This window comes from Gobio gobio (genome assembly GCF_949357685.1).
Source record: "Gobio gobio genome assembly, chromosome: 3".
NCBI classification, from domain to species: domain Eukaryota; kingdom Metazoa; phylum Chordata; class Actinopteri; order Cypriniformes; family Gobionidae; genus Gobio; species Gobio gobio.
This window is the reverse complement of record NC_137099.1, coordinates 25465370-25609548: the sequence shown is the minus strand read 5'-3', so window position 1 is coordinate 25609548 and position 144179 is coordinate 25465370. Positions and strand designations below refer to the sequence as shown.

Sequence of the window (144179 nt, the reverse complement as noted above, 5' to 3'; positions counted from 1 at the left end):
CTTGAATGAGCTAGCTCTAAGCTGATGCTGCAAAAAGTCAGATTGCTGCAAAAGGAGATTCAAACAATCTCCATAGAAAGACAAGTATATCTGTGCTCATCGTTTCTGCAAAAGAGACAGTAATTCAATTAAGAATGGTGTAAAATAGTTTGAATTCCACTACGGAATGTACAGACCTGCAGAAACTTCAATTTGGATGAAGCATCAGCCTCTAATGCTAGAGAATGTGACGTCAAGCACCATGTGGGCTGCAGTAAATGGCCTGATATCAAGTGGTTGATAAAGAAAAGCAGCCATCGAAAACATTGGCATACTGCAGGCATACTGCAGATCAAAGGCCAAGCTTGACAGCCAAGGCCCAGTGGCCTAATGGATAAGGCATCAGCCTCCGGAGCTGGGGATTGTGGGTTCAAGTTCCACCTGGGTCGTCTTTGATGGTCTACCTTTAAGTTGGCTGTGCGAGAAATTCAAGGAAGATTTGTGCAAGCAAGCCATGATGATTGCACGATCGGAATTAGCACAGAACTGGCAAACTTCTGATAGATGTGGCAGTTTTTGTGTGCATCAGACTGTCAGTCACTAAAGGTGAGAGGGCTCGTCCGGGATTTGAACCCGGGACCTCTCGCACCCGAAGCGAGAATCATACCCCTAGACCAACGAGCCTGACATGTGATTTCCTTGGCCATGTGCGTACACTTGTACTTTCACTGAATGCTGGCCTCTAACAGAATGGACGGGCACTAGTTTTAATAGAAAGCGCTTGTCGTTAGGAAGCAGCACACCCTGGAAGAAAGCGACTCAGAGTATGGTCTGTGCAAGAAAAAATAACCCTTGACATCTGGCTAAATCTGGGCTATGTTGTTGTACAGATGAACACAAGTAGCAGTAATGATTTCAAAATCACGACAGTTTTGAGTTTGGCTCAGTGCAGCAAAGGACGGAGCCAACAGGCTACTCTTTCTGCTCATTCAGAAACTGATGGGCTCGTCCGGGATTTGAACCCGGGACCTCTCGCACCCTAAGCGAGAATCATACCCCTAGACCAACGAGCCTCGCAAATATGTGGACATTCGCGAAGGCACCACAAATTTAGTAAAGCTCACCTCAATAACGGAAAGCGACCTGGTGTTAAGATTCTAAAGTGTAGTTATTTGAGCATCAGAAACTACTTCAAGGCATACTGCAGATCAAAGGCCAAGCTTGACACACAAGGCCCAGTGGCCTAATGGATAAGGCATCAGCCTCCGGAGCTGGGGATTGTGGGTTCAAGTCCCACCTGGGTCGTCTTTGATGGTCTACCTTTAAGATGGCTGTGCGAGAAATTCACTGAAGATTTGGTCAAAGCAACACTTATAGCCATGATGATCGCACGATCGGAATTAGCAGAGAACTTGCAAACTTCTGATAGCTGTGGCAGTTTTTGTGTGCATCAGACTGTCAAACAATAATTCTGGCCTGCCTGTGCGTATGCCCTTTCAGGTTGAAATTACACAAAGCACTATGTTCAAGGGGCCCAGTGGATGATGGCCGCTTCTTATGTTTGCGCCGGACCTACGATGAAGGCTCTGCGTACCAAAGCAGAGAGACTAAATACACACAAAACAGGTGGGAAAGAGTCATGAACTATAAATGAATCTAGTCATTCAAAAACATCATCGATGTGTTTGATTTGTCCATATAACCATAACATCTCTCTTACCATGACAGACTGATTTAAAAGAGAATTCTATAAAATGTTTATTAACACAAGTTGCAACAAAAGTTGCTGTCTAGGCATCAAGACTGATTCTGCATCTCCAGCATCAATAAAGAGTATTCTTCCGCTTATGATGTGCCCATGTATTCAACAGTGCCAACGAGTGCTTTGGCCATCTAATTGCAGAAAAACGCACAGCACTTCCAATGGCGGGCTCTAAAGGTAAAAAGCCGCATAGAGGCTATGTCGTAGGCTTGACTTTGAACCATAAGGCATCAACCTCCCACCAAGGACGTGCTTGAATGAGCTAGCTCTAAGCTGATGCTGCAAAAAGTCAGATTGCTGCAAAAGGAGATTCAAACAATCTCCATAGAAAGACAAGTATATCTGTGCTCATCGTTTCTGCAAAAGAGACAGTAATTCAATTAAGAATGGTGTAAAATAGTTTGAATTCCTCTACGGAATGTACAGACCTGCAGAAACTTCAATTTGGATGAAGCATCAGCCTCTAATGCTAGAGAATGTGACGTCAAGCACCATGTGGGCTGCAGTAAATGGCCTGATATCAAGTGGTTGATAAAGAAAAGCAGCCATCGAAAACATTGGCATACTGCAGGCATACTGCAGATCAAAGGCCAAGCTTGACAGCCAAGGCCCAGTGGCCTAATGGATAAGGCATCAGCCTCCGGAGCTGGGGATTGTGGGTTCAAGTTCCACCTGGGTCGTCTTTGATGGTCTACCTTTAAGTTGGCTGTGCGAGAAATTCAAGGAAGATTTGTGCAAGCAAGCCATGATGATTGCACGATCGGAATTAGCACAGAACTGGCAAACTTCTGATAGATGTGGCAGTTTTTGTGTGCATCAGACTGTCAGTCACTAAAGGTGAGAGGGCTCGTCCGGGATTTGAACCCGGGACCTCTCGCACCCGAAGCGAGAATCATACCCCTAGACCAACGAGCCTGACCTGTGATTTCCTTGGCCATGTGCGTACACTTGTACTTTCACTGAATGCTGGCCTCTAACAGAATGGACGGGCACTAGTTTTAATAGAAAGCGCTTGTCGTTAGGAAGCAGCACACCCTGGAAGAAAGCGACTCAGAGTATGGTCTGTGCAAGAAAAAATAACCCTTGACATCTGGCTAAATCTGGGCTATGTTGTTGTACAGATGAACACAAGTAGCAGTAATGATTTCAAAATCACGACAGTTTTGAGTTTGGCTCAGTGCAGCAAAGGACGGAGCCAACAGGCTACTCTTTCTGCTCATTCAGAAACTGATGGGCTCGTCCGGGATTTGAACCCGGGACCTCTCGCACCCTAAGCGAGAATCATAACCATAGACCAACAAGCCTCGCAAATATGTGGACATTCGCGAAGGCACCACAAATTTAGTAAAGCTCACCTCAATAACGGAAAGCGACCTGGTGTTAAGATTCTAAAGTGTAGTTATTTGAGCATCAGAAACTACTTCAAGGCATACTGCAGATCAAAGGCCAAGCTTGACACACAAGGCCCAGTGGCCTAATGGATAAGGCATCAGCCTCCGGAGCTGGGGATTGTGGGTTCAAGTCCCACCTGGGTCGTCTTTGATGGTCTACCTTTAAGATGGCTGTGCGAGAAATTCACTGAAGATTTGGTCAAAGCAACACTTATAGCCAGGATGATCGCACGATCGGAATTAGCAGAGAACTTGCAAACTTCTGATAGCTGTGGCAGTTTTTGTGTGCATCAGACTGTCAAACAATAATTCTGGCCTGCCTGTGCGTATGCCCTTTCAGGTTGAAATTACACAAAGCACTATGTTCAAGGGGCCCAGTGGATGATGGCCGCTTCTTATGTTTGCGCCGGACCTACGATGAAGGCTCTGCGTACCAAAGCAGAGAGACTAAATACACACAAAACAGGTGGGAAAGAGTCATGAACTATAAATGAATCTAGTCATTCAAAAACATCATCGATGTGTTTGATTTGTCCATATAACCATAACATCTCTCTTACCATGACAGACTGATTTAAAAGAGAATTCCATAAAATGTTTATTAACACAAGTTGCAACAAAAGTTGCTGTCTAGGCATCAAGACTGATTCTGCATCTCCAGCATCAATAAAGAGTATTCTTCCGCTTATGATGTGCCCATGTATTCAACAGTGCCAACGAGTGCTTTGGCCATCTAATTGCAGAAAAACGCACAGCACTTCCAATGGCGGGCTCTAAAGGTAAAAAGCCGCATAGAGGCTATGTCGTAGGCTTGACTTTGAACCATAAGGCATCAACCTCCCACCAAGGACGTGCTTGAATGAGCTAGCTCTAAGCTGATGCTGCAAAAAGTCAGATTGCTGCAAAAGGAGATTCAAACAATCTCCATAGAAAGACAAGTATATCTGTGCTCATCGTTTCTGCAAAAGAGACAGTAATTCAATTAAGAATGGTGTAAAATAGTTTGAATTCCACTACGGAATGTACAGACCTGCAGAAACTTCAATTTGGATGAAGCATCAGCCTCTAATGCTAGAGAATGTGACGTCAAGCACCATGTGGGCTGCAGTAAATGGCCTGATATCAAGTGGTTGATAAAGAAAAGCAGCCATCGAAAACATTGGCATACTGCAGGCATACTGCAGATCAAAGGCCAAGCTTGACAGACAAGGCCCAGTGGCCTAATGGATAAGGCATCAGCCTCCGGAGCTGGGGATTGTGGGTTCAAGTTCCACCTGGGTCGTCTTTGATGGTCTACCTTTAAGTTGGCTGTGCGAGAAATTCAAGGAAGATTTGTGCAAGCAAGCCATGATGATTGCACGATCGGAATTAGCACAGAACTGGCAAACTTCTGATAGATGTGGCAGTTTTTGTGTGCATCAGACTGTCAGTCACTAAAGGTGAGAGGGCTAGTCCGGGATTTGAACCCGGGACCTCTCGCACCCGAAGCGAGAATCATACCCCTAGACCAACGAGCCTGACCTGTGATTTCCTTGGCCATGTGCGTACACTTGTACTTTCACTGAATGCTGGCCTCTAACAGAATGGACGGGCACTAGTTTTAATAGAAAGCGCTTGTCGTTAGGAAGCAGCACACCCTGGAAGAAAGCGACTCAGAGTATGGTCTGTGCAAGAAAAAATAACCCTTGACATCTGGCTAAATCTGGGCTATGTTGTTGTACAGATGAACACAAGTAGCAGTAATGATTTCAAAATCACGACAGTTTTGAGTTTGGCTCAGTGCAGCAAAGGACGGAGCCAACAGGCTACTCTTTCTGCTCATTCAGAAACTGATGGGCTCGTCCGGGATTTGAACCCGGGACCTCTCGCACCCTAAGCGAGAATCATACCCCTAGACCAACGAGCCTCGCAAATATGTGGACATTCGCGAAGGCACCACAAATTTAGTAAAGCTCACCTCAATAACGGAAAGCGACCTGGTGTTAAGATTCTAAAGTGTAGTTATTTGAGCATCAGAAACTACTTCAAGGCATACTGCAGATCAAAGGCCAAGCTTGACACACAAGGCCCAGTGGCCTAATGGATAAGGCATCAGCCTCCGGAGCTGGGGATTGTGGGTTCAAGTCCCACCTGGGTCGTCTTTGATGGTCTACCTTTAAGATGGCTGTGCGAGAAATTCACTGAAGATTTGGTCAAAGCAACACTTATAGCCATGATGATCGCACGATCGGAATTAGCAGAGAACTTGCAAACTTCTGATAGCTGTGGCAGTTTTTGTGTGCATCAGACTGTCAAACAATAATTCTGGCCTGCCTGTGCGTATGCCCTTTCAGGTTGAAATTACACAAAGCACTATGTTCAAGGGGCCCAGTGGATGAAGGCCGCTTCTTATGTTTGCGCCGGAACTACGATGAAGGCTCTGCGTACCAAAGCAGAGAGACTAAATACACACAAAACAGGTGGGAAAGAGTCATGAACTATAAATGAATCTAGTCATTCAAAAACATCATCGATGTGTTTGATTTGTCCATATAACCATAACATCTCTCTTACCATGACAGACTGATTTAAAAGAGAATTCCATAAAATGTTTATTAACACAAGTTGCAACAAAAGTTGCTGTCTAGGCATCAAGACTGATTCTGTATCTCCAGCATCAATAAAGAGTATTCTTCCGCTTATGATGTGCCCATGTATTCAACAGTGCCAACGAGTGCTTTGGCCATCTAATTGCAGAAAAACGCACAGCACTTCCAATGGCGGGCTCTAAAGGTAAAAAGCCGCATAGAGGCTATGTCGTAGGCTTGACTTTGAACCATAAGGCATCAACCTCCCACCAAGGACGTGCTTGAATGAGCTAGCTCTAAGCTGATGCTGCAAAAAGTCAGATTGCTGCAAAAGGAGATTCAAACAATCTCCATAGAAAGACAAGTATATCTGTGCTCATCGTTTCTGCAAATGAGACAGTAATTCAATTAAGAATGGTGTAAAATAGTTTGAATTCCACTACGGAATGTACAGACCTGCAGAAACTTCAATTTGGATGAAGCATCAGCCTCTAATGCTAGAGAATGTGACGTCAAGCACCATGTGGGCTGCAGTAAATGGCCTGATATCAAGTGGTTGATAAAGAAAAGCAGCCATCGAAAACATTGGCATACTGCAGGCATACTGCAGATCAAAGGCCAAGCTTGACAGCCAAGGCCCAGTGGCCTAATGGATAAGGCATCAGCCTCCGGAGCTGGGGATTGTGGGTTCAAGTTCCACCTGGGTCGTCTTTGATGGTCTACCTTTAAGTTGGCTGTGCGAGAAATTCAAGGAAGATTTGTGCAAGCAAGCCATGATGATTGCACGATCGGAATTAGCACAGAACTGGCAAACTTCTGATAGATGTGGCAGTTTTTGTGTGCATCAGACTGTCAGTCACTAAAGGTGAGAGGGCTCGTCCGGGATTTGAACCCGGGACCTCTCGCACCCGAAGCAAGAATCATACCCCTAGACCAACGAGCCTGACCTGTGATTTCCTTGGCCATGTGCGTACACTTGTACTTTCACTGAATGCTGGCCTCTAACAGAATGGACGGGCACTAGTTTTAATAGAAAGCGCTTGTCGTTAGGAAGCAGCACACCCTGGAAGAAAGCGACTCAGAGTATGGTCTGTACAAGAAAAAATAACCCTTGACATCTGGCTAAATCTGGGCTATGTTGTTGTACAGATGAACACAAGTAGCAGTAATGATTTCAAAATCACGACAGTTTTGAGTTTGGCTCAGTGCAGCAAAGGACGGAGCCAACAGGCTACTCTTTCTGCTCATTCAGAAACTGATGGGCTCGTCCAGGATTTGAACCCGGGACCTCTCGCACCCTAAGCGAGAATCATACCCCTAGACCAACGAGCCTCGCAAATATGTGGACATTCGCGAAGGCACCACAAATTTAGTAAAGCTCACCTCAATAACGGAAAGCGACCTGGTGTTAAGATTCTAAAGTGTAGTTATTTGAGCATCAGAAACTACTTCAAGGCATACTGCAGATCAAAGGCCAAGCTTGACACACAAGGCCCAGTGGCCTAATGGATAAGGCATCAGCCTCCGGAGCTGGGGATTGTGGGTTCAAGTCCCACCTGGGTCGTCTTTGATGGTCTGCCTTTAAGATGGCTGTGCGAGAAATTCACTGAAGATTTGGTCAAAGCAACACTTATAGCCATGATGATCGCACGATCGGAATTAGCAGAGAACTTGCAAACTTCTGATAGCTGTGGCAGTTTTTGTGTGCATCAGACTGTCAAACAATAATTCTGGCCTGCCTGTGCGTATGCCCTTTCAGGTTGAAATTACACAAAGCACTATGTTCAAGGGGCCCAGTGGATGAAGGCCGCTTCTTATGTTTGCGCCGGACCTACGATGAAGGCTCTGCGTACCAAAGCAGAGAGACTAAATACACACAAAACAGGTGGGAAAGAGTCATGAACTATAAATGAATCTAGTCATTCAAAAACATCATCGATGTGTTTGATTTGTCCATATAACCATAACATCTCTCTTACCATGACAGACTGATTTAAAAGAGAATTCCATAAAATGTTTATTAACACAAGTTGCAACAAAAGTAGCTGTCTAGGCATCAAGACTGATTCTGCATCTCCAGCATCAATAAAGAGTATTCTTCCGCTTATGATGTGCCCATGTATTCAACAGTGCCAACGAGTGCTTTGGCCATCTAATTGCAGAAAAACGCACAGCACTTCCAATGGCGGGCTCTAAAGGTAAAAAGCCGCATAGAGGCTATGTCGTAGGCTTGACTTTGAACCATAAGGCATCAACCTCCCACCAAGGACGTGCTTGAATGAGCTAGCTCTAAGCTGATGCTGCAAAAAGTCAGATTGCTGCAAAAGGAGATTCAAACAATCTCCATAGAAAGACAAGTATATCTGTGCTCATCGTTTCTGCAAAAGAGACAGTAATTCAATTAAGAATGACATCAAGCAAAATGTGGGCTGAAGTAAATGGCCTGATATCAAGTGGTTGATAAAGAAAAGCAGCCATCGGAAACAGTGGCATACTGCAGGCATACTGCAGATCAAAGGCCAAGCTTGACAGACAAGGCCCAGTGGCATAATGGATAAGGCCTCCGGAGCTGGGGATTGTGGGTTCGAGTCCCACCTGGGTCGTCTTTGATGGTCTACCTTTAAGTTGGCTGTGCAAGAATTTCAAGGAAGATTTGTTCGAAGCAACACTTATAGCCATGATGACCGCATGATTGGAATTAGGACAGTACTGGCAAACTTCTGATAGATGTGGCAGTTTTTGTGTGCACCCAGAAACACTTGCACAGAAAACAGAACACCAATCGGTCTGAGCCTTAGCACTACAAATAGGCCTCAGGTAAGCCATTTTGAGAACTTTGCAAGATTGGAGGCAATAAGAATTAGAGTAAGAGGAGGACAAAGAGAGAGAGAGAAGTCGGACGTGGAAGAGAATGAGGACAAAGACGAGGACCAGTGCGGAGACGTGTATCAGATGACATTAGGGCTACTCTGGTGGACTATGGGATAAACCATGGCCTGTCCATGAGGGAGGCTGGGCAAAGAGTCCACCCTAACCTCAGTCGCTACACAGTAGCATCGATAATAAGGACATTCCGACTGGAGAACAGGTATATCTTCAAGTTTCTATTCATGACTATACCTACTGTATGTGTCACATGATTCTGTATCGTATTACAGTATTAATGTACTAACTGTATGTAATGTTGTTTCGTGGCAATGTGTGTGTTTGAAGGAAGAAGACGGGGTCGGGACTGCAACTTTTAGAACTCAGAACTGGAATAACACAAAACACGGACGTGGGCGTTCAGCTCAAAACACTCAAAACTCTTGACTCAAACTTTCACTCGGATTCAGCTTTGTTTCCTCTGGCTCAGCAGGCACACTAGCGCAGTCCCAGTCCAGGTCTCTCTCTCCCGACTCTCTCCATGCAGCGGCTTATATGCGGTCTCTCCACGCCAATTACTGCAATCAGACACAGGTGTTCATGATCTGCACTTGACCTAGGGTGCGTTCCATTCGACCGTAAGTGGACTGCGAAGTGGACTCAAGAGGGTATTCCGCCATCTTAAGTGAGATTCCAATCCAAAGGGAGCGAACATGTTCAGTCCGAAGGGTACTGCGAACGGCGCAGGGAAGAAGGGAACATCGATACATCACTTCACAGGAAGTAGAGAGTGAAAATCACCCAAATGTCTTTGCGCGTCGCATGCATCACCTGTCTGAACAGTCTGAACTAATGATGGTGCAGAGCCGTTGGTTGGAAGAGTTTTTGCGAGCTCTGCGATTAAGGAGTTTACATATGCATTTGAATATTCATAGTTATTATACAAACTAGAGTATTTATGAATGGTTATGGCAATAACTGTTACATTTGTATATAATATTTTATGAATATGTAAACAAATTAAAAGTGTTGAGAAGCACCTGAGGGCTGTCATGTTTTATATTTTACTTTATTTACCTCAGGAATGTTTACTGTGCAGCTGCACTTGGGAAAGAAAGCGCACGAGATGAGACCGCTACAAAGACCATTAAGAATAGCCTACATACATAGTTAACCAAATCAAAGTAATTTCATATTGAATGACAGGTGCAGCTTCAAATCTGTTCATAGTCAATACAGGTTATAAGTAAACTAATAAAACTAATGGACAATGTTTTGATTATATGTTTTAGATAGCCTATAGGCCTACTGTGTGTTTTGTAAATGTATATGCTTATTATATGGTTTTCAATTTGAAAGTAAAGTAAATTACAATATTAATTTATGTTAGGCTATATCATAATCTGCACCCGTCGTTGCCTTTCTTTGATGACGCAGGGCGTTCCAAATGAGCGATTATTGTCAGCGAAGTCCACTTCAACTGATATACCGTGCTCAGGGAGTAGGGAGCAGTGAACAGTGCGTAGGGACCCTGTCGAATGGAATGCACCCCTACTTACTCACCGCTCGGTTCCACTCTCTCTCTCCCGCTACAGACCTCGCAAAACCACGCCCCCTCTGCCACACTGTACTATACAAAAATTGGTAGTGCTGTGAAGTATATGTAAAGGAATACCATTGTGATGTTACAGTACTGTGTACAGTGTAAAAAAAAACCTAATCAATGACATCTTGTGGTGGCATTTTCTACAGAATGGTCAGACGACCTCCTCAAGGTGGAAGGGAACGGCTCTTCACTCAACAAGAGCTTACCATCATTGAAATGTTGCGAGAAAATAATGCAATCCAACTTCGTGAGTTGCAACAACGCATAATTGCAAATAGAAATGTATTCATCAATATTAACAGGGTCAGCTTTTCTACACTAAGTCGCATCCTACAATAACATAACTTCAGAATGGCACACAAGGCGATATTTTCCCCAATCCGAACAGAAGGATGTACAATGTAGAAACACAAAATATTCATTAGGCCAAACATTACTGTTGTATACAGTAGCATACAACAAAACCATAAACATATGTAAACCAAAAGTATATTCTTTATAATACAGTAAAGAACACAATTGTGTGTGGAAATCTCAATCTCACAAATCTCCTTCCTTCTCTTCTTTGCCCTTGTCCTCTTCCTTTTTCTCTTCCTCTTCCTCCAACTCCTCCTCTTTGAATTTGTCCTTGTTGTTGTCCCCTGCCTCTCCCTCCTACTCCTCTTGCTCTCTGTCCGTTGTTAGCATCCATTGTTCAAAACAGGTAATCTCTCCTTTGACCTATTTATAGGCCTATACTACAGTAAAGCAGTGATAGGTTAGTGATCAGTTAAGCAATTAGTGTTTGCACATGTGAGGAGTGTGTGAGTGACCTGAGGCACGTTCAAGTTCAAACCGGTGCGCAACATTTTGCTATGGTTTCCGGGTTGAACGACATGTTTCCTGGAAACGGTGTGCAACAGGGTTTGAGATACGTTTTCTATTGTTTGGTGGGTGTGTCAAAAATGTCAGCCCAATCAGCAGCAACATGTATATAAACCACACGGTATTAACCCTCTAGGGTTCTTCGGGTCAAAAATGACCCAAAGCGTTTTATAATTAAAAAAAAAAAATCGTAGCTTCATCAGAATGGTCCGAAACTTGGTGACTTTATTGGTACTTGGTATGTGAACACCCAAATAAATTGGGGACAGGATTTGAAAAGTCTAAGTGGTCTAAGTGCAAAACAGACAAATAAACTCACACACACACACACAAAAACACAATTAGCTTTTGGAATGGCACGCGTTCATTTGTGTGTACGTGTGTTTTTGTGTGTATAAGTGTGTGTGTGAGTTTTTTTTCCATTTTGCACTCTTGATGTTTTAGAGATTCACCCCTTCACTGTTGAGTCCTTTTTTTCTGCATCCTGTCTGATTTGTAGATTGTATACACAAAAAAACTCTTTATTCTTATATTTTTGCCAATTTCCCATTCATTTCCTATGAGGGTCATTTTTGACCCAAAGGTCCTGAGTGTGACAAATTTTTTTTACGACCACTCAGACTTTTCAAATCCTGTGCCCAATTTTTTTGGGTGTTCATATATCAAGTACCAATAAAGTCACCAAGTTTCGGACCATTCCGGTGAAGCTACGATTTTTACATTTTTTTTATAAAACGCAAGATCCACTATAGTGGTGAAAATGTGCTGTTGCATGATAAAAATGCTCAATGTGTCCACCGGATGGCACCGATCTCATTTAAAACATAGCTTTCATGAGGCCTAGGCTTGACTCTAAAATGAAATACAGCTTTAATAAAAAATATATATATACATATATACAATATATATATATACATTTTTTATTATATTCAATGGGAAAACATTGGCCATAATTATTGCATAAATATCAATTATAAATCATAAAATTATCTCAAAACACCAAGAAAGAAAAGAAAAAAATATTATTGAACAAAAATATATTTAATTTATTTTACTCAAATCTTTTTTATCTTAATCCCGCCCTCCGGGTCATTTTTGACCCGAAGGTCCTGAGTGTGACCCATAAATGAAGAACCCCAGAGGGTTAAAGAGACAGTTCGCACAATGGGTCCAAGTAAAGTTGTTTGCAAATGTGTCTGCTGCAGCTCGGTATATGCAACAATTGAAGATATTAGAAGACATGTTTGTCGTAAGAGTTTTATAGTAAAAATATAGCATATCAACATGAATGTAGGTTTTTTTTTAGCTTCATTGCAAGGCAAGTTTATTTATATACAAAATTTCATAATGGTAATTACAGTTTTTTTTTCAATTGCTAACAAGCAATTGAATTGTTCAATACTGAAACCACATTTTCAAAACTCTTCACACATTCAGCGACACACAAGTGTGTACGGACCAAACTGAATCATTTTTCATTGCTTTCAGACAAAATGCATTCAACCACCACATTTTTTCAAAATCCACAAACACTTTTGTCATTCATACTTCCCAAACTGAAAAAATCTACATAGGCTATTTGCAGGAAATTTTACATATGCTAACACACTGCTTTCAAACCTGATAAAAGCACATTCAAATCAGAATGATGGAAAATTTCAAGAATTTCTGCAGTAATTATTTTGAAATATAGAAAATCTTAGCAGAAAATTAAATAATAATCATTGCAATCTAATTGCAATTTCAGCTCAAAGCCAACCCAGGTGCCCTGCTTTAGTCTCATTACCATGTTTTAGTAAAAGGGGATAGCTTGGAACTGATTTTGTTTGGAAATATGGAGCACAGAAGACAGGTTGGTGGGGAAACAGGAGTGGTACGAGGGAGAGTGTGTGGAGGACAAAGGAGAGGAGATGTGATGTTGATGAGAACTTGTGGCCTAATGCAAGAGAGAGGGAGGACTAGAACCTTCACAGGACTTTACAATGAGCAGAGGTGGACAGTAACTAAGGACATTTACTTGAGTACTGTACTTAAGTACACTTTTTGAGTATCTGTACTTTACTGAAGTATTATTTTTTAGGAAAACTTTTACTTTAACTTCACTACATTTGAAAGAAAAATATCATACTTTTTACTCCACTACAATTCTATCAAGGTCCTCGAAGTCGAAAGTCGTTTCTGTAGCAGCTTTGCAAGTCAGTGGATGAAATTTTTTTCTTCTTTAAAAGTTTTTTTTTTTTTTTCAAAATGTAAATGTCTGAGAGAAAGAGAAGCATTGACATATGGATGCATCTGAAAAAGCCTGATGAAAGAGCTCAGTTCAGTTTGTTTTTTGTGCCTCTGAGATGCCAGAGCACGAGTCCTGAATAGAGCTTTCTTTTGTGTTTTTTTCTCACTTAAACAGACCAAAACACACAAAATGTCAAAATTTTCATTTTGGAAAGTATTCACGTAAACAATGTTGATTATGTCTTAAGTGAACGTAAACAGTTGGGGGAATATCTGATGTGTATCAGTGTGTAGGATTTGTGCATTCTGCCTTAAGGTGACAGCAGCTTTGTAAAAAGCTTTGTAACTTTTAAGTATTTAAATTAGTTCAAGGTGGTCGTATATGTTAGCATCACTGACTGGCTTAAACCAGCATGGCATAGTGTGCATTTATACAACAATGCAACAATAATAAAATAATGCATTGACATAAAAAAGAAAATTTACTTTTGATACTTAAGTACTTTTAAAAGCAAGTACTTCTGTACTTTTACTTAAGTAAAAATAGTTTTTAACAACTTTCACTTGTAACGGAGTAATATTTGACCAGTAGTACTTTTACTTTTACTCGAGTAATGGAGTTGTGTACTTTGTCCACCTCTGACAATGAGTGATTAGACTACGTGTTGTTGATGTGTTGATTTTTTTTATTATTATTTTTTTTTTTACAGTATTTTCACAAATAACGTTCTATATTCATTCTTGTTACATACGTATGCTTTAGTACAGGGGTGTCCAACCCTGGTCCTGGAGAGCTACCACCCTGCAGATTTTAGCTCCAACCTGAATCAAACACACCTGAACCAGCTAATCATGGTGTTCAGGGTGCTAGATAATTACAGACAGGTGTGTTGGAGCAGGGTTGGAGCTGAAATCTGCAGGACCGTAGCTCTCCAGGAGCAGGGTTGGACACCCCTGCTTTAGTACATTCAATAAATAAAAAACATAATTCTATAATGCAATACTATGTGAAAATTCATTCAAACTTTTAAAATAAAAGGTCATAATTTATTTAATGCTCCCTGTTGCTAGTGTTTTTTAGGTCCGTGTGTTATGAGTTACATGCATGTTTTCTGAATGAGAATTTTATTTTATTTTTTTGCCAGTGTTTTCTGAACAAGATTTTTTTGTTGGTCTGAGTGAGTTTTGGAGGTTAGATTAACTGTTTGGCCAAAATTTATCTTGGTAATGCAGACTGCATGAAGAGTTTGGAAAATGTGTTTTCAGTATCAAACAATGCTTGTTAGCAATTGAGAAAAACTGTAAGTGCTTTACATAAAAATGAGAAACCGTAATAACTTGTATTTTCTTTCTCAATTGCTAAAACACTAAAACCCATTGGCTGAACAAAGTTCTCATTTGCCTGAACTCATTTAGCTAATTGTGCAGTCTGTTGTCAATACCTTAAGGGGTATGATTCTCGCTTCGGATGCGAGAGGTCCCGGCTTCAAATCCCAGATGAGCCCTCTCACTTTAGTATCATTCTAGTTCATGGGTTTTCTGACACTGTTTCCGATGGCTGCTTTTCTTTATCAACCACTTGATATCAGGCCATTTACTGCAGCCCACATGGTACTTCTATGGAGATGAACTGTCATTAACTTTTTGCAGCATTAGCTTAGAGCTAGCTCATTCAAGCACATCCTTGGTGGGAGGCTGATGCCTTATGGTTCAAAGTCAAGCCTATGACATATAGCCTCTATGCGGCTCTTTACATTTAGAGCCCGCCATTGGTGTGCTGTGCGTTTTTCTGCAATTAAATGGCCAAAACGCTTGTTGGCACTGACTTCACGGGCAAAGCATAAGCGGAAGAATACGCTTTATTGATGCTGGAGATGCAGAATCAGTCTTGATGCGTAGACAGCTACTTTTGTTGTGACTTGTGTTAATAAACATTTCATGGAATTCTTTTACAGTTTTTCTCAATCGATTTGGTACATTTCTCCAAACTCCGGTAACAGCTCTCAAAACAGTTAACACCGTGATCAGTGCACTTTGTAATTGTCCTAAACAGATAGTAAATTCTCCTTCATTTCATTCAAATCACAAATAAAAAGCATAATTTTCTCAAAACACCGATTGAAAGCACAAAAATCCAAAATTTTATCACAGCAGTTCATACAGCCAACCAAATATTTAATATATCAAGAAAAACATTTGTAACTTTTTCATTGTTCTTCACAAAGATCACAAGCATTTTTGTACCATTTTCAAAACACAACAAACAAAACTCTGTGAATTGTAAAATAGTCAGTTGCTCACATTGTGCCTTTACTTAACGCCAAATTGTTATCTGATGAGTTAGTAATCCACTCAACACAGAAAAAGCCAATTTCCTAATTGTTCACACAGCTGTCTTGCGTAATTACAACAACTACAAAAGGGGAAGAGAAGAAGAACAAAAGACAAATGAGGAGATACAGTAAGACCAAAAAAAAAGAAGTATGAGCAGTGGAAACAAGAGGTTTAAGAGTGAGAGGTGGTAGCCAGGGTAGAGGGAGAAGAGGACGAGGAGATGGAGAAAGAGGAGATTAGAGAAAGAGGAGATTAGAGAAAGAAGAGATAAAGATGTAGAAGGAAGATTGAGAAGAGCTGAGGATGTAGGAAGAGGAGAAGAGATGGATAGATTGGAGGGCAATAATATAGTGGAAAGAGAAAATGTAAGAAGAGGTGGACAGGGAGGAAGAGGGGGGCAAAGAGGAAGAGGAGGCCAAGGTGTAAGAGGAGGGAGGAGAGGTAGAATGAGGTACACGTGTGTTTCAAATGAAATCAGACCACACTTATTGACCTTGTCATAAATCATGGTCTCTCACTGAGAGAAGCTGGCCAGAGAGTTCAGCCCAAAATAAACAGATCCACAGTGGCTTCAATTATCCGTACATTTCAGAGGGAAAATCGGTAAGTAACTATATCATTCTACTTTTACAATGAGAGTCCATGTAGTCTTGTTTGACATAGATCTAGATCTCTACAGTAAATATTCCTGCTTGTCCAAACCTTTTTCAGAATTGAAATTAGAGAACATTCATTCGCACCAATTCCCCATACGTATTTAATAACGTCACCATTGCATCAAACATGAACAGCCAACCAAATTACTCAATTTACATATTACAAAATAATCACAAAATATCTCTCACATTTTTTCCCCCCTTAGAAAAAGAAATGTCCTCATTTCAAATATGCAAAGAACAAAATATCTCTCAAATTTTTTCCTTTTGAAATGTCACAGATTTTGTGCAAGATAGGGGAACAAAATATACAAATGTCATTATGGAACTGCTTGTTCTTACATTGTAAAACATTGGAACCTATAACAAAAAAATACAATATATACACTTTTTTTTTTTTTTTTTAACAAGAAAACTTCTTAGGCCTTTTAACCACACGTCCAGAACGAGTGACCACAGCTTCAGATGCCTGCTGCCCAACTACTGAAGAGGCATGTTCAACCAATTGAAATGGCTGCCGTACAGAATGAGGAACTCGCACCATGCGACCTGAAGGCCTACATATATGAGGAACAGAGGAGAGTACAGGAGCCCCATTTTCACTACCCAGAGGCACTCCTGATGACAAAGGGAGAGAACCAGACAAAGCTGTGTATAGTGGTCTCAACCCCTGAACCCTTCTGTCCGCCTCTCGACCATCACATGTAGAAGTAAGAGTTGGTTCCTTCCACCTGGACCTGAAAGGTTTTAAGCGTTCATAGTGAACCACCTTAGGTTCTGCATTTTCATTTCTCAAATCCAACACGGTGTAAATCATGCCAGCCATGTCCACCGTAACCACCCGATATGGTCCTGTCCATTTTGGCTCAAGTTTCTTTCTTTGTGTGGTCGGATCATTCACCCACACCAGGTCACCGACATTAAAAGGCCTGAATTTCTCATACCTATTAAAGTAGTACTCACGTTTGAGTCTCTGATCAGCACTAGTGTTAAGCACTTCTTGGAACACTGTTTCCATACGATTGACTAGAGCTGAACCGTAAGTCTGCGGAGTGTCCACAGCTTCACCTGAAGGGGAATCAAGCCGTACATGTGCTGGTAACCGAGGTTCACGACCATGAGCCAAGAAGAACGGTGAGTACCCAGTGCTAGAATGAGGTGTAGCATTAAATGACAGTACAACTGCAGACAAGTACTGGTCCCACTCGCCATCACTGCAAAGGAGAATCTTAGCTAACTGATCCTTCAAAGTTCTATTGAACCATTCTACCATTCCGTTACCACGAGGGCGGTAAGGCGTAGTTCTCTTCTTTTTTATTTTTAATCTTTTACAGATGTCCTGCAAAATCTCTGACTCATACTGCCGTCCCTGATCAGAGACCAATTCCTCCGGAACCTCGTGTTTAGGTATGTACTGTTCACACAACAACCGTGCCACTGTACTGGCTTTTAGGTCCACCATAGGATATGCGTTGACATATTTAGTGAAATGATCTTGCACTACCAACACATACCTATTACCACTGGATGTGACAGGCAGTTCTGTAATATCAGTACACACAAACTGAAAAGGTCTCACAGCACTAATCGACTGTAGCGGTGCCCTTCGCTGAGGAACAGGCTTTTTCCGAGACTCACAAGCTTCACACGACTCACAATGCTGTTCTATGACACTTCTCATTCCTGGCCAGAAACACAAACTCTGAGCTCTTTTCAGTGTGCGTTCAGCACTGTAGTGTCCAGCACAGGGATTGCCAAGCAAATAATATAACATGTCCTGAATAAGAACATCAGGAATGACCACCTGATAAGTTTGAGGTTTACCTGGAGCACTACAGGCTGTACGGCACAGCACTTCACCCTTCAACACCATACGTGGAAACTGCCACCAAAGTTGTCTCAATTTCCCTTTTACATGCCTAAGATTAGGTCTCTTCCGATTTTCAACCCAACTGTAGACCTGTGAGAGCAAAGGATCTGTTTTCTGATAGTATGCAATGTCTTTTCCCTCATCACCCAAAGAGGTACACAACCTATTTACAGTAGACTCAGAAAAATGGCCATCAATTTCACATTCGGTCAGACAAATTTGTGACACCACCTTAGGCTGACTTTCTGTACGGTTGGCACTAACAAAAATAGCCGACTGAGAAGTGACAGGCAAGTCATCTGTTTGAATGGATACTGTCTGTGTGAGGGGTTTTGGAGTCAGAGATGAATCTACAGGAATTCGAGACATGGCATCCGCATTAGTATGGCTCTTGCCATCTTTGTGAACGATCACCCATTCATACGGATCAAGCTCCATAGCCCAGCGACCTCTACGTCCTGTGGGATCAATGTCAAATTTCAATTTCCTCAGGCCAACAAGAGGTTTGTGATCGGTGACAATTGTAAAAGAGCAGTTACTCAAGTAGTGTCGAAAATGCCTGAATGACCAAACTATTGCCCACAGTTCCTTATCATAAGTGGACCATTTTCGTTCAGTCGAGGTAAGTACGTGACTAGCGTATGCAACAACTCGCTCTTTACCGTCTTGAATTTGAGACAAGACAGCACCAATCGCTGTATTAGACGCATCTGTACTCAGTATAAACGCTTGATCAAAATTAGGGAATGCCATGATGGGAGGCGATGTTAAAGCTTCTTTCAATTGCAGAAAAGCTGCTGAGCACTTATCAGTCCACTCAAATTGAACATCTTTGTGGGTTAGTCTGTGTAAGGGTTGAGCCTTAAAAGCATAGTCTTGAACAAAGCGCCGGTAATAACTACACAAGCCCAAAAATCCTCGTACCTCAGTAGCAGATTTAGGAGTCGGCCAATCTCTTACTTTCTGGCTATGAGCTGGATCCAGAGCCAACCCATCCTTTGAGACAACATGAGCCATGTACGTTACCGATGCCTTGCAAAAATGACACTTCGTAGGATTAAGCTTAAGACCTGCTTCCCTAAACCTAGTCAAAATGTCTGTGAGGTTTTTCATGTGATCCTCAAAATCTTTACCCATACAGATGATGTCATCTAAATAAATGACACACTTTGTCCAATGCAAACCTCTCAGGACTAATTCCATTAGCCTTTGAAATGTAGGCAAACTATTTTTCAGGCCCATAGGCATCACCTTAAAATGATATAGTCCATCTCCAGTGGTAAAGGCCGTCTTTTTTCTGTCATTTGGATCTAATTCTACTTGCCAATAACCCGAAGACATGTCCATGGTAGAAAAATACTGAGACCTAGATAACACATCAAGACTATCATCCACCCTGGGCAACGGGTGCGCGTCAGTAATGGTTACGGAATTCAATTTGCGATAGTCAACGCAAAATCTGTAGGTATTGTCCTTCTTCCTCACCATAACTACTGGACTTGACCAAGGACTATCACTATCCTCTAGTATATCCTGTGTTTTAAGGGTTTCTACCTGACGGTGAATTTCTGCCTTGAGAGCAGGAGAAGTCCTGTACGCTCGCTGGGAAATGGGAGTGTCATCTATGGTCCTGATTTTGTGGGTAACCAAGCTGGTTCTACCGTAGTCCTGAGCATGCTGACTGAATACATCAGAGGAAGAGGTTAGCAAATCTGTTAGACTCTTTTGCTGTGTAACAGATAACTCAGTGTTAGACAGATCAGGCAGTACAGGTGACTTGGGCATTGACGCTTGACTGGACACAACAGTATTTTGAACGCTCACATTATTCAGTTTTATCAACGATCACAAAACCATCCTTATCACCCTCAGAAACCGAGTGAAAAGTACCAATTGGAGTGCCACTGTACAAGGAAATGTCATCTGCAGAAGGATTGACAACTTTCAGATAAATTGACCCCTTATCTGCTTTTGTCACAGTCCATGCAAACCCTACCTTTGAGTCTTCACAATAGTGAGGCTCAAACACACCAGTGTAGCCATTTGGTTGTAACCCTGCTTGATGTGATGCAAGTTTTGCAGAAATTATGGCTTCCGACAGGGCAGGAACAACCGTAGTGGTCGCCACTGTAACATCCACAAGTTTCAGGTTATGGTGGTCTACACTTACAAAGGATAAGGAGTCATCACCTATGTCAAAAGACATGTTACACATGTTAATCACAATCTTGTGCATAGACAAAAAGTCCCAACCAAGTACAACTGCTTTTGAGCAAATTATGATCACTTGAAATGAATGTGACACTGTACGTTTACCCAAAGTGACATTAGCCGACAAAGTACCCACTGAATCTAAAGTGTCACCAGAAATAGATATCAGAGGTATGAACTGTTTCACCAAGGGTCTTTGACGTAAAGTTGGAGTAGACATTCTGAAATCTTCACTTATCAGAGAAACATCAGCACCAGTATCGACAAATGCCTGAACTACTGTGTCTTCGATTACAAGTGATACATTTTGTGTCACAACCTGACCAGTATCTGAAGTCACATGATGTTCAACATTACCAATGGGCCTGGTGTCAGTAGCAGTTGGCAATTGGCCCTCATTGTCAACTACTGGTAGTTTCCCTGGCCCTGATGACCACGTGAAGGAGACTCGAAACGTACATGTCCAGGACTTGGAGATCGGTGACTAAGCCGCTTTGTTGACTATCCATCCGATGACCTGTCGCCCCGACCACGGTTGAGCTGTGATGCGTTGGCCCCATTGCTGTGACATCCTAGGACTTTGATCACGATAGCCATCGTGTCTGCGCGCTTCATAATAATCCCTGTTGCCACTAGAGTCTCTGTATGAAGGTCTATGTTGTTCATCAAAAGAGTCAGAGTCATTAAATGAATGTCTGTCATACCTGCGACGTTCAGATGTGCGTCCTCTTGAATCATCAGGGGTAAGGCTGCGCCACTGACGATCCGGTGAAGTGGGGTATCTGTTGGCATACCTCTGTCTGCTGACTTCGAGCTGAAGTTGATCCACTCTCTCTGTCAAACTTTCCAAGGTCCGTTGAAGCTTCATGAAGTCCCCTGATGTAGCTGAGTGAACCGCATGAAGTCCTGTAGATACTGCAGAATAAGAAGAGGTAGGTACTGTCTGTGGAAGAATGTTTGATCCAGGAAAGGCTCCTCCTGTTGAAGAAGTCCACTGCTGTGCGTGAGATGGCAGCAGTACTTTGCTGGCCTGGTGCGCCTGCTCAATCTGCAGTGCCAGCGTAAGAGCAGCATCCAATGTGTCTACACCTTGTTCATGTATGCGAAGCTGAAGATATGGCTCAATTCCAGCAATGAAACGCCTGAATTTTTCTCCGTTCTTTGCATTAACCTCGTAAGTGGGAAAAGCTTCATCCACCAAGTGGCTAATTTCTGCTGCAAACACCTGGAGAGCCTCGCCAGGCAGACGTGTACGTGCGTTAACATAACTTTGAAATGTGGATAGATAAACTCGTTTGCCAAAAACATCTTTCATTTTTTCTTTCACTTGTTTATAGTCCTTCTTGATGTCACTAGGCAAACTGTCCCAGTAGCTAAAAGCAGTACCACCGAGACAGGTTGGCAAAAACTTAGCTAATCGGGCATCATCAAAATCGGCGCTAGCCTCCACAGTCACTTCAAATCGTCTACACCAGTGAAGAAAATCTTCTTTCCCATCCCCCAAAAAGATGGGCGGAAAATGTCCATGGAAACGCTGCACCCCATGCGAGCTACTTGTGCCAGGCAAATCACGTGCTGAATCTGCTTCACTCATTTTACAATACAGTTCAGTAACTTCTCTCTGTATTCAAAAATAATAAAATGTCCCGCAAAGTCCATCAAATTAAACAATGATTACCATTCGAGTCATCGTGTGTCTTTGAAGTTCGCGGTCAAACTGGCACTGTAATCCTCTGTGATCTGGCCGCTGTGAAAAATTCACAAATAAACTTGTCCACGGTTGAAGCACCAAGCAAAATAAATGTCGCGACTCGCGGGTAACATAAAGCAGTGTAGCGACAATGAGTCAGATAAAATAATAGCTCAACGGGGAACTGAATTAAAATGAAAGACTCGAATGACACTATATATTATAAATAATTCAGAATTAATGTTTACCCCTTAACTTATTTGTCCGCCGATATGTAAGAACTTAAAGGGGGGCTCTGTTAAAGGGAAACATGTATATTTAGCTCAAATGAATGAATTTAATGAATTCATAGGGAATTTTGAGAGTCTATTTTACAGCCGAGCAAATGACTCGTCCAGCGTTCATTTGAACGGGCCGTAAATATCAACTCTGCAGCGGATATTAATATCCGAACAATAGTGAAACACTATTTAACAGCCAGGTAACTTAGATCGGCAGTTCAAGACATTAAATTGATAAGCACATAACACAAGAACAGTTATCTTTGAATACAAACGGAACTTTATTGATTACTCTAACACATCAAACTAATATCTAACATAAACACACACACTTGCACATTCACACGTTGCAGAAAGGAAGAAGGTGAGGAAAGAATAAGTTCTAAGAGAGAGAAATTATGAAATCCTAAGCAATCTATGCATTTATGAAACATGACCTGAAGAAACCATTGATCAGTAATTTAACCTCCTATCGTTTCTTAGGCAGGGTTATTACATTTGATCTAATGCACCAGTTCAGCTCGAAATCAAGAGGCGTTACTTGCGTTTGTGTTTCGCGTGTCGTCTGACAAGGGGGATTCCCTTTTCCTGGCTGGACAGGGGTTTTCCCGGATCTTTGATTCGCTGAAGGTCTGGTCGACATCTGGGGAAGCCAACCACGTGGGGTGTTGGCGGCTGGATGGAAGTCTTGTGGGCATTGTTTGAAGTTGGAGCGCGCTGTTAGAAACTCGTTGTTGAGAGACTTTTGCGGCGAAACTTAACAGAACCCGAGACTTAACGGAAATAAAATAAACTTTAAGTAAAAGAAAGGAAAGTGAGAGAAAAGCAGATGGCCTGAATGAAATCGTTGTTAACCCATTTTCTCTGTATTGGTCTGTCACGATCGTCAGATCGTCTCCTGGGAGCTCTCCGTTCAGAACTCACTCTGGTCAAACTGCTAGGACTTAGATCATCTCTGAACTGCGAACAGGCCGCGAACCAGCTCGAACCGAACTGGAACCGAACTTGAGCTGAACTCTGCACTGCTTCTGGTCTGAACTGTACAGAACTGCAGACAGAACTGTAGACAGAACTTTTCGTTCGTGTTCTGAGATTAAACTCAAACATTTGCCCATCCCCTGGATGGGTTCTGGCCAATTAGGCTTCAGGGGTGACTGTGTCTCCACCCCTCCCACAAAATTGGGTTAACTATAGAATTTAGTTTCCTGCTCTTAAGCAGAGAGTAAATTTAGACCTAATTTCTTACTATAAGGACATGATCAATTCTATAAAGATTTCATTCAGCTCATCTGTTGGATTATACCCATACGAACACACCGGTATCAAACACAATGCTTTTTCATCCACTCATTCAACAGTTACATAATTGCATGAATTGTGAGTAATATACATGCCTAATAGTCTAACTAACGTGTATTAGTTGTAAACACACTAACAAGTTATGTCGAAGGCTATTTGAATGAAAGTCCAATAATCAGTTATTTGATGTACTCCATAAGCTAACAGTTTCTGTGAGCTTACTTGGAGTTTTAGCTGTGTCGTGGGGTTCATTTACCGGTCATTGCAAAGACAGAGGTCTGGTTGTTTCTTTGTCTTGTGACAACCACGAGCCCTTTGTCCTCTTTTAACTGAGTTTGGTGGCGAGTCCATAGGAAGTCAGAACTAGTAGCTCCGGGCAGAATCAAGCCCCCATCTCCCTCGTGATGATGATCGATTTCCTGGAGCTGAATTGTGCTTTGTTGAAAAGGATGTTAATTTGATCGAATCATTGGAAGATTAACTCATCTATATGTCTGCGTCCATAATTGCTACAGCAGAAATATTGAGCTTGTTATCGTCCACCGCCGTGATACCACATACCACTTCTGCCACCAAAATGTAAGAGGGGATATGTATCACCCGAGTAAGCTCCAGTCTCTTGTAAATGGGTCCAATGTAGTAATGCAGGCATACACGGAAAGATGCATCTTTAGGGACTTTATTTGTCAGAGCTCATATTATGAGACCTATGTGCACACCAGTCCAACTCACTTTTTTTTTTGCGCATCTCCCTTTTTTTACATATAACAATAACTGTGCATGTCAGCGCACTAATTCCCCATACGTATTTAATAACGTCACCATTGCATCAAACATGAACAGCCAACCAAATTACTCAATTTACATATTACAAAATAATCACAAAATATCTCTCACACTGTCAACTCAGATATATTTTTCCTGAATTTTAAGTGTGTCCATAAACTATTCCATGCTACTATATGTGAAAAGATTTAGGCATATCTATGTATACTGCTGCTTCAAAGTGTGAACTCAAACTTCAGCAACAATTTCACAGTAGTATTGACTGCAATCAATGCCATTACTGTAAAACGCACATTTACTATATTTTACCTTGTGTTCTTTTTACTCTAGAGAATCTTGGAGTTGGATAGCAGTGCAACTCATTATGAGTACCTGTATATTGATGAAGCAGGCTTCAATCTTCAAAAAAAAAAAAAGGAGAAGAGGGAGAAATGTGATTGGCCATCGTGATACAGTCAATGTCCCTGGACAACGAGGAGGCAACATCACTCTCTGTGCAGCAATTTCTATAACTGGTGTTGTGCCACACAATGCTGTCTTGGGACCATACAACACAGCAAGGCTCCTACATTTTTTAAACCTCCTCAGTGAAATCCTCTTTCCGCAGGGTGATTAGGAGCAAATGGTGTGGAATTTTATAGTTGTTTGGGACAATGTCCAATTCCACCATTCAGCACTAGTGCGAGTGGTTTGAGAATCACCCACAATTCAGGATGGTGTTTCTTCCACCATATTCTCCTTTCCTGAATCCAATTGAGGAATTCTTCTCCTCTTGGAGATGGAAAGTACGTGATCGCAACCCTTACAACCAAGTAAGTCTTCTTCAAGCGATGGAACACACACACACACACACACATACATCTAGTGGAGTTGAAGGGAACGCTGGCGCGTCTTGGCTGCCGCTCCTTTCTCCCGTTTTGTTTGTTTATTTTAACTGCTGATGTGTGGTAACGGTTTTGGAGCTTTTTGAAGACTTTTTCGTCGTCTACTGCGATGTGGGATTACGCTTCACTCGCTGGATTTCTATTTTTAAACGTCTGCTGCTGGAACCAACTTTCCTGCTGCCCTGCCCTGGAATTGCACTCCGGTGAGGTTGCAGTTCGTGTGGATTTCACCTGCATGGCTATACGGTACACTGCTGGCCAGCTGTTGAAACTAAAGCAGAGTTTTTATTTGGCAAATGACGTTTATACAACTTGTGGGGATGTCGGAATACTCCGGCGAAAGCGTTATATACATCGCTCTTCGAGGCGCAGTTTTACATCTGATGTTGTTTCCTGTCCTACATTTCTTCGTCGGCCTCAAAGGCTGATATATAGACCTGCTGGGATTAATTATAACAACTTGTCTGTGCCTACATATAGAGAGTTTTCACAAGAGTCTTCTGGCTCCCCGTGCCTGTTCAAATCAGCATTTTTTTAATGCTCGCTCTGTCAACAACAAAGCTGTGACTTTATCTGACGTCATTGTGGAAGAAAATCTTGACCTCTTATGTCTAGTCGAAACATGGCACAAACAGTCGGATGGTCTTCTTTTTAACGAACTCACTCCTTCTGGCTACGGTTATTTGATCTCCCGCGACCCTCTGGTAGAGGTGGGGGCATCATTGTATTATACAATCAAAAATACAGCTTAAGTCCCGTGGCTGTTCCTCTGTCCAATTCATTTGAATGTCTCGTCCTGACTGTCTCTGAGCCCCATTCTACTGCCATAGTTACAGTATACCGGCCTCCTAAGGCGAATAAAGACATTCTATCTGAATTTGCAGATCTGTTGTCTCATCTATGCCTAAAATTTGAAAGAACATTTATCTTGGGGGATTTTAACATCCATATGGACAAAAAAGATTCTGCTTTAACAAAAGACTTTTTGTCTGTATTGGAGTGCTTTGACTTAATTCAGTTTGTTGACTGTTCCACTCATAACAAGGACATATTTTAGATCTTGTGATATCAAATGGATCGCTTGTGTCTCAGTTGACCACTATTGACTTAGGGTTATCTGATCATCTGGCAATTTTCTTTGATTTGCATATGCCTGCTGCCAACATTGCCTCTTCACGTACTCTGTCATACCGGAAATGGAAATCAGTTGCACCTTCTGATTTCTCTGTTTTTATTGATTATTCATTAAGTGATTTCTCCTCATCTGATCCTCTGGAGACAAAGGTGTCCATGCTGAACTCTGTTCTCCTGTCTGGCCTGGACTTATTTGCTCCTCAGAAGTCACGCACCGTTTCATTTGTACGTCCTGCTCCTTGGTATAGTGATGATCTGCGTGCGATGAAGACCTTTTGCCGTAAAATGGAGCGCAAGTGGCGTTTTTCAGGTCTGACTGTGCACCATCAAGCATGGAAAGATTGTTTACAAGAATATAGGGCTAAAATTGTTTCTGTTAGGTCTGAGTATTTTTCTAAGATGATTAATGACCATCAAAGTAATCCGAGGCAACTATTTAAATCCATTAACAAATTGCTGCACTGTGATAATTCCTCGCATGTTGCTGTTTCAACTCATCTTTGTAATAAGTTTCTTGATTTTTTTTTGTTACCAAGATTGATAATGTTCGTGGAGGTATTTGTGCGCCTACTTCATGGTCTTCTTCAATTAATATTCCTTTTTCGTCAGGTATCATTTTTTCTAAATTTTGCACTCTTGATTTACACTCTCTGCAAGAGGAGGTTTCTTTAATGAAATCAGCCACTTCATTACTTGATCCCATACCTACTAGTCTGTTTCAGTCATGTTTTGCTTCACTGAGTCCTGTTGTCTTGAGCATTATAAATGACTCTTTGTGTACTGGAGTGGTGCCAACAGCTTTTAAAACAGCTGCGCTTACCCCGGTACCAAAAAAGACTAATGTTGACTTTGACAATCTTTCAAATTTTCGCCCCATATCCAAACTCCCTTTCCTTGCTAAAATTCTGGAGCGGGTTGTTGCTTCTCAGTTAATTTTCCATTTAACTGAAAACAATCTGTTTGAGCCATTACAATCTGGCTTCCGCGAATTCCATAGTACTGAAACAGCTCTGGTTAAGGTCACTAATGATTTACTAATTGCTTCGGATTCTGGCCGTCTTTCAATCTTGATCCTTCTAGATCTCAGTGCCGCCTTTGACACTGTAGATCATTCAGTTCTAATTACTCGTCTAGAAACTGTCTATGGGGTTTTTGATACTGCACTTAATTGGTTTAAGTCTAACCTTGATAACCGTAAGCAGTTTGTTGCCATGGGTGGATTTAGGTCTGAGGTCACTGTTGTGCAGTCTGGAGTTCCTCAGGGATCAATTTTGCGCCCTTTGCTTTTTAACATTTATATTTTTACGCTTGGTCAGCTGTTGAGATCTCTTGGTCTAAAATTTCATTTTTATGCAGACGATACTCAGATCTATATACACTTAAAACCTGATGAAAATGTGCCTGTTGATTTTCCTTCTCAATGTATTTCTAAGATAAACGAATGGATGTCTCAAAATTTCCTATGTCTTAGCCGAGAGAAGACTGAGATTATGCTCATTGGTTCACCCCACCAACTACGTAATGCTGGGTCGGTTACCCTAGCTGCTGATGGTTCAACTTTTGAGTCCCAATCAAAATTAAAGAATTTGGGGGGGATCTTTGATGCAAATCTAACATTCGAGCCACATGTAAAAAATACAGTTAAAACACCTTTTTTTCATCTTAGAAATATTGCCAGATTACGTCCTATGCTCTCTTTTTCTGTTGCTGAGAGGTTGATGAAAACTTTTGTTTTTAGCCGTATTGATTATTGTAATGCCTTGTTGGCTGGGGTGTCAAAAGCTACCCTAAACAAATTGCAGCTAGTTCAAAATTCAGCTGCTAGAATCCTTACTAGAACTAGGATGAGAGATCACATCACTCCTGTTTTGGAGTCTTTGCATTGGATCCCGGTCAAGTTTAGGGTTGATTTTAAAATCTTGATGCTTACTTACAAGGCTTTACATGGGTTGGCACCGCAATATTTGTCTGAGCTTTTAATCCCCTATACTCCGACGCGTAATCTTCGTTCATCTGAAACTGGTCTTTTAGTTATTCCAAAAACTCGTCTAAGACTAATGGGTGATAGGGCTTTTTCCTCATCAGCTCCAAAATTATGGAATTCTTTACCGATTGAGATAAGGCAAGCTCAATCCCTTTGCATTTTCAAATCTTGCCTTAAAACTCATTTTTTTAGGGTAGCTTTTTATTGAACGTTTGTATCAATTTTATATAGTTTTTAATAGTTTTTGATATAACATTCTTCTTTTTAATCAATTTTTTGTTTTTGTTTGCTTATTTCTACTTTTGTGTACTATGTTTTGTCTGTTTCTGTAAAGCGCTTTGAGATGTACATTTAAAGGCGCTATAGAAAATAAAGATTTATTATTATTATTATTAAGAGGCCTCTGGAGATATTGGGGCACAAGCATGTCCAGGATGGACACAGAATTCAAGGCATTTTTTCCCACGATGCATGACTCGTGAAAATATTTTCTGTGATGCTGATGAAATTCTCTGGCCAGATGTAATTTGAGAGGCATGATCAATAAAATAATTGATTCAATGAATGCAGTACATTTATCACTTTATTTTTTTTTATTTACTTATGTACTTATTTGCATATATTTTTGTGTGTGGGGTGACAACTTATTGTTATACACCTGAACTCCTCATTAAAGAACTTAATGAAAAACATGTATTTTCATTTCTTTGTGTATCTTCAGCTGAATTTGTTATAAAATCAACAGAGAACACACTTTTAGTTTGGATGTTAATATTGAATTATAATAAATGCATTACTAGAATAAAATGCTGTGTTTCATTGTGCAGTGAATACTTAACGGTTTCGCCAGCATAAGAGTGTGTTTAGTTTGCTGTGTTAACGGTTTTGAGAGCTGTTACCTGAGTTTGGAGAAATGTACCAAATCGATTGAGGAAAAACTGTAAATCAGTCTGTCATGGTAAGAGAGATATTATGGTTATATGGACAAATCAAACATATCGATGATGTTTTTGGATGACTACATTCATTTATAGTTCATGACTCTTTCCCACCTGGTTTATGTGTATTCAGTCTTTCTGCTTTTGGTTCGCAGAGCCTTCGTCATAGGTCCGGCGCAAACGTAAGAAGCGGCCTTCATCCACTGGGCCCCTTGCACACAGTGCTTTGTGAAAAGGCATACGCACAGGCAGGCCAGAATGATTGACTGACAGTCTGATGCACACAAAAACTGCCACAGCTATCAGAAGTTTGCCAGTTCTCTACTAATTCCGATCGTGGCTATAAGTGTTGCTTTGAACAAATCATCTTTGAATTTCTTGCACAGCTAACTGTTGTTGAGGCTTGTTGATAGGGGTATGATTCTTTGCTTTGGGTGCGAGAGGTCCTGTGTTCAAATCCTGGATGAGCCCTGCAGTTTTGGCAAGAGCAGCCAGTTGGCTCTGTCCTTTGCTGCACTGAGCCAAATTCCAAACTGTTGTGTTTGAAATCATTACTGCTACTTGTTTTCATCTGTACTACAACATTGCCCAAATTCAGCCAGATGTCAAGTGTTTTGAGCTTCACTAAATTTGTGCCGCCCTCACGAAAGGCTGCCTGTTGGCGAGGCTCGTTGGTCTAGGGTAGGATTCTCACTTAGGGTGCGAGAGGTCCTGGGGTCAAATCCCAGACGAGCCCAGCAGTTTTGGAATGAGCTGCCAGTTGGCTCCATTCTTTGCCGCAATGTGCCAAACTCAGCCAATCTCGGACCCCAGATGAACACAAGCAGCAGTAATGATTTCACAACCACAACAGTTTTGAGTTTGGCTCTGTCCTGTAAAGGATGGAACCAACTGGCTGCTCCTGTCACTCATTCTGAAACTGCTTGGCTTGTCCAGGATTTTAATACGGGACCTCTCACACCTGAAGCGAGAATTACACCCCCAGACCAAAGAGCCTGACCAATGAAGGTTCAGGCTACGTGCGTACACTTGTACAGTCACTAAATGCTGGACTTTAACCGAAGCACTACTTTAAAAAAAGCGCTTGTCGTCAGCAAGCCGCACTCCCTGGCAGGCAGTGATTTTGAATACGGTCTGTGCAAGGAAAAAAATACTTGACATCTGGCTGAAACTTGGCAATATTTTAGTACAGATGAACACAAGCAGAAGTTACGATTTCAAAACCACAATAGATTTTAGTTTGGCTCAGTGCGGCAAAGGATGGAGTCAACTGGCAGCTCCTGCCACTCAATTTTGGCTCGTCTTGGAATTTAACCCAGGACCACTTACACCCAAAGCAAGAAGCATACTCCTAGAGCAGTGGTCTTCGCTATTTTTTCATGAGAGCCACACTGATAGGACAAAATCAATAGGAGAGCCACTTTTACCGCAAAGTATCAAAAGTACATCCAGTCATAAATAGCATGTCTGCTTATCAATCTGTCATCGCTGAACATACAATATGCAATGCAATAAATACAAAAGGTAGATAGATAGTGGGTATGCATAATATATATATTTTAATGTATACTTTCTTTTAGTGCTGTCAAGCAATTAAAACAATTAACTAGATTAATCCCACATTTTTCTGTAATTAATTGTGATTAAATATGTTTTTAACATATTTTATGATGTAATAATTACACAACAAATCGGCAAATTAATGTAGAAAAAACATAATGACACATTTTTTATATTTGTTCAATGGCATCTTTTTATGAATGAAAGGCCAGTATCACTGATACTAATACAGATAGATACTGATGTCTCTATGAAATAGATTTCCCACCCAATTTTAAACATTAATTATAATCATTCAACAGTACAGTGTAATTGAAAGCTTTTTAAAAGTCTAACTTATGACGTTCCAGGAAAGCTATCGCTGTGGCTGAATAAAAAGAAGATAGTACAATTCGATGTCATATACACCCATGTCATATACACCTATAGATGACTTGAGGGTGAGTAAATCATGGGCTAATTACAGTATAGAATACTTCAAAAAATATACTGTCTGCCTCATTCTGTGATAAGAAGCTACTTCAGATCCCAAATGGAAGTTATTTCAAACCCTTGACTGATGTTATGAAGTGAGTTTGGAGTAAAAACATGTCATGTTTGGTGCATTTTGCTTTTCAAATGCGCATTATAAGTTAATCAAATTCACAGCGCTTGTAGAGATGGAGCAGCATTTACTGAACCGATCGAGCCACTCTGATCACACTGCCGCTTCCAATACAAAAAATTATTGTTTAGCACATTATAAACAGAGGTGGTCAGTAGTGAAGTATTTTTACTTTCTACTCAAGTAAATTTTTCAAGTATATATTTTATCAGTTATTTTTTTTTTTTTTTGAAAACTTTTACTTCACTACATTCCAAAGCATAATTTATAATGTCATACTTTTTACTTCATTACATTTCATAAATAAAAGTTGTTGTTTTTTTACCTTTAATACTTAATTACATTAAAAATGTAGTACTTTCTTACTTGTACTGAAGTAAAATGATAATTACTTTTACTTGAGTAAAAGTATACAAGTATACTAAATTTTTTACGTAATTAAATTTTAAATTATATTCAATATGAAACATAGTGCAGTAAAAAGTACAATATTACGTTTTGGAAGGTTGTGAAGTAAACGGTTTCCAAAGAAAAACACTACACAGGTGTTACACTTTCGTTTCTCAGACTAAGTTTATTCCATGTATGCTATTGAGGTTTAGACCAGCACCTATTAAAAATAAGTCTCTCCCGCATTTAGGCCAATTCACACTGGACAGACAGATGCAGACCAACAGGGACGATCACCAGATTACAGTATGTCACTTCTCATTCCACAACTCAACTAACATGTTCAGTCGCTGAAAACAAGCGCCAACCGACTCATAACACACTGATCCAACAAAACCCAACGAAGTGTCTGTTGCCATTGATCATGTTTCAGTACGCAATTTGAGGTTCCAGTGCTAATTTTACGTACTCTCTTTTTATTGAACTTTTGCCTTTTTTAACAGTAAGATTCTAAGATTCTAGGATTACTAAAGTTTTAATTTTTGTAGCACCATTTGTAAAGAATATTGTAAAAGAACAAAGCAAGAAGTAAGTACAGCAAATCAAAGAAATAAGTTAACACAAGTACATATAGAAGTTGCAGAATGTAGATGTTAGCACTGGTCAAGGATGCAAGTTCCCATTCAGTCGGTCACGTTCGACGTACGTCGGACGTACCAACGAATTGGGATCACTTCTGGGAGCCCCTATCAGCTTCGAGCTATCTAGAACCGGCCAATGAACAATTGGCGTGCGAGATTTGCATCTCGCGCTCCGCCCCGCGCCGCGGGTATAAACAGGAAGCGAGAGCGAATGCACGCTGTCATTCACTTCGGAGCCACACGGCAGATGAAGACGACTCAAATTGAGTTCGCTGCTATCAGCAAGACATTAAAGAGTTTGAAAGAACCGGAGAAGAGGAGAAACGCGTGTTGGAGAGACGGCACATTCCAGCGGGACCGCGGAAGACTCATCAGCTGCCTCTGTGCTACAGAGAAAACTGCTGTTTTCACAGCAACAAATTTCTGTTGGTCAGGTTTGGGCGTTTTCCTGTATTGAGTACAGGCACGGGCTGCACTACAATCCCGTGCGCTGTCGCGTTTCCCCCTGAGTGCTTCAGCACAGAGCGTTTCCTCACAAAAGAGTACACGGGTGACGCTGCGTCTTTTTCAAGATGGCATTCCACCCGTGCGTTTCTGGATGCGGTCGTTCCCTGGCGCTTACTGACGGTCACAATCGCTGTCTCACGTGTTTGGGCAAACAGCACGCTGAGGCGGCGTTTGTGGATGACTCATGTTCCCACTGCGGGAACATGACCATAGCGGAACTAAGATCGAGACTCTCCTACCTCCGGGCTGGGGGAGTCCCCTTACCCATCCCACGAACCAGGTCTACCCCTAACCCGGGTGGACCTGCTTCTTTGGATGGCCAGGGTGATCTGAGGATCACGTTTAGGGCAAACCCGCCGAGTGAAACTCCGCAGGCCCCTATTCCCTCGGTTCCGCAGCCGGTAGAGCTCCTGAGAGAGACCGCTGGACCCTCCCACGGGAGACCAGTGGTGTCTTTCGGAGCTCCGGTAGACGAGCAGATGTCGATCGCTGCATCGGAGGGGGAGTTTCAGTCCTCGGAGGATGAAGGGTCAGCTGTACTGCCTCCCTCTGGGAGAGTGGCAACGGCTGCCCCGGACCCCGAGATGACTGCTATGCTTGCCCGGGCCGCCGAAAGGGTTGGGCTCGTGTGGAACCCTCCACCATGTCCCGAACCCTCTAGGTTGTATGATTGGTTCCTCGGGGCGGCTCGCGCTGGTTCTCAGTGTCCCGCCCCGACACCTTTCTTCCCGGAGGTGCATGAGGAGCTCACGAGGTCGTGGACGGCACCTTTTCTGCCAGAAACCGACCGAGTGACTCCTCCCCCCTCACTACCCTCGACGGCGGGCCAGCCAAGGGTTACGTGGGGATCCTGCCAGTGGAGCGCGCCGTCGCGATGCAACTGTGTCCGGCGACCGCCTCTAACTGGCGCGGTGACCCACGTCTCCCGTCCCGGGCCTGTAAGTTCTCTTCCAGTCTGACCGGGAAGGCTTACAAGGCCTGCGGACAGGCTGCGTCCGCCTTGCATGGCATGGCGCTGCTTCAGGTCCACCAGGCCCAGGCGCTCCTTGACATGCACGAGGGTAGGCCTGACCCAGAGCTCCTCCGGGAGCTCCGGACGGCGACGGACCTCGCCCTCCGGGCGACGAAAGTCACTGCCCGTTCCATTGGTCAGGCGATGTCCACACTTGTGGTCCAGGAGCGGCATCTCTGGCTTAACCTGGCTGATATGAGGGAGACCGATAAATATCGGTTCCTGGACTCCCCCATCTCGTCAGCTGGGTTATTCGGCGACGCGGTCGAGAGCTTTGCCCAGCAGTTCTCGGCCGCCCAGAAGCAGACGGAGGCGATCAAGCACATCCTGCCCCGGCGGCCCGCTGCTGCCCCTACACCGCCGCCGGCGGCAGCGCCTCCGGCTACTCGTCGCCGAGGACGTCCACCGCCAAAGCCCCGCAGCAGCCTAACACCGGCCGTCGGCGTGGGGCCGGCCGTGGGAAGGACGTCCAGCCCGCTCAGGCCGCTGCCAAGCCAGGTGGTAAGCGCCATCGCAAGCGACCCTGAGACGGGCCGCCCAGAGATGGAGGAAACTGCTCTGAGGGAGATGGCTGCAGCACCACTCCCTCCCCCGGAGGAGGGCCGGGGGAGAATCTTTTGTTTTTCTGTTCCGCCGCTGGCCCCAGTGCCAGCGGCACCCAAAACTTCAATAAAAGAGCAGTTTCCAATATCTCTGGGTGCCAAGAGAGCGCGCTTGGCGGTGGTCGACGCTTCCATGCCTCGCCACCCTCAAGTACCTCTCCCTTCGCCAGCAGGGGACGCCGGCTGTCGGGACGCACACAAGCGGCCTCCCCACACTCGCACGTCCCCTCCGCGGATGCAGGTAAGTGTTGCACAGCACACTCAGATCCCGTTTCGGGGCGCTCCCATGCCGTCCGAGCCGGATCCCTGCATTCCGCCTCGCTGCCCCGCTGCGGGTACGTCTGTGGTGCCAATGGTCCCCCTTGCTCGGAGTCTGGGAGCCTCGACGTACGTCGAACGTGACCCACTGAATGGGAACGTCTCGGTTACGTATGGTAACCCTCGTTCCCTGAAGGAGGGAACGGAGACGTACGTCCCGTCGCCACAGTTGCTGTACCATCACTGCAGGTCGAGCCACTACGTGTGGCTCCTCAGTGAAAAACAGCGTGCATTCGCTCTCGCTTCCTGTTTATACCCGCGGCGCGGGGCGGAGCGCGAGATGCAAATCTCGCACGCCAATTGTTCATTGGCCGGTTCTAGATAGCTCGAAGCTGATAGGGGCTCCCAGAAGTGATCCCAATTCCTCGGTACGTCCGACGTACGTCTCCGTTCCCTCCTTCAGGGAACGAGGGTTACCATACGTAACCGAGACGTTTTGCACTGTGTGTGTGTTCGTTCAGCATTCAAGACCGGCCTATGAATTTTTAATGTGTGATAGTGTGGATGTCTGTCCATACGCATGTGCAAGGTTAATTATGCATTATTAATGTGTCTCCATGCCAGACAAAGATTGTGTTACCCTATATACACATGTGGGAACACGTCTACACCTGAAATATTAATGCCATTTCTTTAACTGTTACAATCAGAGAATCTACTTGAGCGGGTCGAATAAAGTAAACAATGAAGAAAGTGAGACATTCAAACAAACTAACACTCATGCTGTAACTGCAATACATATATTAAGTTGAATGTAGAACATGCACCCATTTTCGACAAATACAGGGTTATAGAAATTGTTGTTTAAAAAAAAAATCAGTAACTAAATGGTCTTTTGACACATATAGAGTTACCCATTTTAGAATCAATCGTTTGCGTCTTTAATGTGTAAATGGCTTTAGGTTGCCTTGGCCATGACAAGGATACTCATGAGGAATACCATAATGAAAAACACCCACATGAAGAACCTATCCATCACCTTGGCAACCTTCTTCCACTCTGCCCCTTTTGCCTGGTGTGCCCTTTGCTCTCTAAAACAGTTAGCTATGTAGTCAATGTTTTGCACCACTTTCTGATGTTGGCCACAGACGCATACATATCCTGTGCCAGTGGGGTTCTTATTGTATCTATCTGCTCCAAAGGTTTTGCTGTAGCCATTATCATGGAGATAACCAACTCCATTGAGATAGCCATTGCCATGATCGTAGGTGTATCCATTAAGTTTTTCTGGAATGGACAGTTCGCTATCTTTTAGTTTTTCCTGGCTTGTCAGTGGGAGCTTATCGCTTCCATCTCGACCAATGTAGTGTGTGTATTTTGGATGATTGGTATTCTGTCGGATAGGAGAATTTGAAGATGAGCGGGTCCTCCTTTGATGCTGGTGCCTATGTTGCCGATAGTCACTGTTGTTGTGATGGTACCCATTCCCATGCCGGTGGTCTCTGTGATTGTACCCATTAAACTGACTGTGGTTTCTGTTATCATGCTGACAGTCTCCATAAAACCCTTTGTCAAAATACCCATCTCTCTCCAGGCTAGCCAGCGGGTCTTCAGAGAACAATGGACCTCTGTCGCTTTCAGGTGTGGTGCAATTCTCCCCTACCTCATACACAAAGAAGATCTTTGACATGTAGTCTATTATCATGACTTTGGCCCAGTGGGGCACAGGTTTTGCTTCCGCTCCACAGAAGTGTATATTCATGATGAAGATAGTCAATGATGTAGAGGCTGTTATCATGGTCATTGTTGCGATGTAGTATTTTCCTATAAGAAAGACACAAACAAGGAATAAATAACAAAAACACTACATAAGCACAATTAGTGTTTGGGAATTGTATGTACTATCAGGTGCTACTTGATTGTCCTGTTCATACAACAACTTGACGTCTAAATAAGCACTTTTAAATGCTTATGACAGGGTTTCTCCACTCTGACACTACAAGCCCACCTACCTGAGTTTTTCCTCCAACCCTAATCAAACACACCTGAACTAGCTAATCAAAGTCTTCAGGAATACTAGAAAGTTATAGACGTGAGTTTGATCAAGGTTGGAGTTAAACTCTGCACGAAAGTAGACCTCAAGGGCAGAGTTGAGAACCAGTTTATGACAAAAGATAAACAATAGACCAGGGGCAGAAGCCAGTTTCCCATGAAGCCAGTTTCGCTGGCTAGCCAGGTAAGTTTCATTTAGAATGCAGGGTTTTATGTACCATGAAAGTGGCTTGGCTTTTAGCTGTTCATCGTCATAGTAACTTAAGCTTCACAGCTAACCTGCTCCGGAGCCGGTTATGTTCTGGATAAGAGATCTCAAACTGAAATTGGACCAATCAGCTGTGAGCAAAGTGACACGTCTGATGCAATAAGTCACTCCCTGAGTTTCTCTTGCTCCAAATTAAAGGTCACTATATGATAAAAAGGGGGGGGGGGGTTAATAATCGTTTTTGTTTTGTTTTTTAATTTGTAGTTAAATTATGGTTAATTTTGTTTTTTGTAATTGTTTGTCTTTGCATAAATATATTGGTATATTTCAATAAAAATTAAAATATATATTTTCATTTTTGTCTCCATTTAGTGATACATGATACTGCGATTTGGCAACAATGGTTCTTTATTTGGTTTACTATTTTTCTGAAAGAAAATATATATAGCATTAGCATATAGCTATAGCATTTTTTCTATTGGCTATGTCACAGCCATAACCAGAAATCATTAATTTCCCTTTTGAACTAGAGTGACAATGTAGATTTAACGTATTAAAATTCATAAAAAGCAGTCAGAAATAATTAACTGATTGTTAACTACAACTGCCACTAGGGGGTAAATTGAGCCACGAGAAAGGTCTGTAACCACAGTGACAGTGACAAATAACCAAATTGTATAAACAGAAGCACATTTAACACTCTAACCGGAGCGGCAACCATATTTTGTAGCCAATAAGAAATGGAAAGATAGAAAAAGAGAGCTCATTCAAATCTTTCCAAAAGCTTTATGCTCCACTCTAAACTCACCAATTAGTGGAACACTTTCTGAAGGTGGCATACTCTCTGCCACCATCAGCTGAAATACAGTCAGAGCCAGCAGCACCGTCACCCCCAGTGAGACCTTCTCCCCAGAATCAGCAGGCAGGTAGAAGCCCAGCGGAGCCAGGAATGAAATGAGGAAACACGGCAGAAGCAAGTTGAAGATGTAGAAGGAAGATCGCCGCTTGAGAAGGACTGTGTATGTTATATCAGGGTAAGGGTCTGAGCAGCAGCCATACATAATGACGTTCTTAACGGCTGGCATGCCATGACACTCCCATTCCACGTTTTCCACAAAGTCTGAAAGGTCACCACCCTCCATGCCCATAGTGATGTCCACCTGGGATTACAGTGGAGATGATTTTCAGTAGGCAATTCACAATTCTGCTTATATTCTCCTCCACAACTACCTTCTCCCAGAATAACAGGTTTTCATTTGCATTATATATGAATAAAAAACAGGATACAGTAAAGTAAGTTCTACTGTAATTTTAGGTATTTTTATTTATATTTATTTATTATTTATATTTTGGGTATTTTAAAAAAAATGTTTTCTCTCCTTCAAATGTTACATATATTTGTATGTTATGTTTTTTAAAAACAGCAGAAATAAAGTAACAGACAGTGCATATAGACGACACAGAGGTCAAGCCACCATACATTTTCAATAGCTTTTAATATTATTTAATAACATCCTTTCTATGTGTTCATATATACACTATATTGCCCAAAGTTTTGGGACGCCTGCCTTTACATGCACATGAACTTGAATGACATCTCATTCTTGATCCGTAGGGTTTAATATGGAGTTGGCCCACCCTTTGCAGCTATGACAGCTTCAACTGTTCTGGGAAGGCTTTCCACAAGGTTTAGGAGTGTGTTTGTGGGAATTTTTGAGAGTTTTAAGAGTTCATTTCACTGGAACTAATGGGCCAAGCACAACCCCTGAAAAACAAACCATAATCCCCCTCCACCAAACCTTACACTTGGAACATTGTAGTCAGGCAAGTACAGTTCTCCTGGCAACCACCAAACCCAGACTCGTCCATCGGATTGCCAGACAGAAAAGCGTGATTCGTCACTCCAGAGAACACGTCTCCACTGCTCTAGAGTCCAGTGGTGGTGTGCTTTACACCACTGCATCCCACGCTTTGCATTGCACTTGGTGATGTAAGGCTTGGATGCAGCTGCTTGGCCATGGAAACCTATTCGTTGAAGCTCTCTACGCACTGTTCTTGAGCTAATCTGAAGGCCACACAAAGTTTGGAGGTCTGTAGCTATTGACTCTGCAGAAAGTTGGCGACTTCTGCGCACTGTGCACCTCAGCATGCGCTGACCCCGCTCTGTGATTTTACGTGGCCAACCACTTCAGTTGCTAAGTTGCTGTTGTTCCACTTTTTTATAATACCACTAACAGTTGACCGTGGAATATTTAGTAGTGAGGAAATTTCACAAATGGACATATTGCACAGGTGGCAACCTATCACAGTACCATGCCTGAATTGACTAAGCTCTGGAGGGCGACCCATTCTTTCACAAATGTTTGTAGAAGCGTCTGCATGCCTAGGTGCTTGATTTTAAACACCTTTGGCCATGGAAGTGATTGCAACACCTTAATTCAATGATTTAGAGGGGTGTCCCAATACTTTTGGCAATATAGTGTATAATATCACTTCATAATTTGAGATGCTGAAGATGTACTTACTAACATTTAGCATACAGCTACAATAAATTCATAGTATGGAGCTTTTTCATTTACCATTACATTTATCTCATCCTTTTGTAGATATTAAGAATGCAGTTGACTTGTGTGTACGTCTAAGCATTTTCTGTGTAAATAAGCAAAAACTCATATGTGTTAAAAATATCCCTGCTCTTACTAACAGTTAGTGAGTAAGGGGATTACATATCTATTGTTACATAACAGTGTGTACATCTTACATATGTTCAGAGACAAAAAGCTTTTATCCAAAGTAACTCATTAGAATAGCTCAACAGAAGAATACATGCATGTTTACTATTGTATTTACTGCATGTACACCTATCAAGTGCATATTACCTGGTTGCCATTATAGGTCCAGGAGCCAAAGGTAAGGTTGCACTCTTGACTATCAAAGGGGAAATAAGAGACGTCCACCTTACAGGAACTCTTGGTAATGGCAGGGGAGTCCCAAGTGATCTCACCACTATACCTCAATACCACATTAGTGCCTGGGGGTCCAGAGGAGTCCTCCTCATCCGCACTAAGTAAAAAAGCGATATAGAGGTTAATAATTCAGTGTCTTATGTAACAGACAATCAAATTTGTGCCTGTTGTCCACATATTAGTTCAATCCTCAATTCATGTAATCTTTAAATGCACAGATTAGTATGTTTCCCTGTTTAATGAAAGATAAAGTGTGTATGTGACAACTGGTAATAAATGTACTGAAGGTGTTTTACTTGTTATACAGAACGATGTCTGGTCTCCAAACAAGATCGCTGGGTATTCGAATGACCTCAAGTCCATCATACTCATCTTTATCCCAGCGCAGATAAGCATCATGCCAGATCTGACGCACCCACAGGTATGTGGTCAGCACCTGGTTCCTTTCATCCTAGCACAAAGAGTCAAGGACAAAGCAACTTTATTGTATAAACTTGCTGTATCCAAATCTATGAATTTATGTTATTGATGTGCTGCCATTTTTTATTTAACCTCTGTATACGTAAATTGATCGATGTTTTGATTTGCGAGTGAATAACCACTTAATATTTGGTCTGTTTGTCATAAAAATACTTGAGTTGTATTGATTACTTTTATGCTAATTTTGTCTTTTTGGAGCAATACTTTAATTTTTATGAACAAAATCAGCTGAAATATTCTTCAAATATCTTCTTTTGTGTTCCATAGGAGAAAGAAAGTCATATGAGGTCCTTTGTCAACAAAAAGGATAAAAAGATTTGAGACGTTTAACAGTTTGCACACATATAAAGGGATGGTTCCAGATATTGCATTCAGATATCTGTGCTTAATGTAAACATGTTCAATAATGTGATGAGGTTAGATATACAATTTTCTTTGAGGTAAAAGTATGGGTTACGTTGTATGTTAGTCCCGAGTATTCAGTCACACAGGGTCTTGATCTGCAAGATAAAACCCTGTTGTTCTACATGGAACACTTTCTCACAACAATGAAGAATGAAAGGGAAGAAAGTCTGAACCCTTAGGTTGCACTTAATGCCTTCTACATATCACATCTCATTGGTTAAAAGTACTCCTCAGGTTCAGTAAATTAATATTTGATTGAGTTTGATCAGGGCGGAAATTCAGTGTCTCTTAAATGAGAAATTCCTTGTCTCTTTCTGTAACACAAATAAACAATGACTACCAATGCCTTATAACCTACAGACAGAGCACACAAACACTGAAGGCAAAACCATGCCATTATAATTTAATTTCATCAATTACAGTAATAGTTTCCCTAAAATTACAATTCTGTCATAATTTACCCTCATGTTGTTTGCAAAACTTTATGCTTTCCTTTAATCTGTGGAACACAGAAATAAAGAGATATCTTAGATTCTTTCTTTATCTGTACAATTAAAGTCTCTGCAGTCCAATATGTTTGAACTCCAATATTCTTAAATTATATTATTTTGGGCTCCACAGAAGGAAGAAAGAAAGGTTTGGAATGGCATTTGAGTAAGTATGTTTTGACAGATTTTTTAACAGACCAACAAGTTTTTAAAATATTTTTTTTTAAAGACTACAATGATTAAAATAATAAAAATATTATTGATTTTATATATTTTATTGTCGTGCTAAGATTTGAAAATAGTACCTTGGTAGAGTATCGCATCAACTGCAAAGAATCTAAACCACATTGAAAATCTTAATGAATGGTAAACAAGATTAGCGATTTTGCACTAATTTTAGGTTACCAACCAAATAAACAAACTTGTGACATTGATCATGTGATGTGAACTACTTTGAGCAAAAGGTAAGATGTTATTGCTTCCATTGAAGCACAAGATGCTCAGTTTGAAACTTTCTGAAATCATGCTGGATAACATGATCATTGTGTTTTGCTGAACTTTTTAGTTGAGTTCATGTCAACCTGAGTACTTCTGCCATTAAAGCATAGAAGGACATACAAGACCATACAAGACACTCTGAAGTTTATATTCATTTGTGAATTCATTTTCACTCCTTATAATTACCACGCTTATAATAGTTTTTTTCCAAATGAATGAGCATGTTCTAATGTTTCTTATTTTAAAGCTGACAGTTATAATGTGCAATTGAAAAAATAATAATAAAATGAATAGAATAAATAATAAAAATCTTATTTTCCAGGTTACTTAAACACACATATTAATGCATAAAGGATACTGATAAATGACACTGATACATAAAACACTTTAAAGTGAGGATAAAACATGATCCGCAGTGGCACGCTTGTTAGAAACTATTATACATTAGTCACGCAGCTCACACTATACATACATATAATGTTTACAGTGTTACAGGATACAGAGAGTTAATGAGAAAAGGATCCACACTGTAAACATTTGATAACTTCTGACACCTACAGTTATCCACTATAACTGCAACTTTAGTGAAGACCACAGCTGGTATCCATTGATGGCAAGTTTGCATGGTTGGTTACTATTGGCAATTCTATAACTACATAATTGTTTGGGCAAAAAGCATGTACAAGTAGTTAACTGTGGTTATTTAAGCACTGGGCCTGAATGAGTAGGCCTATATGAATTTGAGCTAGGCATGTATTTCCAGATAAGTCTGGGGCCAATGTGTGACCTGTGCGGTTTCAGAAGTAAGTCGCAAAATTATGCCCAGAAGCCATGCCACATCAAGGTCAGTTGGACAGTGTGTGGGTTCTTTGCTGGTGTGTTATATGCCTTGATCTCAGAATCAGCGGAAGTTATTTCAGACACACTGTCTCTGCAGTACATCTGATGCATAAACTCATTCTGCTCTATTATTCAGTGACTATAAATCTTGAGGTATAGGTAAAAGATTAAATGTCAATATTCTGTATTGTGTGTGTGTATAGTGCTCACCATATCTTTGATCTGAGAGAGTGTGATCTGCAGAGTAACATTAAGAGCTTTGTCTGTGTCCTCCACAGGCCGTAAAGCATTAGAATAGTTCTCCATTAGGTCATTCAGCAATTTTTGAGCAAAATGACCCTGAGCAGAGAAAACAACTGGAGAGGAGAACATATTTTATTTCGTTTTTATACAATAAAGTTGAGACTTATGGCATACAAAATAATACATATGTTGAAATTGAACAAATCATTCCAAAATTACCCCAGTAACTATGGTAATTTTGTGAAAACTATGATATTTTTTAAGGCACCAATAAAGAGTACAGAAAAATGTTCAAACATTTTGTTTTAGACATTATAACATCTCAGAACTTTAAAATATTGGCATACTGGTGATCAATGGTGTTTATCAAAGTACTATATAAATAAATATATAACAGTAATATATATTTAACTTGGTGTAAATATAAAAGTATTTCTTAATCAGTATTTTCATATTGTTTAAGAGTTGTTTTAAGAGAAACTTGAACTTTTTGTCTTATTTTACTATTATCCTTTTATTTTTATTTTTTTAAGCATAAATTCAAGAATGTTTTATTTATATTTAAAAAAAGAAAAGCCAATTTGTTAATGAGGTATGAAAATTAGGCTTGATTCAAAATATATTCTCTGAAAATCTATCATCTGACAATTTTGCTTATGAAATAAATGTATCTTGTTTTAAGTATGTTCAGATATTTTACTGAAAACCAAGACAAAAATGCTGATTAAGAATTTTTGTAACAGCTTCAGCATTAAAAGAAGCATGAACTTACCATGTAGCAACATGCTAATGTGAATCACAAGAAATATGATCTTCATTTTTCAGAAGAAAGGCAAAAATAAAATACAATCTGCCTGTTGTTATTTGCTGTTGCTCCTCATTTGCTCTTCATTGTTATATGTTATTTGCTGCAGAGGAGGAAAGAGAAATTGAGAGAAGTCCCATAGCGATCTGAACATTGAGAGTGATGGTGTGCCAGGTACAACACCGAAGGCCTGAATGTCATTCTTACTGCTTCTCTGGAACAAGAGCCGAGGTATCACATAGCATGCACACTAACGCAAATGCACACACACACACACGCACACACGCACACACACACACACACACACACACACACACACACACACACACACACACACACACACACACACACACACACACACACACACACACACACACACTTCATGTCACTGTGGAGATATAACTATATGTAAAAAGAATGTGTGTTTATAACACTGGGATCTTCTGTTCTTTCAAAAGCAGAAACACCTTAGGTGTAATGTTCTCCAGACTTGTGATGGATTGTCCGTTGTGATTGTGTGTGATTGAATGTGTTTGTCCTATCAGTCAGAGTGAGAGCTGATCTGACAAGGGTGTAGTGTAGACAGGTCAGGTGGTTTGAATGTTACACACAATGAATTTTAAAGGTCTGTCTCCACTCTTACATTTGCACACATTGAATTTGAAGACAGCAGAGGTGAACAGGTAACACATTACAAGGACTAAATGAAACACACTGACATTCTGATCTCTTTCTCAGTCGTGTACTGTACATGGAAATGAAAAATGTGTTTTATTCAGCCTTTCTTTGCATCTGTGTCCCATATCAACTTTCAATCTCATTAAAGAGTGAGAACAAGTAACATTGTTCCCTGTATTAGTTTACTCTAAGGGTATATTCTTTTCTCAATGGCTGAAGCACTAAAATGAAAAGTGTATGTTAAATTAATGCTATGGGGCCAGTTGTTCAAAGGTAAACTGATTGGATTTTGGTTATCGGATTGGTAAAATCTTGAAAATGGGTTGTTCAAAAGGGAAATAAGGGATCTGAAATCAGATTAGATCACGGAATCCAATCCTAGTTTTAATCTGGATCAAACCTATTGTTTGTGTTGTTTAAAACTTGTCAGTAGGATTTGGATAACTTTGATCCAAAAAAAAACAGGATTATCCTGATCCCAACAAGAGGCAGGATTTCAAGGTGGATTCAAGGAAGAAAATGAAGTAAAACTTTAAAACTGGTCAAAAAATACAACATTTGTATCATATAATACACAAACACATATTATTTTATTTTGCTCTTGATTAGTTAGGCTAATTGTTAAAGTAATAAATTAGAAGTAGACATTAGGCTACCTATTAAGCCTTTCGGTAGCCTACAGCCAAAGTAAAAAAAGATTTAGCCGCCATAAAATAATCCCCAAACAGCTGTAAATATCAAACAAAATATTATATTAAATTTGAAGTGGGTTTTTTTTTTTATATCACTTATAAGACTTTTTACTTCTTATCTTAAGAGAGGAACCAGTCAAAAGTTCTTCGCGAGCGAACGCAAGTTTCTCGGGTGAACGCTACGCAAAACTTTTCTGAGAGAACGCAAAAACATTTTAATTAATTTATTTTCCCAACTCATATTTTTTCCATCACCATGTCCCTTTAGGGGCTCCATAGAGCACAGATTTGGTAATCTGACAAGGTGTGTATCTGGATCAGGGTGATCCAATCCAATCCAAAACCGGCACAAAAGTAAAATGGATACCTGATTCTGGATAGCAAAACATGGGATTTCCAAATCCAGATAATTTTGATCCAGATTAAATGTTTTGAACAACTGGCCTATGGAGCTACATTCATTCAGACAGTGCAGTAATTCTCATTTTACATTAGATAGAGAATGAAAGAAGGAAAGTTTATGTATCATAGACTTATTTTGGATAAATGAAACAAATTTGTATTCTATTGTTTTCTCTATTGTTTCTCTATTGTTTTCTCAAAAAATAGTTTTTCCTTGCCTGCTACTAAATAGGCTATGTGTCAACACCATTAATAAACTTGTCGTGCACGGTTGAAAACAGTGAAATAAAAGAGCTGTATCCATCACTGGCAGTAGCTTTTAATTAACATAAACTCCAAAAACAAAACTCTCAGGATACTTAGACTTGACAAAACAGAACAGAACAGAACAGCCAGTAATATGCAATATATAACGATAACAAATGAACTGAACAAAAACGCAGGGCTTAAATACACAGAAACTAATGAAAAAAATGAACATCAGGTGTAAATCAATGAATTACCATGGAAACAACTTCAAATTTACCAGTGCTGAAAAAAAGTCATATTTTGTATATCACATATTGCACGTCTTCAAAGCAGTCATTTTGCTTTTCTGGTGTTGGAAGATATAAGAGGACTAAAAATTTGAAATTTGAAATTCTAAAAATCAGCATATTGTGATTGTAGAACAGAAAACATAAGAATAATTACATACATTTCTTGAAAAAAAACTGTTTTTGAAATAAAAAGTTGATTCTCTGTAACAGATTTATAGCGTTCTGGGCACCTTTGTGGAGCTGCTCGTAACTGAATCTTTTTAGATTGTGTCAGACAGCCCCCTCATATTTCCCAGCACCTACGCAGGAATACAAGCGCATACACACACAAGGACCGTGGGGTCTGAAATGATGAGAGATGAGAGGAACAAGACAGGAAGTGGTTCTTCTCGATGCATCTTTATATCTTTCTCTTTCTTTCTCAGGCGTAGGAGAGTTTCATATCCTGTAGTGCACTTTGACATATTATGCTGCAGAACTACATTACCCATAATGCTCCAGTAAACAATTATAGACAGTTACGACTAAATAAATGTTGCTAAAAAAGAAAGTTGTTTTAGATAATTATCCTTTTCTTCACTTTATGTTACTCTGCAGCAGAGCAGGTCAGTGTATCTTTAGAGATAAAATGACACAATGAAATGACATAAGGACTCAAAATGACTCAGGATGTGTATTTTCTTTGTGCTTTCTGAAATTAAGGTGATTCTTTCAGTATCATTTTCAGGGGTATCTTCCCTGTCCTACACACTAATTCCTCTCTGGCTCACCATTGGCCAGACAAACCAAAGTGTGGAAAATGGTTCAACTGATGGTTCTTAATATCTCTGACTATTTTGACTTGGTTTTTTAGCATCACCTCAGCAATTGGAACTAAAATGCATATGTAACTTATCTGATGATGCACAATCTCTTAAGTTTTGGCTTAACTGTCATAAATAGGTGATTGTGCAAGGCTTTGATGCTATATGGGTGGATTGTGTGTGTATGTGTATCAGAGCGTCCGTGTGGTAAGAGAACAGTGCAGGTGTTTCCTGTTGTAGAAAAGAGAACAGACTGTGTGGTAGAGTCACATAGAACGAATGTCTATGTGTGCGTGTATTTATTTTGTGTGTTGTGCAGACCACAGCACTCTGTAAATTGGCCAAAAATGGATTAAGGAATATTGATAATACATATAACATCTCCAGAAATCTCTCTTAGCTACATATTACAGTTACAAGCCTATTACTTTAAAGGGGTAGTTCACCCAAAAACAAAAACAAAATCTGTCATCATTTTCTCATTTTAAAGAAGATATTTTGTGGAATGTCTCTACAGTTTTTGTCCATACAGTTAAAGTTAGTGAGGTCCAGAATAACAGGAACCTTTCATTGTAAGGGGGACATTCAAAATATCTTCTTTTGTGTTCCGCAGAAGGAATAAATGCATACAGTTTTCTTTTTTGAAAGAAAATTCATAAATGTAACACAAAACCTTATTACGTTCATTATTACGTCCATTGTTAATATTCAATCAGGTAACATGTATTCTCACCCTTGGCATTCTTGTTAGCTTCACAAAATAAAAATGACTAAATAAAATCTTTTGAGAGTTTTCACATCCTCTTTTGTGGTATATATATTACAGTTTAAGTACACTCCTGTTGATCGTATTAACTAATCCCTCTTCATTTGTTTAAAAATAGGAATAACTCATAAGCTGCTAAACAAATCTACTAAAATGTTGAATAAACCCATTTAAAGTGTAATTGTACAAATGTAGGTAATTTTCTCTTTTTTTATCTTCTCTAGAGCAACATTTCAATAAACCACTCATGTTGATTTCTCCAGTACAAAATATTTATGATCACGTAAGAATACATTTACTTACAAAACATTTAGAAAGAGATATACATTTTGCAATACAGTTGTACATTTTTTTCTATAGAGCCACCAAGCACGTGTTTTCAGCAAGTTCAGAGAAAGACGTTCTCCTGTTGGGATGTGGTTTCGGGGTCTGAAATCTTCAGTTCTCCAAAAGCATTGGCCTACATCACCTTATCTCCATAAACCACATAACATATACTTTTTTTTATGTTGCTCTGTCTTCTTCAGCTCCTCTGCCGACTTTTCCTTTTATGTAGTGTGTGTAGTATAGCGCACCATATCCTTTGTTTTTACATCTTGCCTGTGTTAATTTGATAATTTTATAAAAAAATATTCTCCTGCCTTATTACATAAATTATGTTTTCTTAACCAGCTTCGGGAGGAGCACGGTCAGATAATTGACACAAGTGGAGAGCACTCAGCTAATCAACAATAAGAGGTTTATATATACACAGCGTGTCTTACCTCCGTTCGTTGACAGTCTATCAGCATCCCTCCACCACCCCTTCTCCACACTTTTAGTTCTAGCTACTTACATACACGGGGGTACTCTGGGTTCGGTCCAAATTCCGAGCTCAAAGCCCTCCCCTCGGACAGCAAGCCAAATATGCATTTAAATGTACTCTCCATAAATTATATGTAAGTGTGAACTCGTGAAAGGGTCAAAATGTCAGAGGCTATAAGTTGAAAATATTATAAACATCTGTATATACTGTACATTTTCCTCTGATCTCTTCTATGCATCAAGCCTTATCCTCATGACCTGTTTAACTGTTTTACATTGTGTCCAAGCCTTCAAATTGTCAGTCACAAACACAAAACTGCTGTGCGATGTGATACTATCACAGCCAATCTAAACATATCTGATGTATAATATATAATCATAGAGGTTTGTAATATCTGGAGTAAGAAAGTAAGTAATCTATTAGCATTTTAGTATTATATAGTTTCTGTTGCAACTGAAGTAGACTTTAGCTCAAACCAAATTAACTTTGTCCCTGTTTTCTTTGTAAAAGTTCTCACTAGACTCTACTTACACTGACAACCAAACCTGGAACCTCAAAATAGAGTGTTTCAGAATGGTTATAAATAATATTTTCTCTTTATATCCTGCACGGTCCCAAAACATTATGTATTACATATTTGAACGTTCTAGATTTTATCAAGCAGTGTGCCATTTTATTATGTCTATACATTTGCTAAAGATACATCTATTTTTTTGGTGCGTGTCTCAGAAACTGCTTGTATACCCATTGTTACATGGTAAAATGTAGACTAGATATCAGATGCAGATATTTGTTGCACAAGACAAAAGACATAATGCACAAATGTTATTATGATTTATATGTAGCATGCTATACTGCTATTTATTTAAACCGAATGTTTTCTGTCAAATGGTTTCTCAGATACTTTGCTATGAATGTTAATGATGTCATTAACTAATTTATAATGGAGGCCTTCATCCAAATTAGTTACCGATTTACCAATGTTTTAAAAATTGTAAAAATATTTTCTAGAAGGCAAGCAAGTCTATGTATAAGGTATCTTCAAAAATGTTTTGTTGTTTGTCAAAGGCTTTGCATTTACTGTGGAATACTTTTGTCCATTGCAACTGTTTTTACCAAGGCGTGTTCAAATTGAGGTCTGGGGGCCTCAAGTATACGCTATCCACAGAAAATTTCACCAAAATAAAGTGTAAAAAATTATAATTTTATTAAAAACTTTGAATGCTATTACTACTACTAATACTACTACTACTACTACGACTAATAATAATGATAATAATAATAATATTTTCAATAGTATTTAATTTTTTTTTTTTTATTTACCACTTTCAATAATTTATTTAGCGTAAGTACAATGAAAATAACACAAATTATTAAATTTTTAATTTAAATAATTTTTTGACATTTTTTGTTATATCACTACTTATATAGGCCTAACTTATATAGGCTATACAGTAGAAATGAATAAATAGCTGCCTGTATATTTAAGGAAGGGGGTCCTTCACAAGGGGATTGTCATATTTAGGATTTCTTGGCATTAAGTTTGAAAACCCCTTTTTTTTACCAATTCTGATTTTTGATGCCATATACGTTCATGTAGTCAGAACGTTTTTGCTCGTTCACTGTGCATGACAGACCACACAGATACATGGCAAAGTACCAGCTTAACTCTTTTTTATTAAAACAACTAATTTAAGTGACTTCATAAATACTATGAAATCAATCTTTTAAGAATAAGCACCTCAGGACTGAAATTCTCATTTTATCTTTTCCTAAGCTCCGTAAACAGCATATCATAGAAGAAAGAAAAGTGTTGTCAGCAAATTTATTGCCAGTGATTTATTTGCCATCTAAAATTACAGAATGTGATCTCAGTGTTGCATGAGCTAATGTGAATCCTTATTTCACAGGTCTAGGAGAGGGACCAGTAGTAGACAAAGAGCGAGTTTTAAGGGTCCATTTCAATTCACAAGAAACCAGGAAAATAAAGCTAAAAGAATGAAATTTAAAATATGGACTTCAACAACAATCTGCACATGTACATTTGCAGTAGAACGGCAATAAAAGATGCAATTGTCTTTTAAAGTAGGCCTATATTCAACAGTAAAATCCTAGATATAAAAAAAAACTAAAATGAACAAGGCCACAGCTGTTTCATGAATAAATATCTGTTCAATATCTGGATTGTGTCTAAACTATGGTCAGATTTCAATGCCTGACAAGCAGACTCAAATTCAAATAGTCTTTTAGGTAAACAGTATTAAGACGTCAGTGTTAAGAAGTCTTTGTTGAGGCTTCAGTTAGTTGGCTTTGTGTGTGAGAAACAATTTTATCTTAGTGATGATAATTAAAAAAACATCCCTGTTTTAAAAGCATTCAGGAGACTTTACAGGGATTAAAGTCTAGGAGTCTCCGCCTTGTCCGTCTTCGTTCTCGATTAACAGCTGTTCGAACGGCACACTCAAAAACCTGTTGCACGCCCCGATTGCTGAGAGCCGAGCATTCCAGGTATCCTTTGGCACGGATCTCTTGTGCCACCTGTTTGCCCTCCGAGGCCGTAGTGCAGTTGGCACGATACGGGCCTATCTCACGATGGTCTGTCTGTGTGGCAACAACTAGCACAGGTACCTTCGGAAGAAATTCCCTCACTTCAGCGATCCATTTTTGCCTCAAATTGCTTAACGAATTTGCATTTGCTACCGAATAGCATAGCAGAACCACATCTGCCTGCTGATAGGACATGGGGCGGATTTGGCGGAATGTATCATGTCCTGCTGTATCCCACAGACCCAAGCTGATCTGAATTCCATCCATGAATACATCCACCCCAGTGTTTTCATAGACAGTGGGTCTATAGCTCTCTGGGAATGTTTCAGAAGTGAACCGTACAAGAAGTGCAGTTTTACCCACTGCACAGTCCCCAACCAGTACGCATTTCACTGAGGTCTCTGTTAAGCCGTTCATCCTTCTGTCTCTCGTGCAATCTCCTATTGTAAGGTGCAGTCTAATAGTTCCAATAAAAAAAAAAATAAAAATAAAAAAAATCAGTGGTGTCCAACAGATGATGAGGTCATCATTGAGAATTAGAAGTTTGCAGATCTATGAGGACCAAGTGTAAAAACCCTGCAATTCCCACAGCATTCTGAAGTCTTGTGAAGTGGTGACTTATTCCTTTGCTCTGTAATCCAGTGAAGGTTTAGGAACTGAGGTCATTATGTATCATTAGAGATATTCAAGACATAGAAATCCAGAAGTGAGAAGTCTTGCAGAAAGCTGTATCCCTTGTTCTCGTTTTACTCTCTCTGTCTCTCTCTGTCTCTGAATCCTGTTGAAAGAATAAAAAAGTTAAATAACTATGCTATCACAAAACACCAAGAAATATTTTAATACAATGAGATTTTTAAATGTAATCTTAAATTTGATTTATATCTATATATTTTATTTGTCTTATATTTAAAGAAATTGTTTACTCGAAAGAAAAAAGCATTGTCATCATTTTCTCACCCTCATGTTGTTTCGAACCTATATGACTTTCTTTCGTCTGCAGAACACAAAACTAATTATTTAGAAATACGTACGTGTGTGTGTGTGTGTGTGTGTCAATGACGGTCTCTGGGGCCTGATGGTGTTTGGACCTGATCTTTACAATACCAATGAACCACTAAAACATCGTTCAATTGACAACCACTAAATTTTTCACTTTTCCCAAATTTTTCTTAGATTTGAAATTACAATACCTGCTATACCACAAGCACAGTGGACTCTCATCACAGGGCTTGGGACAATGCTTCCCGTTTTACCCCTGTGATGGCGACCCTGCTATTGGTGAAATGCAAGAATTTTAAAACAAGAATGTTCTAAAAAACACAAATTCAACAGATTATTTGTTTGTTTATTTAATAACTCTATGGGCTAATGCTGGAAAGGATATTTTTGACATGTTAAAACAACATCATAGATGATTCTCGAAATGGCAATGGCATGCACTTCCTATAGGCCTTCGTCTGCCTGTCATCGAGAGGAAAGTACGCTGATGATTCAAACAACTGCTCCAGCTAAAACCACAAAAGGCCAAATGTTTCTAATATACACTCAGAAAACACTTTTTTTTGATAAAAACACTTTTCTGGTATAAAAAAAGAAACACTGGGAACATTGTCAGCCTGATAATTCTTGAGAAGTAGGCCAGTAATCTGACCAGTATTCGCCTCCATGTTTAAGGTACATTTCTGTGCTAATACAGAAGATGCTGTATTATAAAATGACTTTAATGAATCTAACAATTATATCTTCATGAACAACAAAAGCATTTTGTTTTATGAATGAAAAACTGTGAATATTGGAAAAATTACAATACTTTCTGTGATGGAGCTCCCTATACTCATACACACACACACACACACACACACACACACACACACACACATACACTGCTCATATACTCTGAAGCATGTGGTATAATAAAATATAGATTTTTTTTTTTTTGTAAAAAACAAAAAAGGAAATCAAAAATTTTAAAGTATCAAACATTTAACCACTAAAGCCCATTCTAACAATACAAATATATATATAAATATAATAATGATTTTCCTTTTTTAAAGACATAAACATGTTTATTTAAAAAATATCAGTAAAATGATTAATTGCCGTTTTAACTTATTAAAACAAATAATGAACACTATGTGTATCAAGTTTGGACTGTTGCTCAATTTATTCAAATGAAAAGTTTGTAGATAGAAAATATATTTATAGAAAAATAGTTCAGTTTTAAACTGTCACAGCATAGTTAATACATGTTATTACAGAGTATGCTTAAAACAACTCACCTCTTTGAGCTCTTCAACCATGAGATTCACAGGCACGTATAAAAGCTAAATTTTGCTTCTGTTCTTTTGTTCAATTTAATTAAACATGAAACGTAATGAGTTCAGATCAGACCTCAGTCCAATTCTGCATATTTCTCAAAAGTTCAATTGTTAAACACAGGAAATTCAAATCCTCTTGAGCACAGAGAGATAATATATGCCTTTTCAGACAGAGCAGATGTTGTATCCTCTTGTAGCGGGAAGTGAAATGCGAGGCTGGGCTCTCTTCTTTATAAAATCGCACATCAAATCTGTTCTAAGCTTCCGCTGCGACTGTGTGACGTTCTCGGCATATCTATGCCGTTCAGTCTTGCATCTTCTGCAGTCAAGTACTCACTGTGCATGAAAAGGTTTAATGCAGCAAGAGAAAGAAACAAAGATGCAAACAAGACATAATAAAACCCTTGTTCTTTATATTTGGGGTCCCAGAGTCTGTATAAAAGTAACTAGCAATTTTAAAATAAATCTTTATTTCATGTTTAAATTATTTTATCATAGAGTAGACAAGCACATTTTATAAAGGTGACTGTAAAGGGGCATACAATTTAAGCATGATAGTATTGTTTTGGACTTTGTTTAGAATTTGACTGGGCTTTTAGTGTTGGTAAACAAACACTGTGCTGATTTTCAGTTCAATGACACTGAACATTTCAATTTAAAACAGCAAAAAATAAAATAAAATAAATAAATAAATAAAATAGACAAAATATACTGCATACTGAAAAATATAAGCTGTTTGTTAAAGACTTATGTTCAAATGAGTGCTACAGGGATGATGTATTTTTGTAGGCCCAAACCCAGATAAAAAGTTAGCATTTTAGCACTCCTGTTTTCTTCATCCCAAAGTCAATGGATTATTCTATAACAAAACACATCAATAATACCCTCTTGTGGTTTTTTATAAAGCTTTTACTTGTCTTAAAGGCGGTTGCTAACAAGGGATCATAGTTGGGTAAACTCAGAGCCATAGAGAGAGATGTCTCTCTCTATGGCTCTGGGTAAACTTAGCTGTGATTGGGAGACGACAGCCAATATAATTATTGTATTCCCATTTGCTCCAATAGCAAAATAAAATAAAAAATACATTACAGCTTTTCCATGGCGTTCCAAAAGAAGGGAATATAGACTGACAACAGCAATCAGAAGAGAGAAATATGTCACTGATTCTTGAGATAAGGGACAAAACGTGTTTTTTTACATGTTGTTTCAGATGTTAAAAAATAAAAACTAACACCATATTATTAAAAATTGGTATTTTTCGTAAACCAAGGTCTCAGATAATGAACCATGTAAGGGAACAGGCTTATTTCTAAATATTTTTTTCAACAAAAAAAAAAGCCGTCATGAACTGGCTTTTAAAAAAAAAAAAGTATACTGTTGTATGAGATCAACTTATGACGTTCGCGTGGTTTTTACATTCAAAAACATCATAATAAATAAGTAATAGGCTATTTTCTACCCTGGTTTTGAGCCTCTCTCCTGCACGCACTTTTATGGGCGTGCCGCACTGAAGACTTGGAAGTAAACATCCACGGCTAGGTTTGAATAAGATTTGCATATTTAATGAGCTTCGGCTCCCCGCGAGTACACCGTGAGGGATTGTTTTGAAGCATGGGAAACGGCAACCGGAATAATTCGTCCCACAGGACTCGCAAAACGTCTTAACCAAACAAACACAATGATTTCTCTCTCATCGACCCACGATTGATTGGAATGTTATTTTTTTATTACTTGGCCCGCCCGATTGGTGGACATAAGCGCGCGCGCCAAGTACGCGTTGCAGACTGCATGATCAAAACTTCCATGATTGTATTTTTTCTGCAAATATCAAGTCAAGAGAGTGAACAACGCACATCAAGAACCACAAATAAAGGAATGTGGTATTTTTAGAAATTCAATGTGGAATAGCTCTCTCTGTAGGCCTGTGTTATGTTAGTGGCACGAGTCGGTGGGCGGGGCTACAGAATCAGGTGTTGTTCTTCTTCTGTTGAGGCGGTGCTTCACTACACTCTCACGTCATAGCCGGACACATTCTGAGATCGATCGTTTGCTGGGCCTGGTGTCAATAAAAGTTAACAAGAAAGTTTTCAGCTCTGAAACTTACAGGATATTCTTATATTACCATGACCTTTTATATATCAAAAGCTCAAGAGAAAGTTGATTTCTCAATTCATGACCCCTTTAATATTTATTCACTCCATAACTTAATTTGTGTCAACTCTGTCAGACACACTTAAAAGCATGCTACTTTAATTTAATCTATCCAAAAACAGTGTAAAGTCTTCAGTTATGTAATACTGGTGTTCAGTAAAGGAGCTAACTCATGAAATACATTCTCTGTTTTGTTTTTTTACACTATTATGAACAACCCGGTTTCTAATTTCTTAATTCTCCTCCCTCCTTTTAATATTAAACATATATCACCAATGTTCTTAGGTAAATAAGACACAATATCATGTAGTTCCATTGATGTTTTAACATTTTTACACAATAAATTGAGAAAAGAAAAGAACAAGACATTTCTTTCAAAATTAACAAAAACCTTTACCTGATGGTGTAAAATACTGAACGGAGTTGACAAAGGTCCAGCTGGGGCCAAATATACAGTATATGTAAATAGAATAATAAAAATAGCATTAGAAGAATTCCCCATATGCAAAAAAATATAGAGTTGACAAAGTTTTCCACCTTAACCAATCCACCTTAGCAATTTAGTTTTTTAGTTGTAGCTGCTTTAATAAACATATCAAAATGGCAAGATTTATCGCACAACTATTTACAGAAACTATTACACTGCGATGACGGAGTTGACATGTTAAGGCTGTGACCGCAGAGACTTCAATATTGTTTGTTTAAAATATAAAAAAATAACTTCCAGGACTTTGTGTCCTACTGTGAGATCCACAATTAGCAGGAAATAGTAAGTGCTACTCAGAGTTAAAGCTGCCCATGACACTGCCTGAATTATTCAGAATTATAAAAAAGTTGACGCAAAGTGAGGACACAACTTATAGCATAACAATATTGCTATTTTTTTAATGGAAATATAATTCATTATTTACTTTTTGTATTGTTTGATATCTTAAAGATCTCCGCCCTTTAATGTAACTGTGTATTTTTTAATTTGTTGCATTTTTAAACACTTTTTGGCAGTTTTACATTGTGACCTCATGCTGAGGACAGGCTAAATTACATGCGTTTCCAAGTATAGTGAGTGATTTGAAAATAATACTAAAGAAATTATTTAAAGTATAAGCAATGAATGTCCTGATAATTTCTTTTAGATGTAAATTTTAAGGATTTTTAGTGTGTTGATATTCTCACTTTTAACATAAAAAGGGCTTTTGTTTTTGGGACATGTTTTGTCCCTTATCTCAAGAATCAGTGATGTCAAATTTGATGTCACTTCCTCATCCGTAGTATTAGTAACACCATCGCAGCAGTGTTGTTCAATTATTTTTTGTTTTTTATTTCCTGCCACAGTAATATAACAAAATATAGCCTAGTGTTATAAATCTATTTATTTTTTTAAATATGAAAAACTTGTGATGAAAAATGTGTGATGTTGATAACTGGAAATAAATTGTAGTCTGCGAAAAGGGTCCAGTGGCTAAATGGGACTAGAGTTTGTCGAGGACATTAAACGTCATCATAGCGAACCGGAAAACTAATCTACATGCAAGTCCACTTTCACAGCCGTATTGTGCATTTAATCTAGCAAATTGTTGTAACTCAAACTTTCAGGGAAATGTTTTTAAATAAATACTGAAAGAAGCTGAAAGGGGATGACGTTGAATATTTAGCTTTTTTTTCCTGCCGATTGTATTCAGGCTTTAAAATTCATAAAAGCTATGTTTTGTGAAGATTTTGTTGATCGCAGGGCTTATTTCTCCAGTAATCAAAAAGCCAATGGAAAAAACTCAATGGGTTTTGTCAAAAGGAACCAGGATGATGCAAACTAGGTTGGCCTACAAAAATACGTCATCACTTTAGTGCTCTAGTAGTGCTAGGTTGAGTGTTAGAGTACACAGCATCGCCCTCTTATGGAAAGGAAGCGCACTGCATTCACTTCAACAGCTGCCACTTTCATCATGGAGAAATCTGACCTTTACAAATTGAAACAAACGTCAGCTACTGAGCGTTTAACATGCTGAGTTATATTTTCCCCCACCAACGGTTTCTACAGATTAAAGGGGAAATGGAGAAAAGAGAAACGAGGATGTATGTTCAGCTGTGATTGAGCTTCAAGCGCATGCTACGCTAAGCCCTAGAGCTGATTAAACCACATTTTCATTTCACCAAAAGAATCAAAACTTGTACATGTTAAGTCTTTATTCTTCTCTTCAGTTTTTTTCCCCAACCATAATTTATAATAACAAAAATAAAACAAAAGTTTACATATAAAATCTTTTGAAGTTCAAAATATACAATATCACAAAAATATTTTTCAGAACAATTCTCACACATAAGAATTGTGATTTGCATAGCAGCATTAAGACGTCTATAAAATATGTGTGGCATCAACATTTTAAACTGGAAATATAAAAACTAAAGCTGAGCTAAAACTCACATACCAGCACTGTAATGCGACATAAAATGTATGTAATTCTGATCTAGGATCACATCATATTTGTTCAAGCTGCTCACAAACAAACTAAAATGCAAAGCTGATTGAGGATCAGCATTTATATTTCCAGAAACTCTATTAATATATTTCTATATACATCAACACTGAAGAGAATAAGCCATCCTGTGACATCCCCAATACTCTGAACACAACAAGCTAGATCTTATAAAACTGACATGGCATTTAAAGTAAACGAATGGATCAAAACAATGTGCAATAATAACATAAAATATCAAACATCTTAAGTACCTTAAGTACTTAGCCCCCACCTTATACAGGTCAATACAATATAAAACACTGTATAAATATGTAGTACCTTGATACTTTTATGTCTTAGATAAACTCTTGCACAATTACGGATTTAATTATGAAGTTAAAAGACAAAAGAACATTATAATTACTGGCACTATTAGTCCCCAGAGAAGAGGTTTTGAATTAAGGCAGTGGAAAGAGAGAAATCTAAAAGTAAATGCTTCATTGTAGAAACTCTTTCAATGAAGTGTGACCAGCACCAATCCGGTTTTAGGCTCAGTATAACTGTAAGAAAGAGAGAAAAATGTAAAATGTAAATTAAAAGATACATGAAGTGTACACATAATGACAACTGGTTCTACAAGTCAAAATATTATTGTGAATTTCTGTGAATATTCTGAATAAAAGACCAAGATATGTACACACACTTAATAGATGCAAGACCTAAAAGAAGTTTCATTCCATGCAATGGCATTACAGTAGCATCTATTAAATCAATGTACCATTCAGAAAGACACATTGCACTGGATGCAGTAGAATACCTGTAGTGTTGGTTTTTGAGGTAGTCTAGTACGGCAGGCCTAATGCGTGCCACTCCCCCTTGGCTGTGATTGCCTTTTCCCGTGATGATTGACAGCTGAGGCCGACACAGACCCTGACGGCATTCTACAAAAGACACATCAATTAAAGATAATGGCAGACTCTGGAGTCTATACAATCCATCTGCTGACTACACTTGAAAAACTGTTATTTTTAGAAATGTATGCATGTTTGTGGTTCACATACCCAAATTCTTTTCAGTGAGCACCTGACTGAGATGGTAAAGGGCCTCATCCACATGCAGTCCATGGAGATCTAGAATATTCTGAGGCAGAAGTGAAGTGTTCACTCGATGGAATATCTGCATGGCTGCTCGGTGGTTCGCTTCACGCATCTTCTCTCCATGCATGTGACCCTAGCATATACACAAATGCATATACACAAACTCAGTAAGAGTTCTGATCTAAGAACAGCACTGCATTTAAGTTTAAATAAGATGTGACGCAAAAGGCATAAATTAGTTAATCTCCCTATGCTCAATCTACTTAAATATTAAGTTAATATTTAATAATTCTTAAATATTAATTTAATAATTCTTAAATATTAATTTAATAATTCTTAAATATTAATTTAATAAAGGGAGTTAATAAAGGCCTTCTGAAGCGAAGTGATGCGTTTGTGTAAGAAAAATACCCATATTTAAAACTTTATAAAGTAAATTATCTAGCTTCCACCAGATCGCCTTCCGTATTCAACTTATGGCAAAAGTGTAGTGCCTTTCGCAGTTCAAAATGCTTACACTACGTCTGACGACATTGCACACCAGTTAAGTTTTTTTCAGACCTGGCGGAAGCTTGATATTTTACTTTATAAAGTTTTAAATATGGATATTTTTCTTACACAAACGCATCACTTCGCTTCAGAAGGCTTTTATTAACCCCCCGGAGCCGTGTGGAGCAGTTATATGATGGATAGATGCACTTTTATGGACTTCAAAAACAAAGCAACAATTCCCTGCTATTATAAAGTTTGGAAGAGCCAGGACATTTTTTATATAACTCTGATTTTATTCGTCTGAAAGAAGAATGAATGTCATATACACCTAGGATGACTCGAGGGTGAGTAAATCATGGGCTAATTTTCATTTTTAGGTGAACTATCCCTTTAAGACTTGATGAATAAAAAAATGCACACTGCTGGACCCATCCATCAGGGAAATCTTTCTCTTATATATTAAATTAATTGTGCAGAGTAGTTCAGTGTTTAATGTGGACAGACTTGCCACAAGAAATGACGCTTTGCACCTTAGGACACGGTTAAAAACAAAAGTGTTTGTCTCAAAACTAGTGTTGGTTTTACATCAGCTTTTCTGCACACATTATAATATTCATCTTTTTAACCTGTTGCGCGTAGAAACTAGCCACGTCCTTGCGTCCTTGTCGATGGGCTTCAGCTGCCTTGTTAAAACATTCTATCTGCTGACGTCTCTGCAGTGTTGCCTCGGTGCGGAAGTCCTCATATTCCGGATCCTCCGAATCCTGGAATTGAGTTGCTTCCACCTCCCCATCTCTCGGTTTCCATCTCTGAGGGAATGAGGCAAAAAGTGTCAACAATCAACTCAAGGTTTTTGATTAATTTCAGTATGCCATATGGTCACATGTAGAGTGCTCACCCGCTCTTTGCTCGAAGGTCTGTGCACACCACTGCACTGAGGGGCAGGTTCAGGAGCCACTACGTTTTTGACTGGCCCGTCATCCAATAGTGTGTGTAAAAACTGTTCGGTCTGCTCCAGAGAGTAACTACACAAACACAAACAAATGGTTGAGAGTAACTGGGGTAACACTTTATATTAACCTTCATTAATAAATAATTAACAAACATTATATAATGCTTAACAGATCATTAGTTAATATATATTCACGTAGCTAGAAATATGATATAATGTGTTTGTTAATGTTTACAAATGAATTTATTAAACATTACATAAAAATTAACAGATCATTATTTAATGTAAATTGAAATGCTTAGAAATGTCATTAAATTTTCAATTCCTATGATTATGTACTTTTTTTTAAAATTCGAAAATCAGAGGGATTACAATGATTAAAAGCTTCATTATTAAAAAAGTAACAACCATTATATATGTCATGGTTCTGTTAAGTTTAATTTAATTTAGTTTAGTTTGAACAAACGACCACAAATGGATTACGCAGCAAGGTTTAATCGCAAAATCCTTTTTTGGATTACACGCTACGTTTCTGCCAGCTAGCCCAGCGGACAGCCTTATCCAGACTACAGCCAGACCCAGAGCCCAGCCTACCACCACCCTTGACCACGGAGAATTCGCCCGAGCCCCCCGCAGATGGAGAACTTCCGCCTGCCACAAAGAGAGAGCCTGGGACAACAGCGCCAACCATCGCAGCGGAGCTGACACCTCAATGGAAGTCTGACCAAGGGTGTGAGCCAGCAACCACCATGACAGAGGGAACTCTGGTGGAGCTGGATATGGAGGACTGGCTAATAGACCTGAGTTCAAAGGTACTGCTTCCCATCCAACCCCACCCTGAATCATCAATTTCATCATTGCCTGAGTCTCCTTCACCGTTGGTTCTGTCCAGACTGAAAACTGTGTCACTGAACTATACGGATTTAACATTACTATCCATTATTATTATTATCCACATATTATATTGTACATTATTATCCAGCTTTCCTCTTTCACCTTCACCAAAAAGCTCAGGCAGTCCTCCAGCCTCAGCTGTATGCCTGCAGCCCCTCGCCTTCCCCTGTAATGCCTCGCGATGTGGTCAAGCCTCAGGTCGTGCATTCTCCAGCTGCGCCGAAGCGAGAGAATCCCTTGTCTCCCCCTCTGACCTCTGATCCTTTCGCTCCCCCTCGACCCATCACCATGTCTGCACCGCTTTGGCTCCTCCCAACCTTGGCTCCACCAGAGGCCCTCAGCCTTGCGGCTCCACCAGGCTCCCTCGTCTCTCCCGGCTCCAACTTGGTCAGCATCATCCTGCATGCACTGCAGACTTAGGAGCCATCCGCGGCGCTGCGTCTCTCCACCCCTTCGCTCTGGGTCTCATCAACCAGGACATTCATGCCATCATCTCCTTCATAGCGACGATCTTCTTCTGCCTGTCTGCCTGCCCTTTTTTCCAGCCCTTCACCCACTCCTTTTACCATCCCCGTGCCATCACCTCGTCCGCCTCCAAAACCCCCACTATCCCTCCCTTTTCTCTTCAGTTATCGCCTTCTGAGAGGGGGCGTATTGTCACAGTTCAGTTTAGTTTGTTTCATTTTCATGGACTTTTAGTCATGAAATTAATTTTCAGTCACATGCGTTTCATTGGTAACACTTTACAATCTGGTCCATTAGTTAACTATTAACATGAACTAATAATGAACTGCACTTATAAAGCATTTATTTATCTTTGTTAATGTTAATTTCAACATTTACTAATTCATTATTAAAATCTTGTGAACATTAGTAAATGCACTGTGAACTAACATGAACAAACCATGAATAGCTGGATTTTTAATAACTAATGTTAACTAATATAACCTTTTGTAAAGTGTTACCTTTTTATTTGTCTAGTTTCCCACCACTTATGAGGTGTCATGGTTACTGATATGATTAGTTCTCTTAGTTCAGCTGAGTCTCCTTATTAACCTTGTATGTACCACTACCACTACTTAAGTTTCTTTGGTTCCTGAGTTCATTGTCGGTTGATATTTGTGCACAGCACACTGTTTTGTATTGTTGGAGTTTCTTGTTAAATAAATCCAGTTATTCTTATAACCTGCCTTCATCTTCGTCATCTCTGGATCAGCATTACAATATAATTCTTAAAAGATCATTAGTTAAAATATATTCAAATAGCTATGATATATGCTTGTTAATGTTTAAATTAACTTATTACAGATTACATAATGATGAACAGATCGATATCTAATGTAAATAAAATGCTAACAAATCTCATTAAACTTCGATTCATATATTATCTTATGCACTTTTTTTTACATTTACAAATGTTGTAATAAGAATATAGTTAAAAATATCTTAATTGGTCATTTTAAGCACTTCACACACTATTTGTGTTAAAGGGATAGTCACCCAAAAATGAAAATTCTGTCATCATTTTCTCACCCTCATGTTGTTCCAAACCTGTATGACATGTATGGTAGTCAATAGTTGCTCTCTCTGCTTGGTTACAGACATTCTTCTAAATATCTTCTTTTGTGTTCAGCAGAACAAAGAAACTCATACAGGTCTGGAACAACTTGAGGGTGAGTAAATGATGACAGAATTTTCATTTTTGGGTGAACTATCCCTTTAACATATTATTCATTATCTCATAACCCCAGTCTGTAAAGGCCATACCGGTACATTTAGTCTTCGTTTGTTGTGGGTTTGTGTTTTTTTACAAATTAATTATTTATTAATTATTTGTTCATGTTTTTGCAGTACCCACTCTAAAGTTAAAGTTGAAGTTCATTATTTGTAAATGTTAATAAATGCTTACTAATCATTTAGTACCTTTATGGGTAGTCATCTCAATGGCAAAAACCTGAAATTACCTGAATTCACACCATTTAAACAAATTTATAAATAATTTATCAATTATTTGTTCATGTTTTTGCAGTACCCATTCTAAAGTTGAAACTATACTACATATGTAAATGTTTCTTATTAATTATTTAGTACCTTTATGGGCATTGGACTTTTTGGGCAAATTGACCCCTGTACACTGTTGAATCCTTAACCAAGCCTTAAACCTGCCCATACCACCAAATCTGTCCCTAACCTTACCCGTATCACACCTCAATAGCAGCAAAAGTGTTTTTTTTTGCAAGAAAAAAACATGAACACAGTAAGTACATTGCACCTAACAAGTCATTTTTATTGACTATGAACATTATAGTTTATATAAAGTGGGACCAGTCATTCTTATATTGTTGAATTTTTTTTAACATCTGGATCACTCATAGCTACCAGACATCTTTTTGCATTTGTAAATGTAAAAGAAAAGTGCATTAGATAATATATGAACTAAAGTTTAATGACATTTGTAGATTTGAAGAAGTGCATGATCATATGAATTGAAAGTTTAATGACATTTGTAAGCATTTTAATTTACATTGAATAATGATCTGTTAACCAATAAACATGTAATGTTTAATAAGTTCATTAGTAAACACTAACAAGCACATTATCTCATATTTCTAGCTTTGTGAATATATAGTTAAACTAATGATTTGTTATATTATATAATGTAAGTTTTATAAAGTAATATGTTTGTGAATGATTTAGTAATGAAAGTTATTGTAAAGTGTTACCAAAAATGGAAAATCTTGCCTGTGAAATGCCCACAAAGGTGGGGAAAATAACATTTTCATAAAAAACATCACTATCCAACAATTCTAAACATTAGAATGTCCACTTTTCACAACCCAGTAGACAAAATCAAGTCCCATTCTGCATTATTTCAGACAGAATGAATATTCAATTTCACTCTTAAATGCATTAAACTATAATCATTAAATGTATTGTTAAAGCCATATCATGTTGCAATCATTACAAAGCATAGAGGTTTTAATCTAAAGCAACTTCCAGACCTCTTATTACAGGCACAGGGTTACAGGGGTTCTCAGAAATGATTGCTCATGTCTTGCTACCAGCTAGGTTTCTTAATTGCAGATGCCAACACCGTTATCTAGAAACCACAGTGGCCGATGCCTCAGATATTGCTGATATACACCAAAGACTGTAGATATACGAAGACAGTGCACTCGTATTACTATGAATGGGAGAATGTGCAACATGCAATATGGCGAAATTAGTCCCGCCTTCTAAGTAAAAGAGCCAGTTGGCAATTGGTAAAGTCACTGCAGCTGCCATCAGAAGCTCCAGTTTCCATAGAAACAGTCAGTGTTCCCGAGACGCATTTAGGACCACGCATGCGCATTGGCTGGTCCAGCCTGAAAATGTCATCTTTTTTTATTATGATTTGAGCATTTATAAACCAAATTTATTAGACAGTTGTGGTCAGATTTCACTGGTGATTTCAAATACGAAATGTAATCATATGCTTGGGAGAATTTGACGTTTCCCATTCAAAGAGATAAGAGCTGCACTTGCACAAATAGCTGCGCTTAAAAGAAGGCCGCTGAGTGAAATGACTTGCCTGAAAGGGACTTTGTATATATTCAATACTATTAAATTACAGCAAATTTGATGTGAACTGACACAAGTGGGAGTTAAAAATATTGCTAATGTTGGCCAATATATATCAGTCTATCACTATATATCATATTCTCACTTGTGATCTCTGAAGATATCCCTGAGAAAATGTTGGTCTATGGTGGGGAACGTGGAAAACAGCTGGTTCTCCTTCAGCTTGGCTGCACCGTCTTTCTTATCCAGGTCCCTCCGACTTGACCTGGACTAAAACAAAAACAGATCTCATTTTCACTACTTTTACGGTTCTAGGCAGTGATTGAATGCGAGTGCCTATGTGTGACTGTTACCTTCTCCATGCAGTCTTGCATGACCTGCTCTTCAATCATGATGTTTCTCAGTGAGACAGGAGCAGAGGATGCAGCCCAGTGATCCATAAAAGGAATTTCTTCACGTAAACCTAATTGGTCCCTCAGCCTGGTTTTGTTTCCCTGCGATTCACCCCATTGGACAGGAACTTCATTACCAAGAAAACAGAAAGATTGATAGAATAGGAAAGAAGAGAAACAGAGAAAGATTATTTCCAGTATGGAGAAGTTTGCACAAATTGGGTACAATTTGGGGTCTCACTACATTTTTTTAGCATTACACAAATAAATCCCTTCTTTTTTGTTATGAGAACTATGTTAGATAAGCTATTATTAACATAAAATGAACATAACATTGTCTCCCATTTTGGACTTTCCCACTTTAGAGGTTTCCGACAAAATCAACAATGTAAAAATGTTTGACATAAGTTGTAGTAAAATTGTATTTTTAACTATTAACTAATTTTATTCTTCAGACTCTTTGACTCTTCTGTCACTTTCACATATAATTGTTTATATTATATAAATTTTGTCTATGAAATTTTGATGGCAATGTATTGTTTATTAGTAGAAAACAATCACATATATCATTGTCTTAAACTGTATTTAGAATAAACAACATTTAATTTGACCTCCTGAGGTTGACATTTTGTGTTTGTAGTGTGTATATGTATAGAGAGAGAGAGGGAGAGAGAGACCAAGTACTGAAGGTTAAATACTGCACCAAACAACAAAATCAGGGCCAAACACACCATTCCAATCATATGTGATGTTTGAAGCAGCTATGAGGGCAAAATTGTGGACGTTAAGATTTCACTCTGGGTGTGACTGACCAGCACAGTCACAGCTGGATTGGGAGATTAAAACGGAAGAGATGTGATTTATCTCTTAACGTTTTATTTTATTACTACTGGTTAGGACATGATGTACATTTACATTCTCTTTGTGTTTGTGTGTACTGCGAGAATAAGCGGTCTCACTCTCGTGCATTAGCTGATAGGACAGAGCTGCCTGCCTGTGCTTCTCCTGCCAAAGACAACAGACACCAGTTAAGTTTTACATTGAGATTGAGAATCAGTCACATAAAAAAAAAAAATGCTATTTGTTTTGTAGGTTAATATCCAAAAACTGAGATCAAAATTTGTGAACTCAACTCACTTGAATAGTCGCTTTCCATTTCTGGTGCAGAAGTTTGGCCAAGTTCAGGTCTATTTGCACTGCACAGTCATCTGATGAAAACGCACCTGCAGCCATATGGAGTTCAGAGATTTTAATACACTTTTATGAGTGTGAATTGAGGGCTGACATGGTTACTTGTTTAAAAGTGGTAGCTGTTCATAGAAATAAATAGATAACGTATAAAGTATAAATATAACTTTTGCTAGAGAAGCATCAATTGAAATTTACTTGGGCGATTTCGAATTGTATAAGTGTGACCTTCCGATAGGGATTTTTGCCGATTCCAATTTTCTTTCTAAGATCTATAATTGACAGCATATGCAAACAAAAATCTACTTTTCTTAAATGCAAAATTTTACTTTCATAAAAAGGCAAGTAAAAAGTCAGTAATTAAATAAAAACAAATAAACAAATTGCAAACAACAGTCTTTCAGGTGGGTCTAACAGTAGGTTAGTATTCAGGTAAGGAATACTAATGAAATTAAAGTAATCAAATGTAAAATAACACTGTCTTTGTTGTAAATATTAAATACAGATTAATGCTTACAATTAAGTTACAAAAGCTATTCAGTCAAGAGCAGAGAGTTTTCTCTCTTTTCTTTGTCTTTTGTTCTTTGATTACCATGACAGACAGCAGCAAGAATATAAGACTGCTGTCACTTTAAGAGTTTATGCACGGATCCAATATAATGTTAAACAACATGCGTTATCTTTCTCAACTATTTACATACCAGAACTGACTGTGTTTAACTGAATACTCGTGTGTGTGTGTGTGTATTTTGTGTAGTTGTTAGCCACTCATTTTGGTACTTGCGACTCACAAGCTGTTTAAGAGGTGGCCTAATGTGTGATCCCATTATAAGGATCAGTGGTGCGTGCGCTTTTGGTGTGAGTGCGAAACCTGTGGGAATTAGTAAAATTATTCGCAATACAAGCATTATTTAACCAGAGCAAATGAGACGAGTGAGAGGAGTTGGGTGTGCCACGAATCGGAAAGATGTGAGACTGACCGGCCAGTCACTGGGCCGAGCATGCAGAAAATCAACCAATTCCGGTCGCTGGCCGGTCAATCAGTGCATTTCTAGCTTTATGGAACACAATGGTTTAGTGTGAGGGTTCCCAACTGGTCATGGTGATAATTGAAAAGCAAGGAAAAACTATGCTTAATGAAAATAATAAAATAGAACTAACCATATAATAACACAGTTATGAATGCAAAATAAATGGAGGTTAACTTTTAAAAGAGAAAGCACTTGTTGCTGTTGTCGTTAAAAGCCAAGGGTCCTGCCAAATTTTGTAGTAAATTACAAAATTGTAGTCACTTGGTAGAAGCTAGCCAAATTTAACAAATTCCAACATGGGTAAGTCATGTGCCAAGCCCCAATCTTCAAAAACAATTTAAAGAAAAAAAAATTACTATGAGTTAGAGGTTTGGTATTGTGTTGGGACGCCACTTGAGGTCACTGGACACTGGATTAAGTGATACACTAATACACTAATGATAAATTTGACATACTGATTAGATGTTTGATTACCTGGACTGACACCAACAGGTCCAAAAAGCTCAGTGAGCTGCAATGCAAGTTCAGTTGGAAGTTTCAGCTCCAGGCTTTGTATGTCCATTGAACTTGGCTCTCTTCTCCCCTGTCCAGTTCTCTTTTTCTCATTTTCCAGTTCCTTCCTTTTCTCTTCCTCTTTGCGCTCCATTTCGTCAATCTGATACAGTAATGACTGTGTTATGGCATTTACCTCTGCCTTTGTCTCTTCATCCTCCTTAAATATCTCTCCTCCCACATCTTCATTCCATTCCATCAATGCTCCCTCCGGGCATTGAACAACTTGCTCACTTTGTGACACTAATATCTCTTGCTGCCCTAGACCTTGCGGGCCTGTTTTGTCTGGCCGTTGTTCGGGTGCTGGAACCTCTGGTTGTACTTTAATGTCTTCTGTCGGCTGCTTTAAAGATCCAAAGGAAGGTTCAGGCTCAAAATTTTCCTTTGTTATGCTGGCTTCATCAGATCCTTCAGCTTCACTTTGTGAACTTTGACCTGGGCTCCAATCATCATCAGCTTGGCTAACGTCACTAAGGTTAGTTTCTTGGGACTTTGGACTGATGCTACTTGCTGAACTGTTGCTGGAGTCTTCAGAGCACACAGCTCTAGCCTGGTCACTTTCTGAGCCTATCACGGTTTCCAAAGGTTCTATAGGTTCACATGACTCTTTCTCAGGAACCAAAGAGCCCAAGCTAACTTTGTCATCCTCATCATCTTTATACAGCTGTTCTCCAGAATCTAGCAACAGGTTAGTTGTCCACTCCATATCTTGATGGCACTTCTCATAAAGGTCCTCCAGAATATCCATGGAGACACGTCTGAAATGGCGGCTCAGAATCTCAAGGTTTTGTTGTTTAGAGTGGGATTCTCTAAAGTCATTCTCTTCCACCTGAGAACCTTTCTCATGGACCACCGGGTACGGCACTCTCTGCTGGCAGGCAGACTCCTCTTCATTTGCTTTTGGGGTGAAACGTGAAGAGTTCCCCTCCAAAACAAACATGCTGCTACTAGATAAGTCCAAAGGTGATTCAGAACATTTCAGTTGGTCAATTCGCCAAAGCAAAGCAAAGTCCTGAGGGTTTGTTTGGGCTGAGGCACTGTGACATGACACCATGGGCAATGAAGGTGTTTCGCCTGTAGGTGGAAGATCAGAGGGCAGATGTGAAATAACTGGAGATGGTGAGCAGGGTGATGAAGGGCTTTGATTGGTGAAGGTAAGTGCCAATTTACAAGATTTCCCTACTCTTCGGCTAAGACCTCTACGTCTCTCCAGACTGCTCTCAGAGTCTATGGCAACCTTTGAACAGAGAGTTTCTTGGACATTTGGGCTCATTCTGCATTTCTCCTCTGACGCTACGTTGTCCTCCTGCTCAACCTCTTCCAGTGTGCTATTCTTAGCAGACACTAGACTAGACTGCTCAATCGGTTCTGCTCTCTGTTTTGATGTACTTGGAGAATTCGAGTAATCCTTTTTTGGGTCAGTGCACTCAGAAAACATCCTTCCCAGCACACAGTCAGGGAGTTCAGGGCAGTTCAAGTTACCCTGTTTTCCACTGAAGGAAGGGGTATGCAGATTATTCAGTTTACTTGGAGTTGGATCTTGGTAAAAACCTGGAGAGTTTCTCCCACCTTGCAGTAGATCTACAAGTTTTTGAAATTCAACTGCATTCTGCTTGTCAGTGTCAGAATGCTTTTCTTCATCAGAAGAAGTGTTATCTTTGTGTTCAACAACACTGGATTCCAAAACAGTGTTCTTAACAATTTTATTCCTTAAATTCTGACGTCTTCCTTGACGTTGACCTTGAGATTCCAGTGGCCAGTCCCCCACAAAATCCAACAGCTCTGGCCTTACTACCTCAGTAACCGACTCACCTTCACATCCTTCCTCCTTATCCTGCCCTGAAGAGTCAACACTGGGGTCAAAGTTCTCAGGTTCACTACTTCCAAGGGCATTTCTATGATTCACTCGGTCCCTCCTCACACGCTGAGCAATGGACTCTGAAAATGCCACAGGCAGCTTCGAAATGTTCTCGTGTGCTGACACTTTTTCCAATTCTTCAGTTTTCCTGCTACTCAAGTTTTTATCGGTGTCCAGAAGATCTAGCTCCAAGTCCAACCCTTCAGCATCAATCAGATCAGACTGAGGTGTTCCAGACCCTTCCAGAATGTTCTCATGCAAAAACACGGACTCCTTGGAACTGTAGGAGACTATTTCACCTTCTTCCTCGCCTGCAGAAATAGCACTGCAAGTCTGCCTAACAGAGGACACATCGGGGAGAGATGAGGAAAGATGTGTGTTAAGTTTGCTCAACCCAGAGTCACCAACAAGATCAGGATGACTGAGGCCAGGGGGTAAAGATTGCCTGAAGGAAATGAGAGAAATACATACTGTTGTTTAAATACAAAGATATATATAAATACATAATTATTGATGGCTTCACACAGTCAGTGTTTTGATAGTTACTAACAGCTAATAAGTTACTCAAATTGTACGTATTGTTAGACAAGCAAAATCTCCTGCTGTGTGAACATAGACCATGGCTTTATTTTATATTGAAAATACTCAGTAAAAATAATATAATGCATATGCTCACTGTGTTTGCTCAGTCTCTGTTTGGGTCAAATCCACAACACTTGGCACTGGTTCTGGTCTTTGTGAATTCATGATGCTCTGGACAGAGACAAATCGGTCATATCGTTCTAATATGCGTCGGATCTTCTCCTTTGTTACTTGGTGCCTTGTGCGCCTTCACAGAGAGGGTGAATAGAGAGAGTTGGACTTGTAATTGTGTCATAAAAGCAATGGATCACATTTGTGATTGTACTTTGTTTATTTAAGGGCTCCCAACAAAACCAGTGTAAAGAGACCTGTTAATAAATGAGTTGTATGAATTTTGTTTAATGTTTCATGTTTAACATACTTCTCCAGCTCTCTAGGTTTCGTTTTCCACCAGGTATCTGGCTCACGAAACAGCACCTTATACCCATGTTTCAGTGCCTAGGAGAAGGAAAAGGAAAGGCTACAATCAGCATAATATACCTGTGTGAATCTGTTTGTGGTTCATGTTTTTGTACATTGTAAAGTGTGAAACATTCTAAAGTTAATCCAAGAAATAAAATCTACAGTAATGTATACTTGTGTGGCATGATACAATAAACTTTCAACTTGAAAAATTTAATCTGGTAAATTAACAGCAAATTGTAACACTACAAAACAATATGGTCATTGTCTGATACTTGACATTAATAGCTTATTTCATACTATGGGTTTCAAAGTAAATTGCTCACCATGGCAACGTATGGTTTCATCTCCCAACATTGCATATTGGTGTTGTCTATTATGATGGGTGACTGGCCTTTTTCAAAAGCATCTTTTGCTGAAATGTTGATCACCACAAAGACATTAGATTATATCAAGATTAAAGGTGAAGTGTGTAATTTATGTGGCAACAGTGGTACCAAGCAGAGTAGCGAAAATATGACAATAATGACTGTTTTCAAACACTTTAACTGTCTGCCATTTGTCAGCAAAACAGGTAAGGCCCCAATATACTTACTACAAAGTTATTTTTCATTCTTCTCTTAGGGGTAAAAAGAAGTTTGAAATGCCTTGGCAGCAGTATACGGTTAGCAAACACCTCAACACGACCCAGGCTAACACGGAGCAACGTTTAAATAAATATGTAAATAAGTGCTGCACTCTCTTCTCCATAACTAAATAAGTGTTCATAATAAATAAACACGCCACAAATATAACAGTGGTGCAGCTAAGAAAATAAATATATTTATATAGCACTTTATACAATAGAGTGCTTTAAATGAAGCACCTTTACAGTATTTTTACTTATATTACTTATTTTTATAAATAATTATAACATGAAAAAAATGGTGTCAGTATCGCTTTCACTTAGAAGTACAACTTCAATTTCAACTATAAAGCAGCTCTTTAGTGTGTTCATTTACTTAATCACGTCTGACCTGGACGGACTGAACAGAAGAAATTAAGATTTTGATAACAAAAAAAGGCAGAGCCGCAGAGCGCACCTACCCATTACATAATCGGCAGAGACCAATGGTATTTTGAAGGCGGTTACAAGACAGAGCAAACTTTTCCAGAAAGTTTGTTTTGACAAGCATTATTAAACTCCCCAAATGCATTCCAAACAAATTTCTTTATGGACTGATTTTGTTCAAAATGATGTCATACCACTTTTTTTTTTAATTTTGCTTAAAGTAAATTGGGGCCTCCTGTCCCATACCAAACTCACACATTGGTTGCGCCAATGTTGCCATGTCAGGCTCATTGAGTCTCTCAAACAATCAAGCAATGTTTTGACAATGCAATGGAAAGTTCATAATTTTCAAGAAGATTGGCATACAAATGGCTTACTTATAGTTGTTTTTAGCATATTAAGCTGGAATATGTAATGAATTTTGAAAAAGATCTCAACAAATCTGCACACATCACCTTTAGGGTTAGACTGTCTAGTCAATGGGTAGTAAATAACTGGAAATTAAAATAATTAAACGTACACATTTTTGTGTCATTTTGCTTTGGCTTGAACTAAACAGGCCTGTAATACTCACCTCTCTGGTGATTCCACTCATGGGCCTCTCCTAGTAAATTTGGTTCAAATTGGTACGGTCCATTTCGAGTGAAATACTCATCAGTGCTCAATACAACCCCTCCAGGATTCTGTGCCAACATAGCACTGGACAGCAAGGAGAGAATAAAATGTATACATTGTATTAATTTCAATAGAACCATATTCTAAATGTTTTATCTGCCAGTGTTGTTAATCTCCAAAAGCTAATTACAGGCAATTTATGTGCTGATATTCGGCAGTACGGTATACTTTGATAATTATCATGCATGATTCCTTTAATGGTCTGTAAAATGACAACATCTTTTGCCCTTCTGCTCCACAGGAGGTTCAAACATTGATTGTATGTTTATTTATTTTAATTTTAGTATTTATTTAAAACTTAATTTCGTTTTTTAAATGCTCTTTTTGGAGTTGAATAAGTAAAAAAAAAAAAAAATTTTACCTAAACTAGCAAAACATTAAAGTTTGTCTTGCAGCCTGTTTTATCATTCAATACAATACTGTGATAAATTCATGTGCCATGAAAAAACCTTTACCAATTATCATAAAAAGAACATTTGATACCACTACATGGAAAATTTCCTACCCATGAAGTATAACCGAAGGACAATCTATCTAATTCTGTTAGCACTTTCTAAATTAATTCTAACTCCATTCTCAAGAGACTTTATTATATCTTTCCCTAAGGAAATCTATTTTCTTATAAGGGAGTGTTGTACGTCATGAACTGCTCTCATGGAATAAGTTGTTTATCAAAAAAATTAAAATGATATTATATGCCATTATATGCCAACTTAAACGCCCCCAAAAAATCTCTTTGAAATAAAATGATAAACGGCTATGAAAATGTTTGCTTACTTGGCAAGAGTGGTTTTGCCTGATCCAGGAGCCCCTCTAAGTAACACCAACACCTGCCCTTCCAATTTGAGTCTGTTCCTAGGGGGCAGAGTCCATGACTTTGGTACGGTTGCAGAAGGCTTCAGAGGTGCTTGTCTGATAGGTCCATGAGCCAACCACTGAGCAGCAGGAAGGGGGTTAGAGCGCCATGGGTTGGGGTTAGGAATGACTGGTGTAATGAAGGACGGCCCCACAGCGCGGGGATGAAACTCAGCAGCCTGAGTGTTCCAGAACATGGCAGGTGTGCGGAGTGCTTCTTGATGCTGCATTGCCGCTGTGTGGTTAGAGAGCGGGTCTGGTCTACGGTAAACCTGAAAGGCAGAGGTCCGTGGTTTAGTAGAGCTAGCCTCCACTGTTAGGTGACTGAAGTCAAGAGATATGGTTTTCGTCTCTGGGATATGGACCCCACCGAAACTTAATTCATTCACAGGTGAATTACCGCCACGGGCCTCACTAAGCCCGGGGTCAGAGTAACAGGCCTGCTCAGTCTGCTCTGGTAAGGTTTGAGGAGCTGTAAGCTGAGTCTGGGATGTAAGAGGCAGCGAGGAGTGAGGGATTGATTGAGAAGGAGGAGGTAGAGAAGAGAGAGAAATGGAGGGCATTAGAGGATGGGAGCTAGCTTGTGTCTGCTGTGACGTCAAAGTCTGAAGTTCCTGATCTATGAGAGCATCAAACTCTTCTGTCAGGTGTGTTTCACCCGGACTGAGCTCCGGCTGAGATGCAGGCTGGTTTGAAAAGGCAAAATTCTCTGCCGTTCCACTGAAGAGGTCTGTCTGAGTGGTGTTAGTACCCAAAAGAGCAGCAGCCTGCTCAAACCCTGAGACAGGAGGAGGGGGTGGGACTATTCCCTCAGCAGCATCTGACAGCTCCAAAAGGGAATCCATCGCATTGTCCACTATTGCAGAGATTAAGAAGAAAATTAATTATATATATATATATATATATATATATATATATATATATATATATATATATATATATATATATATATATATATATATATATATATATATATATATATATAAAACATGCATCCTAAATACATATTTAACTGAAAACAGTTATTTTAGATGTTAAAATTATTGTAATAATATTTCACAATGTTACTGTTTATACTATATTTTTGATCAAATAAACGTAACCTTGTTTGGAATAAGATGTTTTTAAAAAAACATGTAAAAAAATCATAATTATTAAAAGCTTTTGACCGGTAGTGTATGTCATTATAATATTATAATATAAAATAATAATATACGGAAAATACAATGCTAATCGCATAAGTCCAAGTGAGGTTGGTAGCTTTTGGTACATGTAGCTGGTTTTTATTTGGTCTAAGATGGTCATAAGGTGGTCCAAGCTGATCTTTAGCCATCTTTGACCAACAACAAAGCAGCAAGTGAAGACCAGCCAGAAACCAGCCACCCAGTTCCAAAACAAATCTACCAGCTTAAGATAGAAAGAGCAACAAAAGATGTAACACACACACACACACACACACACACACACACACACACACACACACACACACTTTTGTCTGTTACATCTTTTGTCTGTGTGCGGTCTAGTAATGTTACCACAACTAACTTTAATCAGACTAACATTACTAAAATTGCTACAATTTCAGCCAGTAGTGACCATTTACACTTAAGTTACCTTTAAAATCTGCCTCTGAGAGTACCATGTAAATGACTTCTGGGTCCAGATGTGAAAACATCTCCTGCATGCTCTGGATGATTTCGTCTCGTCTTTGAGATTCCAACTGACCACTCCTGGACTGCGTGGACCCAAAGTTATTATATGACGAGTCCGCCCGGGTTGCAAAAGATCCATTTGCTCCGTGTGCTCGATTCTCGGAACCGCTCCCGTACTCGGCCGCCTGCATCGGGCCTCGGGACGGACTCAGTCCGTTTTTCTTTTTCTTTGGCATTCTGTTGTGCCCCGTTTACAAGACACCTACGATAAATCCAATGTTTACAAGTTTTTCTAGAGGAAGGAAAGTAAAAGAAAACCAGACGAACAACTCTCAACGGAGAAGCAAAAATACTACAGCGTCTCTAGTGGATGGAAACAGCATAAAACAACCTTTTGAGTTTGAGTGATGAGCAAGAAAACCTACATGGAAGAATGTGAGATTTACTGCCAAGTACGCTTACACAAGCATTGAGTACTGAGTCTTCAAACACAAGTCTTGGTTAGGCTTTTAGGCTTTCAAACAAGATAAGCAAATGTATATACAAAATAATAATCTATACAATAGGCCTACAATTATGCAAACTAATGTAAATTCTTCTCTTTAAATAAACAGAAGAGGCAGGGGATTAAACGTCAAATAAATATAGGGTTACCTCTAAATATTTTTCACAAACGTATCCAAAAATAATTTTATGTTCCATAAACAAATCAAGGTGCGCACATCCAATAGCCAGGTGCAAGATCAAAATAATATATCAGATAATACAAAAAAGATCTGCACACTGTTATTCTCTCCTTATTTAGAAAAGATTACAAATGTAACCTTTTTTTGTCCCATTCCTCAAGATTGTTATTATTAAAAAATACTTTCTCACATATTTCTCACACTTCAATGTACACTGTTATTTTTCACTAATCGTATTATATATAAGTAATTGCAAACAAGTAGCTACTGCTGTATTCTGTGCTGTTGTACAGTTTCTAATATTTACGGTAAACCAAGTTCAGTGTCAAGTTCTTTGGCCAAAATAAACGCGGTTGTTTTCTAATATATATGGTAACGTTTCTCCCTCCATCGGTGACCCGCTATACCGACTTTCAGCCAACGGGGTCGCTGCGTCTCCACTTTCCACGCGAGGACGTTCACACAGCCCTGAATGAAAAAGACGGAGCTTTGTGCCCGAAACTAAAAAAAACACCCAAACCCGAACCCGAGCCTGACTCATGAATTAAAACAACGACTTATCTGTGAGGTAATGACCGGGGAATTGTTTGTACGCGGTTGTGAGGCGGCTGGGGTCGCTCGGGGGAGTTTAATTTACACAGTTTGTGTGGCATGATGAAGTTGGTGGTCGCTGTTTGCCTCGCTGAGTGAACTTATACAGAGAAAACAAGTAAACAATTCAGATTTCCTACCGTGTAAAGTTAGGATAACGGCCGCGGTGGAGTAGTGTCGAGTGAGGGATATGGGATAAATGCTTTTGGGGTAACAGGGACCGGCGGGTTGTGATTTTAATAGGTAAATGTGAGTGTTGGCTGGATGTTTGTTGAATAGTTTGAGGCCTGGAGCTGACGGCTAGGCCATTAGCCGCTCAAAGAACTCTTTTACTCTCTACGGTGCTTTTAAACGATACCTTATTATCCAAGTATTGTGGTTGTGTCTGAACGTGCATAATATGTGGAGACCATTAACAGGAGAGCTCCAAATGCCCAGATAGTAATGCGTTTTAGAGTAAAAGCGCGGTAGCGGAGCGGGTCTCGTTAGCGCTCAGGCTAGTGTTGCTATTAGCTTCATTAGCTTCGTGCTTTTATTCAGAATTTTTACGCAAACTGTCGTCTGTGAGGTTTCCGTGTCATTCCACGGTTTTAGAGGGCTTAATTACACGCCCAGAGAGCAGGAGGCTGAAGTGCATAAGGTGTATTTTAGTGTTTTTGTAGTGGTGTGGTGGGTTTGTGTGCTGAACTTTAGTGTTGTTGCCTATAGAGGCCAGTAGAGGACCGTCTGTCTGTCTGGAGAAGGATGATGGAGTTCCCGCAGCAGCCTCAGCAGCAAAGACCAGCGGGGGACGGAAAGATCACCTACCCACTGGGTGTCAAAGAGATCACTGATAAGATCAGCAACGATGAAGTCGTCAAACGACTCAAGGTAAGAGCCAAATGCAATCAAATAACTGGAATTAAAATATTGAGTTCGTTTTATATGAATTCAAAGCCAATTGGATGCTTATTGGGAAACAGCATTGCTTACTTTAACTATTGACTTGAGTAGTATTTATGTTTTTAATGTCCCCTACCGAAAAAGACCTTTAGAATAATTGATAAAATTAGATTGCCATGTCTGTACTGTAGCCTACTGATGACAGTCACATGATTTGCTGTAACATACCAGCTGTGAGCCTAGTTTAGTTTTAGTTAAATCCACTTTTGATTTATAAAGGGATGCCTTGGTGAATGTAAGTGTTCTGAAATTAGTGCTCTAATATTGTTTGCAAAATGAAACCATTATATTCCTATTGCCCATGCTATGAGTTAGGGCAGTGGTTCTCAAACCTGTCCTGGAGTACCACCAGCCCTGCACATTTTGTATGTCTCCCTCATCTATCACACCAGATTCAACTCATGAGCTCACGAGACTGCAAGACCTGAAATGGGTGTGTCAGATATAGAGGGTATGCACATGACGTCACCGGCGGCCATATTGACTGCGGTTACGCCCACTGAGTGACAAAAAGACTGCGCAGCAGCATTGGTGTGAATGCTGTGGAAAACACAAACGGGAAGGAGCTTTGAAGATTGCCTACAAATAGATTTGACAATAAATCTAGGGTATATTTTTACAGACTGCCGAAAGCTACAAAAAAGAGAAGCAAATAGATCGCTGCAATTCACAGAAACAACTGGAATCCAGGAAGCGAAACGTGGATTTGCAGTAATCGTTTTGTCGATTTTGGGGTAAAATCATACTCTTTATTGTATTGAATTGACAACTCCTCAATTTAAAAATTTACCATCTTATATATTCTGAAATAAACATCGACACAAACTATGTAGGTTTTAGGGCTTGATGATATATATAAAATTGATATAAGTGATCACCTGGATTTAGAACTACCTATATTGTATTTATATAAAGCGTTCACAGGCAAGTTTGCTTCATGTATTTCCCGGCGTTGAAATCAGGCACATATAAATGTCAGGAAACACGATTCCTGGCTGCATGTCAATATGGATCACTGGATCTTTGGTAAGTTGTAAGGAATATCGAGTACAACTTTTAGTTTAAACTGATAATCGTTTGTTTTACTCGCGTTTCCCCTATTAAATTCATTCATGCTAGGGATGGGCATTTTTGTCAATTTCTCATTTCGATCATCGATAGGTCTCAAAAACGAGTACTCGGGGGCGGGGCATGTCCGTCATTGAGTTAATGAAAACTGTTATGAAAATGGTTGTGGACAAATACAAACGTGAGATGAAAACAGGTATATGAAAACATGAACATATAAAACAAAAAAATAACTGCTAGATTATGATGCATAAATGTCTTTGAAAAAGAAACCTCTTTATAAAATGACCGTCTCAAATAACCAAGTCAGTAATATCGAGCATTGCCTTTGAGCTGAAACTGTGAAATAACACCACCTTGCAGAGCTTGCTAGCTGGTTAATAAACTCAACCAAACGCACCCTATATCAATATTAATATGAAGATTATTATGAACCTATTACGACATAAATCAACACAAAAGGACGTGAATGCGCACGTGAACTTCAGCGTGCTAGATTTTACAGGCTATGGTTTGAAACGGAACATTTTGAATGCGCTCTTCCCTTAACAACGCTGATACACGGACAACGAAAGCACACAGAAACAACATTTTATTAAAATCGTGTTCTCATTATAATGCTTTGACAGATTGACTCTGCACATCATGCACTTAATTTTATTATTCATGAACCTTACAGACATCACTGCGCGTTTTCGAACTCATAACGAAAAACAACTTTAAATAAACTAGGTCTACTGTTAAAAAATACGAGAACAGTATAGCACTGCTGCATTACTAATATCAATGAGTCTGAGAAAGAAATAGCCGATCTAAAAAGAATATCTGTCTCTAAACCATCATGTCGAGCATGAAATATGCGTTTGAGCTGAAACTGAAGAGAATGAACAACAGCCGGTATAACGGCAGCGCTTTGCTAGCTTATTAAGCTCAACCAAACGCTTCTTATATTAGATTAATCAGATATAGACAACATAAAAGTATCTTACAACGTGCATCTGCAGAAAAGGACGCGAATGCGCACATGAACTTCACGCGCTAGTGTTCTCACTAGTTTCTCTGTGGATAAGCTGATAGACGGGGAACTGAGCACAGATCATTTACAGCATTCTATTTCCATCGTGTTCTCATTATAATGCTATGTAGGCTATGACAGATTGGCGCATCTTGCACTAACCATTTAATGATCACAGTGATTCCAGACATCTCTGCAGTGCACGCCTCAGTTTCACTTTATTTCGCCGCAGTCTGGAGGCGTGCTGTATAACGCTAACCAATCAGACCTCCGGTACCGTGCAAAACGACGCAATAACCAATAAAAAAGAGACAAATATTTTTTTTTCAGGGCAATCATCGTTCTCATGATCGATGGTCGCTGTCACGTTCGAGTACTCGATTACTCGACCACTGTTGCCCATCCCTAATTCATGCAGCAGCTCTTTTGCCACACAGTCCGACTGAGGGGGCGTGTTCAGGCGGGGAAGTGACGTCAATGCATACCCTCTATAGGGAGACATACAAAATGTGCATGGCTGGTGGTACTCCAGGACAGGTTTGAGAACCACTGAATTTGGGCTTTTGAGCATGGAGGCTGCTTAATTTATTTTGGTCAGACTTGCACCTTGGAGATTTTTTTGCTTGACATGATACAACTGTGAAAAGGTCCCATAGAGTTGCATTGAAAAAGGGAGTCAAACTGTATCTAGTGGATGTTATTGAGCAATGGAGGTAGGCACTTTTGATTTGGGCAAGTAAGCAACTAATTTTATGCTGCCGTGTTCAATGCATAATACTCTTGGACCAACAAGTTTAACCAAATAATAGGGGTGTAACGATTCGTTTTAACAACGATTCGATTCGTATCACGATTTGAGGTTGTCGATACGATTCAAGGACGATATTGGTTCATTTAGAACGATACGATCCGAAACGATTCAGTGACTTGAAATCGATTCAGTAACTTTTTAGCCAAAAATTGTGTGACTGAAATAAATATCTGGATACTGCTCAGTGCAGGTGAAGTTTCCTAGATTCCTGTTGTTTCTTGTAAGGGAATCAGGAATCAATTAATTATGGATATAAACAAACAAGTAAACAACAATTAATGGCAAATGCATTCAAATTTTATTTGAATAAAGTGCAACCAACAGTTTAGGTTGAATTAAAAGGAAGTTAACCTTTTCTGCTCTCATTTTCAATTTTCAATACATTTTCAATAAAAGCACAGTAAGTGCAACCAACATTTCAACAGTAGGTTAACCTGCTACTTCTGCTTTTGTTTTCCAACATAAAAATATTACAATATTAGTATAAAAAATAAAGTGCAACTAACTACTCTTCAGGTTTAATTAATAGTAAGGTTTACCTGCTACTTTTGCTGTTGTTTTTCAACATTAAAATAATATAAATACAATATTAATATCAAAAATAAAGTGCAACCAACATTTTTTCAGGTTGAATAAACTGGCTGAACCTGCTACTACTCTCAGTTTAATAAACAAACAATATTTAACAAAGATAAAATGTAACCAACTACTCTTCAATGACTCTACAGATTTCTTTTTCAAAAATATCAACATGATCTGACCGCAGAACACTTCTCTGTGCGTTCACTATGTCGCCAGCTGTACTAAAAACTCGCTCTGCTGGCACACTGGTGTCAGGAATGCACAGGTAACATTTAGCAAGGGTTGAAAGTACAGGTAAAACGTTACTAACTTAGCTCTTTCTCCTGGTGGCTTGATAATTTCTCGCACGTTGGCTTCTCTGTCATCCGCCATGCTATGCTTTGTTTTCTTAGCGCTGCTGCTGGTGCGTGCGTTGCGATGATGTCACAGATAGGCAGACTTAATCGAGTAACGTTTAACGGCTTTATCATTAAAAGTGCTAAGAAAAAATATCCATATAAAGTCTGACGTGCTTAAATCCAATGCGTTATTTCCCATGATCGATACAATCGATTGATTACCTTTTAAAACGATGTTAGATCGATATATGTCGTCCGGAAGGCCAACTTGCCGAGCACAGATCGATGTAGTTAGATCATAGGAAAATAAATCGATACATCGATGTAGTAGATGAATCGTTACACCCCTACCAAATAAGATTCCCAAGGATTTGGGCTTGAGAGCATTTTAATTACAACCCATAAAACACAGTGCAGTTTGGCCACAAAGACTAATTGATTTAACGTTGGACCAGTCACAAAGATTCATCCAGTTTTTTTAAAGAACTCATTTTTAATTTAGCTGATTTTATCTGAAACAACATATTGCTCATATGATAAAAATTTTACAGAGGCTAAAATGAATGTAATAATTTTTTGCACTCAAATTGAATGTAGTTAAAGCTGGTTCAATGTCTTAGTGCCCCTATTATGCTTTTTCAGATATTATCTTTCATGTAGTTTGTAATATAGCTGTTTGTGAATGTAAATGTCTCCCAAAAGAAAGAACTGATTCTGAACTGCCTTAAATGGGGAGTTGTCAGTAATTCCAGCCTGGAAGAGTTTGGTTTATGTTGTCGACTAGACATGTTGTGAAGATGCTGTTTTCTGCGCTGTGAAAGCAAATCCATGTTGCATATGACAAAACTAAATAAAAACATACCACTTAGAACCATCCTGCTCCAATGTAAAGTCCAATGTTAATTGTTGGTTGAAGATGTTGATTCTCGATAACTATTTTTTGACATATGGGCAGTGTTGTGAATTTCCTTTTTCTCGTTCAAAACTGTTGTGAACTCCTTTTCCTCGTTTGAAGAAGAGACCAGGAGACGTTGGGATATCTCGTTCCTCGTTTATTGAGAACTGTGCTGTTCTTCGGCTGAGGTTCCAAGTCTCTAAAGGAGTGGTACCTTGTAATTTATCTACATTTCAGGGGGAGTGATTATACAGCAGGGGAGGAGACACTCTGAACAATACAATGCAAATGTTGTATAGGTAAAAGGACACACCCTACATAACTGTGTCACTCGTCCAGATTCAATCAGCATAACAGTGTCATTCAAATGCATAAATGCTTATCCAATCACTCAAGGGCTCCAAGAGTCATTAAAGACAAATGGTGCTCATTTTACTTACAATGAAGAGAACAGGAACTGACCTGGAAGATTTGCATAGCAGACTAATTCATCTGATATCATCATTTTTACCTTAAATGCTAAATGCAATGTACTTTCTTAAATTTGTAATCCCACAGCAGTAATAAGTATGATGCAGCTGATTGGATTCTTTGGATTAGTAACTTTATCAGGGTGTCCGCGGGGTTGTAAAAGGTAGTAAATGAAATTAGCCAAAATTAAGGGCATTAAAAAGTAGTAAACGTCATCTGACGAGGTATTACATTTTCGAGCCCAATTTTTTTTAGATACATTTTCAATTTGTGTTAAGTACAGCCCTTTTTTTTCTAAAATTCGCGTGGATTTATTTATATGTTGAGAGTAGGACCTGCGCGATATCGTGAGGTGGTGTTCATTCGCGCGCGCGCTGAAACAAACTGGGTGCCCGGCTGGCTTGCTGCCAAGCATGTACGCGAGCTCGCTTTCATTCAGTAAGTAAAGCATGGGGAAATGCAAGTTTTCGGACCTCTGGCTGGAGGACTCACGATTTAAAGCCTGGCTTAGGCCAGTAGTTTGCAACAGCCGCGAGGAAGACAATTAATATAACCTGGGTGGGGGTGAATGGCGTCAAATCACATATGCAATCATATAGCAGCCACCAAGCTAGGATGCGCGGACGTAGCGAGCAGCTTCCCATATCAATGTTCTTCGCTACGGATGCATCAACGACCTCAACCTCCACTGCTTTGCCCTCAACCCCGACTGCTCTCCCGATTCAAACCACTGCCAGTAGCCTAACGTTAGTCCTAGCAGCTCCATCAACAGGTGCTTGTCAGACAGCAGACGCTATGCCCGATCACCACCACTACATTGCGAGCTGAGGTGCTGTGGTGTTTAGAACTTGCAACTAAACACCACTCTTTATATTTGAGCGATGGCATTGAAGAGCTGTTTCGATATATGCAAGTTGCTTAAAGCTGGGCATACACTGCGATTTCAGCAAGGTTATCTACTCACACAGTAGATTGCATGCGATGAAAAGCCAAAGCTCACGGTTTGTGTGCTCACACCACGGATCGTCGAGCGCGACTTGTCTGCTCACTATACGAGTGAAATATGCGCGAAAAACCTATAACAGAGAGATAGCCTATCAAATGCATCAGCTATCGATATCAAGAGGATTTAGCATTTATTTATGCTAAATCTATTATTATTTTTTTAATTATTATTATTAGGGTAGACCTACTTTTATTATTAAATTGATATTACATTTAATTTGCCCCCGTGATAATTTCATAATGCATCAATGCATAACCGACGCTGCATAATAAAAGAATAGATAGATTAGCTTACTCCTCATTATTTAAATACATTTTGCCCAACTAAACAAGGAATTAGAGGCCTATAATTAAAATGATTATCAGTCTATATTATGTCAGAACACTACAATAATATCAGTATTATCAGAAAGCAAGAGCAGCTTTATTTCAAAAACAAATTGTTTAACACGAAATGGGCCTATCCTTCTCTTCTAATTTGTTTCACAATATGGGCCACAAGAGAAATATTAAGAATATAAATTCAGACAGTTATAGGCTATACGTTATCAGCATATGTTAAAGCAGATTTATATAAATGACGAGATATCTCTTGTCTCTGTGAGAATATGCGCCGAAAGCTTGTCAGATTTTACTTTCACTTTCTGTAGTGAATAATTGACTAGGTTTGAGATTTCACCACATTGCGTTTTTGTGTGATATCCACTGACTCGCCTTCATGATTTAAAATGAAAAAGAAAAAAAATCTATATTGCGCCGTGAAAATTGCTCTCGTTTCCCTCTGTACACTGCACGAACTATGAAGAAGATGTCTCCTTCCTCTTCTGTCTTTATTTCTATTCTCATCTCTGTGGGCAGTTGATGTTAAGTTATAATGACCTCGTTACATTGTGATGCAATATGTTATTCCATTTGGAAAGATATTTCATTTACGTTACTATAGTTGCAGCTTGAAGTCGCGCTGGTATTAAAAAAATATTTTTAAGGTATTAAAAAAGGTAGTAAAAGGTATTAAATTCAACTTAAGAAGTTCTGTATATACCCTGTTTATATATTCATTTATTTTTATATCCCCTCAAAAAAACAGGATTTGGATAGAACAGCTATTGACAAAGTAGGGCTGCAACAAACGATTATTTTAATAATCGATTAAGCTAACGATTATTGGAACGATTAATCGACTAATCATCGATTATTGTCATTGCCATCAACGACTAATCAGTAAGTTTTGAATGATTATTCAGCTTTTCCAATTAGTTAAAACATTGCAGGGCTCCAGACTAACTTTTTTCACTAGGAGCACAGTGGCCCCCGACTGAAAATTTTAGGGGCACAAGCTGAAATTTTAGGGGCGCACACCGTAAATCAACATGCTAACCAAATCTACTAATGTCCACTGTATTACTAATAGGGATCAGTATCGTTAAGGTTTAAATGGTATTACTACTCTTACCGATACTGCTTATCGATCCGGTACTTTAACAGTATTCTTACCGGTTCTTTTTTATTATACTTTATTTTATTTTTATTATATTAAAAAAAAAACATAATTAAGAACATAATTAACATGGCTTTATAATCTGAAAAGTAAAATATCTATAGCAAAAGAAACCGCAAAGTTTGAACAAAAATATAAAACATCTATTTGTAAATGGACCAGTGTGCAGGCATTCGGAAGGTCTGCTAACATTAATATTACAGTAAAGAACACTGTAATATTACAAATAAATCTAATAAAGTAATGAAATGTAAAATAACACTGCATAGTTTTCACTGTATAAATTGATAGATTAATGCTTATAAAAGCTAAAGTTATTAATTCAAGAGATGTGAATATTTTCTATTTGCCTTTTTGTTCGATTTGAATGAATGGCTCAATCGTCAGCAGGTTTATTAGACGCTGCCCCTTTAAGACTGAACGAATGTAGAACTAATAATATCATATTCTCCTATTTCTCCAAACTATTTACGCCCATTTAAGATATAAACTGTTAAAATAACTACTCTCCAATCCGGTCATTTGACACCGGCTATTTGTTGTTTATTTGATGGTTTAGACGCGCACACGAAGCCCAAAATATAAAGTGCAAGCCGGTCCATTTCGCAGCACACACACATAAGCCGCCTTGAAGTTGGAAACAGCGTCTCTTGCACGGATTATTGTGCATTTAATAGCTCTTTATTATCAAACACATCCCGCAGTTTAGCAACAGTAGAGACTGCAGTTTACAACAATCACTGAATCTGACGTTTAGTTTAGGTTTAAGGAGAAATGACAGCTCAAGGCTGTGACGGGAAGGATGTCGCGCTATAGGAATAGTTTTACCCTCATACCATCTTTTTATAATCCAAAATCCAAAATAAAATTAGATTAATATCACAGCATATCCCTAAAGTTTAAGCAGACTAAACTTTTGTTTAGTTCTTGACCATCCTCACTCATTTAATCTGACTGTGGTGTTGTGTTCGCTGTAGCTCGCCCGCTTTCTCTCTCTCTTCTGGATTGCGAATGGCAAAAATGCATCACGGACAAATGGTTTAATATTATCTCATATAGAAACGGCTGGCAAAGATAGAATTTGCCAGACATAACGTCTATCAATTATAATTAGTAAGTGTATTTTCTTAATTTCTCCAGTACCGACAGCAGGCAAATTTACTGGTCGCACATGTGCGACTGGATGTAAAATTCAGTCGCACACTCTGAAATTATAGTCGCAAAATGCGACCATTTAGTCGCACTCTGGAGCCCTGCATTGAGTTATACATATTCTAACTATAATATATAAAAAAGAAAATCACTTCAGCTTTTGAAATGGTTGTTTTAATTCACTTTGAGCCAATTTCTCAGAACTCAAATCACACATAAATGCTCTCTAAGCATTGTTTAAATATTCTGTTCTCTTTCAATTGAAAAAATAAATAATAATAATAATAAACAAAAATTAGCTGCATTACAGACAAAAAAAAATAGATGTTTGAATGTAAACATCTCTTGGCAGCAGTATTAAGAGCTTCATTTGTAAAACAATAATAGGCCCCAGTGCTTTTCTTAGAACTGAAACAGAAAAAGAGGACATTTACTTCAGGACACAAAGAATGGTAAAAATATTAATCTGCAAATGACATTGCAGACAAAATGACATAATAATAATCTGTTATATGCAATTGAGCTGACAGATTCTCATTCACCTTTTAATTAACCGTATGAAAAAGTAACTGACATGATATTCTTCCTAACATCGCCTTTTGTAAGTCTTCATGCATATGGAACAAAATACAGGCAAGTGAAGAGACTATAATACCTAATAGTGTCAGGGCTCTAGATTGCGACCAATTTGGTCGCACATGCGGCAAAATTTGTAAGGGTGCGACAAAATTTTTTCCCAGGTCGCACCGGTGCACCTAACATCCTCGCATTCCGCTGCCTCTTCTCCATGAACGAAGCGTTTGTTCTCCTTTGACGGATTTATTTATAGACATATATACATAGATGCCTCATTAGCGTCTGTTTCTATGGACCGCTATATGTGGAGCGGTCGAATGAGGCATCTATGTATATATTTCTATGAAACTCTCATGGTTGGATCATATCGTGGTCTAAACCAGGGATCCTCAAATCTGGCCCACGAGATCCACTTCCCTGCAGAGTTTAGCTTTAACCCTAATCAAACACACCTGAACATGCTAATCAATGTCTTCAGGTTCATTAGAAAATCACAGGTAGAGGAGTTAGATCAGGGTTGGAGCTAAACACTGCAGCGCATTGGCCCTCCAGGGCAAGATTTGAGGAACCCTGGTCTAAACCACCAATCAGAGACAGAGATGGGACGGGTCTTTGCCTCTGATTGGCTGTGGTCCAGATATTCCTGTCAGTTTACACTACTTCGTCAAGCAAACCACAAAAATAAGTCGTCGTGTGTAATCATTTGGCGTTCGCCGTTTGTAATCTTCCTTTGAAGAGACTGGCAGATCGCGCTGCAAGCCTGCAACATTTCAGTCAGATACAGTAAATGCTTAACCTAGTCAGCGTCACTACTGTGATTGTGCATTGTTATATTATATTCCAAAAATAATCTCTTTGAGAACGATATTTGCTGATATATCTACTGTCCTACCTGAAACGCTAACGTTAGTATCATTGTTAATTTGTTTTGTCTGCTGCAAAGTGACTTTAGGTGCCATCTGATGAGAGCAGGGGTGCCTTGTAAAAGTCCTTCAAATATATATTTTTTTTGTAAATAATTCTCTCTTTGTAAACTTTGTTCAATGCCTGCGAGTGCTGCCGTATGTTCGAATATGACCAGTCATTTTTGCCGTCATCACCTGGGTGACGTGCCAGAAGACGCGAATGAGAAGTCGCGCACGCTGTGAGAAAATTAGTCTCTGTGCACTCATCCGAAAGCGCGCACACGTCTCACAGCACGCAAATATTGAGTTCTCTTTCAAGTCTTGCTCTTGAACGGACAAACTCACACAAAAAGTATGTCAACATGTCCATCTTGATGAGTATTCTAGCAGACATAGTCTGAATATGCCTTAAGTAAACTTTATACAGTCGAGAAAGACGATGCATATCCGAGCATTAGGTCTTAAAGGGGCAGTGGCGTTTACTGCTGTCTGTTTATTGTCAAACAACAAAAGACAAGGACATCACTCACTGCTCTTGATTGAATAGCTTTTGTAAGTTTAATAGGATTAATATTTCATTTATACAGTCAAATATGCAATGTTATTTGACATTTGATCAATTTCTGTACCTGAAAACTAATGTTAGACGTACCTGAAAAACCTGAAAAGCATAGTTTATTTTATTAGTATCTTTGCTCAATAGTATTTATTTGTGCTGCTGCTTGTATTTAAATTATTTGTTCTTATTATTTTCCTTATTTTTATTTGACAGTAGTCCTTTTTTCCCTGAACATAGCAAATACTGAAACCTAAAACCGTGATACAAACCGAACCGTGAGCAATCTGTACTGTTATACCCCTAGCGTAACGTATGCGAGGGGGTGCCACAAAATGGAGAACATTTTCAAAGGGTGCCATGACTGAAAAAAGGTTGGGAAACACTGGTATATGGTGTATGATAAAAAGGTGACCTTGAAATTGTGGCGTTAAAGGGGACGTGTGCCAGGGAAAAATTTGGGTGCACCTAAATTTTGTGCTGGTGCACCTAAATAAAAAAGTTAGGCGCACCAGTGCAACCAAGGCAAAAAGTTAGTCTGGAGCCCTGAGTGTTAAAATAATAAAAACAGTCCTGACTCCAAGCTCGATCAAACTTTATTCTATGCTAAATAAATCACATTACTGTAATTATATTAATGTTAATATTATTACAATTATTAGTAGTATTGCATTCTCTAATAAAGAGATTTACTGCTAGTTAGTTAGTTGTTTCCTCTTTAAGTGCTCCAACATGCACGTTGTGCTCCCTTGAAAAGCTTCGCCTTGCACGTCTCAATCAACTCCTGGGTAGGGTTGCACCAGTCGTTCGTAAGTTCTTTCTTAAATTGGACTAGATTCTTAGTAACTACTAGATAGTTTGTAACTAATGCTGCGTTCCAGGCAGGTTTTTGAGCCCGTAAATTACAACTTCAAACCACGACTCACGACTTTGTAGTGTTCCAGGCAAAGTCACGCCAAACTGCCTGAGCGCAAGGAATTGTGTGGTAGCTAGATGTAAACAAAGCATGGCGGACCGTACGGGGTTGTATGCTCATTTACAATCATTTCTATCGCCAAAGGTGCTTACTCCTTGCTTATTTGAGGGAAACGGAGGAGAAAAACGGCGCAGACGGCAAGAAAAGCTGTTATACCTTTTATTTTACGTTATTTGTATATTTGTTTCATAAACACTTCATCCGTAGGGGGCTGTCATTGTTGTTTCGCGGGCTATGTGACGTCAAAACTCGTAACTGGGAGTACATCGATCTAGTACGAGTTCACGGGTGGGAAGTCACGGGTTTGGCTGCCGTTCCAGTGCACTTTCACGGGTAGAAGGTTGGAAAACACGGGTTACGATTTGCCTGGAACGCGGCATAACTCTATACTTTTTTCGGTTGCACCATTTGTTCTTAAGGCAGAACGTAACTAGTAGGTCGTAAGCTCTCCGTAAAGTAATGTGTAGTCGCATATGACGTTTATCCTCAATGATCCAATAGCAGCCTTCAAATACGTGAGCAAAAGTTGTGTTGAAATTCTGTGAATTTCAGTGTCCTTCATTATTATAACATCTTTTGCCTCACGTAACCAACGGTAAAATAAGTTTCCATTAAATACGATATTTAATCATGAATAACATGAGTGCTTTTATATATAAAAAACATTCAGAAGCATTCAGTATATGAAACGACATTAACAAGGATCAATAAATAAATACTGAAACAAAAAAAAAACATAAGAAATTAGCGGCGCGCACAGTTTTGGATGGTTTCGTGTTGAAGAGCTACAAATAAAGTAATCTATTCACATAATGTTTTCTCTCTTAAAATGTAAGCGAGTGTAAATGTCAGCATTATCATACATGTGTAAAGAATTGAAGTCTGTCATGTAAAAAAAGAGCTTATTATGCAGTCCAGTCAGTCTGCTTTATTATTCCAATCATTACTCCTGATCGGAGGCTTCTGTAAATATTTATTTTATATGTAGAGTTACGCTTCAACTAAGTTTAATGGTGCAATGCAAAAATATTTAGTAGTGCGTAAGTTGTATCTTAGCCTAGTTTTGAAGTAAATGGGCACTAAGTTGTAACTTACGCACAACTGGTGCAACCGGCTCCAGGTTCAGTAGTCAGGGCACTGACTACTGAACTAGGGAGCTGATTGAGACACAGCCTTAGTTTGAAGTTTTGTGAAACTTTCCCACATCTTGCTAGTTCAGATTAGTTTGCACTCCGTCATTCACGCTGTGTTTTCTTCTACCGCAACATTTGTAAGGGCTGCATTACACTCTAGAGCTACAGCACCATAGCGGCCAAATCGCGATATTGCAGGCCCTTACATTAGGTCACATGAGATCAAACGACTACTCGACAACAAAGATATTTGTCGACAATTCTTTTTATTGTCGACGTCGTCGACTAATTTCTAATTTCAGCCCTATTTCTAAGCAATATTCGAAATGTTTCAAGTGCAAAAACATGATTAAATTAACATGTAATATGAAAAAAGAGTACATTCTGACAGCTGCTTTAGAGAAATGTAGTTAACATTTTACACTGCAACTGGGGTTAATTATTTAAGTGTTTCACAAGTCTATCAATGGTTTCTGGTTTAAGAGATGCTCTGTGGCATAACACTAGATGGCAAGCCACTAGTGACTGGAAAACAAATACTTCTTGACTACTTTTGCAGGAGTGAAATTGTCTATTGGTGCCGGTCTTTGGTAACCTGACAAATAAATGAATTAGCATAAATGTAAATGGGTCTGGAAACTCACCATTAGCAGGGCTCAATCCGAGGGGCGGGATAAACGGTTGTCTTTCAAATTCCCTCTGCACGCAATTGGATAGCGCCATGAGAGCCACAACCAACCAGAGCAAAGAAGAAAGTGAAGCGTAGCTAACGTTAGTTGATAGATTAAACTTTTATCGTATCCGGTCGGCAAAACTCAGAACACATCTTCTTTTCTTAAGAATGACTTCAGTGCTGTTCTTTGTTCTTTCCTCAAAGAAAAGCTTAACTCCAAGTCTTCCAGAGTCGCAGCCAAAGCCGATTGGAAAGACCACTGGTCGCCAGGTTCTTTGTTTACGAGTAGCACGCAGAACCGGCACAACTCTGCCGTCATTATGTTAAGGCCGCCCACCGACTCTATACACGCTGTGATTGGCCTGACCAGAGTTTGGTTTTTCCAGCTCGCAGGTAGTGCTGGGCGGTATACCGGTTCATACCGAATACCGATATTTATTTTTTTTATGATATGAATTTTGATGATACCGCAATACCGGTATATGTCCGGAACGCGGCGCAGCGCGTCATTGTTTGAGAGGGGACGCTTTTCACTGTTGCAGTAAGAACAGTCAGAGCACAGTTGAGATCGCATTACAGCACAGCCTATGGCTGTATCCTATACTCTCATTCACTATTCCCTACGTTATCACTTTATTTGAAGGAGTGAATGAAAACGTGCGTGAAGTAGGACAACCGTTATGTGTACATCGGCTGTACACTCGTTATTGCGGTGCAATGGGATAGAATGAGTGCACTCAATAACGTCCACTAGGGTTTCGGACACCACTACAAAGTGCTGTCCCCTCCAAACAATGCTATATTTGAAGTTATGGGAGTGATGTCGGATTCAGCCCTTGATTATTGTTGAGAATTCAAACTACACGCGGCGCGCGAGAGAGCGGTTTCTGCACGCAGCACTGCGATGAGTTTAACAACGCTCACCACATGGGTCATATAGCACTGATATAGACCGGAGCGAGCGCGTTTAAATTTTTTATGGACATATTTCATAAACTCTAGTGCTCTAGACATGAACCAGAAGCGTGTATGCACGCATATTTCATCACGTCTTATTAAAATGAAATGTATGCACTGATTACACTGATAACCTATGTCTGATCACGAACGCGCTGACCCGATGGATTATTCAAAAGACAATGATGTAAGTTAATAAATAAACTGACAATTCAAAGAAGAATGGGCAAAAAACGAAATGCTTTATTCTTTCTGTGTTAAACTGATGTGTGTCATTCGTTCAGAGAGTGCTCTTAAATGTATTGCAAATATCCGCGTTTCTCCTCGTTTTGGCAGTTTGTTGTTATATAGGATTAGATTTTTAAAATGCTTAAGGTGCCCTCAACTCAACTTTTAATATTCAGGTGTCTGTAAGTATGATTCTGAGCGTGTTGCATGTCTGTGTTTTATTGGCTGTTGTCTCTCCACAGCATCATTTTTTAAACCTGTAGACCTATTAACTCTAGTGTGGAATTTTTCTACAATATTCACTCGTCATGACAGTAAAACAGGGTATTCTAGTCAATCTCCTGCAGTATTTTTTTTTGAAAAAAATTTGTAAAATGTAAATTAACACCCTGTAAACAGTCAAATGTGATTAACACCCTGTCAGGCATAGGGGAAAAAATACCGTCATATACCGTGAAACCGATATAATTTAGAAAAATACCGTGATATACATTTTTGGTCATACCGCCCAGCACTACTCGCAGGTCTACCGAGAGTTGCTAGACTACACTCGCTGCAAATTAGATTTGCTGCCGCTAGGGTGCATCTAGATTTCTAGGCTAGGTCTTTGGCACTTTAATCTTAATTTTCTCTAAATGTGTATAATTTAGGGATGCACGATATTGGATTTTTGCCGATATCCGATATGCCGATATTTTTCAACTCATTCTGGCCGATATCGATACTGATATATGTTTATTTTTTCCATTTGTCTGGAAACCACCATTTTGAGCAAAAAAAGTTTTTTTTTTCATTCTGGTTTCAGATTTCTGAAGTCTCCTTACTCAAAGGATACTTGTTAAAAATAAATTAATGTTAATAAAGTTCTTTTTTTAAAATAACAGTATATTAAAAGCGCTGAAAATAACAATAATAAAGTCAGTAATCTTTCACCCCAGACAGATGCAGTTGTAACCTAAATATTTTATTTTTGGATTTAATGTTTGTTCAGATGAAGTGGGGGTGGCATGGCATCAGCTGATGCTGTATTTAGCTTCAGATAAAAACATTCAGTTATTTTAGAGCTCCTTGGATTATTTTTCATCATCCATTTCATAAAATGTTATTACAGATTAATAAACTGTATGTAAAAGTATTTAATTTACAAGTGTCATGCTTGTGCTTTGACATTACTGCTTTATTTATTCAGAAAAAGAAGTAACTTCTATTTATTTGTGTATTCTACTTTTCATTTTATTACTGTAACAACAGCGCCTCCACTAAATAGGCTATATATAACTTTCTCCCGGTCGGGCACTAGGACCTGGAGGAGCTTCAGCTGCTGTAGAGGCTGCTGCGTGCGCTAGAGAGTGGGGAGACGCGATTGTGCTTGTTTTGGGCTAGTTTTGTTGTGAAAACCTGGCAATCCTGCGTTGATTCACAAATTCAAGGCAGCATTTAATAACTGTCAATATAAATCACCATACATGCAATGCATTTGCTTGTTTTCACTTGAAGAATGACACGGCTGACATGATCTTATCGCTATAGAAGTGCTTGCACACGTGAGTTATTGCAGGCTCATATCAACACGTTATCATATCGGCAAGGCATATCGGCATAATTTTTTCATATCGGCCAATGCCGATTTTTATATTTTAAGCGTTTATCTGCCGATTCCGATGTCGTGCCGATAATATCGTGCATCCCATATATAATTTGCTGGCATTGGGGAGCTGCTATCAAAATGCTGGGTATTGAAATCACTTTTGAATGCTCGCTCACTTTTTACTTTCTCTTTCGGATCGAATTTGGGATCATGCATATTCTTTGTATAGGGAGCAGCGGTATTGGCCGCATTTTACGTTTTACAAGATATTTGTCAATGATGCTCAGGATCTGTTGTGCAGCCCATCATATTGTTAGTCATTTCTCCTTACTCTCGTCACGTGATGAGTGAAATCTGACTCTCGCTGTGACTCTGCACCTCGTGCTGTATGGAGCAGAGCAGACGCTTTCAGTTTATAATTGTAGCGTCCATTGTCCAACTGAACTAAATGCTTTTTATTTCTATAAAAAAGCAAAATGACAGTTAGGGTGGTGCCATGAAGTTGCTCCAATTACTTTAGTTGTAGGCCTGGAACTAATTAATCTTAATCTATTTCAGTTAAATTCCACAGCTAGTATAGCATAATTAATTTAGCATGTAAATTTAATGAACAAGCAAGATGTTACTTGTCACTGGCATTAGCGCTATTTTTGCTAATAGAGTCAATGTAGTGTTTACCTTCATGTTGTCTACTCTTGAGCACAATGGTAGCCTCAACTTACACATTACAGAAACTTTTTTTTATATATAGCAAACATAGCAGCAATAAACTAGCATTGGGGATTCATATTTTGTAAATAAAGTGGTAAATATTTTTTTGCACAAACAAAGCCCTTGCATTGCTTCATAAAATTGAGGCTAAACCACTGGAGTCACATGGATTACTTTAATTGTCTTTACCTTTCTGGGGCTCGAAGGTGGTAGTTGTGTAGACTGTCAATGGAGGGACAGCTTTTACTTGGAAGCTTTTTACTTTACATTAACTTTTACTTGGAAGAATGGGTGCTAAATATTTACTGCCAAAAACCATACTCTAGTCAGGACAACCACTGTATCGAGTCGGTGGGCGTGCTTAACATAATGACGGCAGAGTTGCCGCGGTTCTGCGTGCTACTTGTAAACAAAGAAGCTGGCCAACAGCAGTCTTTCGAATCGGCTTTGGTCGCGACTCTGGAAGACTTGGGAGTTAAGCTTGGAGAACAGCACTGAAGTCTTTCTTAAGAAAGGAAGATATGTTCAGAGTTTTGCCGACCAGATACGTCGAAAGTTTAATCTATCAACTAGCTTCGCTTCTTCTTCTTCGTTGCTCTGGTTGGTTGTAGCACAATTAATTCACTGTGGAAAGAAATATTGGAGAAATTCACATGCATTGTTAGCTGAATGACATACTTAAAAGACAATTGTCTGTGTTCATCTGTCTGGACGTTAATTATCGTCATCTATATGTTATAGAATGTTGCTGTCTCATCCTGAAATTCTGGGAAGCGTTTGTAAGCATTAGATTTCAGTGTTAAATACATTACACATTCAAATGCAACAGAGCTGCCTCTTGTAGAGACTGTATCTAAAATGCCTTTCAATCCTACATTTGAACTTGTGTGGTGTTGTTTCTTAATGTGTTGTATTATTACACAACCATAATGTTAGTAAGAATGGTTGGTTTATCTATGGATACATTTTCAACCTATCAGGCCATTAATACCCTTTCAGCTAATAAGTTCTCCACTCTACCGACAAAGATTTTGTGGAAAATAACACTGTGCCCTCAGAGATGAGGTTTTCCTGTTCATTAAAGTAAACATGAATTAGGTCAGCTCCCAAAGAAATTCACTGACGAGGGAAATATATGGGAAATCCCCGTCATGAAGCAGAAAGACAATTCCACAACTTTCTTTGGTAACAATTTACTTTAAGGTGCCGTAGTTACACATTACTACATGTACTTCCTCTAGGAATAACAGTAAATTATGCATAATTAACCCTAAAGCAAACTATAATAAATACATGTAGTTAATTAAAAATTTTAAAATACTCAGTACTTACTAGAGTAAGTACAATGTAACTGTCACCTTAAAATAATGTGTAACCGTTTTTTTTTTTACTCTACTTGGAGAACTAACTAAAGAACTGTGGGCTCTTTGTAGAAATCATCAGAAATCACATTTCCAGAGATTCTTTCACTTAGCTTTGTATAATATTCTCTTAATAAATGTACAAATGTACAAATTGTGATTGCTGGGGAGTGTCTTATGGAGGGAATTGTAGTGACTGCAGGGCTTCCTGGTTTTGCCACTGCTGTTTTGAGTCTGAAGCTCAACTCAGCACTGGCTGCCCTTCCCCCACTCCACCAAGCACGCACACACACTCTCTCTCTCTCTCACACACACAGGCACCAGAGAGAGGTAGAAATTAAGGAAGATCATTTCTCCTGGGTCCTAGGCCTAGAAGGGTATAGGGCTTTTCTTGCTGATTAGCATAAATCTCTATCTGTAGCAAAGTATGCCTATTCCTGTTCAGGGTTGGGTATCGTTTGGGTTTTTTACGATACTGGTGCCAAACCGATACTTTTAAAACGGTACTGGTGCCTGAACCGATACTTTATAATAAAAAAAGAGCCACAAAATGACGGTGGATGACATTAAAGAGTGGTTAAAGCAGTGTTTCCCACATATACAGTGGGGTAGGCCTGTCGCGATTGGTCGATACAATCGACTGCGTCGACGCTGTTAATTAGTCAACGTCAATATTTTTAGTTGACTGGGTAAGTTGGGTACGATATGATATTGTATTAGTACCGGTACTTTAAAAATGACAGCACTCTAATAAGAGCAGTATTTCTTAATCTGCGTCGATGTGTGACAGCAGGAGTGAGGACGTGTGTGTAAGCTCTGCTTCCACCGTTCACTAAACAATGGAAGCAGAACAGTCAAATATATACGCGCAGCTCAGGGAAAAGATCGCAACAGAAAAGGACTCTGACCTGAAGCGCGCGCAGCCGTCTTTGACTCAAGACAGATCACGACGCCACTTTCGTGGATTATTGGGTTTGAATGGTAAAAAATATGTAAAAATGCACATCCTGGCGAGTATTCGGGTAAATGCAGTAGGATATGTCTTTAGTGAACGTATACAGAGTTGAATGAGAAATCGGGTGTTACAATGAATTTGGTCCGTGCAGGGCTGGACCTAATATTCTGTGTGAAGCAGGGCAGGGCAGGAACATACCGGCCAAGTGAGTTTTTAGGGGTTTTTTAACCCTAAAACAATGATGAAACAATGAATAGTGAGTTTATATATCATATTATTCAATTACTTTTGCAATTTTTTGCCATGGTATCGGTATTGAGGTATTTTAGTCTGGTATAGTATCGAAGTCATAATTTTGGTATCATGACAACACTATTCTATATAAAAAGTATTTGCTGATACTCTTTTTTTTTTATGTTATGTTGGTTTACAAATTTGTACCTTTTAACATTTTTACTCTTTTAGTTTTACATTTTGTCAAGGGCTTGTTTACATTTATACTTTTTTTGATAGTGCACTACTGAAGGCCAACGTTGCAAGTTAAATGAAATGTTTTTAAGTAAAATTGTTGAAAATTATTGCGATTTAAATTAGCCGATAGATAAACCAAGTATTTGATACACTGCCGATTTTGCGGGTTTTCCTACTTGCAAAGCATGTAGAGGTCTGTAATTTTTTTATCATAGGTACACTTCAACTATGAGAGACAGAATCTAAAACAAAAATTCACAATATCACATTGTATGATTTTTAAATCATTAATTTGCATTTTATTGCATGACATAAGTATCTGATCATCTAACAACCAGTAAGAATTCTGGCTCTCACAGACCTGTTAGTTTTTCTTTAAGAAGCCCTCCTGTTCTCCACTCATTACCTGTATTAACTGCACCTGTTTGAACTCGTTACCTGTATAAAAGACACCTGTCCACACACTCAATCAAACAGACTCCAACCTCTCCACAATGGCCAAGACCAGAGAGCTGTGTAAGGACATCAGGGATAAAATTGTAGACCTGCACAAGGCTGGGATGGGCTACAGGACAATAGGTAAGCAGCTTGGTGAGAAGGCAACAACTTTTGGTGCAATTATTAGAAAATGGAAGAAGTTCAAGATGGCGGTCAATCTCCCTCAGTCTGGGGCACCATGCAAGATCTCACCTCGTTGGGCATCAATGATCAGGAGGAAGGTGAGGGATCAGCCCAGAACTACACAGCAGGACCTGGTCAATGACCTGAAGAGAGCTTGGACAACAGTCTCAAAGAAAACCATTAGTAACACACTACGCCGTCATGGATTAAAATCCTGCAGCGCACGCAAGGTCCCCCTGCTCAAGCCAGCGCATGTCCAGGCCCGTCTGAAGTTTGCCAATGACCATCTGGATGATCCAGAGGAGGAATGGGAGAAGGTCATGTGGTCTGATGAGACAAATTAGAGCTTTTTGGTCTAAACTCCACTCGCCGTTTGGAGGAAGAAGGATGAGTACAACCCCAAGAACACCATCCCAACCGTGAAGCATAGAGGTGGAAACATCATTCTTTGGAGATGCTTTTCTGCAAAAGGGACTGGATGACTGCACCGTATTGAGGGGAGGATGGATGGGGCCATGTATCGCAAGATCTTGGCCAACAACCTCCTTCCCTCAGTAAGATCATTGAAGACAGGTCGTGGCTGGGTCTTCCAGCATGACAACGACCCAAAACACACAGCTAGGGCAACTAAGGAGTGGCTCCGTAAGAAGCATCTCAAGGTCCTGTAGTGGCCTAGCCAGTCTCCAGACCTGAACCCAATAGAAAATTCAAATGAAAATTTGTGATTTTCTAGGCCGATATGGCTAGGAACTATACTCTCATTCCTGCAGAATGATCAAGGAACTTTGTGCTGTACCATGGGTGCAGCGGCGCAATGATATTATCACACATTATATTGTTAACTATATAGTTTACTCTATTCTTCTCCCAGTTCAGCCATCACTTACTTTCATGTATTTTGTGAGACGAGGATGAATTTATGTGAACTAACATGGCGGCGCCCATCGTGCATTATAAATCAACTAACACACATTCACTCACACATATTTGAATTTTGGGGAATATTTTGAATATAAAATAAATAAATAAAACGGATACATCTGTCATAAAGCACTATTGTGGCTGTGGTGTGACGCTTTGCCGTGGAAATAAGGTGATGTGTTCTAAAATATTTAGGCAGAGAATATGGTCATATTTCAAAATAAAGCTGAACCTTGAAGCTGGTTTGTATCATACCAAGAATACAGACTATTTTGCTTTGCTGTTATTAGTACTGTAACTGTTATTTAGTGTTAAATTAGGCCTATTGTAGTTGGGTTAGGTGACTTGGGTTTTATTTAAGTAAATTGTGTATCGGCTCAGGCACAGTTTAGGCACCGGTACCGTTTTAAAAGTATCGGTTTGGCACCGGTATCGTAAAAAACCCAAACGATACCAACCCTACGTATAATGCGCAAATTGATTGGATGGATGGATGACATTATCGAAAGTAGAGCTGTACAATAAATCAAATGACATGGTCTGTGAATATTAAAGCACAAACACTAAATATTTAATCTGCTTGTTCTGTTTGTCTCTGTGAATGAGCTAGTTTAGTCTACTACATACTCAAGTATACATGATGCTCATGGTGTTTTCAGCATGTGCCATCTCACAATATGAGGATGTGAACACATGAACATATCCAGAGCTGCTCTGAGAGAATGCTTACTGAGCATTTCATCATTTTAAAAACTATTGTCAAAAAAAACTCAAGGTCTTAACCAAAACCTGCCAAAATAAAAGTACAGTTTAACTTAAAGCAATTACGAAATATATTACTATGGTGCAATGGAATGTCCTTCACAAAATTCTACTATTACTACCAATGCTCCCTCTAATTTCTTTTCTCGCTGAGCAAAACTTTTCTCTATTGGGCGGACATTTTGGTCACCTGAGCAAAAACATTCTTTACCTGTACAGCGTATGTAAACGCACACAAAAGTGGTTTCATCATGAAGTTATAACTTAACTTTAATGTGCCATTTCTATGTTATTTAACCATTGATGTAACTTAATGATAGAAAAAAAAATCTATTAAAAAAAAAAAAAAAAACTGTTAATTCAGAATTTACTAAATTAAGCACATTTTACGGTGCTGTTAACTGTAGTCTTCTTTACCAAGAAATACTATTAAAATCTCCCCCAGAACAGTTCAATTCTTTATAATATAATATTATATGAAAATAATTAAGCGGTTACACTGAGATGGATCTTAATGTGTTTTTGTACAGTCATTTAATGGCGACAAGCAGCATTAAACCATTTATATTAAATGTTTGTTTATTGCTTATGAATTTCCAAGATTTTCTATATCAGGGGTTTTCAAACGTTTTCATGGCAAGGATCCCTAAACAATCCCCTTGTGAGATCAATTCTTTATTAGGCTTACACTAAAATACAATTATAATAGCCTATAATATAATATAAAAACTAATGGAAGCATTTTAAATGATAGTACATTATATCAGTTTAAATGCTTTAATTTGTTTTTTTTTTAAAGTATATAACTGAAGTAATTAAATAGATCTAATAGCTACATATGTTCAAGGGAACGTGAACTCTTTTATAGTTCTCTAAACATCACTGAAACCCAAACCACACACACATCTATTTAAACTGATGTGTGTTACTTTAGTGTTTAGAGTTTGCACGCTACACTTGTGGTGGGTGTAACTGTAAATGTCTGTTTTGTTACCGTGCTGTGTCCATCATCTGTTATTTCCACCACTTAATCAAGCCACTCTTCTTTAAAACATGATGAGGTTTTATTCCACGTCTTTGCGTTTCTCATTGCCTCTCATTTGAGCTATTTGGACCGCAAACACAACTCACTGCTGCATGCTCACATGTGACATCATTGTCTTTCTATGAAACCTGTAAACCGCATCCACCGGTTCTAACACGATAGCGTTACTAACTCTATAGCGGTAGAACGGAGCACTGCAATTATTTCTCATTTAAACTATAATCAAATGGATTTCTGCCCACATTTCGCGTCGATGTCTATCGTCTGCGCGGCATTTTATTCTTTCTGGGAACATTGATTACTACTACTACTTCCACCAGAGGCGGACAGTAGTGAAGTATTTTTACATTCTACTCAAGCATATTTCAAGTATATGTACTTTATCACTGTTTTTCTTTGGAAAACTTTTATTTCACTACATTCCAAAGTAAAATGACATACTTTTTACTGCACTACGTTTCATAAATAAACAGGGTTTTTTTTACATTTAATTAGGGGTGTAAAAAAATATCGATACATGTAAATATCGCAATATTATGTTTGGCGATACTGTATCGATTCTCAAAAACACTGTAGGCCTATCGATATTTATTTATTTACATCCAAGATTTGTGGCTTTGTGTTCGGTTTAAACCACAGACTGTATAAAACCCAACCGCTAGATGGCAGTGTTATCTCAGAACGTAACTGACGCGCAGCCGGAGAAGCGCAAGGTGAATGTGCGTGCATCGCTAGTGTTTGTATTAGCAAACCCAGCTCACAAGACGATATAATTATTCCGCTCCCGCGGTATACAGAGATGAAGTGTGGACTCATTTTGGCTTCAGCTATAAAGAAGCCTAAGGTAATCGACAAGAGTCATTTTGTTTCCAAAATCGTCCAAGTTAAAATCCAATACTCGGGAAACACCTAAACATCTCAGTGAAGACTGATATTTTACATTTGCCTACTATTTCTGAATCTTACCTGAAAATCTAGTTTAGACCTACATGAAAAACCTGAAAATAACTGTTTTTCATTTGTATGTTTGTTCTGTTGTATTTATGTACAATGGGCCTCATTCATGAAACTTTCGTAAATATATGAGCAAATTCTGAGTAATTGGCGCGTAAAATGGTCCTTTATGAAAACTCTGCAATAAATATGCCTAGCAATAAATATTCAATTATCTTGTCCACCAAAGCATTTTTAGCCAGCTAAAAAACGTCTGGTGCTCTTCTGAAAACGGCCAGCTGATGGCGCTTGAAAGCGCTTTGCAAGGGCAGCGTTTTTCCAGCGGAGATACTTTGGTTGCTATGATACAGAATACCCATGGCAGTAATGTGTTACTAGTATCTCATTTTGAAGAATATTACTGAATATAAAAAATGCAGTAAAAAGCAGTATTAACTTCTCCATTATTGTTGTTCAGTCGGTGTACAAGTGGGATGAATTGTTTTTTGTCCCGCCCTCCACTGTGACGGCCCGGTAAAAAGTGACAGTGACGAGCGCTGCCTATTACCCAACGTTGAACATAAAAAAAAAAAACTGAAAAAAATGGGGACAAATCAACTCTTTAAATATTATAATGTTACATAGTGCATCAAAATGCAATGTCATCAGTTTGCTTAAATTAGAACACATAAAAGTTTGTTTTGCGCACCATTAACACGTGGTAGGGAGCAGGTGTAAATTTCTTTTGTACCAAATAACATTGTGAAAATACGAACATTTTCGGGAATCCGAAAAGTTACGTCAGAGCGGCTTTTCGAACAATTTACACACAAATTCGTTCTGCTCGTGTTTCATGAATGAGGCCCAATGTATGTATATTTTGTATATACAGTACCAGTCAAAAGTTTGGACACATCAGTGGGAAAGTGTGTCCAAACTTTTTACTGGTACTGTACTATAATATACACATAAAGAATATCGGCCGATATCAGACTTTTTTACCCCCTAATATCGGCATCGGCCCCCAAAAACCCATATTGGTCGGGCTCTAATTTTGTTTAACAAAAAAGTGTTCACTGTTCATTGAATGGTCATTTTAACTGATGATAATTTTTTTTTAATGCCTTATACAGTGAAACCGTGATTATTTTTTTTCTTCTGAGACTGTTATCTCATACCATCATCTTTAAACAAAAGTTTATTTTCAAACCCTCCATTACACTGTGCCTCCATTTACAAAACAAATGCTCTGAACAAACATATAATCATATAACATATAATCCTCATATAACGTAAGTATATAACGAGCTGTCAAACAGGGCACGTCAAAACGAAAGTTCCTTTAAAAAACTTCTATGTACTCTTCTATTTGTCCTCTTGTCTGTAGACTCAAGTTTGGAGTAAAGTGAACGGGCATCTCTATAATCTGATGATCTATGATCACTCGTAATCAAAAATAATAATGTCGCCAGGAAGATAATTTTTATTTTTTTTCCACTTTCACTTAGCACCACATACATAATCTGGAACATTGTGAACACAGACAAGCAGAGTGATACAAACAGTGAAACGTTTCAGTGCTATTATACTAAACAGGGTTTTTCCTGGGTCAAAAATGGTCTTCGGTGGTGGCTGACAGACATGGTCATCCATACACACACACACACACACACACACACACACGCACAGTAAAAAAGTACCCTACCCACGTGATCTGCAAGCGCAATACTGACAATAAATTTTAAATAAATTCAAAGAAAGTTTGTAATTTTTGCTTATCTTATTTAGATACCTTATTTTTACACTATTTACAGATAATTGTTTTGGTATATAATCATATCAATATTAAAAAGTAGCATTAAAAAAATTAACAAATAGCCTAATTTTCTGCCATAGGCCTATACAATTTCATAAAATTATCAGCTAGCTAATAATAACTTTTGTTCTGGGTTCACCTCACTCCAAACTAAACTAAATGATTTATAGGCTATTTATTTTACTACACATTGTGAACATAAATAAGCTGAAAGACTGTGGATAATTAAAACTAACTCTTTTACCCACTCTTGCTAAATTGTGTAAGCACACTTGTGTTCTCATTTCAGGTGTTCTGAGTAAATGATTAAACTGATTCGTGAGTTCAGTGTTGGACTGTTCATTTGTTCTAACCAGTCGTTAAAATGATTTGGTTCAAAGGAGTCATTAGGTGGCGAATCGGACATTAGCAGACGCGAATCCCGTGTATGCGAATCCCGTCTGTTAGAACATTGCGAAAGATTTGTCAACACACAGAAAACCCTTCATAACCGGATAGGATTTGTTTCCCGCTTATTGAAAGTATGGTTTATGTCAGCTGGTCAGAGAAGAGTCAACATTTTGAGCACAATTCACACCCAGCGGTAATTAAAGGAAAACATCATCTGATAGCGCCACGTGCAACATGGATTCGGTCTTCCGACCTTTTGATTTTGATTAACATAATATGTGAAATATTAGAAAAGCTAAGAATGCTTATTTTGAAGACAGAGAGAGTGCGAGCGGGGGAGGAGCTCTGATCGTTCTCTCTGTCACTCAGTTAACGCAAATGCAGCAGTCATCTATTCTACATCACTCATAAATCACAATAACTCCTCAAATAAGGCTTTGTCGGGACAAAAATTTGTTTTGGCGGCCGCCAAAAATTTTTCAATGTAGGAAAAACCCTGCTAAATATCAGCACTCCTGGAATGCCCATCAGGGGTGTCGAAAATAATAGTTTCTTTGATGCATCGCAATGCAGACAAGGACGATTCGGTATCGGTTCAGTAATAGACCATAACCGATTATAATGTACTGATTATTTTCTGACGTCATTTGTCACGCATGTGCTTTGTCGTGGTAGCATACAATGGCAGAGGGAGGCAAGATACGAGTGCTAGTAATTAAAATGCTCCAACTACTTTAAAAGCTGACATCTGGGCACATTTCGGCTTTTATGAACAACCTGGTAAGCACAACCTGGAGAACACACGCACTGTGTGTAAATCAAAGCTATCTGATTTATCAAAACAATTTCATTGACACTTGGGCACATAAATGTATCTCTGCAAAACGGATATAAATCCGATCTTCAATTCCCACACTATATGCAGATTTATTGAAGTTCATGTCACCGAAAACAACCGATATGAGCTGCATTTTATTGAACATCAGCTAATTTCAAAATCAAAGACCGCAATAGGAGAGAGCGCGGCAACAGTACTGGTAAGATCATTCAGTTTCTTTACTTTTAATGAATAGGATTGTATGTTGAGCACCAACAACTTTTCTTTCGGTAGTTTGTGCGCTGGCTTGATGAAGAGATACGCAGCTGCTCATCTGCGGCGATATGTGCTTCAGTAGCGCTGTCATATCTGGCTATAACATGTCATATAGCCCATAACACGCTCTCACACGTAAAAAAATGTTTTTGCATTGTTGCAAGGAGTATCAACAACCAGATGCTTTTAGACTTTAGTTTTGACTGTAATGCGGCCCAGACCACCTCCTGAAGTGGCTTTTAGTATTTTGTTTATTTGTTCTAAAATGCTCCTGTTGGCTTCTGTGCCCAGACTTGAGTTTTGTTTGATACATTTAAGAAGCGTGTTTTCTTTGAGCAGGTAAAATTAAAGGTTCAGTTCATACAACTGACTGACAAAATTGTCGAATTGAACCGAATTGATGGCATGATAATCGTAATCGAATCGAACCGTGAGACCAGTGTAGGTTCACACCCTTAATGCCCATCAGCCAATAATATTATAACTGTTTTATGTTAGTATGGTTTATTTATGATTTTCTTTCAACTATTTCTCCTGTGGTCCACTTCTCTTTACACGTGACCTCTGAAGCATGATGCATTGATCTCCAAAGTCAATGTTTAACCTTATTTGTGTTCTGCTTAATTCAAGATCTACATGTCTATGGACTAAATACCTATGTAACATGTTCTTTGGATGTTACAAGAGAATAATGTATATTAATTTGCAATTTGGTTCTGGTGCAATAAAAGCGACGTGAAGGCCAGGTATGCCAACCAATACTCGGAATTTGCCCTCTGCATTTAATCCATCCAAGATAGTGCACAAACATTAGGAGTGGTGAGTAGTGAACACGCACTGCAAGCCCAGGGTTTGACACTTACTTTTTTCCCAAGGAGCATCTGTGCTCCTAAGTTGAAAAATGTAGGGGCGCATTCAGAAACTTTAGGGGTGCAACTAACTGTTTCTGCATTTATATATATAGCCTATATACTAGTGCCATACTAGTGTTATTTTAGTTTTTTGTTAACTACAATAACATTGATACTAGTAAAATCTTTATATTTAATAAAATGCGTCAAATTTTCTTAGTCTTTCCTTCCTGTGACGGCCTCCCAGACAGAAGCTAAAATAGTTTTACTTTAAATTAAATGAAAACTAAATTAAATTACACAGTTTGTGTAACCAAATACCCAGGTGGAAATTTGGACACACCATGACTTTTATTTAATAAACAAGCCTGAAATACACTGGGACTCTTATTTTGAAATGATTATGCTTTATTATTGCAGGATGCTCATTCAAATGAACATTTACATTGAACATTTACATTTATGCATTTGGCAGACACTTTCATCCAAAGCGACTTACATTGCATTCAAGGTACACATTTTTGTCAGTTCTTGCTTTCCCTGGGAATCGAACCCATGACCTTGGCATTGCTAGCACCATGCTCTACTGTTTGAGCTACAGGAAAGCTACAGGATTCCCCAAATGAGGAATCGGGTGAGGGAGATAAAATATGAAGTGCACTGAGTGCTCTCTTCTCCCTGTCATTAGATGACACGCCTCTTACTGCTGATTGGTCTATAAGTTTGTTTTGGTTCTCGGCCCGAGACACTTTTCTAAAGCAGTTTTGAAATACCACTTACTCCACCTTTTAAATGATCATTAGGATGTTTATGCCATTTAAGATATTGAAGACTTATAATCTTACATTTCAGAAAACTGATCCGCAGGAATTTTTTATTCGCACACATGCTCCCAAATACATTTTACAGTTCGCACACATCTATTTTTAGTCACAAATGCGAGTGATATGGTCGCATTGTTGAGCCCTGAAGCCATAGACAGCCACCCGAAGCAGTGGGCAGCCATTCACTGCAGCACCCGGGGAGCAATTGTGGGTTAGGTACCTGGCTCAAGGCCACCTCAGTCATTTCCTGCCAGTATTGAGAATTGAACCTGCAAAATGTATGCAGTGCCTTTTTAGTTTTTTAGTGCTTTTAAAATTGAAATGTATGCATTGTCTAAAAGATCAATTGTGTTTAAAGTTTAGAGTTTTACATTTTAGAAAATGTATTTAATTATATTACAAAATGATTATTAACTGGTTTGGGATTTTACTTGTGTATAAGAGAAACTATAAACACCTGTCTGTCTAATAGCTGGTGGTCAAGACATATATGGACATGGATCAAGACTCGGAGGAGGAAAAGCAGCAGTATTTGGCTCTGGCTCTTCACTTGGCCTCTGAGTTCTTCCTGCGAAACCCCAACAAGGATGTACGGTTACTCGTGGCCTGTTGTCTCGCTGACATCTTCAGGATCTACGCTCCTGAAGCCCCATACACCTCACATGACAAGCTCAAGGTATGATATGCACTCTTGAAAAGATCTCACAAATGACTTTCTTAATAAACTGACCTCCTGCTTATGACACACACTAAATTACTTTAAAGCTGATCACAAACCTCATGTCAAGATGACTTTTTTTATCCTGCACACCGTCCCATCACCTATCTGAGATTAGCTTTACAGTTCAAGCACAGGCACACCAATGTCATTAATTTTTACTTTTTTCCCCCACATCTAGGAAATTTTTCTCTTCATTACACGGCAGTTGAAGGGATTAGAGGACACTAAGAGCCCTCAGTTCAACAGATATTTTTACTTGCTAGAGGTGAGATTATTCATTCAACAAATTGAATGATTTATTTATCTTTTAAATTCTGCATTTTGACAACTGTTTCTGTGTGTGTTTTAAATAAAACATTTCATCCTCAGTTTTTTTTTTATCAGCCACATAGCAGCAATAATTACAAGTTTGTTTTTCATTTAATATTTAGCACGTAGTCTGATTGTCATAGCTGAAAATATTGAACTTTAACTTGCACAGAACCTGGCATGGGTGAAGTCCTACAACATCTGTTTTGAATTGGAGGACTGTAATGAGATCTTCATCCAGCTCTTCAAAACCCTCTTTTCTGTCATCAAGTAAGTTTAATTTTAAGTTTAATCATCTATTCTGTTATGCATCTTGGCTCTTTTTTTATCAGGACTTCTCTTTTTCAGTAACAGCCATAATCAGAAGGTGCAGATGCACATGTTGGACCTGATGAGTTCCATCATCATGGAGGGAGATGGAGTGACACAAGAGCTGCTGGACACAATCCTCATCAACCTCATCCCTGCTCACAAAGTAGGCAAATTACTTCTTGCATCTTATTTCCTAGACCACTCCCAGATAATGTGTGATTTAACCTCTTTTTGTGCTTTAGAACTTGAATAAGCAGGCATATGACCTGGCCAAGACTCTTCTGAAGAGAACGGTTCAGACCATCGAAACCTGCATTGCCTCAGTGAGTCATCCATTGTATTTTGTCCTTTCAGAATTTAGTACAGTTCATTGTTATAATTTGTTCAATTCTTATTTTAAAAAGACAAAATGTTATTTTAGATGTTGTATTAACTTAAGAATCTGTTTTTCTGTAGTTCTTTAATCAGGTGTTGGTGATGGGAAAGTCCTCCGTGAGTGATCTGTCTGAGCATGTATTTGACCTCATTCAGGAGCTCTTTGCAATTGACCCTCTGCTCCTCGTCTCTGTGATGCCACAACTTGAGTTCAAATTAAAGGTGACTAGAGGCACATACTTGTGCACCTGCTTGCATACAAACCCAGATCAAGATCAAGAATAAATCTGGTTGTTGTTGTTGTTGTTGTTTGTATAGAGTAATGATGGAGAGGAGAGGTTGGCTGTGGTGAAACTGTTGGCTAAACTCTTTGGAGCAAAAGACTCTGAACTGGCCACTCAGAATCGCCCACTCTGGCAATGTTTTCTGGGCAGGTGAGGCTATCCTGCCATTAAAAAAACTGGACTGAAAGACTGATTTGGAATATTTATAATTTGAGTATATTGATTTCAGATTTCCTTCCCCCCAATGACAGGTTCAATGACATTCATGTTCCTGTGAGACTGGAAAGTGTGAAGTTTGCTAGCCACTGCCTGATGAATCACCCAGATCTTGCCAAGGATCTTACAGGTATGTTTAGGATAAATGTGATTTTTGCTTTCCATTACATTTTCCGTTGCTTGATTCATAAGCATCTTGTGTGTATTGTGATTGTGCTGTTTGTCACATCAGATTTTCTGAAGGTGAGATCACATGACCCGGAGGAGGCAATCAGACATGATGTCATTGTGACCATCATCAACGCAGGGAAGAAAGACCTAAACCTGGTGAATGATCAACTGTTGGGGTTCGTCAGAGAGAGGATGTTGGACAAGAGGGTGAGAAAGATACAGAGTTACTCTGAAGTACACAAAAAATAGATCTGGTATTTTGATGTATATCGTGGAGCCCAAATTCAAAACCTGCTAGAATGTAAATGCAAAGAGAACTGAGAAAAAAACGCAGAAAACCACATACAAGTACATTTTGTATGTTTTGTTTCAGTGGCGTGTCCGTAAAGAAGCAATGATGGGTTTGGCTCAACTGTTTAAGAAGTACTGTCTGCACCATGAGGCCGGGAAGGAGACTGCTTTGAAAATCAGCTGGATTAAAGACAAACTCTTACACATCTACTACCAGAACAGCATAGATGACAAGTAGGAGGCACACACGCATGTACACACAAATTATTTAATGTGATTCATTAACAAATTTATTTTTATTAAAACAGTGCAGCATGTGTAATGTGGAAACTTCAGATTCTTAAAGTGTGTTTGTGTATTAGGTTGCTGGTGGAGAAGATCTTTGCACAGTACATGGTTCCTCACAGTCTGGAGACTGAAGAGAAGATGAAGTGTCTGTACTACCTTTATGCCTGTCTGGACACAAACGCAGTCAAGTGAGTCTTAATCGGCTGATTCCTGTTTTTCAAAAGCTTCATCAGATTGCTCTGGTTCTCATCTGACAGTTCTGGACAGTATCGCAGTATTTTTATTAACAGCAATCATCTCACTGATGTGTTATATTATATCAAGCAGAGCATCTTTTTGTTTTCCAGAGCACTGAACGAAATGTGGAAGTGCCAGAATATGCTGAGAGGGCTGGTTCGAGAACTGCTGGACTTACACAAACTGCCTACAGTAAGTCACAGTACTCAAGTTAAAAGAAAATGCGTCTCAAGATCTTGCTTTTTTCCGTTCTGCTGACATGCATTCTGTGTGAACTGGCCCTGATATGCTCACCTACATATGTGGGTATAATTACCTAGACCCTTGCAGGGGTGTAATGGTTCTCCGTCTACAGTTCAGGCATGCATTTGCACTGCAGTTAATCTCAAATTTGAAGACACATCTATAATATTTGTTTTTTTTTTTTTAAATGTGTAAAACAGACCGTTTTACCAACATGCATTTAAGACCGAAAGAATGCACATTGCCTTCTGTGTTTAAACAGGCACTCAGTGCTAATTCAGTCAGGCACAAAACTGAGGCAAGGATTGACAAGGACTGCCCAATGGCCTGGGGCCAGCATTAAAGATGCTCATGAGAATCGATTAAAATCGAGAAATCAATATATATATATATTTTTTTTACATCACTTTTATGCCAAAGCATACAAATGACACATACAGTGACAGACAAAAATATGTGATGGTACAACATTGGCGTATAATATCAACTTGTACTAATGTTAAAAATATACTAATCAAACAAGTGTTCAGCTAAAATCTAGTAGAAAATTGAAAAGAAAGAAAATTGTGGTTAAAGCAGCAATTTGTTCTTATTTTGTGACTGTATTCAATGCACATATACATTTTGCTGCTGTGGAGGAGTGACTGTTGTTTTTCTCTTTCTGCAGTCTGAAGCAAACACCACAGCCATGTTCGGAAAACTTATGACCATCGCTAGTAAGCTCACACTACATATATGCTTATAAATTAATAGGTAGTTATTAACCAACAGGTTTTATTAACAATGTGTCATTTGTATCTCATTCTCAGAGAATCTCCCAGACCCAGGCAAAGCTCAGGACTTTATGAAGAAGTTTAATCAGGTTCTGGGTGAAGACGAGAAACTACGTCTTCAGCTTGAGCAACTCATCAGCCCCACCTGCTCATGTAAACAGGCTGAACAGTGTGTGGTGAGTTTAACGCTATGCCATCACATTTACCACTGCACTTTCCAAGCTTTTATAAGCTTGCTGTATAAAATGCATATGATTTAGATGTGTTTCAACCAATACTTCAACAAGCTATGTAGTTGTATTTAATATGATAAAGATACAAGTTACAATACATACATACAAGTAATAGATACAAGTAAATCTGAAAGTGGAGTTTCCTTTCAGAGGGAAATCACACGGAAGCTGACCTTCCCCAAGCAGCCCACAAACCCATTTCTGGAGATGGTGAAATTCCTGCTGGAGAGAATCGCACCAGTGCACATCGACTCTGAGGCCATCAGGTAGGGAATGAGGTCAAATGGCAGATGAGGAAATGTTAATGACCATCATGCAGGTTTTCAGATAAATAGGCTTTGTAGACACTGACACCCCAGGTAGCTGGCTGAATCTATTTAATTTTTAATCAGAACAGCAAAAAAAAGAACATTCATGCATTGAACAATTATAACTGTGGTATTTCTTTAATTTTTTTATGAGGGATGGGTCAATGATCTGAAGTGTAACTTGTTTTCGACCTAAAGATATATAACTTGAAGAATAATTCTTTAAGTCTTTACTATAACAACAACTATTGAAATACTGTACATGGACTACAATGCATACATAAACTCTAATTTGAGCACTTGCAAAATAACTGTGTAGACAATCAGTCCTTAAAATCAAATAGGAAAATTAAAATAGGAAATGCTGTGTAGGGTGAAGCACAGTCACAGAGAATGTATTCTCTTTGTTTAAACAACAGTATCAGATATGGAGTGTCAGTGCACCTGCAAATGTAAAGGGAGAACATGAATGAGAGAGGAAGAGAAACTGACTGAGTGGGAGAGAGATAAGCGCAATATGGGCCATGTGCTTGTTTTCCCCTTAACGGTTGTGTAACAGTCTGAATAGCTTTTTAACAGTGAGACATCTAGTGAGGGTGAAGTGTAACTGCAGACATTGTGTAGACTTTGGATCAGTAATAATTTGTGTGAATGTGTTTGTGTACAGTGCCCTGGTTAAGCTGTTAAATAAGTCAATTGAGGGCACTGCTGATGATGAAGATGAGGGAGTTACTCCTGATACTGCCATCCGCGCTGGACTTGAGCTGCTCAAGGTACTGTTCGTAATTACAAATGTACTAGTTTTCAATAATAAGGGAAAACAGGATTACTTGCTCTTTTGAAATAAGAGTTTTAAATATTGTTCCATTTTAAATCCAAGTGTCTTTGACTCATTCTCAGTCATTTTATTAAACGTTTTAGGGTGTGTTCACACTTGGCATGTTTGGTCCGATTAAAACGGACCCTGGTGTGATTGCTCTGTTAGTGCGGTTCATTTGAATAAGCGTGAACGCTGCCATCCGAACCAAAACAAGCGGACCGAGACCGCTGAAAAAGATTTAAATACGAATTAAATACGAACACAATACGGACCAAAGACATGTAAACAAACCAAAAAACAGGACATGATGTCATAAGATGCTACCCTAAAAAGGACAGAATGCTCAAACATACCTGTTTTTTCTCGTCATAATCACGAGTATGCTCATCACAGTGCGGTACAGGCATCAGAACTGCAGATCTTCGTTTGTGCGCGTGACGGAGGGATTCCTGCTGCTTTCACCCCTTTTACACATTTTATAAGCTCTTCACATGTTGTCAGCTCCATCATATACCGTTATATGTACACTTTTGTGGCAAAATATGACATAAAAGCCTTTTCTGTGTTTGTATCTTTAGGTTTGGTGTTAAAATGACAGTGTGAACGTTAAGCGAACCTGGACTAAATGTATTTTCTTTTTTGGTCCTGACCAAAAGAACCAAGGGAACCACACTACACTACACCCTTAATGTGTTCTAATTTTGCTGTTCTGCTTTCCCTACCTCAGGTTTTGTCATTTACTCACCCCACTGCATTCCACTCAGCTGAGACGTATGAGTCTTTGCTGCAGTGTCTGAAGATGGAGGATGATAAAGTGGCGGAAGCAGCAATACAGATCTTCAGAAACACAGGACAAAAGATTGAGACAGAACTGCCACAAATCCGCTCGTATGAACACCTCCCAAATGCACAAACATGCATTGATTTAACAACTTAAACTTCTTATAAACTTACTCGCTGATATAAACTCTTTTTAAAGTCTCATCAACTTTAAAAATGTTGTGTAGTTAAATGTTCTGCAACTGTGTCCAGGACTCTCATTCCCATACTACATCAGAAGGCAAAACGAGGCACCCCCCACCAGGCCAAACAGGCGGTCAACTGCATCCATGCCATCTTTCACAACAAAGAGGTCCAGTTAGCACAAATATTTGAGGTAAATCTATGTGCATAAAAGCATTTTCACAAATGCAGTCTTGTTTAACAGACTTTTCTTAAAATCAGAGGCATAACATGTTACTGTCAAATCCTGTGAACATTACAGTAAGAAAGCAATCAAGTTTTTAATACATGCAAGTTTTTCAAATATGCCTTTTTTTTTCACTGTCTCTTCAGCCATTGTCTCGCAGTCTGAATGCAGATGTGCCTGAACAGCTGATCACTCCACTTGTGTCTCTTGGACACATCTCCATGCTGGCCCCGGATCAATTTGCGTCACCCATGAAGTCAATCGTAGCCAATTTTATTGTGAAGGACCTTCTGATGAACGACAGAGTGAGCATATTGATGTAGTATTCTGCTTTAGGCATGTAGCAATTATTTTATTGCCTTGCATGGTAACTCTAACCCTCCTTCCTTTTCAGTCTGTGGGAAACAAGAATGGGCGGCTCTGGACAGCTGATGATGAGGTTTCCCCTGAAGTGCTGGCTAAGGTAAATGTCTTTGAGTAATCAAGTTGAAAACAACATCTCTTGGTGATTTGCGTGTGTATTAATGTGCATGTCGGTGTGTGTTTCCAGGTGCAAGCCATTAAGCTGTTGGTCCGCTGGTTGCTGGGAATGAAGAATAATCAGTCTAAATCTGCTAACTCTACTCTCAGACTCCTCTCAGCCATGCTGGTCAGTGAGGGAGACCTCACAGAGCAGAAGAAAATCAGGTACTAACTGGGTGTCAAGATCCCCTAAGTAATTTTGTGTAATTATGAAAGCTGCCCTAATAGTGTAATAGGCCTCTAACCTGTGTGTTTGTGGACACAGCAAGTCTGACATGTCTCGACTGAGGCTTGCAGCGGGGAGCGCCATCATGAAACTGGCACAAGAGCCTTGTTACCATGACATCATCACTCCAGAACAGTTCCAGCTCTGTGGACTCGTCATTAATGTGAGTTTGCAACAAGACTACTTGGACACGTATGGAACATATAAAAAACCCCAGGATATTTAGGGGTGTGCTGATATTAAAGTTATTACATTCTATAGATGTGCTAGAACTGCCAAGGTCATGAGTTTGAGTCCATATGAATGCATGAAAATATTAGATTAGATTCAAGTTTATTGTCATTACACATGTACGAGTACAATGCAACGAAATGAGTTTTGAAATATAAAATATAAATATAAAATGCATACCTCAACTGTCAATTTTTGGTATTGACAACCGTATTTAGTTACAGGTGTGAGTCTTGAAATGTCTCGTTCACACAGCAACTTACAGTAGCGTCTGGAATACTGTCTGTATGAACGTGCAACGAGAGTCAAGCCTGTATTCTCTAACCAGTAACCATAGCGACAGTGACCAAAGTAATATCAACAATGGCGACATCTATAAAACTGAAAAGCTTTATCACTTATGAACAAGAGTCCGAGCCACAAGTTTATCCGTCAAATCTTCATTAACCGTCAGAAGCCTCAATGTTAACACACTTGCCAGGTCCTTTAACTGTTACACTCGCAGCCTCTCGCGCATGACACGCATTGAGAAAAAGGGGTTGCTGAAAATGTACGGGTGTGAGTTCGGTTATAGAATGCGGTTGTCACTCCCGTAAATAACCGTACTGTGTGTGAATGTAACTGCATTAAGGACTGAAATACAGGACTGACAACCGCATTTTGCTGCGCTGTGAACATGGCCAAAGAGTCTTGCAAATGCATAATTGTAAAGTCATTTTATAATTAAAGGTCTTAAAAGTAAAACAGTAAAACCTGTTGTACAAAATAGTTGTGTGAGCCTAAATTACAACTGTTTTGGTACCAGAAACATTGACTAATATAAGTGGACATATTAGTGCATGCTACAAAAACATATAATAGCCATACTACCATAACTTTGCTTCTTTTCAGAATTTCCTTCCCTTTCCCCTCTCTATATAGGATGAGTGCTATCAGGTGCGACAGATCTTTGCTCAGAAGTTACATGTTGCTCTGGTGAAGTTGTTGTTACCACTGGAGTACATGGCTGTGTTTGCTTTGTGCGCCAAAGACCCAGTGAAAGAGCGACGTGCTCATGCCCGACAGTGCCTGCTCAAAAACATCAGTGTCCGCAGAGAGTACATCAAACAGAATCCCATGGCCCATGGTAGATGAGATTTATGTTCTTTGGTATAACACTGAGCCAATAACTATTTCCTGCAGAATTGCATGAATGGCCAAGACCTAAATATCCTGCTTGTTCTCCAATTTTTGTTTTTCAGAAAAGCTGCTGTCTCTCCTGCCAGAATATGTGGTGCCATACATGATCCATCTTCTAGCTCATGATCCAGACCTTACCAAACCACAGGATTTGGAGCAGATCAGAGACGTCAAAGAGTATGAGTGTTAAACACATTCACACACTGTTGCAGTTTTTTCGTTCTACACACAGATGGCTACGTGATCTGACAAATACTCTCAAATATTAAAACTGAACCCTTCTCTTTTTAATTGTGCTATGAGTGAGTAGACGCAGACACTGAGGTTCTCACAGGATGTTTTTAAACTAATTCAGATGAAAATGTATTTCTTCAGGTGCCTGTGGTTCATGCTGGAGGTTTTGATGACAAAGAATGAGAATAACAGTCACTCATTCCTGAGGAAGATGGTAGAGAACATCAAACAAACAAAAGATGCACAGGCCCCAGACGACCCAAAGGCAAACGAGGTTCGTTATCATTCATAAATGATGCATATTATGCGTAGTGTTTACGTATTTCTGAATCCCAGTGTGTTTTACTCTATTTTCATGCATTTACAGAAACTTTACATTGTGTGTGATGTGGCATTATTTGTGATCGCAAACAAGAGCACTTCATGTCATCTGGATTCCCCAAAAGATCCTGTGCTGCCTAGCAAATTCTTTACCCCACCTGATAAGGTAACAATCACTTGGACCATCCATAATTACGCTTTACATGTGACCTTACTACGAAACTCATTCCATCTGTTTCTATGTACAGGATTTTGTCAATGATAAGGAATATCTCTCACCAGAGGCAAAACTTGTTCTGCAGACAGGGAAAATCCAGGTAGGTTATAAAAAATATACACTACCATTCAAATGTTTATGGTTGGCAAGTTTTTTGTTGTTGTTTTTTGTTTTAAGAATTGAATACATTTAGCAAAGACACATTAAATGTAAAGTGCTGTTTTGAAAATTTGACTTTTTTAAAGAAGTTTTCCATAAAGCAGCACCTCTGTTCTCAACATGTATAAAAATAAGAAATGAAGAAATGTGTCTTGAGCACCAAATCCACCTATCAGTGGATTCAATGATTTCTGAAGAATCATGTGACACTGAAGACTGAAGAGACCTTTAACAAACTGACCAGTAGTGTAATTATTTATAAACCTTAGTGCATATATTGAACAGGAAGGAGTTATTTCACACACAGGAATAGATCAGTGACACATCAGTGTTCTTTTTGGAAAGTTCTATTGAAATTATGCAACTAACAATTTAATTCCTTGACTGCATTACATAGCTAATTTCTTGCATAACAACATTCATATTTTTCAGCAACCACCAAAGCAGACAGGTGTGCTGGGGGCAGTGAACAAACCTTTAACGGTAACCGCTCGACGACCGTTCATTAAAACCACCACCTCCGACACCGGGAGCAACGCAAGCACTAACTCCCAACCCAGCTCGCCTGCAACAAATAAGAGCAGGTTTGTGCTTATCAGAATTCATTAATTTTAACTTTTCATTCACTATGATGTGGAATTTATCCAGCATTGATTAATCTTTACAGCAGGAAGTACTTCATCCTTATCAAGTAGGGTTGGGAACCGAGAACCGGTTCTTATGCAGAACCGAAACTGATTTTTGAAAAATACCAGAACCGCGCGAAATTCCTAAGTTTCGGTTCCGAAAACGGTTCTGGTGCAATGTGTGTGCGAAGCGCTGGAAGCGTATCCTTTAATAGCGAGTGACAGTCAGTGTTGCCAAATCCGTGGTTTTCCCGCGGAATTGGGCTACTTAAACACTGTTGCCGCGGGCTGTTTCATGTCCGCGGGTTGAAGCGACCCCAATTATGTGATAATTAGCCCCGGAAAGGCGAATTTTACCGGAGAAGCCCCCCTGAAACGCGATTGGGCTTGTTTTGGGCAAGGTTTGAGGAGCAATTGTGCGGGTTTTGTTGTGAAAACCTGGCAACCCTGGCTCATCTCATCATGAATATTAATTACATTGCCTGCCGCTTCCAGGAGTGCAACGCAGTTCAGCCTGAAAGCCATCGCGCTACACATTCACGGTTTTGCGTCAGATATTTTCTCGTTGACCACCAGCATGGCGAAGAGAAAGTCACAAGTATGGATTCATTTCCAAAGAATGAATGATAATGAAGCAAAATGTAACACGTGTGAAAAGTTAATAACATGCAAAGGAGGTTGCACTAGCAATTTGACAAAACATTTGCTACAGCACAGAGTGCCACAGGGCTTATACCAGATTTATAGTGAAAGGCCTATATATATTTATATATTTGTCAACCGTTGAGTCACCATGGTTTAGGTAAGCGTTTAGGCACAATTACCTTTGTAATGCTGAATTGCAATTTATTATTTACAAGTTTACTGAATAACTGAATTACTATTAAATTAATATACAACTAATTCATAAATATAACTAATAAATATAATTTATAACTTGGAGACATTTATTCAGAGACAGAGAGATAAAATGTAATAAGACAATTTCAGAGGTGTTCATTTGAAAAAAAAATTGTTTCAAGAATGGCTTAATTAATACTGTAATATATGTACAGTACAGGACTTTTTTGACATTGCCAACCTGTAAATTAATTTTAGAGCAAGTAATAAAACAAAATTGATTGTTTGAGTTGCGTATTGTGCCTTTTTCCTTTACCACTATTTGTTTAATAATTTTAATGGAACCGGAATCGTTAGGCGGAACCGGAAAATTTCTCACGATTCCCAACCCTATTATCAAGCATTTACAACTTTCTCTTTCTCTATCATAAAGGGATGTGAGTTCTGAGGCTTCAGAGACGGGGGCGAGGGAGAATGAAGAGAATCCAGTGATCACAAAGGCAGGGGGTGTAAAGAAGGTCAGAAATATCCTATATGTAAACACTGAAAAGGCTGGTGCACACTTCTGTTGTCCTTATTAATTGTTTTGTTCTTTTAGGAAGAGGCTGCTCAGCCCAGTGGGAAAAAACGTGCTGTGCCTGCAAGTGACGGCACAGAGAACAGCGTGTCTTCAAACCCCTCGGCAGGATCTCTGCCCCCTGCCAATAAACCACGACGTGGCCGACCCCCTAAAAACCCTGCGGGTGTTGCCACACCAGATAAAGAGGCTGGAGCTACGACAGGGGGAGGGTCTGGGCGGGGCCGGAAGAGAGCAGCACCTGCTCAGGATCCCGCCACCACAGCCTCAGCAGATTCAATCAGTGGCAAGACACCAAAACAGCAGAAAGAAGCAGAGCCGAAAAGAGCGGGGCCACAGAGACAGATCGACCTGCAAAGGTAATGAGTGTAACTGAATGACTTTTCTGTACATTATGCATAGTATGATCTAAATCACTTTATAGTTTTACTGGAAATTAATCTAGAATTATGAATGCTTTCACACCAATTCCGAGAATTAATTTGTATTTATTTTGTTTTCCTGGTTGCTAAGAAGAACTCAAAAGCTGCAATATTTAATTTTTGGGAGGTGTTTTGGGTACGATGAGTGCAAGCAATTTTATAATAACTGGTGGCAGAGTTAGCGAGTAGTGATGTGCTATAAAATAGAGACACATAATGTACAGTACCAGCTATCATTGCACAGAACCCATTTATTAAACTTTGTATGTCATGAGGATGGCATCTGATGAATTTGCTTATTAAAACAAGCATTTAATGAAAATAAGAGACTGTGCTATATTGTGAATGTTGCACAGCCTGTCGTATCTTAACTTTAATTGTACAGTAAACATTTCTAGCACCACACTGATGATTATTAGTAGTAGAGGTATATCATTGTATTTTATTAGCATACGTATAATTATAACAAAATAACTTATCAGTACTATTATTAGCAAGCAGCGTGTTACTCACAGGATACTATAATTTTCATTTATACTTTTTTGTACACTACCATTCAAAAGTTTGGGGTTGTTAAGATTTTTTTAAATTAATACTTTTATTGCGCACGTATGCATTAAATAGATACAAATTAACAGTAAAGTTCTAAAAATCCTATTTTAAATAAATGCTGTTCTGTTGAACTTTTTAATCAATGTATCAAGGTTTCCACAAAAAAACAGCTGTTTTTAACATTGATAATAGCTGCTGAAAATTCAGCTTTGCAATCACAGGAATTAATTCCATTTAAAATAAAATAGAAAACAGCTGTCAGTTTAATGTTTTACTGTTTTTACTGTATCTTCGATCAAATAAATGCAGCCTTAGTGTGCATAAGAGACTTTCAAAAACATTTAAAATTACTAACACCAAACTTTTGAACGCTAGTGTATTACTGTATCCTATTTTTCCTTGATTGGGCCATTTCAGGAGAGTGACACTTTATTGAGTTTTTATTATGGTAGATTTTATATTTATTTAAATGCATGTGAATTTGCATGGGCAGGGGAGGAACTTTGCTTGTGGCTTTATAAATGATCAAATCACCAGTTTGTCAAACAGGTTTTTCATTGAGCACATGAATGGCCAGAGTGCATTTTGCTTTCATTTTTAGATGCAAATTCTTTTCAGAGAATGACAAATGTTCGTTTAATTTCCATCTCTGGGCACCGTTTTTGGTGACGATCATTTGAAAACTTGTATGCCACATACTGGCATTGGATTTGGTGTGAACAAGCCATTAACTTTGCCACCTTTAGCTGTTATTGAATTCTTGTATGTGGAGTTGAGGCAGGTGTTTCTTTTATCCAAGATCAGTGAGGGTAGCACAGCGAGAACAGCATGCGTACCAAGACATCCGCCCGTCTCAGAAGACTTATGGAAGTGAAGGGGAGACAGAGAGAGAATTTGAGTCCAGCCCGGACTATGTACTGTCACTTACACAGCTACAGGAGCAGCAGGAAGAAGAAGCCATTCTCAAGCAGCTCAGGGGTGCAGCAGGCCCCAAACTGAGAGAATCCGCCTATGCAGCAGAGCAGGGGGAGCTGTCAGTGAGTGCCTGAGAGGGAGCTTCATTTAGAACTGATGTCATGCTGTAACCTTGAGCGCTTAAGCAGTTAACGTTTGTTGTTTAAAGAAATAGTTCAGCCTAAAATTAAAATTGTCATCATTTACTTAACCCTAATGTTGTTCCAAACTGAATCCTACGTTGTTGTTGTTTTTTCATACTACAGTAAATTATGAAGAATGTGCTCAAGAAACATTTCTTCTTATTAAAGGTGCTGTGTGTAAGTTTTTCACTTTACTAAAGCATAAAAATACCATATGCTTGCAGATATTTTGGAAACATGCTAAATTCACCTACTTTTTTCTCTGAAAACCAATGCTACAGCCAGTTATTTAACTTTGAAATGTGCGTTCCGTGACGTCGGAGGAAACTATGATCTCCAATATTTAGAATTTGGATTGCAGTACCCATTTCAACCACTAGCTGTCAATCCTACATACTGTACTTTAATGTTGAAAACAGTAGAAAGATTTTTTTCAAACAGTCATACATTTTTTCAGTATTCTTTCAATAGAACATTCAAATAGTTGTATTTTATTTAATAATCTTTTGTAACATTAGGCTACTTTGATCACTGTAATGCATCCAAAAGTATTAATTTCTTGTAAAAATTCCTACTGACCCTATCTGTTCTAAATTTCTCCCTTTTTAAGTTTCATAGAAAAAAAAAAAAGAAAAAAAAATAGAAACGGTACACTGGTTTGCAATGACATAGGGATGAGAAGTAAATATTGACAATTTTTTTTGGCCCACATGGAATCCATGCAGATCCATCATGCAGATTGTTGATTTATATTTTGTTTTTTGTTTCAGGTAAAGCGTCGGTTCGTGAAGACAAGGACGGTCAGGCAGTAAATGATTGAATGGCTGAACGAAGAGACACATCTACTTAAACATGACATGCTCTCCACAAACTGTCTTTACCCCACACCTCAGATGAATGAGGAATGAATTCTTTAGATTCAGATGTTCAAACTTGTATGTAGAAACACAGACCGGTTTCTTATCATTAGTTTTATTTTCTTTTTTGGTTTTGTTGAAATTGTTCTTGTTGCTCTTTGCCTCTGTCCGGAGCCATTTTTAAAAACAAACATTTGAAAGAAAAAAAAACTGTTTTAATCTGCTCTAAAGTTGCTTATTAAATACATGGAAAGATTTTTTTTACTGTTTTATCTCCCTCTCCTCTTTTAACCCTCTATTAAATCCAAATATTGTCATCAGATTTCTTTGATTGCAAGGATTCATTGAGGCTCATTTCCTGCATTCATTTAGTTTCACTCTAAATGTACAGTGCAAGACTGTACGATTAATAATGCTGCTATGCATTTTGTTGGGTGTATCAGCATGAATTCCTTATTCTGTTGCAAGGGACAGATTTCCGTGTTTGGATGAATTCCAAGAGTGTTCACTGTTCAAAATCCAATATTCGAATTGCTTCATATTTAATTTTTCCCCCACATTAATAACCGTTCCCAAGCAGTTTTTCACCAATTTACATTCTTCGAATATGCATTTTAAGCCAAAGCTAACTTATTTGACAATTGACGTAGATGGAATGACAAGCGCTCAACAAAGATTCACAGATAACAAGTTTTAATTTTTCACTTTTTTTAATTCAAAAGAATGACAGTTTCACAATAAATAACCATGCTTGTACGGCTCGAGTAGGTTTTTTTTCTGTCTCGTTTTGTAAAGGAGCTTAAAGTGACTAAAGCCAGAGCCCATGACCTGCATTTCTCCTTTGACAGAAGTTTTTGTCCTTTTATTCACTTCTTCGTGCAATATTGAACAAGGTGATCACTACAGGAAGACAGTCTTTTTGTTTTTGTTTCATTTTTGTTTTTCATACAAAATATAAATCCAGCCATCGATGGTGCATTCTAGAGATGAACAGTACTTTATCCCCCCAAAAAACTTGGCTGTATGTACATGGGAAAGGTGTATGAAAGCTAGCTGTGATAGTGGGGGCATTATGAAAACAGATGGTATGTGGGAATACAAGCAAATAGAGGGAGGTCAAGAAACCTTTTAACAATTCAACTCCTGCAAAAACATAACACTAGGTTAAAAAAAAAAAACAGCTTCACAAAGCATTGTGTGGCAGTACTCGCTCTTGGCCTGTTTGCTTTGAAGCATCTCTGTAGAATAGAAAACTCTAGCTGTTTGATTCATGTTTCCAACATTTTGAAACGTGTCAAATAATATCCGCAGCTTGCGAGTGGAAATCTTAATACAAATGTGGTATGATCAAAAACACACCCCACCTCACACTCGGAGACTCTTTTAAACCTCTACACCAACCAGTTTAGTGCCTTAAAAGCTTAACAACTTGATTGTTCCACAAAAAAAAGCCAGTCCTTATAAGAGAGAAACTCTTGTCTTCACTTCATCTCTACATGTACAAACTTTTTATACTTAACTGCAAGTTGTTTTATACAATACATTCTTCAAAAAAAAAAACGAGGCAACTCAAGGTATATCTGTCCATTATCAAGTCGATCCCTACAGCTGCCTTGCAAAGAAGTAGAGAAAGGATTTTCGCCCCCTTTTTTTAAAAAAAAAAGAGAGAAAGTGAGAGGCCATTTTCCATTGATTTAAAAAAAAAATAACACTTTACCCAGTAAGTTTGAAACCGTGTCTGCACTCACAACGTAACACCATGTCATCTGGCCTTTTCAACTACTATACAGACAGATTAGTGCAAAGGAAAGCCAAAAGAAACGTTAAAAGAATCAAATGAGCAAATAAAATCACACATTTGTTCATTGTAAGAGCGTCAAATAGAAGGGTTCTTATTAACTTCAAAAAAGTCATTTTTATATACTAATATCCCATTCAAATAACCATATCCCAAAACAATTTCATGGTGTACAGGGAAAAAAACATTCCTGTTATTTTACCTTAAATGTACACAACCTTAAATATACTAATTTACATGTTCTAACATTGTTTTACAGATGCAAGTGAGTTTTTTTTGTGTGTGAAATGACAGTGATACAGGCTTTGTCTTTGTTGGGTTTCTTTAAAAGGGAAGTGAAGACCTAAATTTAAGAGGGAAAATGATTGTAGCAAGGCAAAAACTGAAAGTGAAAACGATGGGAGGAAAAAGATGTGAACATTTGCTAGAGATAGACGATGACTAATTGTCTTGCAGTCTAACTGCTGATCTTACCCAAACATTCACTCTGAACACAAAGCAAGATGGCTGATGCATGTGTGGAAGGTTGGGTTTGGAGTGAATGGGTCATGAAGCTGGAGGGGTTTGAGGGAAATATGGCCTGATGAAGAGAACTGGATAATCAGTTGCTTAATAGCAGTTCTGTCGCTGTCTCCACATCCCATGATTTTGAGGACAAGGCTACTATTACTGCATTCTGTTTGGGAGAGAAAGACAAAATGTTACACTCCATTTCTAAGGAACAGTACATTTGTTAAATTAACCCCCGGTTTCACAGACCAGGCTTAAGCCTAGTCCCAGACTAAAATGCATTTTAACTGAAAGCAACATGCACTGAACTTAAATGCATCTTAAAATATGTCAGTGCCATTGTTTTGTCTCAAGATGCACACCAGTAATGTTTTTTTTTCTAAGGCATGTTTATAAAAGCTACTTAATAATCTGATGCTAACGGTTCACTTATTTGTCTGAACAATATCACACTGAAATCACAGCCAGGCTGACTTAAAGGGTTAGTTCACCCAAAAATGAAAATTCTGTCATTAATTACTCACCCTCATGTCGTTGGACACCCGTAAGACCTCCGTTCATATTCGGAACACAAATGAAGATATTTTAGTTGAAATCTGATGGCTGAGAAAGGCTTCACACAGGCCTCCATTGGCATTCAGTACATTGACACTTCCAAGATCCATGAAAGGCACTTAAAACGTCGTTACAAAGTCTCTCACCACAGTGGCTCTACAATAATCATACGATGCGACGACAATAGTTTTTGTGCGCAAAAAAAAAATCAAAATAACACCTTTATCCAACTTGTTCTCGACTTCCGTGTGTGCCTCCACGACGCATGCGCGAGAATATGACGTAGCGCCGGTGTTCGGGAATCGATGAAATACACACTTAAGCCACATTTTGAGCACTACGCCGAGACCTAAAGCACGATCAATGTAGAATCCAACAGCTTAGACACGCGCGTCTTCCTCTGCTCGTAAACAAATCGCTTCTGGGTCATATGTCCGAACGCCGGATCTGCGTCATATTCTCGCGCATGCGTCGTGGAGGCACACACGGAAGTCGAGAACAAGTTGGATAAAGGTGTTATTTTGATTTTTTTCTGCGCACAAAAACTATTGTCGTCGCATTGTATGATTATTGTAGAGCCACTGTGGTGACTGGTGAGATAGACTTTGTAACAACGTTTTAAGTGCCTTTCATGGATCTTGGAAGTGTCAATGTACTGAATGCCAATGGAGGCCTGTGTGAAGCCTTTCTCAGCCATCAGCTTTCAACTAAAATATCTTCATTTGTGTTCCGAATATGAACGGAGGTCTTACGGGTGTCCAACGACATGAGGGTGAGTAATTAATGACAGAATTTTCATTTTTGGGTGAACTAACCCTTTAATCAGAACATAAAGAGCTTTTCCATAAGTCAACTGAACTTAATGCCAAATTGTATTCTTTCCAATAGTGCCTACAAAATAGTATTTTACATATTGTCTGTCAACATGCACTACTGCTTGGGTCAGTCATTTCTTTTTAAATGAATACTTTTATTCAGCAAGGATGCAATCAATTCATCGAAATTGACAGTAAATGCATTCTAGATTTTATTTAAAATAAGTGTTGTTCTTAACAACAAAGTTAAGCCGTCTTAACTTTAGGACAACCCCACTGGTGTCCTAACTTCAAACCTTTTTGAAAACCAACATTACAAAAGCCTTTTTCAAGAGATCGTTACATTTATTAATTATATAAGATGAAGAGCAGCGATGTTTGATGGTGGAGTTACTTTTGGAGGACCCAGAGGATGTGCTGTGCTTTGATGATAAAATGCTTGTAAATAATTACAGACTTCCACGACACATGAATTTGCAGTTAGTTGACAAATTGCGACCAACATTACAGAGGCCAACGAGCCGCATTTCACGCAGTTAGATGATCTTAGATTTACAATGCCGCAAGCAGCTGAAACCCTGTCCCTGTAGGTTGAAATGTCTATTCTAACACTTTCGAACCCCAATTTCGCTTCTCTTTTTATTTCATTTTAAGCCGCTAAACTCTGGGAAAGTTCATTCCAAGGATTCAGTAAGCGAATCCACTCAAACAACCAGTCCAAAACAAGCTAATATAAAGAAAATTAGGCTGATTTCAGCAGAGATGATAGAGAGAACAGTGACATGTGTTGCTTTTTCAGTGAACTGTTAATTCCAGTGTGTGTTTTGCTTTAAAACACCAGCTCGGTCATATTCTGTGACAACTGTTTGTTAACGCAAATACCTAATCAGCCAATCACATGGAAGCAACACAAGTCATTTAGGCATGTAGAGATGGTCAAGACGATCTGCTGTTCAAACTGAAGGCCAAAGTAGACTTCACTTTTTACACGTGTGCGAGGGTCAGCGTACAGTGCGTGTGACGTGAATTTCGTCATCAGAAGAGCGCATCGTCGGATTTTTGTAACCGCGCGTACTTTGCATGCGCAGGTTGCACATGTGCATTCAATTTTTTGCAGTATGGGTTATAAATCGTGCCGAGCGATTGCTCAAAACTGCGCATGCGTCGACCGCTTGTGTACGCATTCGAGTCAAAAGAAGTATACTTTGCCAGGCTGTGCGTTCGACTGTGCCCATATGGGTAAAAAAAAACAAAAAACAAAGTATACTTTTGGCTTGAGCATCAGAATGGGGAAGAATTTACTTTTTTGTAATATTTCACAATATTACCGTTTTTACTTTTTAATAAATAAATGCAGCCTTTGTGAGCATAAGAGGGAAAGTATCTGTAGTTTACTTTGATGTTGAGTCAAGTTTTGATTACCCAAGAATGCATCTTTACCAGGGTGAAATATTTACAAACTTAATTTTGTCTCGTCTGCCAGCCACTGTGGTTGGCGATCTGTAAAACATCTCAGATTATCCTTGGATAAAAAAAGCTGTTGGTTTCGAAACGAAAAAGATGCATGATTATTTAACTGTGTTTTATTATCAAACCAAAGCATGTGCGGTACTGTCACTTGTTTTGTTTCAGCAGTCTTGCACTGCAATAAATAGAAAATGGACTAATACTTAAAAAAAAAAATATGAATCCCTATTTTCGTGTTATCTATCTTACTCTGAAAGATTCATCCATTTTTTTTTATTAGTTTTGACAATTTTTTTAATAAAAAGTCACCTTCTGGTAAAAAGTAGTGCTGTCAAACAATTAATCACATCCAAAATGAAAGTTTGTGTTTACATAATATATGCGTATGTACTGTGTATAATTATTATGTATATTTGAATACACACACATACATGTATATATATATAATAATTATTTGCATGTATATACAGTATATATATTTATATAATTTATATTATATATACACATATAAATTTAAAAAAAATCTTAAATATATACACGCATGTGTGAGTATTTATATACACACATAATAACAGTGCACACGCATATATTATTTAAACACAAACTTTCATTTTGGATGCGATTAATCGATTGACAACATTAATAAAAAAGACAAACTTCTCCAAACATTTAGTCCACTTAAACCCAGTATTTTCTTAGAATCAACTGCAAGCTTGCTTTCAGATCTGCAAAAGTCCCGGCCCTACTTTTATTTACATTTATATTTATGAACTATCTGAGGGAACTTACAAGAGGAGGAACAAAGCAATTTGTCAGGGAGGCAACCATATTCGTAATATACAAATGGCAGGTTTATTTGACAACTACATTAGGAAGAACGCTAGATAACTTGTTTTTTTGGCATGTGCACTGGTTTAAGGGTGTGGGGTGGTTAAAAGGATAGTTCACCCAAAAATGAAAATTAGCTCATGATTTACTCACCCTCAAGTCTTCCTAGGTGTATATGACATTCTTCTTTCAGACGAATAAAATCAGAGTTATATTTAAAAAGTCCTGGCTCTTCCAAGCTTTATAATGACAGTGACTGTAGCTCTGTTTTCCAAAGTCCATAAAAAGTGCATCTGTCCGTCAAATACCATGCTCCACACGACTCTAGGGGGTTAATAAAGGCCTTCTGAAGTGAATCGATGCGTTTGTGTAAGAAAAATATCCATATTTAAAACTTTATAAAGTAAAGTTCCAGCCGATCGCCTTCCGTGGAAAAGTGTTGAAAGTGCCTTCTCGCAATTCAAGATGCGTACGCGACGTCTGACGAGCGTACCTGGTAACGTAAGCCTTTGATCGGCAGAGGCTTTTTCAACACTTTTTTAAGCCTTTGATCGGCTGAGGCACTTTCAACACTTTTTCCATAAATTGAATACGGAAGGCGATCGGCCGAAACTTTACTTTATAAAGTTTTAAATATGGTTATTTTTCTTACACAAACGCATCGATTCACTTCAGAAGGCCTTTATTAACCCCCTGGAGCCACGTGGAGCAGTTATATGATGGATAGATGCACTTTTATGGACTTCAAAAACAGAGCAACAATCCCTGCCATTATAAAGCTTGGATTAGCCAAGACTTTTTTAATATAACTCCGATTGTGTTCGTCTGAAAGAAGAATGTCATATACACCTAGGATGACTTGAGGGTGAGTAAATCATGGGCTAATTTTCATTTTTGGGTGAACTATCCCTTTAAGTGTTTGTGGAAGAGGTGTGTCTTCACCTGCTTCTTGAAGGATGTGATGTTTTTCATTAATCACTTAAAAAGTTATGAATTTCTTGTTTACGAGTTGTTTTTGAAGAGGATTTAGACATGAAAACAGCTATTGGGTAGATTATTTGAGACATTTGAATAAAAAAGGCAAAAATTGGCTCCTTACTTACAAGCCACCATGATTGTATATACAGTTCATGTTAAGGACTGTAATATGACGAGCTTAAAAACTTAGTAACAGTGTTCCTTTCTAATTTATATCAAGTAATGTGCTGAAAGCTAAAGGCAACACATGTCCCTAAGGTTGCCAACCCCTGCTGTAGTCTGTGCATCTCTGAATTTTTAACCACACTAGCAGCTGTCCACTTTCAGTACTTACTTTGTCAAAGCCCATTGCACAAAGTTTGTCTATTTTGCGTGTGTACTCAGGACTGGACACAGGAGCACCGGCGTAAACGTGAGACCAGAGACGTGCAGTTTGTTTGAACATTTCTGGATTCTGCTTATACTGCAAAAAACCACAACAGTGATGTACTTGAAAGGTTTGCAATGCTTTGTTATTGCACATTCTCAGTCAGTAAGGCAGACACACTGACAGCTGCATATTTTACACATATGTACCTGATTGGCTACCACAGCATCTTGAGGATCATCTGGCTCTGCTGCAGCTAACAGAGCCTGTAGTGAGAGCAGGACTGTTCGCAGAGTCATAGCGGCAGCCCTGTACACAGGAAGTGAAGACAGAATAAGTAGGAGTTGAAGAATGAGTACAGAATCGTTTAAAAAAAGGAACAGGAAAAAGACAGTACAATAGTTTAGAGTGCAGTGTCAAAGGCATTAGATGACGCAGGATATGCTCAGTGACAAAAAACTAGACATTAGGGCTGCATGATTATGACAAAAATCATAATTGTAAATTGTAATTGAAATGATTAATAATTACGATTATATTAATTTACATTGAATGCTGTTTAGAATAGCTTTATACCATTGTTTGAACTGGAACTGCATGCTATATTTTTGTATAAAAATAAGCTGAAAATATTCTTCCTGAAAAACATACTGTTTGTCTATAGTATTAAGCCACAAATGTCAACTATATATTGGTTTGATTTGTTTTTTAAATTAAAAAAGTAACAATATGCATGGCATTTTAATGTTAACTGGTCTCTTATTTTTTTCCAGAGCTGTATATACACATGCAAATATTTCTTTATATTTATATATATATATATATATATATATACACATGCATGTGTGTGTATTTATATATTCATAATAATTATACACAGTACACGCACATATATAATGCGTAAACAAACTTTTATTTTGGATGCGATTAATCGTTTTCCCAGCACTAAATGTTATACTAAAACTAAAATTAAAACAATGGGGGGGAAAAACCTTAACCTGTAGAAAGAAAGAACAACACACATCTTAAGCATGCAGAATAACACAAGTGGATTTTTTTTTTTTTTGTAACTGCACCTTTGAACGATTACGTAATTGTGGCATCCGTAATTGTAATCACGATTAGAAATTCGATTAACTGTGCAGCCCTAGGCTGTGTTCACACTTGTCAACTTTTTCTTGTCAAAAGAGATCTCTTTTAGTAAAAAAAATTTAAAAAGAAGCTGGCAGCGTTTGTTTCCAATAGCAGCCAAGGGCGTCTTTTGTTGCTATAACAACAGCTGCAACAAGAGTGCTGTGTGGTGCAGAGATACAAAATGTCGAGAAAGAGAAAGTTGGCTCTTGCGTCGGCTTTTGAAGTTAACAGGGAGGAGAATGTCGGTTCACAACATTTATGGGTGCACGACATTATACGGGGAAGAAAACCGAATGGTGCTTACAATAATTTAGTCCAGGAGCTCCGGACTCATTATTATTATCATTATAATAATATATCATTGTGCTCATATCTGACGATAAGACGATATGCTGTCATAAGTATATATCTTTGTGCTGCGACACTAGCACAATTAGTCGATCTACCAGCACCACCTCCATTTTTCTTGTAGTTATGGAAACGAGTCAGGGCTTGCTACTCGCTTGTCATTGGTCAGCAGTCAAAAAGGCGCTTGGCGTAGGTTGTTTTTATCAGAAAAGTTTAACTTTTTTCAACTTGAAAAGACGCGCTGAGCTGCAGAAAAAGCACTCACAATTTTTTGAAAACACGGTTTACTATATAGGATTATAATGTAAAACAGACGCTGTGAACATGCCCCTACTAGATATGTCAAATTTATTCATTAATAAGCACTCACCACTGGTCTTTTAAAATGTCCAAACATATCGCCCCGGTAACTGAACTTATATTGGGATGCCAGATCTTAGTAATAAACCGCACCTGAAAAAGATGACAAAACTCATTTAACTTCAATGTACTGTGTCTTTCAATTCAAGTTAACATTAAATCATAATTGATCACATCTTTGTTAGTGCATGTTCCCACTCTTATTGTGCACACAAGTTAAATTAAAAATGTAAAAAAGAAAAGTTAAACTCTTGTATGGAACAAAATAGAAAAACAAAGTTTATTTATTACCCTGATAGAACATACATGACTGTTTAATAACTTATGATTACATATTTCTGTTGTCATCTCATTGTTTACAGTCACATTTAGAATATACTAGCAGTTAATTTTATATAATGTCAAAAGTAGTAATTATTGCATAAGTTTAGCTGCCACAGAAAATACTGAGTTCTTTACTGCTTTGTTAATCAAGTGAAGTGTTAATCAATTTAAGGCTGGAGGACTGGTTAAATCTATAGACCGGCTCTACATTTTTTTGCAACTAGTGTTGATTCCTCCAGACTGTAAAGGCCTGTTCGCACCAAGGAAGATGCTATAATGATATAATGATAAAGAAATAGCTGAAAAAATCATTCTAAATAATAAAAAAAAAAAAAAACCACAACTATAATAATAACAGCACAGAGAAACAATATTGTTCTAATCACTTTCAAAACTATTTTTTTTTCCAGCTGATGAACAACAAAAACAATGATAGCCCATACGAATACATCCAGCTTTAAGAGGCAGATGACAAAACTGAAGTTTTACTTAATTTAATAAAAGTGGGTAAATTTCTTTAATTCCATGGAAACTTAAATGTTTAAAAAGAAAAAGATTTACCTTGGGTGGATTAAAAGGATATGTCTCAGGTATCTTGATTTCTAGCTGATATCTGCCCCCTATGGGAAAAAAATAGCTTGTAAGTTACAATCTTATCCTCATATCCACAACATTAATGTATTTGCAAACATCATGGCAGCAAAAGAGAATACTGAATAAAGTCTCGTTACCTTCATATGGTGTGTCTGGTGGTCCTGCTATTTCACCCTTTAACTCTGTAAAGTTTTCATCCACCAGATCTACTTTTATTTGATTTTTACTTGTCTGTTATGAAGCAAAACAAAAATGCACTCAATATAACTGATCAGGAGCAAAATTTCAGAATCAAACATTTAGCTTGTGAGACCAGATTATATTGCACAGAACAAAGAAGTGCCCAGTGTATAGTCGTGGGGCTGTCTCAAAACATAATGAGCTGCCTAGGTAGACAGCATGATAGGTACCTATGATTCCCCAAAAAAGCTGTCTAGGTAGGCAGCTTAAAATGTTTTGAAACAGCCATGGTACTGCACTACTGAAAACTACTCAAAAAGCCTAGCAGTCCTGCTAACTGACACTAATCAAACAGGTCTGGACACGACCAGTAAAAGAATGAAAAAGTATTTTGAAAGAGAAAACATACGTTAATGAGCGATAAACACGAGTGGTATTATTATTATAGAACACTAAAGAAGTGTTAGTGAAGCTAGCAGGCTAACTGTGTCAAATAGCATGTTAGCCCCATAGCTAAAGCTCGGCGTGTGCCATCACAAAATCTAGTCGTACTTTGATGTGTCGATAAATTATTTTCGCGTCTCGGATTAAGCCTTCGTCTTAAAACATCAAAGGATGTACACATTTTTTCATGCATGACTTCCGTATCTAAAGGCCATCATATAACTGCTAATGCTAACATTAGCTTAGCATGCTAAGCTAGCTCACTGGCTGTTGGGTGTCTATTCCCAAAAGTCCTAGTGTTTGTTACCAGCGGGCAAGACAATAGAGTAAAGTAACGTTTTGCAAACCTCTTCGCTTTTCAGCACTTCTTTAAATTCTCGCTTGATCCTCTGCACAGCGATATTTGCCATGGCTGATTGATTCCCCTCTCTCACTCTTTCTCTCTTCCGCTGTTTTTGAACCTCCAGTCCGCAAAGACTGATAGAGCTTCACTTTCACACCCCTCTCTCGCCCTCTCTCTCTCTCTCTCTCTCTCTCTCTCTCTCTCCTAAACAGTACGTTGAACTCCAGTACAAACACTGGCAAACACAATGATAGCCTGGAAAACTCAAACGTTGCAATAGAACACTGCGTGTGTACGCTTTGTTGAATCAGGTGGAGATATTATGCGTAGAAAAGCAGGGCTCTTGACAGATCCAGAAAGCTTTCAGATCTAGTATCAGTCCCGTATGGTCATGGTGTGCTGTTGTCACATGATATCGTGGATACATCTGTTTCGCTCCCACGTGATACTTGCAAAACACATCTGTCCATCCTTACCCCTGTACTGTTTTTGCTAACAATTTATATTTTTAATAAACAAATCAATAGTAAATCGTATAGTGTTGACTTTATTTCTGTGGGTAGCGTAATGTTTGGCAAAAAATTTATTTACATGAAACTGACACACTTAAAAATAAAATAATTTAATATAATATAATTTAATTTAAATTACAAACATTAAAATGAACAATTCTTGTTTTTTATGAAATATTGTGTTGGGGAAACAGCTTAGGACCCAGGACCAGTAGAGAAAAATGAAGACCAAGAGTCAGGAGTCAGATTAATTAAAGAAACATTTACTGAAGAATAGTTTGCAGTTTCATCAGCAGAAGCCAGCTTCAAGTCTCACAAGGAGTTAGGCCGTGCTCTACCAGCCTACCCGCCTCGGCCTATCGTACATACAATTTATGAACAGTTATACTGTTTTCAAGGTCTAACCACGTCATTACTGCAAGTTGAATGATTCTGATTGGCTCAGAGAAAACAAAGTCTTGGTAAATTTTCACACATTGTCGGTTAATCAGATTCATGTGTCCATATATCACTTGTTGACGCTGGCAGGCGCCACCTTGCCCGGAACAACAAGTCCACCCGTCTCTTAGGATGCCCGTAGTCCACCTCCAATACTGATCTGTAACACAGAATACTGCGCACATACACAGATACAGTCTCTCCAAGGTTGGCGTTGGTGAGATCTGGTCCCAACCAGAGAAAGTTTTCCAAAACATATTGATAACATGTGCTTTTCTCTCAGTGAGAGATACAGACAATAGTACAGACCATATTCATCTGTAAAAGGAAATATAAAATGAAATAAAATAAAATAAAATGGAAGACAAATCCATATTTCATCTCTGGAAGCCGGGCTAAATGAGCAATCCCTGTTACTGCATTCCTGTCGAGTTAGAGGTGTGTGATGCCTCCAAAATCCAAACACACGACAACATGTTCTGAAATCAAGTGTTTTGGCGAAACATCACACACGCCCAGGACAGACCCTCAGTCACCACTCAGAGACCAAATACAAACTTTAGAAAATATAAAGGAAGAAACAATCATTGGTCCTCTTGATTTAAGCAAAATCATAACTGGAAAGAATCATTAAAATCATAATAATTATATAGGAGGATGAATATTGATTGAGGCTTTGATTATGAATTTAAGTAGGATATATATATACACATACATAATTATATTGAAGCGGCGGTAGATTCCAGCATCTTTCAATTGCAGTATTTTTAATATAAATGATTTGTCCGTGTAAATCATTATCTCTTCTCTTCTCTTATGCCGTGTTTACTGACGCAAACCACAATGATCCAATCAATTCCTGATGGATGAAATCAAGTCCCACCCCACGTTTCTTGTTCGATAAGCAGTTTCACTCGGATATACGTCAATAGAAAAGAAAAGACTATCGCAACAGAACAGAAGTGCCCAGTGTATAGTCGTGTGCTGTCTCAAAACTTCTACTTCTGTTTCATGCTGACTTTAAATTAGGCTGATAGGCTTCTCTAAATAATAACACCCCCAAATAACACATCCTGTTCTCAAACAAGAAGAAAGTTAGTTAGTATGTTAGTTTACAAATAACTCAAATGTTTCAGAAATGTTTTTGCCATGAATGATGTATAGTTAATTTTTTTATGCTAACGGTTTGAGAACATTATTTGATAACTTAACATTACTGGAAGAACACTTGTAACTTTGAGATAACCTAGCCAGAATGTTAGGGAAGTTCTGAGAATGGTCCCTTGTGTCTAACACAATTCTGAAATTTCAGCAAAGTGAGTAGGCTATTTCTAAGATGGTGTCAACATTTCCTTAATTGTGCAAAAATGTTACCACAAATGCAATAATAAATGTTTACAGGTCATTGTTCTCTTAATGTCAGTAATATGTTACCAAGTAGTCTACATCATGTTATGGGTTTTAATTCATATATTGATTTAAAATTATAATTATTTATTATATTATTATATTTATTAAATTTTTTTGGAGAGAAGCTGCAACAAATTCAAAATTACTTTTAATGCAGCTAAGGCTGAGTGACTGTGATGATGAGTTTGCATTTCTCTATTAAAAGGTACACATACGTCATTCTTTCACACACACACACACACACACACACACACACACACACACACACACACACACACACACACACACACACACACACACACGTCTGGTTTACATATCTTTCATCTTTGTGGGGACACTCCATAGACGTAATGGTTATTATGCTGTACAGACTGTATGATCCACTTATATTAATCCTACCCATTACACACAACTTTCTGCATTTTTACACAAAAAAAAAACTCATTCTGTGTGATTTATAAGCTTGTTTCCTCATGGGACGTCAATTTAGGCCACGGTGTAAGTCTGTGTGCATTCAGGCTGAAGTCCCCACCGTACCACCGGGATAGAACACACACACACACACACACACACACACACACACACACACACACACACACACACACACACACACACACACACACACACACACACACACACACACACACACACACGGCTGTCAGTGATGTGGATTTCATTATTTACACCCCGCCGCAAGAATGCCGACAACCAATTAATAGATGATGCGCGATGCGAACGGTGAGGAAAGCAACGGCATTTCAGTGTTTACTAAAATCTGCGACTATACGTCATGTAGCGACGTGGCTCTCGTCTGTTAATTCCACCACGCGAATGTACAAATCCCACTATAGTAAAGGCTTCCCTCATTAATATTAATTACTAGATGTGATGTTCGCGCAGTCGACCTTGCTGATTTGCCGAAATGCAGACGAAGACCTACCTCATGAAGAATATTTAGGCTACGCAATTGGACGCCACAGGAAGGATGCAAACAACGTCAGCGCAAGCTAATTACAATTCATGAACCAATCCTTCGCCATAGTAACATTCCTAATTTTGCTTCCCTGATCCTTATCCAAACACAGACGGAACATCAGCCGGAGCTGCGGTCCATTGCCAAACACCAGTGTACACAAGGGAGCATTTGCACTGGATTTGGCCTGTGCGACCGGAGGCTCTCGAGGGTCAATATTCACATATAGTCCTCCTGGTTTGAAGCGAATGTTTTTAAATCTCTTCGCGTGAGTTGTCGAAGTCATTGGTAAGACATCTGTTTTCCCAAATATTGTCTTTTCCATCGGGGTTAACTTTTTTATTTGATGTCTTATTCTTTTTACATGCCTTCTGCAGATTCAATCGCCGTAATTGCGCTGCTTTAATTAATATATTCCCCCCATCCTCCCCGAAGACTAAATAATAGCACAGGGCTACGTCAAACTACTTTAAGCAAGAATATTTTGGGCATTACATGATTTTTATCTTTTTTTATTATAGGCCTTTAATACTTCAACGATATACATTTTGTGTTTATTAGTGGTTTATATAGTTGGTGTTTATAGACAGTCAGCCGGTTAAGTGTAAAGTTATCGAAGAGGAAGCAACAAAACAGAACCAAGTCTTGAAAAAAACGTTGCTGATTTTCGTGTTATTTACTTTAGCGTCGTTCGTTCTTCCCTGAAGCCCGGCTTGAGTTTCCTTTCATTTGTTTACAGTTTCGCAGTAATGCTTAGTACAACGTACGCTTACCGTTCACTTATTAGGACACACACCAAACAAAAGCGTCGAGTTTTGAGAGTAGTGTTGAGCTAGGACCTGACTGTTTTGAAAAAATAAATATATCCATGAATTACCTTTTTTTTTTACAGTAGTATTCGATTGGTAGGAATTGTCTCACATCCCATCTCTTTATCCGCGTGAAGTTAATTTAATGGGAGCGCGCTTGACAAGTGACAAGCGCCCATCACATTATTTCACTTAAACATATTAATACAGCCCTGTGTGTGTGTGTGTGTGTGTGTGTGTGTGTGTGTGTGTATGTATGTATGTATATGTGTGTGTTTTACTCTAATGGCGTTCTCATTAAGTATCAATTTTTCGAGGCCAAACTTGGGCCAATAGGATAACAAGATTTAAAAAAAATCTAGGAGCAATTTGGTGCTTGGATAATTTTTATTTTGTTTTATATCGCAGTTCATCAAGTAGTCAAACACACATTTTTATCCAGATACACTTTCCCTTATAACAAATAATGATAATTAGATGAAGCCTAAGGAAGATAATGTATGTCTTTAATATAGCCTAATATAATATTTGATATATACTTGAGACTATTTTCTCTCTCCTGATTATTTCTTAGGCAGTGTCAAATAAGCCAGTCTCAAAAACACAAAATAAACACACTGAATATGAATATGACTGATAGCATTGCTTTTTTTCCCAAGGTTAGATGTCGCAATAAATTGTTACCGTGAATTATTTTGGCCACGATAACTGTGGAGAGAAAATTCTGATATTGTGACAGACAGACCTATAGTCTACCACAGAAACAAAAGTAGTCTACCGCTGATTTGTGTTTATTTGGATTTCAAATGTGAGTCATGCTGACATCCTCTATAGTCCTTCCCATGCATGTGAAGCCTTTCTAATTCACCACACCCATGTAGTTTTGAGCTAAATATCTGCAAGTCTGTTTAAAATAATGTATTATTATTATGTATTATTAGTGTCTGGAATGTGTGTGAATTCTGTCTTATCCAGGAGAAGGATGGCAGAGGGAGGTTTTGACCCCTGTGAGTGCATCTGCTCTCATGAACATGCCATGAGGAGACTTATCAACCTGGTGAGTTCTCCATCTTTCTGTTCCAGATCAGCATTTCAATTAACACAAGTTCTTTAGTTTATTAACAAAATTTGCTTTAATATTAACAAAACAATACATACTTAACTTGTGTGCCTACTCTGGATCTACTATTAGACATTTATCAGGTGAATTTGATATAATTTGATATTATTTATATATTATGGATATCTTAATCTGGATGAAAGAAAAGTGAACAACTGTGATTAAGACGGACCCTGTCCTTATAAAGGATTTCTTTATCTTTTTCTTGGTACAAAAAGATACACTACCAAATGTTTGGAATATTTATTTTTTTCAAAATGCTTTTGAAAGACGTCTCTTATGCTCACCAAGGCTGAATTTATCTAAATTAATCATAGTAAATACTATGAAATATTAATACAATTTTAAATAATTGTTTTCTATTTTTAAATATTTTAAGATGTAATTTATTCCTGTGATTCCTCCAGACTTCAGTGCCACATGATCCTTCAAAAATCATTCTATATGCTGATTTGATACGTTTCTTATTATTATTATGTGCTTCTTAATATTTTTGGGGAAACTGTCATACACTACCATACAAAAGTTTAGAGTAAGAAAAGAAAAGAAAAATAAATGAATACTTTTATTCAGAAAGGACGCATTAAATTGATTGTGTCCATAAAGACATTTACAAAAGATGTTGTTTTGAACTTTCTAGTCATCAAATAATTCTGAAAAGAAATGTATAACATTTTCCTCAAAAATATTAAGCAGCCAATAAAAAAACAAAACATTATTAGTAATTGAGCACCAATAATAATCGATGATTAGCACCAAATCAGCATATTGGAATGATTTCTTAAGGATCATGTGACATTGAAGACTGGAGTAATGCCTGCTGAAAATTCAGCTTTGCCATCACAGGAATGAATTACATTTAAAAATATATTAAAATAGAAAACAGCTATTTTGTACTATATTACAATAATTATTATAATAAGATTTCACAATATTACTGTTTTTACTGTATTTTTGATTGAACAAATGCAGCCTTGGTGAGCATAAGAGACGGCTTTCAATTAAAATATATATATTCCAAACATATAACCATTAGTGTATATATATTTTTAATTTCTTTTGATGAAGAGTAGTCTACATTTTCCAATGGAATTTAATGTGTATTTATAAATTAACACAAAAATAAAAGTATAGTATAGTAATAGTATTCCCGTAAACAACAACTTGGCTTTGCAATTAAACTGTCAGTTACAAAGGTTTAAGCATATAAAAGTCTTCCATATAACATTACTGTATATTGTTCTTTGGATTCTATATTTTTTATAATAGAGAGAGTGAGTTATAAGTGAATGAATTCAACAGTTGCTAATGAAGCTATGATACTAATTAATCATTGCAAAAATGTTTGTTTTGTAACAAATCTAACAGGGCTTGTAGTTTAAGAGATTTAGTTGCCAATGCGATAAAAGAACGAACTTAAGATTCAGACCAACTTCATCTAGGTGGTTTCTTGTCTTTATTGAAAATATATTTAGAAAAAAATCATAGAAAATGCCTATCTTTTTAAAATGACGAAAGGTGTCTAATAATATTGCTGTTGTAGTCTGAATGAATGGCCAATAGAGGGCGCTAGTGATTCTTTGATTCAGCAAATAAAAAACACTTGATTCAACTATTTGTAGAGGAAACGTTTGAAACAGAAACACAAATATGATGTAATATAATATGCATGGAACTGGCTTTTTGCAGAGTGATACACAGTTAAATCCCATTTCAATGAATGTTTTATGAATTAATAAAAGTAGAAGCAACAGTTTTTGTCCTCCTTCAAGAGAAAATCCCACATCCACACAAAACGCTGTAATTTCATCCATATAGTATGTTTTTTTGTTTAGCCTGTTTGATAAAATATTTGTCTTATTGTGATACCTTTCCAAGCTGAGACAGTCCCAGTCCTACTGTACAGACTCAGAGTGCCTTCAGGAGAGTAAGTATTTCTGTCCAAACATACCCCTTTTCCACCAAGGCAGTGCTAGAGCTAATTCAGAGCCAGAGCTACATAGAACATGCTGTGTTTTTTTTTTTTTTTTTTTAATTGAGCTTTGTATGTACGCAGTGCCAGGCCCCAATTCCTCCTCAGTAGAAGGGGACATCACTCTGCCCATGATTATTATGGGATGGCTAGTTCTAGCTCTCGTGCTCTTTCTGTTCCGTCCAGCCAGTCTGAGGGGCTCTTCAACCAGCAGCAAGCCTTCCAGTCCCCATGGCGTAAGTCATGCCAGACAAACTCCCTCAGATCATGAATGAATGAGCATTATAATGATTAAACTGTCTCAATTATCACTTATAACTAAGCAGCAAACAAACTCAATGACCTCCACATGATAATGGTAATCAGAAAGTGTAGCAAAGGATACATCCTTCCATAGATATACATAATAAAGTCTAGATGTCTCGTCCGCGCTGCTGGCCAATGAAGGTCGACGTCCGCACCTGGCGGCCATCTTGTCACAGTCAGCTCGCTCACTTGTAACATTGTGTTTTAATGGTGCATGTACTTTTTAAATAATCATAACTTGCTACATTTTTTTTACAGATTTTCATGTTATAAACGCCAGAGATGTAGTTATGACACTGCATACATATGAATAATTATTCATAATTTGTTCAAGCATCCAGAATTATAGCCACGTTAATAACGTTTGTAAGAAACCAAACCATTTGTAAAACCGTCAAGATTTCAGCGAGATAAGAGTATTTGTGTTCGTGCAGATCACTCGCCTTACATCAGGTTTCACAGAGCCCGCCAGAAAGCTTGCCTGTGACAAGATGGCCGCCGGTGATGACGTTAGAGACTCCGCCGTAAGACATCTAGCCTTTATTATGTATATCTATGCATCCTTCACCCAAAAATGAAAATTCTGTCATTAATTACTCACCCTCATGTCGTTCCAAACTTTATTGTTGAATAAAGTCGTTATTTTTGTTTGTTTATGCACACAAAAAGTATTCTCATCGCTTCATAAAATTAAGGCTGAACCATTGGAGTCCCATGGACTATTTTAACGATGTCTTTACTACCTTTCTGGACCTTGAAAGTGTTCATTACATTGCTGTCTTTGGAGGGATCTCGGATTTTATGAAAAATATCTTAGTTTGTGTTCCGAAGATAAACAAATGTCTTACGGGTTTGGAACGACATGAGGGTGAGTAATTAATGACAGAATTTACATTTTTGGGTTAACTATCCCTTTAATAGCTTTTAATGGAACACAGCAACTTTTTATCTTATTCACCGTATGTTAGCTAGATAAGTCCACACATACCATTCTCATCTCCGTGCGTGCCATAACTCTGTCTGACGCACCCACCTCTAGCCTAGCCTAGCTTAGCACAAAGACTGGAGGTAAATGGCTCCAGCTAGCCTACTGCTCAATAACTGACAAAATAACGGCAACATTTTCCTATTTACATGTTGTGATGTGTGTGTAGTTACATTGTGTACTAAGACCAACGGAAAATGAAAAGTAGCGATTTTCTAGACCAATATGCCTAGGAACTATACTCTGGAGCCGTTTACCTCCAGTCTTTGTGCTAAGCTAGGCTAGCGGTGAGTGTGTCAGACAGAGTTGTGGCACGCACGGAGATGAGAATGGTATGTGTGGACTTATCTAACTCTGGAGGATACGGTGAATAAGCTAAAGTCCCAAAAAGTCGGCGTGTTCCTTTAACCATCAGTAAATCATATAATCTGGGTTATGGGCTGCTTTAACTTTGAATCACTTGATTAATACTGTTAATTTACATTATTGTAATTTCCTTGAATTCTTGTTGTCATTGGATGGATTTTTTTCTTTGTATTTAGAATCATGGCAGAGAGCCACCAGCACCTCCAGTGGACTAGAGGTTTAACCCTGCACAAAACATTTGACCTTTTAATCCAGCTTCCATCTGATCAGCTACTGTGACCCGTATAACTTGTTAGTTTCCTTAATCATCAGTCAGTATTTCTGATTCCAAATTCTTTAGTCCAATATCGAGAGGGTGACCTACACAGACGCTTGGATAACAAGGTGTTTCCACAATACAAATTTTTCAAAAGAGGAAGCAAAAAAAGAAAGTTGTCCAATTGTTGAAATTGCTGAATTGTTAGAGTCTGATGATTTCTTTAATTTCATACTTCTTCTATTTTATTATAAAGCCTTATTAGGTATTTAGCAAGTTGTTAAAACGACATAAACACCTATATAATGACACCTACCCTAGATCAGCCTGAATATAAAGTGCAATCTAGAGTAAAGGTTACCTAGTTATCGAGTGTCGTCAAGAGATTAGGGTTATTTTCAAGTAGACTGAGGTGGAGAGAATAATAGTTCTTGTCCTTTGGTAGCTTATACATTCCAAAGCTATGAGGACTTCACAGAAATGATGTCATTGGTTCATGTTGACTCCTTCTGAATACAGATGTACTTGAAATGATTCCCTCATTTGAGGTTGACCAAGACCACTTCTTAAAAGTCAAAATTTTGCGCAAGAGGAAATAATGAAATGACTATTTACTTGGCTCTTATTACTGTAGTCATCGCTGTGTGAGTGTCATGGTCTGAGATCTGTTGACTAAAAGGGAGAGCTGATTTAAAGCAGACATCTCCACCCTGAAGACTCTGACAGTCTATTTATCCTTCATGTACAAAAATTGTTAGTGCAAGTTTATAGACTGTTCATTATGTAGCTATACTTACTAGAACAGTCAGGCAAAATTGGGGAATCTGCCAAATTTCAATGAAAAGCTAAAAAGCGAAAAAAGAGCTAGATTCCTTTTTAGCATTAGCTTAAAGGCGAATATACCAACTGTAGCACTTTGGTTTTGGCACCTTTACATTTTTGTACAGAAGGTGAAGCTCCAGTAAAACACCAAAGATCGGATGTTAATCTGCTCCATTTCAAGTGTGGTGTAACTTCCTGGGAAACGTTTCTGTCTCTTCAGTTCTGTGAAAATGTTAGAATGTCTTTAAGTTAATTTGTTTAATTGGACATACTAATGATTTCTGGAAGGTTCATTTAAGGTGGTGGTGTGGATTTCAGGGCATGTAAATAGAATTCTGTCTATGTACACTGTTCTTATGAAACTGCTCTATATGAAAGGGCTTGATCTATGCACTTTTGGGTACTTAAAATAAATAAGAACATTAGCATCACATTTTGTCTTTCTTTTGTCTAATGTGGGTATAGGACTATTTATTGGTGGTTAGTGTCTTTATACAATGAATACTAATTAGAATTGGGTAGTGTGAGTCTGACTTAAAAAAAAAAAGTATTATAATTTCAAAATTATAGAATTCAATAGCAACACAATTCCACACATTTACGCATTTTTCAAGTATACAATGAAAGAACAATAGTTAAAATACAAAACAAAACAAAAATTAAAAGGGCATCACAAACATGTCAAATTCATTTAGCAAATACACCGTTTTTTGGGCTTTTCGGTTTTTTGAAAACTTTATAGATTCTAAATAACCTTTAAAGACTGTTTGAAAATGAGCAAAATTGGGTTTCGAGTTATTCCATTTAGATTGATGAATGAAAATTTTTCCCATTAACAAAAACAAATCTACAATATATATCATTCTTTTGGAAAAGTCATATTCATGTGAATGAAGTAACAGAGGACAAATTTAAGACTATAGGTTGCAATTCATTTTAACACTTAGAAATTGTGACATCTCATACCAAAAGAAAGATGAACAGGCACATTAAAAAAATAAATGCACAATAGATTCTCTTTCACAATTACAAAAAGAGCAATTGTAATCAATATCCAGACGAAAACGCTCTAATGTTTCTTTCACAGGATATATTCTGTGAGCAATTTTAAATGACACTTCTTTGGTTTTATTTGTTACACACTACCGACTAAGAACTCCCCAAAGATGTTCCCACTCATATGAAGGAAACATATTAACCCAAACAAATTTAGATGGAGGAGAAGAGATATATTTACAAAAAGAGATCTAATCGATTGGTTACTGCATTTATCATTAATTAAATCAAGTTTATCTGAAAACAAATGTTTAGAGACTTTAGTCCCTACAGTGTTACACCAAGTACCCTGATTCCTGAATAGAGATAGAATTTTGGCAGAAATAGAATTCAGGACAATACAATATTCTTTAACAGAAATATGACACTTACATTTAAGACATAGTTCATTAATACTCAAAAACTGACCATCAGAATTCAACAAGTGACCAACTAATAATATGTCAGACTCAAACCAATGTCTAAAAAATAAGGATTTTCTTTGGTATGTGATATATTCCATATAATAAAGGAGTGAGGAGAGAAGTTGTGCTTAAAAGCCA

The 144179-nt window shown here is 38.5% G+C and overlaps 6 protein-coding genes across 10 annotated transcripts; 2 read left to right on the top strand and 4 right to left on the bottom strand.

Moving 5' to 3' along the window:
• Positions 1–35862: 35862 nt before the first annotated feature.
• Positions 35863–43902, bottom strand: chrna9a (cholinergic receptor, nicotinic, alpha 9a; the record flags this gene model as incomplete). Its single annotated transcript, XM_079811737.1, has 6 exons — positions 35863–36728; positions 37973–38324; positions 40044–40227; positions 40427–40581; positions 43052–43197; positions 43857–43902. 6 exons carry the CDS (start codon positions 43900–43902, stop codon positions 35863–35865), a joined length of 1749 nt encoding a protein of 582 aa, XP_079667863.1.
• A 6633-nt stretch (positions 43903–50535) lies between these two features.
• rhoh (ras homolog family member H) lies at positions 50536–51873 on the bottom strand. Its single transcript, XM_079811738.1, has one exon. The coding sequence runs from the start codon at positions 51536–51538 to the stop codon at positions 50951–50953; it is 588 nt and encodes a 195-aa protein (XP_079667864.1). The 5' UTR covers positions 51539–51873; the 3' UTR covers positions 50536–50950.
• Positions 51874–57756: 5883 nt separating this feature from the next.
• n4bp2 (NEDD4 binding protein 2) lies at positions 57757–75702 on the bottom strand. Its single transcript, XM_079813619.1, has 16 exons — positions 75300–75702; positions 73608–74541; positions 72730–72854; positions 71431–71519; positions 71064–71140; positions 70737–70889; positions 68125–70505; positions 66569–66654; positions 66391–66436; positions 65393–65559; positions 65185–65309; positions 60531–60657; positions 60259–60441; positions 59105–59273; positions 58861–58984; positions 57757–58603 (listed from the first exon to the last, which is right to left on the bottom strand). Exons 1-16 carry the CDS (start codon positions 75571–75573, stop codon positions 58558–58560), a joined length of 5106 nt encoding a protein of 1701 aa, XP_079669745.1. The 5' UTR covers positions 75574–75702; the 3' UTR covers positions 57757–58557.
• A 713-nt stretch (positions 75703–76415) lies between these two features.
• pds5a (PDS5 cohesin associated factor A) lies at positions 76416–121889 on the top strand. 5 transcript variants are annotated; one of them, XR_013816162.1, is made up of 35 exons: positions 76446–76591; positions 77323–77484; positions 107210–107413; positions 107637–107723; positions 107940–108037; positions 108116–108242; positions 108322–108402; positions 108536–108676; positions 108773–108888; positions 108990–109084; positions 109187–109332; positions 109499–109650; positions 109779–109892; positions 110052–110133; positions 110852–110900; positions 110994–111133; positions 111341–111456; positions 112166–112271; positions 113046–113206; positions 113351–113474; positions 113654–113812; positions 113902–113970; positions 114058–114194; positions 114295–114418; positions 115408–115612; positions 115728–115842; positions 116041–116173; positions 116267–116386; positions 116469–116537; positions 117029–117180; positions 118496–118580; positions 118661–118998; positions 120413–120650; positions 120834–120887; positions 121481–121597. XR_013816162.1 is itself a non-coding variant. In XM_079811961.1 (34 exons), exons 2-34 carry the CDS (start codon positions 77359–77361, stop codon positions 121520–121522), a joined length of 4251 nt encoding a protein of 1416 aa, XP_079668087.1. In that variant the 5' UTR covers positions 76416–76591; positions 77323–77358; the 3' UTR covers positions 121523–121889. The 5 variants fall into 5 exon arrangements, 4 of the variants coding, with proteins under 4 accessions (XP_079668087.1, XP_079668089.1, XP_079668090.1 ...); XM_079811961.1 differs by lacking the exon at positions 120834–120887 and having other exon boundaries at positions 76416–76591; positions 121481–121889; XM_079811963.1 differs by lacking the exons at positions 120413–120650; positions 120834–120887 and having other exon boundaries at positions 76424–76591; positions 121481–121889.
• A 350-nt stretch (positions 121890–122239) lies between these two features.
• On the bottom strand, positions 122240–133040 carry ube2kb (ubiquitin-conjugating enzyme E2Kb). The gene is made up of 7 exons (XM_079811967.1): positions 132617–133040; positions 131783–131876; positions 131613–131671; positions 130738–130820; positions 129095–129194; positions 128853–128981; positions 122240–124041 (listed from the first exon to the last, which is right to left on the bottom strand). Exons 1-7 carry the CDS (start codon positions 132677–132679, stop codon positions 123967–123969), a joined length of 603 nt encoding a protein of 200 aa, XP_079668093.1. The 5' UTR covers positions 132680–133040; the 3' UTR covers positions 122240–123966.
• A 2972-nt stretch (positions 133041–136012) lies between these two features.
• On the top strand, positions 136013–143013 carry smim14 (small integral membrane protein 14). Its single transcript, XM_079813092.1, has 5 exons — positions 136013–136233; positions 137730–137811; positions 139753–139801; positions 139931–140082; positions 141680–143013. Exons 2-5 carry the CDS (start codon positions 137737–137739, stop codon positions 141716–141718), a joined length of 315 nt encoding a protein of 104 aa, XP_079669218.1. The 5' UTR covers positions 136013–136233; positions 137730–137736; the 3' UTR covers positions 141719–143013.
• The last annotated feature ends 1166 nt before the right edge of the window (positions 143014–144179 follow it).

Excerpts from the sequence above, each read along its gene's own strand:
- smim14 (XM_079813092.1), top strand. The coding sequence starts at position 137,737 with ATGGCAGAGGGAGGTTTTGACCCCTGTGAGTGCATCTGCTCTCATGAA. Across the intron at positions 139,802-139,930 it reads CTCAGAGTGCCTTCAGGAGA|TGCCAGGCCCCAATTCCTCC; the intron begins GTAAGTATTTCT and ends GTATGTACGCAG. Across the intron at positions 140,083-141,679 it reads AGCCTTCCAGTCCCCATGGC|AATCATGGCAGAGAGCCACC; the intron begins GTAAGTCATGCC and ends CTTTGTATTTAG.
- n4bp2 (XM_079813619.1), bottom strand. The coding sequence starts at position 75,573 with ATGCCAAAGAAAAAGAAAAACGGACTGAGTCCGTCCCGAGGCCCGATG. Across the intron at positions 66,655-68,124 it reads ACCTGTTGGTGTCAGTCCAG|GTGCGTTTTCATCAGATGAC; the intron begins GTAATCAAACAT and ends ATATGGCTGCAG. Across the intron at positions 60,442-60,530 it reads GACCTTCGAGCAAAGAGCGG|AGATGGAAACCGAGAGATGG; the intron begins GTGAGCACTCTA and ends TCATTCCCTCAG.
- pds5a (XM_079811961.1), top strand. The coding sequence starts at position 77,359 with ATGATGGAGTTCCCGCAGCAGCCTCAGCAGCAAAGACCAGCGGGGGAC. Across the intron at positions 110,901-110,993 it reads AAAACTTATGACCATCGCTA|AGAATCTCCCAGACCCAGGC; the intron begins GTAAGCTCACAC and ends TCTCATTCTCAG. Across the intron at positions 120,651-121,480 it reads CAGAGCAGGGGGAGCTGTCA|GTAAAGCGTCGGTTCGTGAA; the intron begins GTGAGTGCCTGA and ends TTTTTGTTTCAG.
- rhoh (XM_079811738.1), bottom strand. The coding sequence starts at position 51,538 with ATGAACGGCTTAACAGAGACCTCAGTGAAATGCGTACTGGTTGGGGAC.
- ube2kb (XM_079811967.1), bottom strand. The coding sequence starts at position 132,679 with ATGGCAAATATCGCTGTGCAGAGGATCAAGCGAGAATTTAAAGAAGTG. Across the intron at positions 131,877-132,616 it reads AAGTGCTGAAAAGCGAAGAG|ACAAGTAAAAATCAAATAAA; the intron begins GTTTGCAAAACG and ends GCTTCATAACAG. Across the intron at positions 131,672-131,782 it reads ACCAGACACACCATATGAAG|GGGGCAGATATCAGCTAGAA; the intron begins GTAACGAGACTT and ends TTTTTCCCATAG.